Genomic DNA, 140,810 nt, shown 5'->3' on the forward strand with positions numbered 1-140,810 from the left:
CAGGGGGAACACGGCGCGGTGTGAGGCACCTGTCCGGCCAGGTTCACCGCTCCACGCTCCGGCATCTGCTTCGTGCTTGGGGCATCTCTGTGCCTGAGGACTGTGACAGAGCCCTGGGTGGGCACAGAGCCCTGGGGGGGCACAGCTCTGCCACAAGCTCCGCTCCATACCACGGTGGCAAACCCCCCCCCCGCCCCCCGCCCCCGTCAATGAACCACGTGCCGTAGGACACGGACTTGCTGTTTGCTGGCTCCGGCACAAAGAGCCCTTGTAGACGCCCGTGTGGGTAAAGCCAGACCACGTCGCAGCCCCCACTGGGTCCAACCAGGCAGTTTTGGTGGCGTCAGAAAGAACAGTTGGGATAAACAGAAAATAAGTCGTGTAGCTGGAAACCCGGGGTCTGCAGACACAGAGCAGAGCTGGTGAGGGGCTGGGCAGAGCCTTGGGGTGCCCGCGGGAGGAGGGGAGAGCGTGAGGTCTGAGGACGTCAGGCACTTGCGGAGGTGGGTACGGATGTGTGGGAGGAGCAGCGGCTGCCGAGGACGGGAGTGTGGCTGCTGAGCGCCCGGCCGTCCGCGGGGCAGAGCGAGATCCAGCTTCACCAGCCGCAGGAAAATCATCCCAGGTGGAAACCAGTCTCTCTCTGCCCTCTTTGGGGCTTTCCGAAGGTCGTCTTCCTCTCCAGCCCTCCTGCCGACACCCCCACAACACTCCACTAGCCAATGCCCGCACTCGCTCCAGCAGGGCCGGTGGCAGGGGGGTGCTGGCGGGAGCAGACCCCTCGACGGCTGCGCGGCGGCTTTCTGACCCAGCAGCAGGTCCTGGAGATTCATCAGGCTGCAAGTTCATCTCGTCCCCGCAACTCTTCTCTGTTTCTCTACTGCTGCGTTTTAACTCATCTGCTTCCCAGCACCATAATGCAAATAAAAAGTCCCAAAGGAGGCCAGTAAAGTAACCCACACCCAAACTGAGAGGTTCAACCAGCTTCTTGTCTTGTTCTGTTTTTAAAAAAAGTACCCAAACCCAACAACTGCAGGCATTTCTCCCGATCTCCCGTGGCCCTGGGCCACTAAAAGCCACTGTGGCAAACACACAAAGAAGAAAGCATAGACATGGTGCCACTGCCACCAGGCCACCATCCCCTGTCCCAGCACAGCAAGTCTGGGCAGGAGCCGGGGCAGGTAGTTCAGTTCAGAGGTACCTCAGGAAAAAGAGAAACATCAGGAATCCCAGCAGGTCGTGGTTCGTAACTGTCCGTGGCCTCTGCAGAGGGGATTCCCCAAGGCACTGCAGTGCAGTAGTGCAGAAGGGACAGACAGGAGATGGCTGGAACGGGGCGGCAGAACCGGGAGCTCCCTCCGGAAGATCACTGTGCGTGGAAGTAGATAGGCTTGACTTTTCCAGACAGGATCTTGGGAACCTGCACAGAGATGATCTCGGCCATCATTTCAGGGTAGTCCACGCTCACCATATGGGCCTTAATTAAAAGGTCAAATGTAAACTGATGCAGATCCTTGGCAATCTGGGAAAGGAAGGAAGTTTGTTAAACGAGAAGTCGCTGGTCAGAAGTGACCGAGCAGCCGTCGGCAGGGTCAGGGCTGGACCTCACTGCAGTGGGACCTGCTCTGCCCTCGGGCCATCGCTCCCGGGCAGCAGCCTGACAGCAGGAGGGCACCCCGAGGATGAGCGAGGGAACCACCCCGCCTGGCAGCGTGTTTTGCCATGCTCCTTCACACAGAGTCCCCAGAAACGGGGATGTATAAAAATGGCACTTCCTTACCCCTAAACTTGTCTTACCGTGTGCAGGTGCTGCTGACTTCACTGATCAGGAATTGCTTTTTGCTTGTAGACATATGGGCATGGGGCTGAGCCCCGGGGAAGAGGGAAGGTCTAGCTCATGTTTCAGCAGCACAACTTTAAGTCACAAACAGAGAATTTTTTTTCGCTGCTGTAATCAGAGAAGATTCATTGGGTGCACTGAGAACTGGAGCTCTTCTGCTAGGCTGACAATGGAAAAGTATCATCTACAAAGAGCTTTTCATTGCTAAAAAAGGAAGCCCATAAACCCAAGCTCAGGAGTGGTTATTGCAGGGAGGGACAGACACAGATAACTTCCACTCCCTCAGTAGTTAACGTCTCTTTTCTCTGTCACTTCACCTGGGAGCACACTGCAAAGGTGTGCCAAGAGCAAAAAAAACAAACCACAAAGAACCACAGAGTCATTGAACAGCCCAGGTTGGAAGGGACCTGGAAAGGTCACCCGGTCCAACCCCCTCCAGGAAAGGGAGCCTGGATGAGCCCATCCAGTGCCCTGTCCTACCGCAGCATGACAACCTCCAGCGATGGGGACTACCAGGACCCCAGGGAGGTTGTTCCAGTGAGTGATTGTTCTCACTGTAAAAAGTTTCCTTCTTACATAATTTCTTAAGTGTATAGATAGACATTTCAGTGCCCTCTCTTACAGGATGCACGGAGTCCAGGACCTTGGTGAGCTGGTAAAATCGCCGAGAGCAGGAGGTAGGGTTCTTCCTCTTGCAAGCGATGATACGGTCAAGTTCCTTAATGTAATTCATCCGAAGTTCATCAAAGAGCTTCTGGTTCTTCAGGCCATCCACTGGAACTAGACGGAACACGGGAAGGAAACAGTAAGAGTTGCCCAGAGAGTGGAGAGAATATAAGAGCAAGAGGAAGGCTGAAGAAGAGGTCAGTGCAGACCTAAGATCAGCTTGTCACACTACTGCTGACCCTTGTTCAGCGCTCCTTAAAAAAGAGCAGCCGCGCAGCCAATGGCAGTGCTGCCTCCCTGCTCAGCGAGGACAGTGCGGCTGAGGAGCTGCATGGGAGAAATCCTGCGCTGCGCAGAGGGGGTGGGCCAGCTGCAGGGGCTGGGTGCTGGCACCCCTCTGCTTGGCAGCTCTGAAACAGAGAGAACATCCACAGCCACCCCTCGGGAAGTGGGAGTACACGCACAGGCCCAGGGAAAGCACCAGTTACAGAATCCCAGAATCATCTGGGTTGGAAAAGCCCTTGAAGCTCCTCCAGTCCAACCATGAACCTCACACTGACCGTTCCCAACTCCACCAGGTCCCTCAGCGCTGGGTCAACCCGACTCTTCAACCCCTCCAGGGATGGGGACTCCCCCCCTGCCCTGGGCAGCCCATTCCAACGCCCAACAACCCCTTCTGCAAAGAAATCCTTCCTAAGAGCCAGTCTGACCCTGCCCTGGCGCAGCTTGAGGCCATTCCCTCTTGTCCTGGTGCTTGTTCCTTGGCTCAAGAGACTCATCCCCCCTCTCTGCACCCTCCTGTCAGGGAGTTGTAGAGGGCGATGAGGTCTCCCCTCAGCCTCCTCTTCTCCAGACTAAACCCCCCCAGTTCCCAGGACGGGACAGCGCACAGCAGCTGGAGATCTACTGAGCAAAGATGTGAGCACTTACTAATGCTGAAGAAGAGTAGAGCCTTCATGCAGAGGAACTCCTGGGGTGTGATCTGAAGCCACCCGAACTCCTGTGAGAGGTGTCGCATCCTGACACACTGGCTGTACATTCGGGACTTGTGCATCCGGTACCTGGCGGGGGGTGAGATGCGTCAGGCGGAGCCAGGGGAACCAAGTGTCACCTCTGGAACGTGGGGGGAAGGACACACTCTGCCCGACCCGACACATCCCGGGACCCTCAGCTCTGTTTTGGGGGATGCTGGCAGCAAGAGCCCGAAACGCCCGTGCGTAACCCTCTTCGTCTGGAAACGGAGGATACCTGGGGTTTGCAGGGCTCGTTTGACCCTCTGCTTGCCTGAAAAACAACTGCAGTGATTCACCAAACATGGTTATGCGTGAGGGATACAAAGCTGAGCTCAGGGCTCTCAGGGAGAAGGCGTGTGGTTTTGCTTGCTGCTGTGCTTAGTTACTGTTTTGAAGTTCTACCTTGGTGTCAACAAACCCTCTCCAACTCTAAGCTGAGGGTACATCAGACAGAACCCATCAGGAACTCACAATAAACGTTTGTCTCTGTTTCTGCTTGCTCCAGCTGACCAACCAAGCTGCAAACAGGAGCGCAGGTCCCTCAGAAAACAGGCAGGTCTGCATGGACCGGCCCCTCGCACCCAGCACTTGCTGCTGCCCTGATGGGAGTCAAACCCAGGGCTGAGGGAAAGGGAAGAAGGACCAGGAGAGACACTGCAGCTCCCCTTATCGCTCCTGGAGATCGCTGTGGAGCAGTCAGAGGGGAAAAGCAGGGCCCTCCTACGCTCTGGTCGTTGGCTCTGAAAGCACGATTACTCAAGCTGGACGCTTCCTAAGCAGACGGGAAAGCAAATTCCTTGTCTTGCTCTCATTTCTCACCTAGTCTGACCCAGACAAAGCACGGTATTAGATTATTGTGATTTTGCACTTACTCATTGAAGACCAAATCTGGAGCGAAGTAAAGCATCCTGGAGTTGACGTTGGTGAAAGATCTCCAGCCCATAGCAAAAACCATAAGGCCCATCCAAGAGTACTGGATTATTGACATCTGGTCATCCACATGCAGGTTGCGAAATCCTATTAAAAACCGAGAGAGGATTGTCACAAATGAATAACCTGCAGTTATCAGGACAGTTTTTGTGCAGACCCCAGCTCTCCTGCAGCACTCCTGTTAGGACAAGGCGATCTGCAGCCTGACAACAGCTCGTCCCGGGACACAGCCGCCGTGCTCACACCTGATGGGCCGTCAGGAACAGCCGAAGCACAAAACTGCATCTGGGAGGGGAGAAAGGGGATCCCCGGACACAAGGAGGGAGTAAAGGAAACCACAGGCAGCGAAGCGTTTTAAAGGAAGGCAGTGGCAAGTGGTAATAAATGACATCTTCCCCCTAAGAGTCTCAAAGATCTTCACAAACTGTATTTGAAGGCTTTGCAAGACCCACTGAGGTGAACAAGCACCATTCTGCACCAGACCGGACATAAAGATAGAGCAGGAGGGGCTTCAGTGACTCCCTAAAGTCCCGCAGGATAACACACCCAGCCAGCGCGCTGAGCGGGCCCAGCTCCCCCAGCACCAGGCCGGCACTAATTAGTGCCATGTTCTGATTAGACACCCCAACCGAGCGAGTCTTACCGTGCTGCCTGCTCTGCAGTCACGGCATAACCCCCAAATCTCCCCTCCAAAACACTCACAGGCACCACGTGAGACAGTATGTCAAAAGAGAGGGAAATAAACAGCCGATGAGGATTTGTTTGCTTTATTCTGCTCACAGAAGTAAATCTGCTGAGGGGGAGCGGGAGCCCTGCAGCAATACAATTAACTAGATCACATTCTCCAGGCACTGAGGCAGAAACAAGCCCTCATTAACCAACCACCTCCTCTGGTGCAGTTCTGGCACTCAAGGAAATAAGCAGAGAAACTTCCTTTCTTTTCAACCTGTTGGGACTTCACCAAATTTAAGTAAACGGATTTTAACGTATAATGCTCAGAGCCAGCAAGTAACCCCAAGGCCCCATCACACGGTTAACAGGCTGCTTCAGTTTCTGTGTCAAATACACAATTCATTTATCTAACAACTCTGAAAGCGAATATGAAAACCTCTGCTGAATCGCAAGCGAAACAGAAATATCAATTACATTCCAATTAGTATTCCCAGATGGTGGTTACAGCTAAATCCCAGGCATGTTTACAACACACGCACAAACATCACCTCCAACATTGTACTTTCTTCCAGACACTGGGAAGTAGTCAAATGTAATCTGGTTTCAAAAAAATCGTATGTTACTTCAATCAAATATTAAAGCAATCCCAACACTTCCAGTGTATAATTATAATCCATTGAGGTAAGCATCTGTCTCTTGCTTGGGAAGCTGTCAACTGCAAATGAGCACAAGTCATGTTTTACCGCTGACTAAACTTGCTTTACATTCGTACATTTTCCCTTCAGTTTGCACATCACCAGATTAAAAAACTGCAGCTTGCGCACGAGCCGTGTCCCACCGAACCTGGGCTGGTGATTTCCACCGGAGGGCTCCGAGCTGCCGGCTGAACACGAACCTTCTGGTCTCCAAAGTCTGGCTTCCCTCGTGCCTGTTCTTTTGTCCAGGCCCCTTTTGCTGGGTTCAGCACCAACAGGACGAAGCCCTTGGAAGCGCCAAGACCTGCAGCAGCCCCTCCTCGTGCTGCTCGCCCCGCCACGATGCTGCGTCCCCACAACGCAGCGCCGGCGCTGCCTCCGCAAGCAGGAGGTCTCATCCAGGGCTGCCCTTCCCCTCACCACCCAGGATCAGCTTTTCCACGTGTTTCTGAAAGTATTTGTTGCACCCAATCTTTGCTCTGGGAAGGGTTCTGGTGCACTTGTTCAGTACCTTGTAATTACGTTCACTAAAAAAAAAATATTTGCGCAAGGTTTATCAGTGCTTAGGAAAGGTATTTGAACGCAACAGTTCTGTTGTTACAGGACTTAGTGTTTGCTTTCTGCTTTCCACAAAAACAAGTTCTAGAAACACGGTGGCTGACTTTTCTAAAAGGAATCACTGCTCCCCATTTCTGAGCTGAGATGCCCTGAGACATCACTGATTCTCAGAAAGCAGATCCCTATCATTTCCTGGAAACTTCCCTGCTCCAGGCATCTTAGATGATGCATGGCCAACATCACTGTAAAAGAAAATAAATACAAACCTAATGCCACAATATATTGTTAAATTTTTAGTATTGGCATAGTTTGAAGAGAAGAATGAAGACACCTTCTGCAGAAAGAAATCATAGCAAAAGTAAAATTAAATTTACTGATGACTTGAAAAAGAACAATGCATAACCTTTGTCTTCTGAATAATCTTAAAGCAGCAGAGTGTGGAAACAAATTCTTGATCTTCTCCCTTGACGCGCTGCTGAGCCAGAATGACATCTTCCTGAGGGATCAGCGACTGGACACCCCACATGTCACCGTAAAGCAACATTTCTAATACAAACAAACACTCATTTTGTATCTGGAGATGTTATTGTCCAGGGAATGGAAAAAGACACGCCATTAATTGTAACCTTATATTAAAGGGCGAGTAAGGGAGTATATTTGGAAGAGAAAAGCAAGCAAGCCAGGGCTGGGAACATCCATGAGGCCCCAGGGACTGGCAAGCACACAGAGATTTTGCAATAGCTCCAACAGCCGGGCCCATCTCCCGTGAGACCAGGTGGAGTGTTTCACCCGACCACATGTGCACCGAGTTGCTACAGGCGCTCGGGGTGTTCACTGGCAGCGGAGCCGCCGCCTGCCCCCGCCCCTCCGCCGCTCTGCGCTCCGGCAGCCCTTCCCCCTACACCCACTTATTTTTACAGCCCAGTATTTTTGCAGCCCAGTTATTTTTACAGACTGATTTCCTAACAGCTTTGGGAAAAACTGGAGACTTTTCATTTGCTGCCAGACAAAATGATCTTTAAGCTAACGTGTTCGAGCGCTGATCTAAATTAACTGCAACACTTTTACTGAATTTATGCATGTGGAAAAGGGAAAATACATACTCCTTCCACTTACCTTGAAGTGGACAGATTTTATGGATTTAATCAGATTTTTTAATTCAGTGTTTCAGCAGCTTTCTTGGCAAGCTGTGGTTATTTATTCTTTCCTTCCCAGGGAAACCACAGTTTGATTCTACCGTCTCCTACGCAGAATCTCCACTGCACGGGTTCCAAAGGGCCACACATTACATCTTCTCCACTAGACAGAGGCTGGCATTGCTACTGCAGGCAAGCAGGGTGCAGAAATGTGCACCCTGGAAAAAAAGATCAGGAGAATGACTAAGTGGCAAATCTGTGGTTGTTGCTGTTGACCTCCGGTGTTGGCACATGTCGGGGAACCGCTGGAGAAAGCTGGGGAAAACAAACGGGCTTTGCCTCTTGCTCCGGACACAGGGATGCTGACGGTCAGGCCAGGCGGGACGGGGAGGGCAGCACCCCCCAGCAACACGCCCAGGCAGGAGAGTTGGGCTCCAGAGGGACCCCCTGCCCCGCGGAGGGACTGCGGTCATGCTGCAGCTGCCCAGAGAGCCGTGACCGCTCAGATGGAAGAAGATTAAAATTCATTTTGCCCAGAAGCCGTTGGCGGCAGGGCAGGCGCCAGCCCCGCGAGGCAGCAGTGCAGCCGCTGGCACCGCCGTGCCACGCACCACGGGGTCCGCGATCGGGTGCAGAACAGGGGAGTAAAAGCCTTTGAAAAGGGCGTGGTTACGATGAAAAACGTTTTTCAAAGCGCTCTCCCTTTCCATTAGCACTACCGCAGTTTTACAACCTCGGCCCCCAGACTGCCGGCCCGGTTTGGTGGTGTCTCCGTGTACTTTTCTCAAGAAATCTTGATGTCTGATGCAGATAAGCCAGAAAAGAAAGCATGACTTGTCCCTAATTTCATACGCTGGGTGAACCTTTTCTGACTCAAGAATAGAAGACATAGAATGGGCTACTCTGCATTTAAGCATATTCAGACAAACCCCCCTCCTGGACAAGCTACTTCCAGGGGGACTGCCAGGTTCCTGGGAATGTCACACATCTGACTACAGTTCACCTCCAGGTTTTGGCATACACTGGCAAACTTACTTTGCCTCAGTTTCCTCCTTTGGTCACACCACCCCGCACATAACGAGCAGGATCCCTCTTTTCTGCAGGGTTTCCCGAGGAACAGGGCCAGGGTGAGGAAGGCAGCTCGGTGTCATCCCCACACCCCAGGCCTGGGGATGCTGGAAGGTGAACTGGATCCTGCTGCACCCAGAGTGATCTCAGTCCTCTGTAATTTCACTCATCAGCAGCATTACGACACACAACGGGCAGCGTGTCACAGGCTGGTAACCTCTCTGCTCAGAACCAAGGAGCGTATTCAGTGAAACACATCTATCACCAGGATGTTTTCATTTACAGCACCTGATAACTATTACCACTTGGAAACTTCCCAACCCTAATGTACTCCCACACCACCACTCTGAATGCATCATAAATATATTCCAGCAGCCTGTCACACAAGAGCAACCTGACTGCCAGGACGAAGCCCTTGGGGATTCTGTATCTCTCTTTTGCTATTTTACTAAAATTAATTGGCTCGTGAAACACAAAAATGGCAAGGAAGGATCTCTCCCATCTCCCAAGCCTCAGCTCCTTTCAGCCCGGTTGCCCCCACCTCATATGCTTCTGATTCACCTGGGGAACTTCCCTTCTCACCACTTCACATGGGTTTCGGGACGGGGTTAATGCTTGTTTAGAGAAGACTTCTGCAGGTCTGCGGACACAGCCCAGCAAAACCCCGGCAGGGAGAGCAGGAAGAGAGCCAGACCCTGAACTCCGGCCCAGCACCGGCCCTTCCCGCGCCGGGGAGCAGACACATGCCCACACAATCCTGTGTGCTGGGGGTTATCAGTGGGGACGGACCCAAAAGTGCAAGTTTCTACATACTTTGTCACCCCCCAGCCACCTCTCCCATCAACCAGCCACCCCAAGGAGACAAACGTGGCGCCGCAGCCTGCTTTATGGAGCTGTCACAGGGAGCGGTGCCCCAGGAGGATGCTCCCGCCGGGAAGGGTGTGCTGGTAGGACGAGGCTGCAGACCCCCTCCTCCGAACACGCCCCAGGCAATGCCAGTGCTGGGGGGCGCTTCAGGAACGGGCCAGGGAAGGGATGGGGTTGGCTCATTTTCCTCCTCACCTGGCAAGGCCTTTGCCCATTTGACCACGTAGACCAGCTGCCTCTCTCCCAGCTCATTCAGGCTGCTCAGCAGGTTGGAGAAGGAGTCTGGCTGGCTGTTGTCATGGCCGGCACACACCACGCCAGGCTCGATGGCCTCCAGGACGTTGAGGAAGATGGGCTGGCACTCGTACCCATCAATGCGCGTCATCACCATCTTGGGAGCCTGCTCCTCTGTGGGGCTGAATGAGCTGGCTGCCTCTGCCTCATCTTGTGTCTTCAGGTTACCCAGCTTCTTCAGCTTGCGGGCTGTGGAAATGACACAGCTTAGTGTGATGCTTAAAAATAGAAAAAAAGCAACTTGAGGTTTTATGGCCTCCGGCTCCTTCACTTATATTTACGAGGAAAGGAAAACTGATGACCAGCAGCAGCTACTCCTGCAGTGCATGCTGCCCAGAGAGCGCCCTGGCACCGCAGACCTCACGTAAGGACAAAAGGGAGCACACACTGCGCAAGGAAACCCATTTGCTCGTTAATCTTACATGGAAAAGAACAAGCACCATTCACATCCTCAGCCGTGACCGGTCTCACATTAACTCCCACTTAGAAATGGAGAGGAAGAACTGGGGAAAAGAGAGAAGAGGTGACTCGATTCAAACAACCACTGGATTGCAATTACAAAGGAAAGCAACACGAGCAAATAAATTCAGTAGATGGTCACGTTCCAGGAAAAAAAGCCATTGCACTTGGACGCTCAAGTCAGATTGTTCCATCCCAGGCCAGAGCCAAAGCGGGATGAGATAAAAGCCTTCTCCCTTCCCGGGGCTCCTGCAACGCCCGCTGCCCCACACCCCGCTGCCCCCAGCCCAGTCACTGCTCTACAAGTATCTTATGGAAAACACATTTTAAAAGCCAGCAGGAGGTCCCACGGCTGTTTCCCTGGAGCCTCCCCATTAGCCCCCCGGCAGGAGGCTCGAGCAGAGGTGGGCAGCTTCAAGAGCAAGCTCAGCAGAGTGGGGTTGGGGGGAGGGACGACACTGCAGGCAGCCAACGCCTGTGCCCTTGTCACCGTGAGCAAGTGTCTCTCCTGTGCACCCGGATCTTAATTAGATGCTGGCCTGCTAGCAAGAGACACCAGCAGCTTCAGATGGTGCCTTCGGAGTTCCGGGAGAGTCAGTGTTCACCTAATCTGTTATCTATGTGACGGTGCTCAGCACAACACAGGCTGGCAGGCTACTGCAGATAGGAACAGCTTCCACCCCTTACCAACTCCAAAAAACCCTAATTAGAGAAAGAAAGCCCATTGTTTAATTCAAGCAGAGAATATATCATCAAGCCAATTGTCCTTGGGGTTTTGGCTCTTTCATTACATGATACTTATCTCAAATTTCCTTTCAGCTGTAATTAGAGAAATAAGCAGTGAATCATAAAAATGCCAAGTTAAAGTGCAGCTTTGTAAATCAGTTCAAAACGCTGATCTTTAAGTAACGGACTCTGGATGATCTTCTGTTCGAGCAACTATGGCTGCTCTGTAAAAAAGGAGGAGAACGGAGTAATAAAAATAAAAGAGAGCAAGAGGAAAAGAGGGCTGTGGTGCAGTGTGACATCGTTCAGCCCGAGCAGCCAGCCTCCCCTCTCCCACCCCTCCGGAAGCGCAGAGACAGCGTGGGCAGCACCAGGATCCCCCAGTCAGGTACGGCACGGCTCTCCCTGGAAGCTGCCCTCGGGTTTTGCTCTCGATGAGCAGTGTGGAAGGCGAGGAGAGCGCAACGCTGGTCCTGCATTTCCTTCAGCCTGGCGGTAATTCAGGCAGGAGGCACCAGGGCTGGGTCCATCTCCGGCAGAAACCACAGCCCGTGGTCGTGCTGGGCACTGGACCCTTAGAGACAGCAGTGCTGCCAGGCAAGGAAAGCTCCCTGGCTTAAAGGAGAAATAAAAACTGAACCGTGTCGTCAAAGATGAATAATCAGTGCCCGTCAGGTGCTGTGCGTAACCAGAGCCAAACCTGTATAAAACACACACACGTGGTTTGGGTTAAATGTTAGATTTTTTTTTCTTAAAATTGAATCAGATTTTTTGTCTTAGAATTGAATTATCTAGTACTAGAAGATACTGAGTGAACTCAGGAGAGAGCCAGCGACCAGCCACGCTGGCTCTGAGATGCAGCCGTACACAAAGCCCTCCGTGCCGGAGCGCAGTGAAGGCGGCTGGTGACTGCTCTGCCAGAGGAGCCCTGCGCTCCCCAGTGACACTGTCCCACACATCGCTGCCATACTGGTGCTACTGGACGGGGAAACGCCTCAGAGCTAACGAGTCGCTGATCTTCAGTCACCTCTGCGAAAGCCCTTTTTCGTGGTAGCTCCTATTCAGCAGCTACTTGGAACAAAACCAGAAAAAAGAAAAAAAGCTTAGGGGACACAGTTATAGGGAATCACAACAGAATATTCACCAGAGCCAGAACCCCTGGGGAGCAGACGGCACACCGATTACGGAGCTGACACACATTTTAAGCAACTGAACCTGCCTGCCCTCCCGCCAGGCGGCCCTGGAGCCACCGGGGCAGCGCTCTGGGCTCCAGCGTGGATTTCTCATGAGCGCTGGGACTTGGGGAAGTTCTGGGGACCTGGAAGAAAACTGCTTTTGCACTAGCAGTGACAGAGAAATAAATCCTGCCAGCCCCAGGCACCGTACGCTGACTTCAGCTGCAGGCGAAATGTTAGAGGAGCTGAAACAGGACTTGACTTATATCCTGTTCTTCAAATTTTTTATTAACAACAACATGTGGCTTGTCAAAACCAGATCCTACCAAGCTATCAATCTTTTCTGGCATGATAATTTTAGTTGATAATCATAAGAGTACTGGTACAGCAGACATCTTTAAGACATCTGAGTCAGTCTGGCCTACGTGAAATAAAAAAACTCAAAACAATATAAAATCAGACAGTACTGCTGAATGGTTTTAAATCAACCAGGCGATACATCTCAAAAGTAATTTTAAATGTTGAAACAACATCAGACAGGTTTGTTTCTTATGAGTTTGTTCATGGCCCTTTGCTAGTGAATGTTTACATTCATTCCAAAAAGAAAATTAACCATTTCTACTAAAAAAATCTGTATGACAATGCATAGATGGGGAAAAAGTAACGAACATTAAGGACTGATCATTGAACAGATTGATCAAGCCCTGCTGATAAGCTCAGTCTATTAAAACAAAGTACATTTCACTGTAAGTAGAAATGTCTTCCAGTCCTTAATGGGGGCTACAGGAAAGCTGGGGAGGGACTCTTTATTGGGGGTGTAGGGATAGGATGAGGGGGAACAGTTTTAAACTGACAGAGGGAAGATTTAGATGAGATCTAAGGAAGAAATTCTTCCCTGTGAGGGGGGTGAGGCCCTGGCACAGGTTGCCCAGAGAAGCTGTGGCTGCCCCCTCCCTGGAAGGGTTCAAGGCCAGGTTGGACAGGGCTTTGGGCAACCTGGGCTAGTGGAAGGTGTAGAGAATATATCATCAAGCCAATTGTCCTTGGGGTTTTGGCTCCCACCAGGGCAGGGGGTGGGACTGGATGGGCTTTAAGGTCCCTTCTGACCCAAACCAGTCTGTGATTCTGTGATTCCATGATATCAAGCATCTGAGAAAGTGACCCATTGACAAGGAACGTCAAACTCCATCCTCGGCAGCCTGACCTCGCACCAAAAGCCGATGGACAAACACAGACAGGATGGGTCAGAGGACACAGGACTGACAGGACCCTGTGCCACGTGAAGGAGGAAAACACTGACCTGGAGAGCATCTCACCACCACCTTTAAGCACTGCTGCTGACACTGGGAAACTGTGATCGGATGTTCACTGTATGAGGGAGGTGTTGGCAAATGGCAGGAGCTCTAAGAATAGTAAAGACTAGACAACACACCTCAGAACAAGGAAGTAAAGAATTTTACCTAGGTGGGTATGCAGAAGGCTAAAGGGTTATTGAGTCACAGCCAACAAATACCCATGGCAGGGAGAGAAATTCAATAAAAGTAGGTTTTTCAACCTAGCAAGCAAAGCTGTAAATAAAGATCCAGTTGCTGGAAATCACAGACTGACAAGATGAAAAATAAGGTACATCTATCACAACACTGAACATAATTAACTACGGCAACTGTGTGGCAAAAGACATGTTAGATTCTCCCCTGCTGGAAACGCTTACAGTGGTACCCAACGCTTTTGTAAGACATGAGCTCTGCTTTAACCGCAGCAACCGGAGCTGAACTAGGACTAAATGCAGGTATGCCTCCTGCCTTGGGCTTTCACGGGCTATTGGTGGTCACTACAGGGGTTTTCTAGCCCTACCATCAACGAAATGAACTGAATTTCACACGTCTGGGAGGTTTTTCCCCAGGACAGGGCCCACAGGGAGCAGTCCGGAGGCTGATGGTGCACAGCAGAGGTCCTGCCAGCTCCAGCCCAGGCGCCCAGTTCACGACGGGAACAGCCCGCGGGACCCCGCACGCCACGATTCAAGCAGCAAATGGATGGGAGGTGCCTGAAACGCGGAGCCCTGAAGCTCAGCAGGAGCTGCGCTGGCTGAGCCCTGTGCGGGGTCCGGAGGGGAGCAGGACAGAGGAGGCTGGGGGCCGGCAGGATCCGTGCGGCAGTGTGCGCAGCGGCACGCTTCCCGCGCACGGGGATAAACAAATATTCTTCTAATTTTACATGTTAATATGTGAAAATACAGCACATAGTTCCTCTGGGCAGAGGTCTGACCTTTGGAGAAGGGAACAGTGCACACTGGGCCAGCTGGAGTTTGGATACTCGTCCCAGTGAAAAGCTGGGCTTTGGACAAACCATCTGCACAAACCTACAGAGAGAACGTACAGTTCTGCTTGCCACTGGTCACTTAATGGTGAAACTTGCCTGCGAACCCATTCCACAGCTCCAGCCTACAGCAGAAGAAACTTTCTCCCAGTCCTTATCATCTATGAATGTTCTTGTACTCTTGCAAGGCTCTATCACCAAAACCAACCAACCTTTTAACAGACCAAATGGTACCAAACCATGTTACAGCAACACATATGAAAAAATTATGTGTTATTACCATGAAAAATGAAAAATGACACCAAGTGCAGCTGTGTGTGCAGCAGCATGCTGCCCGTGCACGGGAGCTGGCAGGATCCGGGCAGGCACCTGCGCTCCCAGTAGGAACTGGTGCTGTGGGAGAGGCAGGACAGTGCGCCGGCAGAACCCAGCACACGAAACCAGCATTATCACTTTTTCTTTCCCCCCCCCCCCCCCCCCTTTTTGGTTTTACAGTGTTGATTGGGAGAGAAGATTCTGTTTAATGGATTTCAGCTTGCAGGTCAGAGTGATCTCAATCAATAATGAAGTGCTTCAACACATCGCCAGCCTGTGCCAAAGCGGAGCCCTAAATAAGGTATTTGGTGTGTCACCTCCTCCCCTTACACACCCCCAGAGCTGCAGGTCTGCGGGCCAGGGCTCTGCTATACCCTACCAGCGACTGTAATTAACAGGCAGTTAAAAACAACTGTTTGGGGCTTGGAAGCCTTCTCAAATGCTCTGCCTCTCTGCTGTGGGAGAAATAACTGTGGACAAGCTCATAGCATGCATGTTTTTAACAATTGCCTCTAAACCGACATTGAAAACAAATGTAAAACAGACCAGGCAGAACAGGTCAGAGTGACCCAAAGAGCTTAAGAAAGAAAAAAAAAGGGGGGGGCTATCAGTATTAGCATTAATTTTGTCAGTGTGTCCTGCAGAAGGTTACACTGATGTATGTCTTCTCTTACTTGAGTAAATTTCACCAGAAAAAAAGCACTTAAAAATAAAAGCAGGCTTGTTTTGGATGGCATTGCAAAGGCCTTCTGCTGGCTGGGGACCAGGGAGCTGGTTTGGCTCCTCAGCCCCGTCCCCGGGCTCCCACGGGCAGGGTGGACAAGGGGAAGGCTCCCGGCCCTTCCACATCACCCGTGACTCCCCTCGCCTCGCTACCAGGGGCCTTTTCATCGTGGGTCACATCCATCAGCCCTGTTTTTCAGGGTATTTGCTTCCTCACTCTCACATCAAGTGAACTCAAAGATGAGCCACCCAGTGATCTACATTGTAGCTTCTAGATTTTGAGCAGAAAACCTCAGATTTTGGCTACAGGCACGCTATCAGGTTTTGGTAGAGCTACAGGGTTTGGAACAAACTGTAACAAGGCTCTTTACTGGTGATACAGGAGCAACATCCATTCGGTGAAGAAAAATACTAGGGCTGTATTTTTATAAAGAAAAACGCCTCTTTCTGCCTGGGAAAAATCATCTTAAAATGGGAGTGCCCTGTTCAAAGAGGCTGCGGTGTGAGTGAGAATCCAGCTTACCCCATTCGTTTACATTTTTTCAGATTAACAAGGTTTTAAATTAAGGAAAAGGATGTTTCCTGAAACGCAAACAAAAGTTTAATGAAATTCACAGTTTTGGTATTAGAAACCTGCAAATGTTTCCCAAAGCTCATTACACTCCATCAGCCTCGTTTTTTCAGCCATTTACTGACTGTTCCTACGCCAAGTACATTCGTTCTCTGGAGGCTCGGCCCGGCCGCCCCAGCCCCCCACAGGTTATTCGGACAGTACCTCCGAGAGTCATCCCAGCTTCGTAGCACTTCCGCAGGCGGCAGGACGGGCAGTTTTTCCTTCTGAACTTGTCGATGGTGCAGTCGTTCCGGCTGGCACAGAGGTACTTCTGTTTACCTACAAACATCAGAGGAGACGGCAGATGGGTGGTGGGTACCAACTGGACGAGGAGAGAGGAGAGAGGAGAGGAGAGGAGAGAGGAGAGAAGCATCATATCAGTGCTGGTTTCCCAGTTAACCCCCCAGTGGAAGATTTCTGTTGGAAGTTGGTATCTTTTGGGGACCAGCACCATTCTTCCTCTGCTGCCCCAGGAGCTGCTCCTCACTGCCAGACGTACACACCCTGTATGAGAGCCCGGTGCTGTTTCGCCACCTCCAGCACCCACTCCTGCCTGCCCTCCCCGCCGCAGGCAGCACGGCTCCTCGGGCAGGACCACGGCCGAGGCTTTTAGACCAGCACCTCCAAGGAGCAAACCCACTCTGCGGTGTGCAGCACAGCAGAGGCAGTCCAGAAACAGCATTTAAAAAGTAACGAAACACGGACAGTTTGGGTCTCATTTTTTAAACGTGTGATGGTTTAGCCCCTGCCGGGGTCTGAGACCACGCGGCCGCTACCCCTCCCCCACAAAGGGAGTGAAATACAAAGCCCCAAGACTGAAATAAGGAAAGGTTTAATACAACAGTGCAATAGCAACACAACAAACAACAACAATAACAATAACAGTAATAGGGATAGCAATGAACAGAGCAAAATAGCTACCAAATACAGCAGTTTGAAGCACGATGTACAAAACCACGAGTGCACCGCGCTCCGCGCCAGGAAAATGTGACCAGCCAGGATGTGACATCCGCATGGTATCTGAATAACCCCGCTAGAGCTCCCCCCCCCACTGCTGGGGAAACTTAATCCTATCCTGGTTAAACCAGGACAAAACGTCACACATCTATTGCTTGGTTTTTTGCTGTGACGAGCTGTTTTTCTCCCAGAACTCCTTCAAAGCACAGTTTGAACCTCCTGCCACAGCACTCACCCCCAGTTTGCTGAACGCAGTCCCAGACAGCGGCCTTCCCTCTGCAACCACGACTCCCTTTACAGTGCTTTTGGGGGCTGAGCTGGTTTTTGTGCCACCCATTAATACCGGGTTTGTTGTCTGGAGGTTACAGACACCGGGGTCGGGGAATTGGCTGCACGGGGAGCTGCTGCCCCACAGGCTCTGCCACCGTGAGTCCCATGCCCGGCTGGCACCTGTCCCCCGGTCCCCTGGGCTGCTCTCACAGCCAGCCAGGGGGAAACTGGGACCAGTGCTTCCCTGTAAGGGAGACCCTGCACAGCAGCAGCTTTAGGGGCGCTTGCAGAAAATTCAGAAGCTACTTATTGTCAGGCTATCCTAGACTCACCTTTCCACTCATTTAGAGAGCAACCCTTTAGAGCTCCGGATCTCAGCTCTTCTTTTCACTGCCTCCTTTGCTAGACATGCCAAGAATACACTTTCCTTCCTGATTCATCATTTGTTTTCCTGTCAAGTCTAAACACGTTTACTGGCTCAGGATTTATCTGATGTTCTCCATACTGTTCCAAAGAAAAGCAGTGTTGGAAAATAATAGAGCTGTGCACCTCAGACTCTGTGTAAGTGGCCTACATGGGAAATCAGTCCATATCCAGCTTAATCTTTATTTATCATCCTGCAAGTGTTTGCTTTCTATATTCTTACAGGAATAGCCCTTTGGAGTCACCAGAGATCCATTAGCAGGACGAGGTTGGATGTAACGTACCAGTTTTGACAAGAGAAGCGCCAATTTTGGCGCACTGATTTAACAACCCCCCACCTCCCACACACACGTATCCACAACTTCTGAAGATACTGGAATCGGAAAAAGCAGCCAAATTTTAGCAACCCAGTCTCACAGACCCCACCACAGCTCCAGCCAGCAGCTCCCTCTCTGCACCCTGGGGCGGGAGGAGCCCAGTGACATCCCCCCGGCACCAGCTGCCAGCAGTGTCCAGCCGTGGCTTCGCTGTGACACCCCACCAGCGGCCTCCCGCCGCAGGGGCGCAGAAAAGTCCTTCCAGGACTCAGCTGCTGCCGCAGGTTTGAACTTCTGAGAGCCGTCCCCATTAAATCTGGTCGTTACACACCCCCAGTGCCTCAGCTGTTAAGACTGGAGACATAATGGGGCAGGAGTGCATTACCTGCAGCACCTGACGCCTCTTAAACCCTTTTAACACCATTGCCTCAGCACCTCTTCTCACCCCACTCCCCCAGCTCATTACCAGTGTTAAGGACACTTAGACAAGCCTTGGAAGAAGCACCGATTACACCAAATCCCAGGGAACACAAGCACCATCCTCCCTTTCAACAGTTCACTGCAGAGGCTGAGTAATAAACAACTTCAACAGAAACTGGGTTACTTGGAGTTATTTTTGTGCTATGGGAAACAAGTGCCGAGGCCATACTCGCTCCACTCAAGCTCTTTAGGTGCGTACATCAAACAAGAATGGACACTTCACCTTCTGAGGCATCGGCCCGGGGAGCTGCAGGGGGATTTTGCTCTCCTTTCCCGCCAGCTGCACTGCAGGACTCCTGTCCTGCGACAGTGTCGGACACGGGGATGCTCCAGAGCCCGTCAAAACTACCACGAGTACAAAACGGCCCCGCTGGGACCGCAGGCGCTTCCCCCTGGCACTGCTGGGGAGGGACGGGAGGGGGAGTGACCCCCCCCAGCCCTCCCGGGTCACCGTGCACAGAGCGAGCACCTTACAAGAGGCTCTGTGACAACTTCACCTCCCCGCCGACGGGCTCGGGTGAACGCAAGCTTTTAAGTCACAGTCAATAACTCACCCCACAGTCATGGTACAGGGATTTTGCTGAAATAGCGAGGGACTGCTTCCTGGTTCACAAAATAAACTCTTTGAGGCAGGAACCAATTTTCTGTTAATTGTGCATGCATAGACGGGCACTGTTTATTTTAAGCTGTTAGCCATTAACAAAAAGGGAAACAAATGGTCATGCAATGGCTATTCATGAGCCTGCTTCTGCTCAGCATGAGAATAAGCCACTTGCTCATCTCGTCCTGATCTCCAGGGGTATAGAGATTCCCCTTTTAATTACTGGAGAAACCCAGTGCCCCCGTCGCTGCCACCCCCAGCCGTGGATACGCTTTGTGAAACGAACCCATGACCTGGGAGAGGGACCGTGTCACCGCCCCAGTGATGCCACCCCTGTCCTGAGCCGCCTGCGCTCGTCCCATCGGCTGCAGAGAACCCCCACGGCCGGGACACTCACAGCCCCCAGCGCAGACGGCTGCACCGAGCGGCTCATCTCGGGCGGGTACGGCAGCAGCTCCCCCGCTCACTCCAGCCTCCTCTCCCAGCGGGCAGTGGGCAGCTCTCGGCACCTGAGCCCAGCGTATGGAGGAGAAGGTGCAACTGGCTGCAGAAGCCCAGAGAAGAAGGAAGGGTGGCTGGGATAGAGACGGGTTCCATCTGCCTTAAGTAACTCCTCATATACAGAGACTTGTTTTTAATTTCAGGATAATTTACTCTTTTCATTTAAGAACAAGCCGAGGCATTTGCAATCAGCTGTTCTTTAAATAAAGATAAATGCACTGATTTTTCTTTTATTCAGTTTAGCACTGGAATTTTTTTTTCTCCTTTCCTGCAAACAATAGAGAGACTTTCTCATATTACTCCGAAGCAGAGGCTCTTGCTTTGCAAACCTGTAAGCACAGGTCTAAACTTTAAACACACTCTCCCACTTTACCCAGCGGTCCTGCTCTTTGCACAGCCCATCCATCGCCCAGACTGCCTTCACACAGGGACGCTGGCAAGGCATCAGCCTCAGACACAGCTCCCCAGCTGGCGACAGGGCAGATGCACCCTGGAGAAGAGCCCTCTCCTCCCCTGCCGATCCAGACACCGTTTGGCAGGTACGCAGGCGAGCAGGGAAGTTATGGGGGTACTCAGCACCCCCCTGCTACGTCAGCCCAGCACAGGGACCCCCCCAGGATCAGCCTGCGCAGCCGAGGCTCTTGCAGCTGCTGCAGCCCCCGCCCAGCACACACCACGAACACGCTGCTGTCCCACGGCCCCCCTGGCTCGGCCTCCCTCCCCTGCTGCCTCACGCCAGGCAGGAAGATGCTTCTGCCATCCCCGAGTCCTCCTGCTCCTGGCCTGGGACTGCAGCGAACATCAGGAGCAGGGGGAAGAGCAGCTCTCCAGTCTTGACTGAAAATAAAGATTTATGGAGAAAGATGAGTTGCTCAATCCAGGGAAGTTATTTAACCAAAAGCCTGTTGCCACATGAGTCGCTGTGCCTAGAGTAGCTTTCTCTTCCAGAAAGCAATCTACGCAAACGTCTGGAGTAAGATTTACGGTCGTGAATGTGAAAACCCATTAAATGCCTTTTGGAAGAGAGACACATCCTGTACTTCAGGGCATAAACTACGTTCTAACAGCTGGGGGATAAGGCCAAGCTTTCTGAGAAAGAGAGTCTCCCAGGGTCTCACATAACCACAGGGTCTCTAGTCCTCTTCTGTAAAAACTCTGGTCCCCATCGCTGTCACCAGCTGGGCTGGGGCAAGAGCTGGGTTTGGTGCTGGGACCTCTCTGAAGTTCCTGCTTTATGCCCCCATTAGAAATAATCAAAGAGGGCACAGCTATGAAGCTTGCAGGAACAAACACTGAGTCACTAATAATAAATGATCTCTGCAAAGTCGTTTTCTTAATAGTCACCTGAATTTATCAGAAGACTAAAGAAAAGCATCATTCCAGTGACACTGTGAGGGCTTCAGCACCAGCTCCAGTTCTTCCTTCTCAGAGCAGCAACCAGCAGCCTGCGGTGGCTGGTTCTGCGGGAAGAGCAGGGGGGAAGCTCTCCAGAAACGATGGGCTGCAAGTGAAACATTAGCTAGGCAGAAAAACACAAGCACGGAAGTTACAGATGTTGGTGAAGTACCAGCACAGGCAGGTAACGGCTCTGTACAGAGTCTAGCGAGGGGCCTGGAGCAGCCAAGGCTGAAGGACGAGCTCTAGAAGGGAACAACTACAGGACTGTGCAAACTGAAAAGACTATTTTAAAGATGCTTAAACCCAGCAAGCGAAAACGTTCTAATTGCTCAGCTCTCTGGCAACAAAACCGTAATGTTTTAACTCCTGATCCGGTTTGAGGTCAAACTGCCTCAGACTCCAACCAATGTCACGTCTGCCTGTTCGCGACTGACCGCTGGCTCCAGCGCCGGCAGAAGCAGCGACCAGCTGCCCGTCAGTGGCACAGCACGGGGAGCTGCCACCCCCCCGACACCCAGTGCAGCGGGTGCCGATGTACCGGGTCCCCCCGAGAAGCACGGCCGCACCGGGGAGCTGGTCTGTGGGCGCCGAGAGGGGGGCAGAGCGATCCCCCCTGGCAGGCAGCGCCCAAGACCAGCAGGTGCAGCACCACGGGGCTCTTCTGGAGACCCGACTCTTCTGCACATGGTCAGATCAGCCATGGCAAGGAGAAGAGAGCATTTTAAACCACGGTGGTGGTCTTTGAAAATGGTTCACTTTAACTTGTCATCTTGGAAACTGGCAAGAAACTGTGGAGTTGGGCTGGAGACGTTTCTCTGGTGCAAGGCTAATCCCAGCAGGCCGGGACACGGACCAATAAGCCACATAGAAAGCGACTGAAAGGGAATCGGAACAGGCTGCACAGCAGTCTGGCCATTAGCCCTCTAGGAAATTCACCAAATACCGTGTTATTTTTTTCATTTAGCTCTCTGCTATTTAAAGGCAGTCCCATCAGTAACACAGCCTGAGGCGTCCCAGTCCTGCGCGGAGGCAGCTCTGAAGTGGCCATCAGGTCGCGTGCAGCCTCGGAGGGACGAGGAAGGCCGACCATTTTTCAGGGATGGATGCAGAGGACACAAAAATGACTCCCTCCTTGGATGGGATGGGATAACAGGAACCCCTGGACCGCCAGTTGATTTGGAAGCCTGTCGTGTTTGAAGTATGTTTCTGTTTCAGGCACAAGTGTGGTATCAGGACACCAAACCCTGACGTCTTCAACTCATCCAAGCCACCCTAACCCCGCGAAGCGATGCCCTGCCTACTTGTGTTGAGAAAAACCAAAATCTGTGCTGAGGTAGATGTACTTTTTGTCTACCAAATCTTTGTTACTGTAGGAGAAAGAGGAATTAGAGGAGGAGGAGCCCTCCTTCGCAGGCTGCAGAGGAGCCGCAGCACTTCTCGCCAGGGCAGCGAGCCCCGACCCTCTGGATCCCTCAGCGCTGGGACACCAGAGCGGGGTGACAGAAGGGGAGAGACAGATGCCAGGTTTGGCTACAGAAATGAGGCTGGCCATCGTGCAAGTGAGGACAGCCACATCAGAGCTGGCGAATCTGAAGGGTGCATTTTAGAGCTGGCCTATATATAACCTGGACATCTTGAGAGAGTCTATAAATCGAGAGAGCTGATGGAAAGAGATCAGGAAAATATTCATGTCTTCTCTGTTAACTCTTCCAGCATCTTTCTGCAAGGACTGGTTGGACCCGAGCTTGCAAAAAAACCTCAAATCTGTCAAACATTTTATCAAAGCAGGAGTGATCTGCTCTACTGGGAACCGCATGAATCCCTCAGCATGTTCCAAAAGAGAAGAGGAATCAATGTCGTAACTTTTTTCTTTTTTTAAAAAATCTTTTCCCTTTCTAATCCTTAGAAGGCAGTGCATGTCTCTAAAACATTCTTAGATATCCCTGAATTACTGCCAAATAAGTGCAGTATTATATTAGGCAAAAAATATGATAAAAGAAAAACCAGCTACTCTCCATTCCCTCCAAGGTGATCTGTTTGTGCTGCTCTTCAGCTCCCAGTCCACTGCTTGCCCTGCCCATCAAGAGGCTGCGCGGTTACGCCAGTAACAGGAAGGTGACAGGGGCAGAAGAAAAGGGTTCTTTTCTCATTGGGGAAGCTTTCTGATCTGCTGTTGTAAAAAGTCTCCAAAGGTGACCTAAGGTTTTCAGAGATGCATTTTATGAAATTTAAAATATGAGAACACACTGAAATATCAGCTTTCAATATTGCTCCTCAACTTTAAGAAGGAAAGGTCTGCCTGGAAAATCACCAAGAGCTCAGACAGAAATCATCACCTACATCATCACCCTGCATTCAATATCTGTAAAGGAGTCTGATTTATTGTCTCTTCTCCAAAATAAAGACTCTACCCACATACCTCAGGGTAACATAAGATGAAACCTCACACCCAGGCGGGTCCCCACTGCAGACGCACTTTGCTCCACAGTCTCATCCAGGGGAAAGGCAAAGGGCTGCTGCTGCCCAGCCCTAAGCAACCAAACACTTTTAACCCTCTGCAATACCTCGAGGCTTAAACACTAAGAAGAGGCATAAATACCATTTTAATCAATGATACAGCACAATCAGGAGAGGGAACACCACCTCAGCCCTGGCTGCCTCCTCTCAGCCACCTCGCAGCCCTCATCTGCCTGCGCCCCCACGCAGGACAGAGCCCACCGCGGTGCCATCGGAGGAGCAGCGCTCCGGGACCCACCAGCTGACACGGGGTGTTTCATCAGCAGTTTCTCTGCCAGAGAGCGCCAAGATGCCGCTTTCTAGAAATCAACAGTAACTTGCTGACTTAAACCAGCACCTGACATTTGCTCTGGCTGCATGAGCCAATCTGGCTTCATAGACTTGGTGTATAGCAAAGAGACGTCTCTGTAAATTATTTACTTGGGGAGAACAGGCCAAACTTACTATCATTAATGTTATTTGACTGTCCTATTACGGCAGCAGGATGCTGCTGTCCTCTCAGGCACAGCCCCGATTCCTCCCCGCTGCCAAGTTCACTCCTGGCACGTGCGATGCACAAGGGAGAACACGACTCCAAAAACGTGCCGGATAACGCTAGAATTAACCTGGAAGTGGTGCTCTGACAACGGCAGGCGAGCACCCATCAGTGGGGGACCTCTGCTCGACAGAGGGGTGACGTGAGGCCGGCTGGGAGCGGCGGTGCCCCCTCTCCCGGGGGTGCCGTGGCTGTAGCAGTGGCTGCTGACGCTGTGCCGGCGCTCTGGACAAACCCTGTCAGCACCGAGGAAGAATGATGGTTTGTGTTGGTTCATCACTCCAGAAAACAAGTGAGATGGGTGATTTACAGGCGCGTTAAGTTACTGGACAGTCAGGCTGTCCGACTCTCGCTCTGCTGCCGGGGAATTGTGACTCTTAACTGCTGTGAGAAACCAGACGCTGCTGCCCCACAGCCCAAGGAAGCAGCCGGGCTGGGTCCTCCTACATGCTAATTACCAAGGAAAGCTGGTGCTGAGACCTTGCTGTTGAGAGGGAACGTCTGAGCTCACACTTATCTCTGGAGAGCCTGGCACTACAGAGCTGGACATGAAGGAGAAGTTGCCTTCTCAAGGGTTGGGGAGAAGGACCATGGACTCCAAGGTCAGAGCACAGCTCTTGATGGACAGAAGTTCTGCTGTTCTGCAGGTATTGAGAGAAGTGACCCTCTGAAAGGGATGCAAGAGAGCAAAAGCATCCCCTAAATGTGGAGTTGTGGCTCTGAGATCACAGGAGGGCTGACAGGAACTTAAAGCACCTTTGAGAGTCAAGAGAAGCAGGAACTGACTGCTCCGGGGTCTCACTAGGTCACCAAGATCATCAGGCATTGAAAAGGATTGTGTTTTGGCAAACTGGTTTGGCTGCTTTTTGAGGGCAATCTGTAATGTTGAATGACAAACATAGGACAAAGAAATCAACTTATCCTTGAATTTTTTCCTGTACTAGTTTAAGAGACCTTAGAAACACACCACACTTTGTCCCCACCACTCTTGGCTGCCCACAGCAAGGCTGCTTAACCTCTCTCAACAGGAGGGAAATGTATGATGCTGCAGATGCCTCCAGCACTTAATGACTTGACTGCTGATGAGAGAACTTGTGTCAGGGTAGAGAAAGCCCACACTTGGAGGTGGGAGTGGTTTCCCCTCCCCTCTCTGCACCCATTACCTTCAGCTGCCCGTTTGAAGAAGACTTTGCAGCTACCACAAGTGAGGGCTCCATAGTGGCACCCAGATGCTTCATCTCCACAGATCAGGCAAGTCTTCTGAGGTGGAAAGTAATAGTCAATGGGCAAGACGTGTTCATGGCCAGTCTCCAACCTGCAGTGTAAAACAGAAAGAGAAGAAGGGGAAGGGTCAGCAAATGAGGATCGGACGAGCTATGGGCGAGCCCAGCAGATGGCACGTGGGAGAACATTCATGGCAAAACCCCAAATTCCGGTGACGGGACAAGCCAAACACTGATCAGGAAGGAGGCAACGGCTAAGCCCGGCCTTGCTATGCGCACGCAGAAGGCCATGCTGGGGTGCCCTCCTGACACCGGTACAATGTGTGACAATGGGTGACAAAGTACAGGCACAGCGACAGCACAGCCCAGGAAGGGAAGGTGACTGGGACCAGCTGCTGCAGTGTGCATGTAATTTTGGCTTCAGCAGCGAGGCCCAGACATCAAAAGAAGGACTCTGCACGCTCATTAAGCTACGTGATCCCACTCCATTAAGGTCACTGTTGCCACTTCACTACAGATGAATTTATCCTTTTGATTCTTAAGTTAAACAAATTATTTTTTCCTAAACTATCAAACTGCCTTAAGCTATTCTTTTTTGTCTTGCTTGTGTTCTACCTAGTCCCTCTTTCAATACCCGGCAACGGCTGGACTGAACCTTCTTCCGGGACGCCTTGCTCATCCACATGACTACTAAACCCAGCCAGAAGCCTCTGGTGAAAACATAAAGCATTTGCTGTGGCCGTGTCCCAGCACACTCCTGTTTGTACCCTCCCCATGACCACAGGCACTGCCTCTGCCCCTCCCAGGCACATGGGATACACTGGGACAGTGTCACCGAGGTCCCTGCCCTGGCACAGCCCCGCGGGCAGAGCACGGCGCTGCCAACCACCGAAGGGCGGAAACAAGCTTCAGAGCCAAATATAAAAGTTGCAGGGTCTGCCCTATAATAACTACGATTAAATGCTGGAAGTGGGTCAGTGGGGATTACAGAGCTTTTCATTTTCCACTCGCCGGCTCAGCAGCCTGAAAAACCCAGGCTGGGTTTTCACTCTGGGCAGCTGGAAACAAGGATGGGGATGGAAACCAGCTATTAGCAGGGGCAGAGCGCGGACTCCCACCAGCACCAGGGGCCATCCTGGCCTGTCGCTGCTTTCCCCAACCCCCAGATTTGACACAACCTCTTCCAAGTTGTGCTGGGAAAGCACGAAGAGCCTCCTGCGGCCCTGGCACAACCCGAGCGGGTGCCAAGTGCGAGGAGAGGACCGCGGCCATGCCGAGAGCCAGCCCTGTGCTCCGACCGCGCTGTCCTTGTGCTTCCCTCCACCGCACGCCCAAACCCTCTCGCTCGGCTGCTCCCGTCCCGCCGCCTCCCTCCCGACACACGCTGCCGCACGCTTGTTTGATCAGATCTCTGGAGAAGCTGCTTCTTCAGAAGGCACGGCAGCAGGAGAGGTGCTTGTCAGAATCACAAGTCAGCGCATGTCCAGGCAGTACAGGGAGCAATAGGATTTTACTTACTAAAACTTGCTTTTTGTCAAAACGCTGGATGAGGCAATTAGCTTCTAACAGTCAGGAGGACACCACAACTTTTTGGTCAAAATTAGATCTGCCTTCGGTTTCTGGTATTGTTTGAATGCTTGCAGCTAGCTCTTAGAAATAAAATTATATTAAGAGCAAATGTGACAACATCAGGACTTCTTGGAAAAAATCTTTATACTCAGAAAAGGCCCCATTTGGGCCCACAGTACGAATAAACCCCAAATTCACTGAAACAGAAAACAGCCCTAGGAGAGATGGCAGCTGGAACCCACACCACAAACCTTCTGAAAAGTCTTGGAACTTTTAGAAAAAGGGGTCACACACTAACGCAGACCCTGGGGCAAGGGAACACTGTCCTGCTCCTCAGCCCCAACTGCCGCCCGTGGCCAGCACCCGTCCCCATCCCACAGCTCCGCATGCAGCTCGGCCCCTCCAGGCAAGCAGGGGGACATCTCACACCCCGAAAGAGCGGCTGGCAGCACCGAGGTTTAATTAAGGAAAGATATGCGCATTGTCTGACCTAATCTTCCACTGGGGTTTCCACCTCTGTTAAGCTCTGCCCGGTGCTGGCCCGGCCAAGGCAGGTACCGGGGCAGGTGGCCGCAGGCGGCCCCACGCAGCCCCCCACCACTCCCACCCCTCTCCCACCTCATTTCACTACTCCCAAAGGTGGGAGTACAACCTGCACTGCACAAGGAGCAGCCCCAGGGACATCAGGACTTAAAACCACTCCTAGAGCGACAGCTTAAAGAGCAATCACTCTTAAGGAGAACTGTGGCAAGGACAACGATGCACCCATGTAGGGGCAGCTGCCTGGTTACCAGCTTTTGATCAGATATTTTAATTCTGGTAATAAAAGTAGCTTCTTTAGTCCAGACTATCCACTCCCTTTTGTTCCGCTTTCCCAAGAGACATCAATTAAACTGAAGAGAGAGAGGTTTTAAATGAGAACTGTTTCCTCAAGAACAGATAAGGAACCAATATTGGACTGATTTAAACCATATCACAGGCTGAAAAATACTTTTGAGTACAGAGAGGACTTCAGGGACTGTTGCTGTTGTCAGGTGAACAGCTAGCTGGGATGCTTAATTTCAACCAAAGGTGAACTCTGTTACCAGAGTACCGGTGCGGCTCGCCTCTTGCACAGGTCAGGGCTCTGTCTCTGCTGAAGCACGGCTGTCTTGGCTAAGCCCCTCACCCCTTGAGAATAAAGCATGAAATGGGAAAATTACTGCCGAGATCAAAACCCAGGCTCACCTCTCTCCTCTGAGCAGTTGTGTATTTTGAGAATGCTGCTCTCTTCTATTCCTCATATGAGAGCTATGCAGATCCCACCTAAATTGAAGGTTAATAACTGGAGCAGCAATTTTATCCCGTTCTTCAGGCAAGAAACATTTTGAGTGATTTCTTTTTAGCAGCAGCAATCAGAATCAGTGACTCATCTGTAGATGCTGCTCCACTATCCCTCCCTGACAATCGCAATTTCCAAGGCTTTTCTTGAACTACTGATTAAATGAAGAAGATAGAGTCAGCTGCAACATATCTGCCATAGCGAAGTCCTGATGCAATAAACATCTCCCTGTCTTGCCCCCCCCAGCACCTCGCCCGTCCTCCCGGCACAATCCCACTGTCCCGTCCCCAGGGTCCCCCATGTCCCCCCCCGGGCGCCCAATGCTACAGAGCCTTGGCACTCAGTCTGAGGGGCTGCTGCAGAGCAGACACTGCTAGGAAATAACCAGCAGCAGATATTAAAGCTTTGCTAAAAATGCCTTATTTATCCATCAATTTTTTAGATTCCTGCAGAACCAGAGCTTTCCTCTAATGACCCGTTACGTTTTTCTCCTCTCTATGTGATCACAAATCTGAAAAAGGCTGATTTTTCTTTTCCATAAGGCCCTCCACACTGTGCTTTCCCTATTCTCTGCACTCTGTGTTTCAGATCAGAAATGAGCAGAAGTGACTCTCACGGCAGCAGTTGCTGTGATGACAGAATCAGGACCCCCAGAAGACCTCAGATGATTTTTGAGGCTCAATTATTTAAAGTTGTGAGGTAGATTCACAATTAAGACTCGAGTGGCTTTTTAAATAGCTGTTTCTGCATGAGAAGAGCTGCGCGAGTGCAAACACACCTTCACGCCCGTGGGGATCTAGTGCACATGTGCATCCCTCCGCCAAGGGGGCTCAGCAACCCCCTGCTCGGCCGATCTCGCCCCCGCTACCCACTCACGACAGGAACCAGCGGCAGCTGGCAGACACTCAAGGTTAATCCTGGCCGGGAGACAGGCGGCTCCCGGGTGCAACGCTCCCGCCACCGGCGTTTGCACGGGGCAGCGCTCGGTCCTCAGAGGTGGGTGTTTGGGGAGCAGCTCAGCCGAGCACTCTGGCACCTTCACCACCGGCAGCCGCTGCCCACAGGAAGGATTTGCCCAGGAACACCTTCAATTTTAGAAAGACACCGATTTGCCTTTTCTTTTTTAGAGGGAAAATAGTAAGAAAAACATAACCTAAAACATGGGCAGCTCAGAGCAAGCTGTAATAATGGTACCCTTAATGATGTATTTTCCAGTTTCCAAGAGACCTTTTAAGGGCGTTCTCAAAATATGTAGGCAGTAACACTGCAGTACCCAAAAAGAGGGCTGAGGGGGGCTGTGGGGTGCGAGGACTGGCAGCTCCCTGGGCAGAGCCCTGACACCCACCTGCGCGGGGGGGCCCAGCAGTGTTCGCAGCTCCTGTGCCCTCGCGCCAGGGCCAGGAGGGAGGCTCGGCCACAGGCTCGCCACCGGCTGCTCAAAAGCTTCCCTCCGAGCGGAAGTTTTGCTCTGTCGGTCCCTGCACCCGCCCCACCGAGCCACAGGAACGTGGAGGTGCGACAAAAACGAGCCGCGAGCGCGTTGCGGGGGGCTCCAGGAGACGCGGCCGGAGTTTGTCCAATACGTGGCAAGTGTCACGCTGCCTCAGAAACCCAAAGCAGGGAGATAGCACGGCGCGGGCAGACACAACTGGTGCAGCAGTGACGTCGGGCAGTGATTCCAGCCCTGGCGCACGGCTTGAAGGCCAAGGTCAGGGCTGCTCACAAAGGAGCACGGCGGTTTTCAGGGGGGAGCAAAAATAACCTCGGTATCTCTCTTATGGCTACAGGAAGAATTTTATTCTCATTTCAGAAGGGCTCTTTAAGGAAACTGGGGGCCTGCTGAGCTCCTGCCACATGTCAATATTTCTGTAGAGCAGGAACTGTAATTTGGAAATGCAAGCACTTGTTTGTCAATAGTTCATTTCACCAAACAGCCCGGATTTCACAACACACCCGGGAAACCAAGGGCAATCATGGATAAGAGAAAAGTCAACCACTTCTCACAACCCACAAAGAAAGTTTCCGTCTCAGCACCAGACAGCACACGCTACCCAAAAGGAGCCAAGGCACAACTGCCCCCCCCGCCACCCCCAGAACTTCTGACTCCAAAGACAGACCATGAAAAAGTACAAGTGCTGCTTTATCTGCACAGCTTCTACAGCCTGTGCCTGCTTGCTCAAATAAGAGTAATTCGTTAGGCAATTCACCGTGCTGATACAGCACGATGCATATTCCTCACGCTGTTTTCCATCAGTCTGACATAACTGATTCCACCTCCTTCACTCTTAAATTTGACTACATTTCCCATGTTAAAATTACCCCAACAGCTGCAGCAGCATGACCCGCCAGCTGAAGCGCCAGGCTGCAGCGCTGTCCTGGCACCGTTGTGTGCCGGCGGCTGGCACAGCCATCCCCGAGCTGCCCGTGTCAGCGTGGAACCCACCCCGGGGTTCAGCTGCCTTGTCCAGAAACGTGTCTGCTAGAGCCCAAGGCAGTGGATTTGCAGAGCCGGGGACTCCGGCCTTCAGGGAACTCCCGAGCGGGATCTGCCTGCCCACCCGCGGTGGCCACCGCGCACCCCGGCTCATCCCAGCCCCACCAGAGCCGAGCGCCTTCCGTCACACGCCTCACCCTTCAGGGACAGCGGCTGGGGGTTTTGCCCCTTTACAGCCCTGCACCTAAACTCTGCCTGGCCATAACGCTCAAGAAGATGCTGAGCCATGAACTAAATAAGCGTCTGCACGCAAACTTGGATGACACAGAACATGTACTGCCGTGTCTGAGACGCTGCGATGTCACCGGTACTAAATGTCACCTCTAAAATGGCATCGTCTGTGCATGACGTTTTCAAACACAGTATTAAAAATAACCGGCTTCCCGTCAACGGAGTCACGTGGCTCATGCTGGACCAAGGTCTCATGTCGAGGCACAAGCCCCACATTTAGCCCAGAGCACGATGGTTCACCACAGGCCTGAGACTCGGGCCCTCTTGCACGCTCCCGTTCCACTGCCACTGGCTCCTGCCAGAGCTGAGCTCAACCTGCAACCCAGTTACTAAGCCCCGCCGATTCAGGTAACAAGGCCTGCATGGAAACTTTAAAGCATCCCATCTGCTAAAACACTTTGAGCAGCTTAATCTATAAACACGCAGCCTTGTAGACTGAATTTATTTCCTTTTCTCTAAATAGCCTTGAATATGTTTCTAAACTGACCATGCCTTGTTTTCATGTGTAGCTGCTGGAGGCGGGGAGGCGAGATAGCATCTCCCAGAGCGGAGCACAGCGCACAGTGTGCACCACGGGGACGCGTCCCTGGTAAACACACACAGGAACTTGATCTTCACCGGATTTAAATAAACGTTAGCAGATGACAACGGGTTTTCCAAACATCCCTGGCAGTGAGGGCAAGCAGAACTAGCACGCCCTCCGGAGAAGGTCCTCCCACCGAGAGTGCCCAGGAGCAGCGATCTGGGGCTCCCCAGACGAGAGGGCAGCAGGGACGGCAGCAGGGACGGCAGCAGCAGCTGCCTCCCAGCCCAGGGGGCACAAATAACTTCAACAAGCACAGCCGCCCAGATCCATTCTCAAATCTCCCAAATTAAATTCTCTTTTTTCTTTTCAAAGGCCCTATTCACTAATTTTGACAGTTTATTTTTCACACACTGGGTCCCAACCGCATCCGAAGCCCCACCTCTACCAGCCCAGGCCCAGGCAAGCCCAGGGCTCTTCTCCCTTCGGCATTCCTTCGTGCTGCGGGAAGGCTGCTCTGGCCTGGAGCTGCCCCGCGGGGTGGCCCTTGCCCCTGCACTGGGGGATGGTGCCCACAGCCACCCTGGCCAGCCCAGCCACCGCACACCCGCTGACAGGGTGGACGTCACAACCCAAGCCTGATCTTAATGGTCACCGCTGGCTCTCACCTTCCAATCGTCCCTCAGAAAGAAGCCGAAAATAAGGTTGAAAAGGTGAAAGGAGGCAGGTACGCTGTGCCCCGAATGCAAAGCCGCTCTGCAGCCCCTCTATCGCATGGGTGGCCCCTGCGGCAGGCAGCTGCCTGCAGTCTGGATACAGTACTGAGGCCAAAACTTCTGCCTCAAAACTGATCTCCATCCAGTGAGCTCAAGGAGCAGCTTAATTAAATCAGCTCAGAGAAGACGAAACACTTGATTTCCCCAGACAGAGAAGGTATCTACAAAAAGGGATAGCACAAACATGTGTGGCAAGGTTACGTAAAGATGGGAACTCACCTGATTACAAAGCACGCAAGGGACAAAAAGCAAAACAGGAGTAACGCAAGCGGGCTTCAGCCCTGATGAGCACCCCCGAGGTCAGCAGCGCCGCACACCGCATCGTCCTGGTGACTGCAGAGTCACCTGGAGTCCCCAAGGACAAGACCTTGGTGTCCTTGGTGCCCGAAGAGCCCTACTCATTTCCCAAGGAAACACTCTGTCCTGATTAATACTTTTTAAATTAGTTTAATCCACACCATAATCTTCCATTGTCAAGTCCAACTCCGCTGCTGACAAAAAGAAAATGTGACTATAAAGAAAATTACAAATAACGGGATACTCTTGATCCATATATTTCACACTCCAAGAGACTCTGCCCTCATGCCAGCAGGGAGCACTGGCTTCAGCCCCCTAGAAAGCCTCTTCCTGTACTCCGCTGGGCACCGCAGGCTTGTAGGAGCACGTACTAACAGTCTGCTTTTGTAGGAAGACATTCAGCTTTCCCTCTTTGAAAACCAAGCACAGTGACACTTGTGGAACACTTGGGAAGAGATGATGCGAGTTCCTTGGCAGCTTTTCACAACAGCCAGGTCTGCAGTGCAGATCCCCAACAGTAACAGAAAACTGCTCCCGAAGCCTCTGTAGAGCAGCACCTGCCCCGAGAGTTTTGGCCGGCAGGATACCGGCATGAAGGGAGGCTTCCAAAGAGGTGGTCAGCCAGCACGGACAGACGTGCGCCCAGTGACATGCGTCACCTCCTGTGACCCAGCCATTTGCTCCCCGAGGTATCGCCACAAATCACCTGCCCAGTCAACAAAGCAGGGTTGTCATGTCCCAAACGGAAAACAACAGCTGCCGGGGGAGAGATGATACCTGCCACGGTGCTGGCAGGAGGGGGGCCACTGTCAACCTCGGGCAAGGGGACAGCCCCTCTCCACCCGGCCTGGCAGGGGGGCGAGCGCCACCAGCTCCATCACCGGCCTCCAACGGGAAACCTCAGGGCCCGCGTCCCCCCGGCGCCGCCGGCCAAGTGCTTGCCATCACCTCCATCCCCTGGGCAGCGGGACCAAGGCGGCCGAGCCTCCTCCAGCACTGCCTGCAACCCGCCGAGCCAAGGGGGACTGATTTAAATCAGTGTCATATAGAACTTCAAACGGAATCAGAATTTAATTACACAACAAGGATCTCTCCACTTAAATAATCAGTTTTCACCTTTTCTATGTCTTTTGCAGTGCTCTTCCCCAAAGAATGCATTCAGTAGCGTTCCCTACCTTCACATTTTCTCTGCACAAGGTGCAGAAAGTGTTCATTTTAAATAGAGCCATGTGGATGCCTCTGCAGAGGACGTGACAGTTGTTTTCATTAGTAAGAGCCTTCTCCTGTTTAGCAAATATGCTTTTGTTTTGTGAATCAATTACGCAGTTTGTCACAACTTCTGATTTTCTGTTCTATAACTTAGAAAATGGTGTCTGACACATTTCTTATTTATTAGATGCTGGGTTAATATTTTATTTGAGATATGTCAAGTTGCGTTCAAATGGATCCATAAATTTGATGGAAATTGCTCTTATGGTAAGTCATAACTAAATTTTTAAAGCAGACTGCGTTTCAAAGCAACTGACTACTAACGCCAAGCCAGGCTTATTTGTGAGCTGCAAACTCTGCTGACTGGCCTTTTTCTAAGGGATCTCCCAGATTTAATCGCCGTTGGATAACGCTATCCCATGCCTCATTCTCTACACAGGTCGGAAGAAAACCTCCCACATTTTCTGGCATTTTCAACTCTGGATAGGTCTCAGTTTTGAATGACTAGGCTTTTGACTGAACCGGCAGAATAAACTGGATTTTCTCTACTTTCTGGAGCTGGTTTAGCAACACAGTGAATCCCCAGGGCTGAGGTGCTGACTTCTGCTGGGAGACCAACCTCCTCCGCGAGGCCAGAAAACCCGTGAACCACCCACCGTTATGTCTTACTGAGCTGCCCTGAGTTTCACAGACTCTGGTAAACACAGGCTTCCACATTCTTCCATGATGAGAAAGCGGGACCACGACTCCACACCTTGCCCCACCAACGACACGGGTTTAAGAGCACTCCCTGTGCCTGGGGACACTGAACTGCCACCAGCTCTGCGGCCGGGGACGGCATCTGCCTCTGCACCTGCGGGAGCCCATGCAAACACGTCTGATGATCCCAGCACCCCGTTATCCCACCGAAGAATGGGTTGGTGCATAGAGGGGCCACACTCGAACCTTGGACCACCAGAACAACCTCCAAGGGGAGGGCTCCCAGCCGGAATGCTGAGGGACGTCAGGATTCATTTCCAGACTCAGATATTTAAAATGCCGATACTTTCCCCACTGCATTTGGCAGTGGAATTATTGCTAAGGAAACCGTGCTGCAAATTCTGCATTTTTATTTCTCTATTGGATGAAGCGTGAGTTCAAAATGGGCAGATGGCAGACACAGCAGAATCCAGCATGGAAAAACGAGAAGACCCCAACGACCACTCACACTGGAGGCACCTGAGCGGGCAGGCACACCACGCAGCAAAGCAAAACAAGCAAAGCAAAAGGCGGCATCGCTGCGTTTCAGAGGACCACTGCTCCCGGCTCCCCCGCCTCCCCGCTGCCCCAGCACCCTCCTCCTCCTGGCAAAGCACAGCGGCCCTGGGGACGGATGGGGACGAGAGGAAGAAACAGCAACCTCCAGCCCAGAGAGCAGCCCCCGGCCCCGCAGCATCCCTCTCGCAGAGGGGGGGTGTCGGCACTTGCCGCGGTGGCCGCATGTCGCCAGCCCTGCCAGCTCCCTGCCCTGCCCCACTGCGAGAGCCTGCGGCGGGGCTTTGGGGCTGGCCGAGGTGGGAACTTCAGCCATGCCCTAAGTCACTGGCAGAACTGCTTTATTTTTAGGCATGTTTACACCAAAACCAAACCTTTGCAGAGACACAGCTGCAGGGGCATAAAAATGCTTTTCCTTATTATGTCTGGAAACGGGTATAAGCTGTATCTGCAAAATTTCTCTTCTCCTCTGCTGGCAAACCACTTGTTTTCTGGAGGAAGACTTCACAACTTACGCAACAATATCATCTCCCCGTGCCCTCAAAGCAGACCACGCTTTGAGTCATCTCGTAAAGAGTAAACATGCAAATTACAACGAAGGTTTCACGTATCTACGGTCTTCTTGGCACTCCTAGTCCCAATCTCGGCAGCAGAGGCAACGTCGAGGCACCCCAGGCCGGCACGGCTCTGGGAACAGTGCCTTGACCCCGGTACGTTCGTCTAGCGACACAAGGCACCGAGAGCCAGACCGGCCGTTCCGTGGGCTGAATGGGAAACACAGAGGGCAGAGCCCTGCAGCAGCAGCAAGCGGCTGATCCCGGGGGAGCCATGTGTGTGGGAGGTACCCCCATAACCACAGACAGACACCACAGCCCACAGACCCGCCAGCCGCGCTGGGCAGAGAGCGCCGAGGCGCTTTGGCAAGCATTTACGAGCCCGGCAGCTGGCTTCGCCTCTGCCTCGCCCTTACGAGCAGGCGAAGAATGAAAGCAGCCAGGAATCATTTTCTTTTAAGCCCGCCTGCAAACCAGAGCACAGATGCCAGGTCTAATTTTAGGCCTCTCAGCCTTGAGAGTGTTCTCTTAATTCTCTTTTAAGCGAGCAGCAGGATAATAATCTCAGGACAAAGCTGCCGAAGCGGCCAAGCACCTGCCTTGACCCCAACTCTTGGAAAGGTGGAGGGTGCGCGGGGGCTGAGCCCCATCCTCTCCTCCAGCCGCGAGGGCAGGCTCAGCCCCATCGGCAGCAAAGGGCTCCTCGACAATCCCAGGGGATCCCGCAGGACACACAGAGCCCCCGCCAATAACTGGAAACCAGCGCACGGAGGGACCTGCCCGCTGCCGCCCGGCGAACCTCAGGCCACCACCTCACCCTGCCCGGACGCAGACGACTGTTCCAAGGCAGGCCAGAATTCAAGGGTTTACACGCCAATGTGGCAAAATGGAAGTGGAGCGGGACAAAGGGAGAACTGCGGCCCCCCAGGCCCTTCAGCTGCCACCACAGCCCAGCCCCGTCCCACCCTCAGCACAGTGACGGCAGAGGATGCTCCGTCCTGCGGGCACCCGGCGCTGCCCCGCTCTGCTCCCCCTTCCAAGTCACCTCCGAAACGGCCGGGAACCACAGGTCTGGCGTTTGGCACGGGCTGTGCCGTAAATAAGAAAGGGAAGAAAATCCCTGTGCTGCTATTTTTTTTTTTCCTAACCATTTAAAGATGTTCCTGGGGACTCGGGAGCAGATCAGGAAGTAACGGATCTCTTTGCAAGTGGAAGATCGTATTACAGGGAAAGACTTCCTTCCCCGACCGACCGCAGGGGACACATAAAAACAAAACAAGGAACTGAAGACCAGAAAGCTAAATCCATGTGAACAGACTGAGATCAACTCGCACGTCCCAAAGTGTCCGAGCACACACGGGGACAACGCCCGGGGCCAGCTGAGGAGGGGACATGATCCCCACGGGAGCCACGGCTCCGGGCTTCGGGCCTGAGGGGGACACGTGTCACCCAGCCCAACCCTGCCCAACCGAGCCGGAGGTGGCGGGAGAAGGGGCAGGGGCTGACCTGGGGGGCCAGTTCTCAACTCCGTGCCCGAGCTGGGCGAGGAGGCGATGCCGATCTCACGCCAGCCCCCGCAGGGAGGCTCGCGGAGCCCCATCCAGCCGGGGGGAGCCGTGGCCAGCACCCCCTTCCCCACGGACACTGCGGGGCCGAGCGCCCACTTCCGCACGTCCCCTCCACAGTCTGCAGAGGGATGCTGCAGCACCGGGGCGAGGGATGGAGGTGTTCTACCAGAAGAGAATACGCACACAAAAACCACGCGTTGTGTCCACGGGTGGAAGACGACACAAGCCCCCGAATGCACACGCACACACACACACGATCCAAGAAAAATGTAGATCATCTGAACAATATTTGCAGGCGGTATTTCATTTTCCAGTTAATGCACCTAATTGCCACCCCGATGAAAGCAATTAACCTCATCTGCACGCAAATTACTTTCCTCCTTTTCTCTCTTTTAAAAGAGGAAAGAGGAGCTGCCGAGACAGCCCGTCCAAACCTTCCCCAACGGCATGTCAGAAACTGCATGGACACTGCCGCTGCCCACTCCAGATAGGCGGGGAGGGGGAGGAGGCAGGAGCCTTCGCTAGGAAATTACTGATACAAAAACTTGCATCTGGACTCTGTTCTCAGCACACGGGCCAAGGTCAAAGCATTTTTTTTGCCCTTTCTAACCAGCAAAGAAGCTAATGCAGCTAAAATATGTTAACACCAGCCAAACTGCTGAAAGGTTGGTGAGAAAACACCGGAAAAAGAAGCAACGTATCATCTAGGGAAAGACAAGAAGCAGCTCTCTAAGGCCTTCCCCAACCACTGAGAACACAGGGCCAGGGGAGGCAAAGTTCAAGGGTTTTCCCACCTTGTCCCAGGAACTGAACATGTCCCAGTGCCTCCATAAAATGTATTTTTAGGAAATCTGCAGCCCCCGCTCTGGGACTGCTCCCGATAGCAGCAATTCCAGGCGCACCCAGCAGGACGGTGGCCTGGCACATGGGTGAAGATGCCATTGTAAGGCAGGATTTACCCCCGAGGCTCTGCCCAAAGCCACTGGTTTCAACCAGCCCCTTCCTAGTCCCCACAGGAGCACATCGGTGCGGAGGAGAGGGCACCCCCCAGCCTGCACCCACCCATCCTCAGATGAGTCTCCAGCACATCATGCCCCAGGCTCCAGCAAGAGCTTAACCCTGAGCTCCGCAGGCAGTGCTCCCTCACTCTTGCAGCAAAGCATGCCCCGCATGAACGCTACTGCTGTCCCAGAACTGGTGGCTCTGCACTGACTTTCTAAGCCTTATTTAAGACACATATTTTTCTCCCAGAGCTGCTTTGGAAGTGGCAACCACCTTGCCTGAAATCTTGAGCTCAGTACAGTCCATGGCACCACACAGCCCCTCAGCAGCGCAAAGGAGGCACCCAGCCAGCCCCTCCAGCAAAACCACGGGCTTATCCATATTTGTTTATTACAGTGTGCTCCGTTCCGATTCTTGACTGCACAGGGAAGTCACCAGGAGACCTGCAGGGAGCTGGGGGTGTAACTCACCCAGTGCGGATATCCAAGACGCCTGGAGCCGGGCAGCATCCAATTCCCACCCCAGTGGGACGGGCGCCCACTGCCCGGGGAAAGGGCAGCAGCTATAAATACCTCTAGAGCTGGGCTGTGTTTTTAAGATGATTTCTACTACTGCAAAACCACTTAATCTGTGGTCTGTGCCCCGTTCTTACCGCTTCTGAGGACATGTCAGTGTTTGGACGTTCTTTGTTCTCATTATTTAAAAAGGCCTCCCCAGATGGGGGGCTGGGGAGCTCCAAACCACAGAGGAGCGCGGGCGACCTTGCTCCTTCTGGCTTCTGCTCAGATTGCATGGAACAGGAAAAAAAATGTGGCAAGAGAGCAGCCAGAGTTGAGCCTGCCCTCCCTGCCCACCCTGTCCCTGCCCGCGCAGGCACCGGGGGAGCACAGAGGCTCCCGCCCGGGTCCCCCAAGGTGAGGTGCTGCACTCCCGTAACCCCTCTCCTGCAAACACTGTCCCCGTGCCCAGAGCTGGACGGGGTCGGACACCTCCGAGGGCAGCACTCGGGCCTGCTAAAGCAAACAGGAGCATGGACAGGGTGCAAAGTCCAGCACACAAGCACACTTCAGTGGGATGCTCTCCCAAAACCCAGCACAAAACCCGAGACAGCCCCCAGGCACCCAGCTCCGACTGCTGCGGGGGCCCACGGCCCTTATATGCTCCGAGAGCCCAAAGCCACCCGCTTGCGCCTCCCCCATCTACAGAAAAAGCATAATACCTGTTCTGCATGGTTGCCTGGAGGCTAAATGAATTGCTGCTCATAAGTGCTTCACAAGAAAAGTGCCATAAAGGCACAAAGTACTATTACTGGTAGTATTTTTATTACTGTTAGAGGATGCATTGAACTTCACTTAAACTTCACTCGCAAGAAGAATGGGGGTTGCAATTGTTTTTAAGGCAGAATAAAACAAAATGCACATTGCAATGACTGGGCAGGCACCTTGCCCAGAGCAGGGAGACATCTTGATGTGGGGCTGGGGCTCACCTGGGGCTCTGCCCCGCAGCTGGAGCTGGGCAAGGACCGACCTGCAGCAGGAGATGGGCAAGCGGTGCAGGCAGCGCAGGCAGAGCAGCAGAGACAGAGACAGCAAAAGGCAATATGGATGAAGAACCTCCGTCACAAGGCTTTGCCATGACAACTGGGCTAGTTCCTTTTTATTTTAATGAGCTCACTCATACCACTATTATTGCTAAGAAATAAAGCCGGTTCTGGTCCACGCAGAGTGCAGGGACTATCAATTCCAGGGCCACCAGCCTGCCCGAGTTAAAATCCCAAAGTGACCAAACTGCTTTCTTCCACCACAGGAAAACAAAGAGAGCCTGGTTCCTCTGTGGCTTTCAGCCTCGAAGGTCGGGTCAGGGCTGGACGAGGTCACTCCAACTCAAAAGCCAAGAAGGCTCATCCATGCAGGCGCAGCCAGGTCCCCCGCAGAGCATTCCCAAACCCACATAATTGGTGGTTACCCTCCACAGACCCCTAAACCAGTCCAGAAGTCCCCAAGGACCTGTGGACGGACCGAAGGCTGCTGCCCCAAAGCTTCGGCATGATGCTGGCCGACCCGAGGCAGCCGGGGCCCAGGCCCCCCAGCCCCACAGCCCCCCAGCACAGCTGAGCCGAGGTTTATCTCGCCTCCTCTTCCCTCCGCAACTGCTGGCCCTGACGTCTCACAACCAGCATCTCAAAATGCCGAGAGTCACTGAATGATGGAAAATGACCATCATCTCTCTGTTTTTTTCCCTTCCCCTACATCAGTACTGCCCTGTCCCATATGACTAAAAAAATGTCCCATATTTTAGGAAATTTTGGCATTTCTTCCTGCAATGGCACCATTTCCAGCTTTCCCCCCTGTCCAGCGGCACACTTTCCTCCCCTCCCCATGCACAGACTGTCTGCTGATCAGCTCATTTTCACTGTGCTTTTTCCTTGAAACAGCCCATCTGAAATCTTGCTCTCAAAGCACCGTGTGCCTTTATCTTTCCTTCGCCCGAGAGACGCAATTCGAAGGTGCCCCCCAGCACGGACACAGAGCGAACCGTTGTCTCCTGCCCGGAGCTACGCATGGCCTTGGAGGGTCCTCGGCGCGGGGAGACGCGCATCGGCCGGAAGGGTGATGCCCAGGAATTCAGCATTCACCGCCTCGTTACACTGTTTCTGCTTTAATTCTTGCCAGGATTGTCCCACACCTTCCTCGGTCTGAAGCGAGGGACCGGAGGCACAGACTTCCAGGAATCACCACCGCGGGGACTGGCATCAGCCGTGATGATGTGCCCCAGGGTCGATGCCTGACCTGTGGCCACCTGCGAAGGAAATGGGGGTGGAAAGGTGCAGCTGGGCACCGGCACGGTTTTCTTTCAGATATGGCAATATGCAAAAGTTCCTACACGGGCTGCAGAACATGCCTTCTCTCTCACTCACAGTGGGTATATTGAAATACGTTGCCCTTCTGGCCTCAGAAAAAGCACCAAATCACTGCCACTTTATAACTAGCTCTCTTTGGCTGGAGTGAAGTTCTCCAAACAGGAAAACCAATGGGTTATCTACAGACTGGCTGCAAGAAGACAAAGCACAGCGATTACCTGCGTACCAGGAAAATACCAGTGAACACTGTAAACAGCAGAAAAAATGTAAAAGCTGTACAAGTAGGAGAATAGCTGTGGTGGGCAAATCCCTTACAGCTTCCCGCCCTGAAGTCCTCGATAATATAGGACAGAGCACACAAAATGCCTGTATAACTCAAACCCAGCAATGCTCTTAAAGCTTCTCATGAATTATTTCTTTGGTGAAATTTTCTGAATTCTCAGCCACTGTCTTCTATGCCAAGCGTCACGTGGAGCCTATCCTGTCACTGCAACCAGCACTTAAGGGAAACCAGGGGGAGAAAAAAAGGAGTCACTGTTGATATCAAGCATGAGACATTGGAATCAGTTTCCAGAGGGTGCAAGAGCTCAAAAATTCAAGACATGGGGAGAAGAGGATGGGGAAAAGTCTGCCCGTGAGCAGTTTTATAACAAGCGGGTGAAAAGGCAAAGAGATGGGTTTGTGTTGTAAGAACGGACGGGCAGGTCCCCCCCAAACACACCGCGTGTGTATGTCCTCCACAGCCCGTCCCTGAGCAGGGTGACATCTCCCCTTCCCAACAGTAAAGGGAGAGCTGGAGAGTGGGAGAGTCAGCATGAGAGGAAAGAGAGGGAGGGACAGATCGAGAGGGAGCGGAAAAGGAGGAAACCGTTTTATGATACTTGGTATATGCTACAGAAATACTAAGAAACCCCAGAACCAAAATCAGTTGAGTGGAAGGAACAAGTTGGAAACGGTTATTTTTCCTTCTTTCATTGCCACAGACCTAAATCCCAATGTAATGGCAAAGGAAAGGGCTGTGCCAGCCCCTCGGACAGAGCCTTCACTGCTGGGGCCGCTGCCCCAGCAAGCACAAACCTGGCTGAGGACTGGGAGTACCAACACTTTTCAACGCCCATGGGCTCAGCCACCTGTTGGCACAAGGACCACGAGTGTTTTCTGGGCGGTTCTGGGCACCTTCAGGAGAAAAGAGCCCGTCCCTCCACGTGTCACACCACCGGCACCCAGGCTGCTGAGGTGGACTGCAGCGCGCACCCAGCCTCAAGTCCAACAGCCCGTCTTTGGGAAGGGCTCCTCGTGGGCTCCCCGGGGAACCGCCTGGGGAAAGGGATAATCTCATTTATCAATTTAAAAGAAAACTCGCTCACAGGAAAGGCTATATAAATCAGCACCCTCAAAACAAAATGAAAACAGCTCAGCTAGCTAAGTGTGGAAAAAATAAAAGAGCTTTGGATCGCATGTCACAGTTTTTCAGACAGCAGCTCTCAGGAGCAAGAAAAAGGAGCCGAACTGCTGTGCCCCAGCAGAGCCACGGGGCAGCTGGCAGTGCCCCCCTCTGCGCCTCTCCCCGCTCACGAGGGGCTCCCTGCACCTGCTGCTATTCTGCGGGAGTAAGGCTTGGGCAGAACTTTAACACCCCGGCTACTCCAGGTGTCCTGCCTCGGTGCATCACTCATTTCCCAGCCTTAACTCGAGCCATGACAGACGAGCATCACGTCCCAGCCTGGTAGTGTGCCAACTCCCACTCGAAGGAGCCCCGAGCTCTCTAAACCAGGCACAGCCCTGGCGCAGGACTGGCACTGTAGTCTGTGTTTAAAACAGCCTTCTCGTGCCTGTCAGTAGGGACAAGAATCAACAGGTGAGGAGGAAGAATTTTTTTTAATGTTTTCTCTTCTTCTACCAGGAGCCATCAAAAAGCTTCAGCACATCAGTGACTCCCCCAGCCACCCGAGGTTCGCCGTCCACGGACCGCACCAGGCGCTGCGGCCCATGAGTATGTGAAGCTGGCCAGAGGGACAGGCTTCAGGAGCAGCGTTCTTCCACGCACGGCTGGTCTTCTAAAGAAATACCCACGTAATGCCGCCGTTCACCTGAGCGGAAAGGTCACAGTGACGACGGCAGGCAAGAGGGGTCATCCCCTTCCCAAGGGCTTCCAAGTCCCGCTGTGAAGAGCCGAGGGTCCCCTCCCAGGGAAGGGGGCGTGGGCGGCCAGCGGCCACAGGCCAGGAGCCAGAGCAGCCTGGAGAACAGCCTCCTCTCATCTGTCAGTGTAATCACCTGCCCTTGATCTCCTTATCACAATCTTATCTCCTTCAATGGGTAGAAATTATTACTGGCGTTATCTGCAAGCGGTATCACAATTACATAGCTGGCCACAAAAAAGATTATACAGCCGTCATGGCAGGTGATGCATAAACACAGGGCACTCGCCGAGCTGATTACACCCAGCCGGAGAAAGGAATCCACGGGTAGGTGTGAGCAGCAAACACAGGGATACCAGACAGGTAACAATAGTAATAGCAAACGCCACTTAAACATCTGAAGCTGCACAGACAGCTAGATTTTTCTGAGGCAATTACCCCTTAAATTCGTTTATCACCTTTGTTCCCATCGCTTCAGTAATAGCTCCTTCCTTGATTCCATTTTAGCCTAAACCACATAGGCCTACACCACTTCCCCGCCGCTGCGATTTGATCTGACAAGTCAGTTTGGTGCCGTAACCTTGGATTTATTCTATCAGTGCTGTGTCTCACTCTTAAGATAGGTTATTGAGTCACCTCAAAGACTGCTGGTAGTAATTATGCAATAACCAGAGCACAAAGGTAAACAGCTGCAAGCCCACAGTGTAGCAAAAGCCTGGATTAATTTGCTAATTATATGTAAGCATTACTGGCACAATCAGGTACACCACATCAAAAGCTTTCAATTAAATCAAATTGTGCTAATGCCTACTTCGCTTCCCCTGCCACCTTTCGGTGCCTCTAAACCCAGACAAACCCCCTCTGCACATGCAAAGGCGCAGGCAGCTGTTACAGAGCTGCACTGGTCCCCCCAAATATTAAGAAACTGTTCATGCTTTAGTGTCATATATGGGTGGGATGTCTCTGACTTAAAAAATGCCCCCCTATACCTGACCCAGACTGTGCCAGCACAGAGACAGTGTTTTGAGAGGTTCCCCTCAGAGGGGAGAGATGCGATCCCACGAGCACAAAGTGGGACCGTTACAAAAAAGGGAAGAACTAGGAGCAACACACCCTAAAACGCTCTTTACCCTGCGGAGGAGACGGGGCCGCTGCCAGCACCACGGCCCAGGGAAAGGCTGAGCCCAAGAGGGTAAAGCTTTCTGTGCTACTTAAGCCTAGCACTAGTAGCTCACAGGGGCATACAGGTCCTGAGCAGAGCATCCCCTGTGAGGGAACTTTACATCAGTTTAGCTCCCACAACCCTCTCTCCTCGCCGCCCGGGGAGCCGGTACCTGACCCGCTGCCATCGGCAGCACCGCACCGGCACCGCTGCTCCAGGGGAACGCAAACAGCCACCGCAGCCGACAGGCAGCTGAGGTTAACGGAGGCTCTGCTGGGATGGGCTATAAACCTGGCAGCCATCAACCCCCACGGCTTTAGCAAGACCAGGAACGCTCCGCTTTCCTTACAGCATTGTAAAATCGGATCTGAACCCAGAGCAGGGTTCAAACACTGTCTGCCACCCCCCTGCAGCCGTCGGGTAACACTGTACGAGCCACCGAGCTCAACGGACAAGACGAGGGTATTTTAGAGGGTCTGTGCTACCCCCGGCCCCCGTGGGGAATGGGGACAGGGACGTGCATGAGGAAGAGGAGGATACCACCCTTCTCACGGGATTATAAGGGAGACGTCGTTCATCTCCCAGGCAGGATTCAGGCACGCTTTACCTGCTCCCCCCGTCCCCCCAAACCTGCCCTCCCTAACGCAGCATCCCCTGCCCACACGGGGCTGTCTGCCGGCCCAGCCCAAGCAGTGTGAGCCCCTGCAAGGTCGAGCCTTCTGCCATCAAAAACCCGCTGGCAGCGTTTGGGCAGTTGAACGTTTCCAGCTTTATTCAGCCCTGCTCCCTCCGATTCCGGCCGAGAGTCACCCAGGCTCCGGAGGAAGGCACGCGGCTCACAGCTGGACTCACTCTGACCTGTCCTTGCTTTTATCCCTTTTTTTTCTTTGCCAAGCCCTCAAATAAATTATCAGGTGGATGATAATTACTGCACTGCCCCAATAAACCTGTGAGCATTTCAAAGCAAGGAAACAAGCCCAGGGGCACAGCTGCTGCCCTGTGCTAATTTAAAGGGAAAATCTAATTACTCATTTCCATGTCGGCTCCCAGCAGACACGGTACCACGGGGTGAAGCGTGGGGATGTGAAACTCCACCGATGCAAACCCAGCTGAGGCCACACTGAGCCTGCGGCTGGGGCCATCCCCGAGGCAGCACAGAAATAAACCCTTTTGCAGACACGTTCTCGCTGCCATTTCCCTCCGCTGTGGCGACTCTCACGCAGAAACGCGTTTTGCCATGCAGAGAGCTGACAACGCAGCTCGCCCGCCTGAGCCTTAGGTGGTGTCTACCTGTTCTACAGGGACAGTTAATCTCCTTTCCTGAGGTTAATCCACCAGGAGAAATTATTTTTGATCGAATCCTTCTTCTCAAACGAACCTTTCCTCCTCTGCTGTATTCCTAAATACTCTCCTGTCTCCACTTTAAAGCACGTTTTCTGTCTGTATTTAAGCAGAGCTTCCAAGCGCACGCAGCATTTCTCTGCCCATAGGTTGAGCAGTTCCAGCTCACTCTGCCCAGCCCGTTCCCCATCCATCTGGCTGACGGCAGAGCAAGGCACAGGCACAATTTTAACTCAATCCTGAGATCGGTCAGTGCTTCAGGCGCAGCGTCCCGATTCCCGCGCGCTTACAGCGGCCGAGGGAAGGGGGTAACAGATGCAGAACGACGCAAACAACCTTAAGGGGACGGCGGGGAATACCGGGAGTTTAGCGCCCAATTTCTGATTCAATATTGCCTACTAAGTCCCCAGTGACACCATGTCTGTGAAAGCAAAGGCTCTGCCAGGGAAGGGGTGAATCAAGCCAAGGGCAGCCAGGACAGAGATGGGCTGGACCCGCCGCGTTTGCCAGGGCAGCTGTGGGAGGCAGTGGGGCAGCAGGGTGCTCATGGGCTGCGAGGTGCCTGCTCTGGATGCGGGGTGCTGGTAGGATGCAGGGTGTGGGATGTGTGATGCGGGCTAAGGGGCGCTGGTGCTGGCGGGTGCAGGATGAGGGGTGCCGGTGCCAGCGGGATGCAGGGTACAGGGTGCTGGTGAGATGTGGGGTGGGACGCGGGGTGCTGGTGCCGGTGGGATGCAGGGTACAGGATGAGAGGTATGGGATGCGGGGTGCGGGATGTGTGGTGCAGGATGAGGGGTGCCAGTGGGATGTAGGGCGCGGGGCGTCAGTTCTGGTGAGATGTGGGCTGCAGGGTGAGGGATGTGGGGTGTGGGATGCGGGGTGCCGGTGGGATGCAGGTGTGGGATGAGGGATGATGGTGGGACACGGGATGATGGGTGCAGGAGGGATGAGGGATGCGGGGCGCGGGTACTCACCGGAGATCGCCGTAGGGGCCGGCATAGCCCTCGGCCCAGGGCCCCAGCTCGCTCTTGACGGCGGCGGCGGGGGAGGCGAAGGGCGCCCGGCCCCCCGGGTACCAGCCGTCGGCGGGGAACTCGGCGGCGTCGGCGGCCGGTCCGCGGCCGCATCCCGGCGGGCCGGGGGGCGGCTCGGCGGGGGGCCCGAAGAGCGGCCCCTCCTCGGCGAGGAAAGCGGCCCAGGGCGGCGGGGGGGGGCCCGGCGGGGCCAGCTCGGCGCCGTAGCGGCACGGAACCCCCCAGCCGCCGCCCGCCGCCGGCCCCCCCGGCCCCTCCAGCTTGACGCGGGCGGGCGGCGGCCCCAGGGCGAAGCCGCGGCAGAGCCCCGGCCCGACGGCGGGAGCCTCGACGGCCGCGAAGGCGGCGGGAGGCTCGGGCGGGCCCGCGGCGGGCAGCGCGAACATACAGTCCTCCCGGGGCGGCGGCGGCTCGGCCGGAGCCTCCGGCGCCTCCAGCGCCAGGCCCATGGAGGCGGACACGGCCCGGCGGAGCTGCTCGGCGCTCTCGCCCAGCGGGTCCTCCCGGGGCGCCGGCTCGGCCTCGGGCAGCGGCGGCAGCGCGCCCGCCTCGCCCAGCAGCTCCCGCAGCTCGCCGGGGAAGGGCGAGCCCATGGCGGGGCCGCCGGCCGGTGGCCCCTTCCCGGGGCCGCGGGGCTCCGGCGGGGGCTGGGGGCTCGGCGGGCGGGGCGGCTGCTGGCTGGCGCCCGGCTCCTCCCGCGGCGCCTGGATCGCCTCGCAAACGCTCTGGAAAAAGGTCTGGAAGGCGCCGCGGAAGGTCCTGCCCGCCGCCCGCGGGTAGACGCGCCCGACCCCCAGCTGCACCTCCATGCCCGCCGAGCGCCGGGCCGCCACGGCGGCGGGGGGCGGAGAACGGCGGCGGGCACCCCCCGCCCCGACGGGCCCCCCCCGCCCCGACGGGCCGGCTACCCGCGGCGCTGCCCCGCCGAGCCCATCCCCGCCGGGGCGGGACGCGCCCTGCAACAGGCAGGAAAAGTTGGAGCGGGCAGGAGCGGCCGCCGCGGGCAGCTGCCTGCGCGCCGGGGGAAAGAAGGGGAGGGGAAGGAGAGAGGGAGGGAGGGGAGGGGAAGGAGGGGAGGCCGCCCCGCTCCGCCGGCGCGGCCCCGGGGCTCGGCGGTGATTTAAGCCGGTGCCGCGGCTCCCCCCGCCCCGAGCGGAGCCCCGCGGGGCGGCCCGACCAGCCGCCGCCACCGCGATTTCTGCGCGTGGAGCTGCGCCGGCCCCCGCGGGCGGAGCGGGGCGGGACGGGACGGGGCTGCCGGCCCGCGAGGAGCAGCGCCCGTCACCGCCGCCTCTGGGCGAGCGCCCGGCCGGGCGGGGCGGCCCCGGTTCCCCCCTCCCCTCCCCTCCCCTCCCCGGCCCGCGCTGAGCGGCTCTGCCCGCTCCCTCCTCCCTCCCCCCCCCCCGCAGAAACGCGGCTGCCCCGCGCTCTCTCCGCACCAGCGGGGCTTTGCTCCCCCCTTTCTTCCGCCCCTCACCGCGCCACACCCCCCCCGCTCGCCGCCGGCAAGGTGGGTGCATCCTGTGTGTACCACTGCGCTGGCCGCGGGCAGGGCGGGAGCAGACCCAGACAGCGGACATCATTAGTGTAGGACCTACCATAAACAAGGCTTGAGCTCCCCTTGCTGGTCCTGCAGCGACAGTCCCAAAGCACCTTCCCGTAGGCGCCGTTCCCGGGCAACGCGGTGATGGAATCGTACCCATCCGAGAGGGGGTAAAATAACCCGTTAATTACAACCCCTTTGGGGATAAAGGGCAAAAAGTCATGATTTGTTGCAAATGGAGAAGTGGAGCCAGTTGGGAAAAGGAAGAATCGTGTCCAATCTCTTAAAAGCATTTTTACAAGCTGTAGAAGATAAAAATGCTAAGGACGGCCAAGCAAAATCTGTTGGTGACCCCCGGGCGGCCGGAGGACGCTACCTCCCGCCGGCAGCATTGCTGGGGAGGGCGAAGGGCCACTGTGCCCCACGGGGCATCGCCACCCACCCCATGTTGGCTGGTCCCGTGGGGCTGGGGGCTGCGGGGGGCCCAGGGTGCTGCCCAGCTCCTCCCGCCCATCGGCGAGGCCAGGAGAGACCTTGTCAGGTCTTGGGATGGACGAGGCACCAAGCTGGCTTTTAAGGCCAAGTCCTATTGCCCCCGAGATAACAAAGAAGTGCCGCTAAAGCCTGGAAAGGTACAAACCGAGGCAGAGGCTGTAAAATACACGCCGAGACCCTGTTTAAGCAGTCATAGGTCTCGGTGGTCCCACATGCACCACTGGAGAGGGGCCGGGCTGGGGCGCGGCATGGGGCCCCTCCGGCCCCGCGGTAACAAGGAGCCACAGCCCCAGGTCTGAGGAGAGGGAACAGGGAGGGGAGCGAGGGGATTCGGAGGAATGCAAAGAAACCCCTGGAGACGAGGAGGGGGTTTGTGTAACCCCACAGTAACTGCGTTACAAACTACTCTTTGCGTGCCTGGGGGTGCGCTGGCGAGAGGAGAGTCTGCAGGAGCAAGGCTGTGTGCATTGCTCTTCTAAAAGCTGGTGTAAAGCCTTAACTGCATTTTCTGAGAGATCAGTGCCATTAGTTCAAAAAACCTCTTTTCTCTTTCCCTTGGACACAGCGGAGTGTGGGCGCTCCCTCCCTGCCAGCTCGGCAGCCGTAACAATGGCCCAGCTTCGCTGCAGAGCTGCTCTGAGCTTCAGAGACGATGGCAAAAACCTCGAGGCACAAACCCAGGATCCACAACTGAATCTTATTATGGTACCGCTGCAAATGATGTAAAACAAAACCCCTGTCCCGAAAAATTAGCTGTTACCACAGATCCATGCAGAAACCTGCCAAGGGGATACAGATTCCAGTGTCTTTGCTCTTCCAGCCTCCAATGGTAGTCAAGGCTCTGGGAGCAAAATACACGGACTCTGGAAAACATCAAGGGGAGGGTCCTCAGGATTCGCATCGAGAAATGTATTGAAAAAAGCTGAGGGTTGGAGATGTAGTGTAGTGCCACTTAAGAAACAGGTGGCTTTGTGTTTTAAACAAAAAGTGGGGAGTTCACCCGCATGATGCTGACCAGCCACATAAGAACTTTGACACCACCGTTCCCACCAAGGAAGAAACGTCCTCGGTTCGTCCCCACTGAAAACGCCGTGACTGGGAAGCCCTCGGTCCAGGTCAGACTGTCTGCGCTCAAACACCCTCGTCTGGGATGGGATCTGCGGGGCCTTTGCTCTCTCCTGGCCCCGGGGCTGGTGTTTGCGCTGCAGCTCGCAGCGCTCTCCCGGCCTCTCCTCTCTCAGCAGCGTCTGCGGGTGCAGCGGCTCTTCCCGCAGCCTGGAGCTCGGTGCCGGGTTTGTGAGCTGCTCGTTACAACAGGCGAGCAGGAGGAAAGTCTGCAAAACGGTTTATGTCCTTCTCAGTTTACAGGGACAACACTTCAGTTCTGACTGATTGTCGCGGTGGTTAAGATGCATTATTTCAGAAGCAATTTTGTGATTAGACTGTCACATAAATTTGAAGAAGCTGGTCGTTTTCTTTTTTTTTTTTTTTTAAATTTATTCCCTGAAAAGGCATCTTGCAAGCATTTTGTTTTCCGGGTATTTGCATGTTTCTTTTAAAAATTATTAAATGTTACTGGATTTTCTGGGTGTGTATGTGTATGGCTGCGCATGCTATTTTTTACAGGGTTCGTGTATTTTAATCTTTATACTTTGTTGATGAAGAAAAATCTGTCCTGCTAATGCACAGAGGATGTTTTACCTGCAGTTACTATCTCACAAATATTAAAATGTAACTTTCTTTAGCGTTTCAAAGTTCTTTTACTAGTTTCATTAAAGCCAAGTTAAACCCCTTCCATAAAATCACTTTCTACAGTTTAGAAGTCAGCCACAATCTCAGCACACGTCTTAAATTCTGAGCGCTGTATTTTAGCACTGTAAAACCAGGATCGTTTATGGAAAGACCAGGCAAAACCTACGCAAATGTTTATTTTTTCTGTATGAGAGCTAAGCTGTAGTTTCAATTATCGAATTAGTGAAAAATGAGCAGCAGCATGAGCCCACGCATGTTTCAGAGAAGTGCCTTTCTCTTAAACAGGTCTGGGCTTTTCTTAAGGACGGAGTTGAAGAACGTGTTGCAGATTGTTTGCTCGGACTCGCGCACGGCTGTCAGTGGCAGGGCCTCAGGTGTTCCTGCATTTCACAGCGGTTTATTGTTAAAACGTCAAGGTGGGCTGAAAGTATTTTGTTTCGCTTTGCTGTCTCACAAACACCGAAGCGTTCTTTTCTAACATTCCAGTGGTGTTTGGTTTTAGTCATGAAATCTGAGCACAAGGCTTGTAATACATTGGGTTTTGTTACATAAAACAGCATTAAAATGAGAGTCAGGGTGGACACCCGGTCTGAAAGCGCTGTGGTGTAACCAGATGATGATTCTGGGGAGATGGGCGAGTGGATCCGCTGTTCTGATGGGGCAAAGCTGAGCGTGGCACCAGCCCCATGTGGGGCTGAGCTCTGCCCCCACCTCTGCCCTCCCTCCCGTCTCCCCACAGACACTTATTTTTCTAACTGGGAAATGCATCGTTTAGATGGAAAATGAGCCGTGAGTGAAAACAAGTATTTTTTCATGAATCAGTCTCATTCTAACTGAGGTACATGTGGCTTTTATTATAAAATAACGGCTCAAAATAAAATGCAGCACGATGGGCTCATCTGAATCCTGGGTGGTGTTTGTCCCTTCAGGTTGTCGTGGCTTTGGGGCGATGCAGCAGGAGGAGGCGTCGCCGGCAGCACCTTCGACGTGTGTGGAACACGGGCACAGGGACGGGCACGGCCCTGCTGCCAGCCCCCCCAGAGATCCCCCGAGATCCCCCGTGGCCTCTCCTCGGCCGGGACGGCTGCGTTCGGCCAACACGGGTGCGTATGGACACGGTAACGCCCAGCGTTCAGGGAGATGGAGCCGGGGGGTGCAGGTTTGCAGGGTGAAGGGTGGGAGTGTCCGGCCAAAAGCAATGGAGGAAATAGGAAAAAATCCCACCCCACGGTGCGGCTTCTCCTGCGCTTGCCCACACACCCCCCGGGGTCAGCTCTCCTCGATCCCAAGTTCATCCCCAGGGCCACAGCCTGTGTGTTGCCTCTCTCCGAAATTGCAAGCTAGAGCTATTGGAAAAACATTTTTAAAAAAAGAAAAAAAAGAGCAATTCTAATGAACAGGGACAGCTTGCTTGATAAACAGAACAGGACTCTTCCAGCTACCAGGGCTGCCAGGTCAGAGAAGGATTAAGAAAATCCAGCTCTCTCTTCTCCCGTATTCCCCGGCCCTCGCTGCGCAGGGAGAGCGGCGTTCTGCGCCTGCCCTCCTCTAGCTGCACCAGCCCCTCCGCCCTCCCCAGGCGGGGGAGAAACCCGGGCTGCCCAGCAGCGCAGGCAAACAAAAACCCTGAGAGAAGAGTACGAAAGTGAACTTGTTCCCCGGCCCTCCTTCTGCTTTAGGCATCACACAGCATCCTGGAGATGACCTGCTCTCAACGTGAATTTGATGGGGCTTTCAATTTTATTTTCCCCTTCTCTCAGCAGCATGTATTGAGGTAATTTGTATCTGTTTGGAAATATTTTTTAAAAGGGCAAATTTTAAAGTCCCCTACAGATATTTATAAGGAACCTTCACCATAGGCTGAGGTTTGACCTGGGGATGTCACTGAGAGTTTTGTCCTTCAGTTCAGAGAAAGGCAGTTTAAATGCACAAGGAGGAAACAAAAAAAAAGATGATGGACTTGATTCTGTGTTAGTGAACAGGCACTTTGTCTGACTTCATCACGAGCAGAATGAGATCTCGTTAGGGGCAGGGAGAGATGCTGAAGAGACCTGATCCACCAAAACACTTAAACACCTTTTTGTCTTTAAGTATATAAATAATCCCACTGAAATCTAGGAAACGCTTATGTGCTTAACGTTAAGTATTCACTTAAGTGCTTTTCTGGATCAGTACCAAAATGATTATTTATGAAGTGATGTCAAATACATCAGGCACCAAGAAAACACTTTTTCTGATAAAATGCTTTGGCTCAGAATATCCTGTGTGACTGCTCAGAATTGCAGCAAATAACATTTTTCAGAGACAGGGGACATTACATTAAAAACTTTCTCTCTGGGCTCAAAATTAACAGCTGTTCTTTTGGTTTATTTCCTGAAAAAAAAGGACTAGGTGATCTTCAAGAGCACAAATCTACAGCCATTGAGAGCTCAGATGTTGCCGTACTCCCGTGGAGCTTGCCAGGAGCAGAATCAATCAATTTTTGCCATTAATCTCTAGTAAAATAAAGCAGATAGATAGTACACCGTTCAACAGTTTTGCTTCCACTCACTGGAGGCGAGTTGCTGGCATAATCCATCAGCCTGTTGCTTACAGTATCATCCTGAGTGTACGGCTTCTTCGGGCTGTCCCAGTGATTGTGACACAGCTGCAAAGACCTGCCTTATTAATGTCCCATAAATGTTGAAATAATGACATCCTTTCCAGCTGCAGTAGCCTGTATGGGAAAATTAAGAACTGTTCTTGTGGTACATTGAAAATAACAGCAAATATTGCAAAAGGACCTAGAGCACGAGCAGCGCCCGGGCAGCACCCACAGACGGTGACGAGGCAGGACCGTGGGACACCAGGCTCTGTTTCTTCTGCCACCCGCAGCTTTTCCTCATTACTCGAGTCTGCTAGTCTTAGATTGCCTGATTTCTGCTACACAGAAGCAGCACGTTTCTTAAAACTGTAAATATTTTGGCCATTTGTATCAGTCGTGGAGTGCAAACTTTGCCTTGTCTGGTCAGATAGAGGTGTGGGTTCACGTGGGTGGGGTAAGAGGCTTTAAAAATTGCCTTTGCAGATGGGTGCGGAAAATGTTTTCACTTTCATCTATTTTAATTCTGAATGGTAAGCATGTCTTACATCTCTTGTTGCTCAGTGTGTTGCATCCTTCTGCTTTAGGCCCACAGGTTGCTTAACTCTCCCCTGTAGTTCTTGGTGTCCGGCGCTCCCGCTGCTTTCACCCCGGAGAGCCCGAGGCTGATGAGCTCCCTGGGGGAGGGTTGCTTGGCTCCTTGCCACCAGGAGAGGGTTGCCTGGCTCCTCGCCACCACCCTCGGTGAGGTGTGATCAAGTTTATGGCTCAGCTGAGTGTGAAGATCCTGCTGGCTCCTCAGGCACCCTGCATGCCTCGTCCCGGCGGGGGGGGGATTGATCCAGCACCATCACCTCTCAAGAAGAAAGCACTTGAGGAGATGAGCTGGATCAATTCCTGGCGTGCGGCAGGACCCACCGGCCGGTCCCTGCCCGGGAGCAGCATCAGGCCAGCGCCAGGTTGCTCGGCAACCGGCAGCATCCTCGCATAGGAAGCAGCAGACCTGCACGGTGGCTTTCAAAGGCCTTTGTTTTGAAACAAACCTCGCTTTAAACACAGGACTAAGCAGATGTCTTAGGTAATATTTCTGGAACAGTTACAATCACCTGAAATGTTATTCTTCTCTTTGCCCAAATTCATCCCTGTCACCTCCAAATATACAACGTATTTTTCTGCTCTTACAAATTGGAGACAGATTTTCAGAACAGGCCTGTCCACGCACCTGAATGAAACGGCTGAAGCGCTCGGTGCATTTGATCAAACACAATCACTGCCGTGCCGAGAACTTCCAGAAACTTCATTCCTAATGAAACACACATTTGCACCATTTATTGAGTCTTACACAACGGCATTTTGGGCAGAGTTGGAAGCTCCTCAGGAGCTGGGGAGGTAATACATGGGGCTGGGACTTCTAACTTCCCGTAGGAAATGTGGCCCCAGGCAGCACCGCTGCCAGGTCCATGTTCCCAGTGTAGAGCTGGGAGAAGTCTGGGCAACAAGGTACTCTCAGGTGGTACTGTGTAAAAAAAATGAAAAAAACTAAGGATGGCAAAGATCAGTGAGTTCAGGTGCAGGTATAGATAAACTGCCATAAAAAGATGTAATAGATTTTGTCCTGCTATTACTAATGTACTATCGACTTGAAATCACTATATGGGTAGTGTCGTGTCTCCAAAGTGTCTCCAGTGAATCAAACTAAAGAAATCTTTTGGTGCAGGGACTAGGACAGATGTAGCACCGTATCTTACCCTTCACAGAGGTGAGAATAATCTAAAGAAAACTCTGAGAGGCTGGATGGGTTGATGCTCACCAAGTGTTCTTCTGCAGTACAAAAGTAACCTGCTGGCGAAACGGGTTTTCAGTGATTTGCCTCCTTCTGCCCTTCAATTGGTATTGAAAAGTTTTGGGAATGGAGGCAAGGAGAGCTGTCAGCGGCTGCAACCCTTCTCTTGCCTGTTGGTGGACTGAGCAGAGGACAGAAATGCTACAAAGTGGAGTGTTGGGCTGTGCCTTGCTCAACCAGTAACTGACATTTATTGACTTTAAAAGTTTACATAATTGTGTCTGGAACTGTGTTGTCCGAAGCCGCCTTTTTAGAGCTGGTTATTGTTCGTCATGCGATGTTCTGGGTACTTTCATAGACTCCTGTTGCGAGTTCATGTGGGGAGTCTTTTTGTGCTTGTAAATCGGCAGATGTCTTGTTTTCCTGAAACATCAAGAAACTGGCAGTTTTACTAATAAAAATTAAAAAAAGAAAGAACATTTTTGTTGCTGTTACTGTAGCTCCCTAATAAACAAGAGAAGCCTTAAGCACTCGCACATATTTGTATTCTGTTGTTTTTCAGTTTTGCCCCTGAGGAATCCCTCCTTTTGATATCAAGCCCTATTTTGAAAGCAGAGACTAGAAATGCCATCTCTGTCCAGCCAGGTTTTGAAATCCTGCCCTATCCTCCCTGCAGACTTCGCCAGCCCCGTGCCCGCCCCTCCGCAGGAAGCCTGGCTCCTTACCAGGCTTGTCGTGTAGTTGCCACCCTGGGAGCAGGCAGCGCCGCCTCGCCGCCCCTTTCCCTGCAGGCACAGCAAGCTGCTGCCCTGCCGCCCGCCGAAGGGACGCCTGACGCTGTTAATCCCAGTGCCTTGGCATCTCAGAGCCAAGCACCACATCTTCCTGGTGTCCGGTCTCCTCTCATTCCCCTGAACCTGGGGCCACGTTGGCCATCGTTGGCTGGAAGGGGGGTGGTGGGTAAGCCATGCCTTGGTAGCTCTGTTAGTTCCTGCAGAGCTAGACTTTGCTTATTTTGATGAATTTTGTTTCATGTTTTTAACTCCATCTAGACACAGTTGTAACCCTTCAAAAATACACTGATGCAGTGTCATGTTCCAACCTACCCTGAGCCAGCCTGGAATACTAACTTGGTCTTGTTTGTGCCAAACAGGCAACTGCCACTGAGCCACAGGAGAATATTAAACCGTTACATGATTTTCCTCGCAGCAGTTCAGCCCAGGCGCGTAACAAAGCCGGTCCCGCGTATCAACACACACTCAACATTTCTTTCAAGCTGGTACGTTCTGTGATCCCTTGAAGCTCACACTCTACAGTGTCCATGGGTTTTGCTTTCAGATGTGTTAAAAATGTGAAGCCAGCTACATGGATTTAGAAGAGCTGTCTTGCTGGAGGATGAGTATTGTGCTTTTAAATCTGCAGCTGAAAGCTAGGAAAAACATCCATGTTACTGAAAACACAGCTTGAAAGGAAAATGGAGTCCCTTGCGTCAGATTCTGTCAGTTGTCTGACAACGTTGTTTATACTATTTTCTGGGAAGCCAAGAGTTTCAACCAATTATTTAGTGCTTCCTTGCTCTTGACTAGTGCTGCTCGCATCAGCTCATCAGGGGCATCTGTTTTTCTGCTCTATTAGACAAAATCCTATTCGGTGTTAACAAAATAAAGTAGAAACAAACAAAATGAGTAGCCTATTTCAAATCGATTGTCATTATTCAGGTCTTGCCTCACAACTGATCTTTGAGTGCCTTAAATCTGTACTGTCTGCTGAACATGACCTGAGCCGAGTTCGTAGTAGCAATAAAAAAAACCCAACCCAAAACGTTTTCAGCCTTTTCAGCCCAGGAGAAACAAGTTCAGAAGAAATGCAAAAAGTGCATGTCCCAAAGACCACAGTAAAGCCAAGAGGTGATTCTCCCCCTTGGTGTCCACAACATTACCAGAGGAAAAGGGAAAGGCAAATGGCTGTACAAGTTTTGGCAGCCAAGGAACTGAGAGATAAACTAGCAGGCTGCTCTCCCTCTTTTTCTTTTAGCGGTGGTTAGTCCTTCCTTTCCCTTTTTTGACCTTCCCACAGCGCTGCAATAGACTGCAGACCCTCCGTGGCCTCCATGCCTTCGGGGCGTTGTGCTTTTTGTAAGACAAGAGAGTTCTGCAGCGTTAATGGGGTGCAGGCAGCCCAGCTGCTGTCCTCGTGCTCGGCACTGCGCTCACGCGTCAGAGGCTTTCGCCCCACAGGCGCAGAAGTGTGATCATCCTGCTGTGTGTCCAGTGGAGCTTGGAAGATTCTCCAGCCCTAAAACTCAGTTGTCATAAAACTGGACTCAAGTGCCATGGGAAAACTGATCTCAGCAACAGTCATGGGGCTGGTTTATGTATAAATAATGCTGTTAGACCTGGAAACACAAACCCATCTGGTATCAGATCAATGAGCCGTGTGACACACAACAGGGAAATTTGAATTGTCTGGTTTTACTCTCCGGTGTGACTGGTACGTAGAGACAACAAAGGCCAGGAAAGGACGTCTGAGAATGAGATTTCTGCGAGTCTTTGAGCCTCCATGATCTTCTGGGCTCTGAGGTTTGTGTAAAGTCCTGTACTTTTTGGTGCAATCTGGCCAGGCCTGAAGAATCAGAGACCTGGATCAAAGAAGGAGGAATCGGAGTGTGTAATAGTGCTGCAGATAAGGTTGAAGTCTTATCCATGATCTTCCTGGGAAAAAGATTTAAGAGCTTAGAAAAACAATGATCTAAAGGAATCAGTTGTTTTCACCGGTGCAAGAGCAAATATTTAAAGTCCCATTGAAAAATCCCAGTGTGTCTCAAAGGTATTGAGTGGGCCAACGTAGTATTTCCAATTCATCTTTTTCTCTGCCAAGAAAGTCTATTTTCAACAAACTATCTGCTCTTGTTCCAGACCTCAGTAACGACACTGCAAACCCATATTAGCTGCCTGTTGCGTAATACGGGACATGTTGCCTCCGCACTCCTATCTATCTATCTGCAAGAAGGTGCCAGGTTCTGCCTCATGTTTACTGACTGATTGCTGCCTTCACCGTGTCGACTAATTTGGCAAAGTCAAATACAATTCCTTATCCAGCTCCATCTTCTTCTCAGCCACGCAAGAACATTTTGCACGCAATCAGTTTCAGGGAATGCGTCCAGTCATTTTTAAGGGTGGGAACTTATTGATTTTGGATGAAATTGTAAATTTGGAGAGGAAAATGGGGGACCAACAGCTGCAAAGACTACAATATAATAGTAAATAAACCAAAAACATGTTGATGAATGAATCACAAACACCCAACAGAGAAAAGAGAACTTCCACGTCAGCCCTGTCCTTACTTAGCATGAGTAGGGGTTGCTGTGTTGGAAAAGCTGTCTTTTCAAGTAGAAAGAAAAGTCCTTTTCCTCTGTGTAAGGTCACTGGCCTGAAAGACAGAATTCCCTCGGTGAAGGTCCTCAGTGCCCCCAGGCGGGCCAGTCCCTCTGCCTCTGTCAGCAACTCTTCCCCTGGAACCAAACTCTGGCCACAGCCAAGCTGAAGACAAGAGCACTTTCTACGGCAAAGCACCACGTCCTGGCCAACCTCCACCTGCTCGGCAAGTCAGGAGGGTCCAAGGATGTGTATGAATCCTCCCCAAAACCAGAGTCGCTCTTGCATTTACGTCCATGGTCTTGGTATCTAATTCAATAGACTAATTTAGTAGCTCTCTGTGTTGAACTTAGACACACTGACCAGACAACCCGTCACGGTGCTGACTGCTCGTGTAGTACTGAGCTGCCCAACTTCCTCCCCTCTTGACAAAAACAGCTCCTTTACTTTCTTGACAGTTTCAAAAGGTCCTGGCAGTGCTGCTGGTATTTGCTTCTTGCATCTGAGGAGGTGAAGGAAGAAAAAGGGCAAAAATTTGGTGTCTGTGATGGCTTCCTACACTTGTTGCTCATTTGGACAAGTTGCTGATGGCTCATTGCCTGTGATTCCTGTCACTAGATCTACCTCAAACGTTGTGGTGGCTAATGAGGCGACTGAGGCTTTTACCCTCACTAGAAGAATGAGGAAACATAGTAATTATAAATGAACTAAAAAATATAAAATCCTTTAGACAGGCTGCCAGCCAGCAGGTAGCCAGACAGGTAGCCTGTAGATGTAGACAGATAAACAGACAGATAAGATTTTAACATCTAGGGTCTTCCCACCCTTCTCTGTGAAGCACTCAGAGACATGAGTAGGAAAATGCTCGTGTAGAGGTTACTTTTACTTTAGCAGATGGGTCCTGGAATCCACAGCTCAACATACTGCAGTGGAGGTTTCTCCATTTAGCCAAATTTCTCACCACTGAGCTAATGTAACGTGTATTTAGGCACCTGGCTCCAGGCACGTAATGTGTTGGAAATAATGGCCTGTTTTCCTTGAGATTTCCAGAACTGCGCTGTTCTAAAGATGCAGCTTCTTGTGAAACAAATGAGTTCTTTAACATCTGCAGAATTTAAATGAAGTGCATCCTGGAATAAGTATCAGTTTACTTTCAGTCTAATGATGTTATTGAGGTGTAGCTGATGGAAGAATCTATTGTACTCTGCTTCTTTTAGTTTTTAAAAAGAAATAAAGGCAGGTTAGAACTAGGGTTTGTCTCAGTTAAATGCATTCATTTAAAGCAAGTTCTTCTGTCCGACAGTATTCAAAGTCTATAAAGATGATTTTGCATGAATGTTGTTTAAAGATACATTATGAATACCTGGAATACAACTCTAGTGCAGAAAATCATGATTATTTTAGGATGAACACGTAGGAAGACTTTTCATTCCCTCATGCACTGCTGGCCTGCATATGCTGGCGGCAGCAGGGCCGTGACGGCGGTGGCTGCCAGCTCTTCTCGTCCAGAAGCAGGTCGTGTCTCCTGTCCAGCCGGTCCCTCCACTCTGCCCCGCGACAGAGCTGACCTGCCCCACACAGGACCCCACGCAGCTGGCCTCGGAGACGTTACTCTGAAAATGCCATGTCAATACCGAACGCATTAGGCCTTAATCTTTGCTTTAATTTAGCCTCGTGCTGAGGTCTTATGCCCAGAATTTGCATGTGTTTTAAAATCTCAGCTTTGTTCACTACCACTTTATGGAACGGAATGGAGGTAGAGCTGTCAGCTGCCAACAGGTCTGAGCTGCCAGGATGCTGCAGGCTGTTCTCCCTTTCTTTGTTATGGACATGAACATTCATCTACCCATGGTGAAGTTCTCTGTTTTCTCCAAGCTCATGGAAAAGTCAATGTCAAAGTCAAAGTTAGAACTCAGAAATCTTCAGCTCCTGTTCCTGGGATCCGCCCTCACTCCCCTGGCAGAAAACCTCCCCGTTCAGTTTACAACTGGCACATTGCATGATCCACCACTGCCCACACCACCAACCACCAGGAGACTTTAACCCCTTCCTGCTCGCACTGCACCAAGGAACAGGCTGCAGGTATGCAGCAGCGCTGGCACAGACTATTCCTCCCTGAGAAGAGGGAGTTTTCCCCAAATGTCAGAGGGAGCTTTTCAGCTTAGTATGAAATGTCCTTAATTGTACATGCTCTGGTGTGGGGCATCTCTTACTTGCACTAAGAGTCAGTATAATTACTCTCCCTGTAAACAAAGAGTTTGATACACCAAGAGGAATTTACTTAACTTGTGCCCTGGCAGATTTATAGCTTTTAAATGGAATGGCAGAAGGTTGTTGGCACTTCGGGAATCCTGGTTTGTTATTTCATAATACATATTTATGGTTCCCACAGCACATTGTTTTTGTCTTGCCATTCATTTACTGCAGGTCTATTAAGCTGTCACAGCTTAGCTTTGAGGCACGGTACTGTAATTCTATCCATCGCTGTGATTGTACTTTCATTCCTCTGGGACTGTTCTGATGGAGATCAATATCAGTGACGTGAAGAATATATAAGGAGCTTGTTGTGCCCTATGAAGCAGGCACCGAAAGAGCGAAGACTGTGAATGAGCTATTGTCTGAGGAACACACTCCTTACAAGAAGTATTAATTACCAGCAAGCCCAGGTGTTGGCTCTTTGAGCGTACCTGCTAATGAACAGGCTCCCATGTATCGGGACCCACCCTCACAGTTATTTACTATTCCTGTTGGCAATTCTAGCAGAGAAACCAGAGTTAAAACAGGTCATTGATATTTAGCTCCCCTGGAAAAAAAAAAACAAAACAAAAACAAAACAACACTTGGAAACCTTTATGTGTTTCTTGCCTAAGCCAGGATTTTGCAGCTTGTTCTTGTCCTTGATTTTTCCTCCTCCTAATGGCCCCTCACATTCTTCACTCGGCTCATAAAAGCAGCTGCCTGGTTGTTCCTGTGCAGATAACGGTAAACCAGAGTCCCATGCTGGGCTGCTTGCGGCATGTGAAAACACCTCCTTGAGAGTGGAGCGAAACGCTTTGCTTAGTAAAAGGTTATGTGTGTGCAGCGATGACTCAGAAAGACCTGAACCTGGGAGTGCTTCCAGTGGCAGCTCAGCAGGGGCAGAGGCGAGGTGTTGATGGCACCATCTCCTGACAGGGGAGTGCAGTCAAGGTCACCGGGAAACACGCGGGAGGGACCACGTGGCTCCCGAAATGCTCGTGGGGCTCCCTTTGACTTCGAGGCAGGAGCCGACAGCGAGAGGGGTGCTGAAGCAGCTGGTCGGTCGTCTTTTGGCATCTGGAGCTGGCCCCCAGCCTGGCGAGCTGAGTGCTGGATGGTTGCAGGGCCCTTTCCCGCCGTGGGAGCTCATAATTTCATAATTATTTATGCCTGGAACGCTGTTAATATCACTGATATCTAGTATAGCCAGCCCAGAAAATACTCATTTGATAAAGGCTATGAATGCCATAAGAATTTTTTGTACAACTATTTTTGAAATTAGAAGCCTTGAGACCTGGTCTTGGTGTGTTGCCATGCCAGTGACAATCCATGGTGCTTTCCTTCTGGAATACCACATTAGAGTAAATAAATGCCTGTTTGTCACAAAGCATTTTCAACCCATCTTTAGTAAAACAGAAGGGAATGGGAGAACGTGTTCACAGACATTGGTTTTTCCTAGCTCTCCTGTGCCTTCCGGATGCTGCTTTCACTCCAGGGGTGAACTATATGCTGAACTGAAGGCTACGTAGGGCTGGGGTTCAGGGAACTCAGCATTCCTGCCTCCTCAACGCGCTGCTTGTGAAGCCAAGGATGGGTCTTGAGCCCAGGCTACACGGGATACGTCACGTCTTTGGAGGAGGAGAGCCCTACTGTGCTGCCCAAAAGTTAGGGAATTAGCTGCAAGGAGGTGAATTTGTAAACAACTGGTATTTTAAAGGGCCTCAAAGAGGTGGTCTTTTCTCAAAGGCAATTCTAGTTCAAGAACTATCTCAAATTCAGCCGCCAACGTGCAGCTGCCCCTCAGTGAGGACAGCGCTTAGGGCAGAGCTCGGGAGCAAGCGGCAGCACCCGCGGAGGCCCCGCGGGAGATCCCTGCACTGCACCTATTTGGGAGACAAACAGGGGCTGCGATTGTCTGGGACTGATACTCCAGCACGTTTGATCAGCCTTAAATTAATTAAAAATACAAAGAATCCATCCTTCCAATAGAGATTTTTTCTTTACTTTTCCTCTTTTTCTTTAGTAGTAAGAGATTCAGCTGATGCACTGAAAATCCTTGTCCAGATTTCAGACTATTTCAGAAACTTTTTAAAGACAGGACCTTGTGCTGTGTAGCAGTTGAAGTTTTACAGAAGTTTTACAGATGACTCATTCCCACTCAGGGAATAACCTGGAGAGTGATCTTCTGTTTTTCTCTTTAATACCTCTGTCCGTTCTTTAGAAAAAACAATTTTGAAGTTAATGGATAATCTTGAATTCTGCAGCTCTTCAGTCAAGTTTAAAAAGCAAACATACCAGAAGAATCCAAAAATTTCCACTTTTGTTTTGTACCCAAAACATAAAAAAAGCTCCAAAGCACTTCACTAGAGTCTGAATTCAGCAGCCAGTTTTCAGACATACGTGTTCACAAGGACAAACAGACATTTCTAAGCCTGTTTGTGACCTGATGTGAGCAACTCATGGAGCCCCCATGCCTAGTGGATCTATGGCATTGATGGATCGTAACCGTTGCAGAGTAAAAGAACAAAAGGCATACCATGAAACTTTGGAGGTCATTTGGACCATTTAAAAATGGAGAATGGACTAAAATAGCAGAAAATAGAGCAGAAGAAGTCTGGACCTTATTCAATTGTTACTTAAGAGAATTTCTAAACAGCAGTGGAATGGGGACCAGAATTCAGGGCCCCACATATTCAGCTATGTTCCTGTCCTGGGGGGTATCAACAGGTTTTGTTTTCTCTGCAAATCTTGCATTCATTTCTAGGAAAAGAGGAGTCTACAGGAATGATGGAAGCTGTTCTTTTCTGCATATAGCCAGCAAGGCCGGTCTATAAGCACTGTGGATGTGACCCTCTCTTACAGGGTTGGATGCCCCCCGGTCAAGAAATAATTTCATATCTGTATAAAATAATGTATATATTATTATATGTATAATAATAGGAACAAAGCTAGTAATAGTGGAATGAGGTAAGTGTAATAGCTGCCCTGCCTGGAACAAGCATCTTTGCTAAGCTGGCGTTAGCCAGCAGAGCCAACACCACGGTCAGCACTTCAAACATCGACACAGACGCAATTTGATTTGCAGTTCTTCAGTGCTTAAGCTTCTGGGGCTGGGTCAGCCTGTCTTGACCAGAACCAGACTCACACATGTCCAAAGGAACTTTCACGTCAAATGAGGCATCTTCCTAGTTAGAGGGATGCTGGGAGAGGTGGGAAGTATGTCTGTGTCAGGAAATGTATGTCTGTCAGTGAAAGGTCTGCTGGGGAGAACAAATAGCACGTGAAAATTGCAGAAGAGGGATAGAGCTGTGACGTGTACTTCGTACCCAGAGTTTGAGACGGTTATCAGCTGCATCTCATTAGCTCTCTTCTTCCCGCTTCCTGGCTGGCCAGCGTCCTGCCTCTTTTCTGCTTCAGGAGTTCATTCTGTCAGCAGAGAATCGAGGCAACTAGCCCCAAAACTAAGAGCAAACAGGGGCAGACCTGAGAGCTGGCAGTTTGGAACCCCCTCGCTTACATGAGCCCTCACGTGGGCACAGCACGGAGTAAGCTGGGGGGAACCCGCTCTCCCGGGGAACACCACTAACCAACCTGGTTTCCTGCGGGGGATTTTTTTTTGCCATTCACTTTTCAGTCTGTTGGGGGTTTTTTTGTAAAGTCTATTTGTGTTTCAGTCTAAACTCTCACATGGATTTCATTCTGTTTTCATGTTGGAGTACAGAACAAATTCATCTCATGTTTGTTTATTTCATAAATCACTGACTTGGGAAGGTCAAATGGTGCTTCCTCTTCCTCCTCTTTTTCAGCCTGTTTCCCTAAGGAAATTCAGTGAATGCTGTCATGCTCTCTGTGTGCATGTCCATACCCATGCAGGTGTGGGGAACTTCTCACTGCCTCCAGTTGTTTTGACAGAGAAGGACAATTCCCAGGGGGGCCATGAAGTTAAATCCCAACAATGTTGTGAAATAAGTGTATTTGTAGGGATTGGAGAACCTACTAACGACTCGTTGGAGATGAAAAGCTGCAATGTGACCTCAGTCCCTTTTAGCCAATGAAGAAGTCATGGAAGGGAAAGGTATGAGACATTCACTAAACACGGGAAAGAAAAGCTTTAGCTGGAGTTCCCACTTTTGAAAACGTTGTGTTCGCTAATACCTGGTAAGGTGCAGATCATATCATTGCCTTGACACACTTCACTTAGAGACCACCAGCTCCTTCAAACTCATTTGACCAAACATCAACCGCATCACCCACATGGGGAGGAGACCAGACATCACGAGTTCTGATGGGGGGGGAATTACTCTGCTGATTTGATACGATGTGGATGATACCTGAGGGCTACGTGAATCAGGATACCAAACGCAAGCTTCATCTTTTCAACAGATGTTCCAGCAGAGTCTACAGTACAGAATTTAAATGCTGGAGTGTTTTAGTTGTTTAGAAATTCAAATATTTCAAGTTCTCAAACAAGTCCACAGGCAGTCATACTTAGCGGGACTAGTTCTAGAGTAGGATAAGAGTTAAGGAGACACGGAGCCATGTCTGTAAATCTAATCAGCCCTCAGTAAAGAATTGACCCAGCATGTCACAAACCTCCATTTAAGAGTATTTAAAAGCAAAATTATGCACATAATCAGTTCAATCGCTTAGTCACAGGAAGGCTAATGGTAAAAATCACGTTTGTACCTTGACTTAACCACACAACTGGGAAAATGATCTATTTAAGGGGAGTCCCAGCTTTATGATTTATTGTGACTGTATGACAGTAACATTGTGACTCTGATGAGTGCACACTAATGCTTATGGATTGCCTGGTATGAATTTATGTGACATAAATCACAGAAGCACAGTAAGAAGGCTGTTTCTACAAGGGGCATTCACAAATTCCACCGACAGGCAAGGTGCAACGCATGCAGACAGATTTCACCAGGGAGGCTGAGACTGGTAACAGAGCAAGTCTGGCCCATTATTCAGATTCTGCTCCAGATTTATGAATCACTTGTCTACCACAAAGTATCTCTCTTCAGCACATAAAAATCTTAAATAGGCTGCACTCTCAGCAGCATTAGTTGGCCAATTTAAATCCTTATCTGACCAAACATCATGTTTTGTCTGAGGCCTCCCTTTCCCACCTCCATGAAAGGAAAAGACTAAGTGAGCAATAGAGGACTGTTTCACAGCAGAGAAATGAGGAAAGCCACCTGAATTTATCTAGCTGAAAGCCCCGCGATAGCTACTCTGTTCTAAATAGATGTTAACCTCTTTCAGACTAAGCGGTACTTTTGATCATGGATATTTCTCAAGACCTCTCTGAACTGATGAAATATTCATCCCAATTCCTCCATGCGGGGATATAAACCCAATAGCCACGCTCAGATCCTCTTCCTGTCGTTCTGCACAGATTCATCAGAATTCACAGCCTATACTGAGGATCAGGCTCATAACTCTGAATTCTGTTTCCAGCTAAAAAAAAAAAAGTGTTCTATTATACACACTTTGTTTTGTATCTCAGCTCTTTGGTTTAGGCTTGACACCTAATCAGAAAAATGTCACTGAGATGTATAGAATCTGATTATATTAAACCCATGTCAATCTATTATGCCCATTTGATATGAATTTAGGAAAAGTTGTTAGTTTAACAGGAACCAAAACTCTATTTCTGGCTTTTCACTGGCCTGGGAAAATGTTTTCTGTTGCTCTTCTAATCTCCATTTTGTACCTTTCTTCTCTCTGAATGCAAACTCTGCAGCATAAATACTGTCCACAGGTACAGTGCCTTGGAGAGGCTGAGCTGTGTTAGACTCTGGACCCTCCTGGAATACGAACAGTTACGATGCACGTGCTCAGCACATACACTGTTTGTACTGCCGTCTGCCGTGTTCTGGTGGAGGGAGGAAAAATCGAGGCACAGTTCATTTGCCACTCCTCTAGAAAGGAGTGTCTGAGTGATACCTGAGCTCAGGCTCCTGTCCTGACTATCTCTCTTGGTAGCAAGGAGGATTGTCCACAACCCAGTCTTACATTCAAAGCAAAAAAAATCCTTATTGTATGTCACACTGCTAAACTATTCAGAAGTTCCTGTTTTCCCTGTAAAAAACTAAGAGAAGAAACTAAACTAAACAAGGCAGGAATGGCCAAAGCACTTTCCCCTGAGCACACCATACAGCCTGCACAATTTGAGGTGCAGCAGCACGGTCCTTTATGGTCCCTCAGATCCTACAAGAGAATTCATAAAGCAGAAACCTTGTCTAAATAAAGACAACCTTGGCAAAGCACATCGTTCCAGCTAGTGATTTCTGTCAAGGCAGCCTGCGGTCACAGCAAGGTCACGCAGCAGGAACCGAGAGCAAAGAAGCAAGAGAGACATTTTTTTGAAACAAAGGAGAGAGACAATGCAGCCCAATGGTGAGAAACACATGGAACTACCACGGGGAATGCCCTGTTACTGTGCCTGAAGGAAACACTCCAAGAATGTGTATTTCCAGATGGGTTCCTCTCCAGACCAGGGGCTCAGCCAGTGTGGCCCTCACCCCCTTTCTGAATCCCTGCTCTGATTCTGAACAGCTGATGTAAGCAGAGGGGAAGCAGCACAAGTCTCTATACACATACTACATAGAGCCCACTATCTATGTTAATTTTCTTACAGGATCTGAATTTCCCTTGAAAATTTTGCACGCCTTCAGGAATTCAAAAGAAGTTGGATTTCAGCTTCATGAAACTCAGAGAGAGCGCAGTGGGTGAGCACCCCGTCTCAGACAGATCTGCCACAGATACGGTTGGTATGGCAGCTTCTTTCCGTCACAGTGGGAGTTCTGCGAGGGATCATAAACTTAGACTCATAGCTTGACACACAAGCCTTCTTCCTGACCCAGCCACCTGGCTGCACACAGACCCCAGGCTCATTTACTTCTCTGTCAGTACCTTGGAAAGCAGAACCCTTCTGCAAGTGCTCTTTAATACAGTCCAATACAGTCCTTAGATCAAATATAACTGCAGTTCAGGTGACTGTAAGTTCTGTCTGTGGAACTTATGATAGTTCCTTCTGAAAATGGGATAGGCAGGGAAACTTTCTTCTGAGATACCCTCAGCAGAAACTGGAAATAAAAGAGTTAATAACTGATCAACTGCCATATATGATATATAGCTGATCAACTGGGTCATATATGCCACACAGAGAAGTGTTTGTGAATTTTTTGCTCCTTCCTCTATTGTCATTTTGATTAAGAAATTAAATACAACTTTAAGGGCATGTTCCTTTGCAGAGGTTGTAACATATATTACAAAATTCTCTTGACTTTGCAGCATTTCTAAAACTATCTGCTACAAAACAGTTTTGTTAATCTTAGAGTTGGTGACAGACTCATGACTTCTCACAGAAGCCACATGTGACAAACTGACAATAGGAACAACACATTTGACAATAGCGTTGATTGAGCAGCCTTCCTCCCCCCCTCCCCAGTATATCATCTTTTTTTGGTATTACAGAGATGCTCTGAAGGCAGAACCCTCAAGGGGTTTGATCCTCAGATGCCTGACCCAGCACTGGTATTAAAATCCTGACCAAAAAGGCGAGGTAGCAAGGTCATATAATTTGTGCTGTCCTATCGAGATTCAGAATACGGCCCCAGGGGGCACCGTGAGGTATATGCAATTGCAGAGGAAACCAGAAGCATTTTCTTCCTTCGGTCAGAGGGGGTTTGTGGCTGTTGTTCTTAGAAGAGAAATAGTACCGTGTTCAGGGAAATGGTGTAAAAGGAATCCAGTTTCTAATTTTATACTGGATTCCACTTAAACTTCTGAAAGGAACAGCAAAAAATATCCAGCCCAAGCTCAGGAATGAATACAGATAAATAAAGAAGCAAATACTGTTGTTTGTCTGGGTTGCAGTTACTGCAAAATAACTACTAAATTCGACAGGGTAAGTAAAGCTTTACAGTTTGGTTGGTATTTTGTACCACTGGCACCAGATATCATCTTGCAAAGAAGAGTGATTCATCCAACTACTTAGAGGATGGGACCCATGTACAGGTTCTGAAGGTGCCCACCAACTTAAACAGGCTGTAAATTTAGTAGGTAATAGTGCAAGTCAGAGAAAAACAGGGAAAGAAGAGAAAACATATGGTCATAGTCTGAAAAGTGGATGAAAGTTCAAACTGGGAAAACAAATCCAGTAATTGAAAGGGGGAAATACTTGCTTCAGCTTAAGCGTATACAGTAAATCATGTTGAGAAGATCACGTATGATGTTAATTGCAGGCAGTTTGAGAGGCACTCAGATGGAAAACCAGGGTTGGGATACCTCTGACTGTAACGTGATTTGCACACCTGCATCCGTAGGAAGTACCAAGTAGGCACTTGACTTGAACTCTGAAGAAGTCCAGTTGCAAGCTCTGTTGCTCCGACCACTCTCACACAAACACTCTCTGGGCTGTTCTGAAGTTAGCTCCATTATCTGATGAAGGATGACACAACTCAGTAATTACACCCAGATGTTAAAAGGTTGTGAACCGAAGTTTTCTGTTCAAGAGCTTAACCAACACTGAGGCATGAAAGGAGTTGTGGAGAACTGTAAAGACACGAGTGATGTTCCTCTTCAGCCGACAAAATGGCTGGTGCTACATGCAAGTGGTTTCGTGTTAAAAAATGTCTGTCAGGTAGGCAGCATGTTACAGAAACCTTTTTATTTTTTGCATGCTACCTGGTGAGCTCTGACTTCTCGGTGGGCGGGGGGGAGCTTGCACCTCGATGTCATTTATTTTTGGTCTTTAGGACTGCTAACTTCTGTGGTGAATGAGAGCATTTGTCCAAAAGCAATCAGATGTAAGCAGCTTTGCAAGCCCCTGAGCAAGGTATCAGTCTGAATGGCAGAATATATCCAGTACCGATCATTAACCTCAGGTATCTTTGAGACCTCACCGCAAAAATATTTACCTCAGAGCTTGTATTATTGCTGCAGACCACAATAACACAGGGCAAAACATATGCAGTGACGGTTTTCTCTGCATAAAAGGGTACAGTAATATGAAGTTTTTCCCCGTGGTGAAAAGTTAGTGGGGAAATTGGAGCGGATTGAGGTTGTGGAGCATTGACAACTGATTGTGCATAGCAAGGGCATATCCTGAGCATCATCACACCTCTAGTGTGTGTCCTGTGCCCCTCGGGAGAGCAACATCTGCGACTCTCCACGCTGCCCTCCCACCAGGGCATGCCCGGTTCGGAACGCTCACTCTCAGTGGTGAGGCATGGTGGCTACCAGGGTGCTGGGACTGGAAGCAAGGGAGGTGCTGTGAGTCTTCAGGCACTGGCCTGGCATCCCTGTGCTCCTCGGGCAGCACAATGAAAGCACCTGGTTATACTGAAAAGAAGGAACCAGTCTGTATCTGCTACAGCCTGGCCCGGGCTTGCGGTCTGCAAGGAAAATAAGGGTTAAATGCACAACCAGGATTTCCAGACAGCCAGCTAAATGTGCAGGTAGGCAGAGGGGCTGTTGAGGTCAGCATTTGGGAGAGTGGATGCTGGCAGAAGATAAGAAGGCATCAGAGTGAGGAATTCAGCTTGGAGTAAGCTCCCCCTGGGAAGCACTGTCTGTAGCTGCGAGCAGGGTGCACACTGATTGTCTGCAGCTGGGGACGGGGCTGGCGCACGCATCCCCCGCCCGCCCCAGCAGAAACCACGCTCTTGGAAAGCTCTTGATCTGGCAAGCAAGCGTAGGAACCTTACGTGGGTGTAGCTGGGTGGCGCAGTCACAAATACAAACCAGAATTCATAGTCAGCTGCTAGCGTAGCTTTACCCTTTGTCCTTATTACTTTGCCTTTAAACAGACATAATAAATGCTGTTCATTACTCAGATTTATTCTGAAAGAGTCTAAACTTCCCCAGCTTACTCTTTAATCATCCTCTGGCTTACACTTTTGTCCTTCCTTCCAAAATGCTAGCAATAAATAAAGCTGTTGAAATGGTCACAGCACTGCAGCAAGCCCGCTAGCCCATACATCTTTTTGTATTTGTCTCCGTTTGGTTTGGGTTTTGGTCGGTTTGTTTGTTTGTTTTTTTAACTGTCTAGTATATAGCCTCTGTCTCTCTTAATTTCAGACACTTGGGAACTTCAGTATTTCTCAGCTTGCATCCTGCCTCAGAAGATGTCTTAGGAAATGTCTGCTAATAGCTTCTCGCTAATATTTGTAGCAATGACAGTTAAATAGGAAAAACAAGAGAGCAGCTGCTTCACGCGTGGGCCAAAGGACAAGGAGTCAGGGAAATGTGCTGCTTATTTGTCTCCATCTTGTCCTCCATAACTGAACATGAAGAGAAGGCACAGGCTTATATCTGATGTAGGTTTGGGGCACAAACTAAAATACATTTAAACTTAAGTAAAAGCTTTTTTATTGTGAGGACGATCAAGCACTGGAACAAGTTGCCCTGGGAGGCCGTGGAGCCTCCATCCCTGGAGATATTTAAAACCTGCCTGCACATAATCCTGGGCAGCTGGCTCTGGCTGATCCTGCTTTCAGGCATGGGGGGCTGGACTAGATCATCTCCAGGGGTTCCCTTCCAACCTCAGCCATTCTGTCATTCTTTGATATGTCTTCACTTGTGACATACTAAAAGATGCTGCAGGCTGTTGCTTTGATCTGTTATTTTCTAATCTGTAAAACAGCCATTGCTTATTCCTTTGCTCTGGTAGTGATGGAGAGTCTTTATTTACAAGGTGGGGTTTTTGCAGTGTGTGTGGTTTTTGGATGGGAGCTGGTAGAAAAGTTCAAATGACTTGGCTTCTGAATCATTAATGAATTTGTCGATCAGATGATGTCACCTGCATTTACACAGGCAGGTGCAAAAACAGGCTCAAGACTTCCCATCTTGGTGAAGGTAAATAGGAAAATGGCAGAACAATTGTAGGGACAGGGGTCCATTACATGCTGACTCAGCACTCCAGCGGGAGATTTCTTCTCAACTTTGTACCTCCTGCTGCCTAGTATGAGTATCACAGACTGTTATTACTAAGAGTATTTTGGAAGATGGATGCTCAAAGATTCTTCAGGTAAAAAGGCAGGTGTTCTAGAAATCTGTGACTGGATTCAGAGTAGAGGAACAAATCAAGACAGATGCTCATTGGCAGAGCTCTAGGGAAACGTCAGCTGCCTGGTGCCCGGACCCGCCTGGTCTGCTCAGACCCCCAGGCAGGCGCATCACAAGAATGCTCTTCCGAAAAAAGGTAATCGCTTCCCTTCCTATAAATCTGTGTCCAGATTTTTTTGATTTGGAGCTATTTTAACAGCTATGTCTTTTAAATTTGGGCATTTCAAGAAGTCAGGTGTCTGTTTTAAAAACCAGGTGACTGGCACAAAGTACCTGCTTGCTGCAAGCGGTTTGTTACAGTTGTCAAGGACTAGACTGAAGAGAACAAAATCTTTTTTGCAGAAATTTAAAGAAGCTCAGCAAGTCTTCCTCTGAGCATATGAGCCAGAAGATAATGAAAATTAGTTTCACTGAGAACTCTATTGTTTGGGGAGTTTTACTGGTAAATAATGAACATTAGTGCTTTCTTCCTGTTTGCAATTTTATACTCTGCGTTTGCACTGGTGACCTCCACCCGGCTCGGGTAACCAGAGGGATCTGCTCTTCAGTGAGAAGCAAGCATGATATTATACAGCTCCCATGGCTACATACTTCTGAAATTATTCATATTGTTAACAGATGCTCAGTCACATACCCAAACTCACCATTCTGGAAGCAGAACACCACAATTATTAGTGGGTATTGAAGCTCTTTGTGTACGCCTACAGACACTTGGTTACCTCAGCACTTCTCAGACCTCAGCTGGCCATGTGATGATGTTATCTTCTCTTTTCTTCAGGTAAATCTGTCATATTTTCATGCCAAGGCATGCAAAGCAAAGGGGATTACACATAATTCCAAAACAGTAACTGAGCCATCTACACCCAAGAAACTGTGATCATATCAGAGAGCAGCTAGTGTTTAAATAATAGAGGAAAAAAGGCTATAACATAAAGAGAAATCATCACTATTGTATATTTTCTCTGCTGCAAAGCAAGAAAACAATGCTGGTATCAAAAAATAACTGAATGTCTGAGTGAAACAGGAGCTAACATCTTAGTAGCAACAAGGGATAACAGCACCCATTTATCACTAAGACTCCAAGATTTTTGTCAGTTTGGAAAACTGAAGGCTGGAAAGGCTGCCAAAATCACCTAAGATTATCTCAGGCAAAGCACAGAACAGAGAGACAATTAATAACCTCCTCTTTGAACTTCTGGAATGATGGCTCCATGATGAACCCATTGCTGTGGTGAGTTCCCCTGGGCTGATTGTGTCTCATGGACGGAGTTCAATCATATGCTTGAGAAAATGCTGCTACAGAAATTCTACGATGAAAGTGAATTTGAGCTTTTAAGTTATTTAGATTATTGGGAAAGAGTTATTCTGTATAGCATTGCTTCATCAACTCATGCTTTTAAGTTAATGAACTCTATTATGCAATTGTAATCTATCCTCCTTCTGGATGGCAAGCATTAATCAATCAGAAACCACCACTGATCTGGCTGCAGAAGTACTGATGGCACACTGCTCCCCTGGAGAGGATCTAGACATTGGCTGAAGCCTGCAGAGAACTCCAGCTGCCTCAGTAAACTTCAGACCTTACACATCACCAAATCATCAGCGTGGGACTGTGCTAGGACACCCATGAAGAATGGAAAGAACATTATCTGTTTGGCAGACAGCTGTCAGGCACTGAACAAAATTTCTTTGTTTGGATTTTTCTGGCAATGGTCTCAAAGACCAAGGTGTGACTTCTTCTGATGCTGCTCACTAAGTATCGGGCAAGTCTTCACATGAATTGCAAATCAAAATGCCAAGGAACTGCAAGGTCCCAGCATACCCTCTCCTTATCTTCCAAGCACTCACCGGAGTGAAAACATTTCATCCGGTCCCTCCACAGCCTGCCTTGGTCAAGTTGCTTGGTCTAACTGTAAATCAGGGACAATATTTACTCAATGACTCCTAAACACATGAATGAAAGTGTCATAATTATTCCACATGATTGCAGTTCTCAATGTACTGGGCCTTGAGCTGGTTTCAGTCATCTATTCCTACCTGTTTTCATAAGCACTCAGAGCTGTACTCAGAGAATCCTTTATAGAGTCAAGCCAGAAAAGATTTGTTTTTGGAAGAAAACAACCACCACGGGCCCCACCCCAAGGTGCTGTAGGAGAGCTTACTGAAACTCCTTAGGGGACGTAAAGAAGCCCAGACAAGTAACTTTTACTGATTTCTTCTTGAGACTTGATAACATTAAAAGAAGGAGAATGTTAGTTTGACTGAAAGCAAAAGCAAAACTTATTCTAAAGCCAGAACTGAGTTGGCATTTTGTTCCAATATGTACAAAGGATAATGAAATGAAACACCAGGAAAATACCACTTTTCACAAGTTATGGTCGTAGTTACATCAAACTTTCTAAACGAACCTTGATGAATATGTTCAATATATACAGGAATAAACACAGGGGGGGAAAAAAAAAAAACAAACAGAATCATGTGACTTTAGATAATGCAAAGCTGAAAACAATTAGGAATGGCATCAACGCACAGAGATTTTCCAACAAGAATGACAAAGTACTTCACAGACTTGAGCTAGCTAACTGTCCTTTGGATAATTTGAGGAAATAAATGCCTTCAAATGGAAGATAATTGAGACGTGGAAAGCCTGGGCACATCAGCAGAGGGGAAGGAGTGACTCCATGGCAAGGGTAGGAAAAGCTGCCTTTCCCTCCTATTCATGATAAAGTTATGTTGGCCTAAAACTGAAATAAAGGAGCTGTGAGTCAGTGTCCTGATCTGCTGCAGGCGTTAGCAAACACCGACTATCCTGACAAACCTTTCCTAGTTTTTCCTTAGTAAAATGCCTTATTCAGGACAGCACCACTGTTTAGGAGAGTTATGTAAGCACAGATGTGAGAACCTGTAAGCAAGAGCTTCAGATGGCTCACTGGCATATTTTAGAATGCTGTGAACCTAGAATATTTTTAAAAACAATGCTACATTAATGCTGTGCTTAAGCTGTATATGAATTGTGGGAAATGCAGGGGAAAAGAGGCAAAAAAGAGGAAGATTTGTATATTCTGTGGGCTGTGAAGGCCTCTTAAGAATTGGCTTCTCTATCGTAACAATAGAAGCTGCAAATATTCATCTGTTCTGAATCAAGGCCAAAAAAAGTGCAAAAGACACGACCTGACCAGAGCGTAAAGATACACCTACGGTGGTCAGGAAGGCAAGACAAAGAACCCCCAACTTCTGTGTGTGCTCAGCAAATCCTCCAAGGATGACACGGAACGACTGGATTCTTGGCAGTTTTATGATGGTTTTTTCTGTGTAATGATGCAATCTGCAAATAAATATCACCAAGTTTTGTGAAAGATAACACTTTCAGTTTAATTCAGTTTTTGTCCCTAAAACCAGCAGGTGCTGTCCTGACTTCAGATATGCTGAGACTAAGGTCCCAGGCTAACACGAGGAGACTGCAACACTGTGCCTTCAGCGAAGGCGATGCTGGGTCTGGCCCTGAGAATGGCTGAGCCTGAATTCAGACAGGAAGGTCTTGGAGCAGCCCTGCTTTAATTCACCCAGATTTTGGCAAATGAAAACATTTCTGTCTCAGGGAAGGCCACGGAACTTACGTTCACATTTAGAGCTCATGCTTAACTCCCTCTGTCTTAACCTCTGTCGTGGCCAAGGAAGTGCTTTCTAACCCATTTTCAAGAAGACTCTTGTTTACCAACTATGTGGCACCATTTAGCTCAGTTTTACTATGGTGACAGCACACAAAGAGGCAGAAAGCCTCCCGATACCCCTCGTGGCTGACTCCCTTTCTGTATGATCTGCAACCTTCCATCTACATCAGTCAAGACCAACAGTGTGTTGACGTGGCCCATTGCTCTTGACTTTAATACCTACTTAGTTTCTACATCTTTTGGCTCTGTCTTAATCTCCCCATTGTTCTTTGCAGCAGCTTTGGAGCATTTTTATTTATTAAGAGATGGCGCAAGTTCCAAGATCAAAAAGCAAATAAACCATTAATGATGCCTGTACCAAATTAAAATCTCTCTAAACTTTCTACTTCTATCTATCTATTCTGCTAATTTCATGGCTGGCACAAGTCCAAATATAAACAAAACTTCCTCTGCTGTCTATCCACACAGCCTTCCATCCCCATGGCTCCAAGGAAATGTGCTGACTTTGTTAAAAGAAACCTACAGTATGAAAATCCAGCAGTTTTCAACCTTTCCTAAATTACCACTCAAATGCTGTGAATTGGGATGAAATCAGGAATCTTCAGCCCACTAAATAACATAGAAAATGGAGCATGTTCTTCATTCTCTGACGCATCCTCACAATTCTTCTGGGGGCTCTCAGAGGGCTGCTTCTGGGGCTCTCTCAGGCTAAGAATAAAGGCAGATCAGATTTTTTTTCTAGCCACTGGGCATTGAACCTGCACAGTGGATAGAAGACACATTTCTCTTCTAGGGAAGACTGTCAAGACTGAGCGTCTGGAATCACAGCAATGTGTTTTTAAGACAGTGGATTTATCTCTTCTGGAAAGCAGTTGAAAAATCCATCCAACAGCCTTTCAGGAGCGAACATCACAATGTTACCTTGGACAGACAGCTGGAGAAAGGGATGATTTCATGGGGTTTTGTATTTTCAAACACTGTGATTCCGCTTCTTTCTCTGCCTAGGTGCAACATGAGCCAGCCCACACCCCAAACACGACAAAGTAGGAAATGTATCAAGGCAGGAGTTCTTAAAAGACATTGAAGACTGGATTCTAAAAATGGATAAACATGATTGCAGTGATCTAGACAGAGGAATGATGGGAAAGGCTTTTGGTCTACTTGTATCAAATAGTTTTTGAGAATGACTAATATGTTATTTCCACTGGCTCCAAAACATGCAGGTACAAATTAATACACAAGATAAGGGGAACTTCTGTTCTTCCCCAGGCTATTAGTTTAAAACTGTGAGGTCTGTAACCCCCAATTTCTATCTATGTACTAATGACCTGTGTATGTGGTTGATTGACCAACCATGCCTGGCCACAGAAAGGAGTTTTTGTTGTGCAGTTTCTTTTCTTCTAACAACGCAAGAAAGAAATTTGAGTCATCTGGGTCATCATGGTCCTCTGAGGCTCCTCAGAGAGTCACCATAGTCAATCCCCTCAGTAAACAGTAAAACACAAGGTAAATGTCATCAAATTGATGGAACTCTTACAAAAAAGATTGTGGGAAGGAATATTTCAATATCTAGCCATCGTCTTTTTCTATGTATAGGTCGCTATAAGCTGCTTCTACACTACATAATTAACACAGTCATTAATGCTCTTTTACAGGGACCAAAATCTAGTGTGGATGTTTCATGGGGATATGCTAACTGGCTTTATTTATTCACACAGATATACTCGCTACAGCAAGTCTGTGATCATATTCCCTAATAATGTCCCAAAATGGAGGTGAAAACCTGCCTGTTGTAAGAGGACAGCCATTGCACAAAGAAGTAGACCTTTGCATCTTGCTTCTCCCTCACCCTTCCCATATTCTCCCAGGCTAAAGGAAGCTGCTGTGAGTATCTAATGTGATCTCCAAAACACAAGCTGTAGCAATTTTGCCCATTAACACCTGCAATGAAGCACATGAGGATATAGTCTGCCTTGCTGTGCAAATAAACTCTCACCAAGCTCGATAACTGCTCATGGAACTAGACAACATCTTTCATAAAAGCTTTCCAGTCCTGATTTACTTATCTGAAGTGCTGAAATGTTAACTTCTCTCGATAGCCTATTCCAACAGCTGCCTGCCCCACTATTAAAAATCCATGTCATGTTCCTGAATTGCATTTTCCTAACTTGAGTTTTCAGCCCCTGCATTTTGTTATGCCTCTACTAAGCAAAATCAATGGTACAGGCTGTTCTTTCCAGGATTCTCTTTAGCAATATATCTCTGAGATATGAGTTCCATTTGCTTTAGGCAAAAACTATGGTGAAAGATTATCCTCTCCCAGCTCAGCTTACTGTGCACGGCACTGCACTCGGTAGGAAGACGCGAGCTGCAGGTTAGTACCGAACCATTCTTTAACACTTGCCTCTTACACACACAGACACACAACGTGGTTCCCACAGGTCCACTGTACCCAAGTGCCCCCCTCCTGGCACTCCAGAAGTTATCCTTTAACAGATGTGCTTTGTGTCCCGGGGCTAATCCACCCAACCCTGTCCACTTCCAGCTTCGGCCACCCACACAACAGACCCGCCAGCTTCTGCTCATTCTTGTGTGAGAAGCAACAATTGCCTGAAAAATTAACTGAAACTTGACAAAAATATGTGTACCTGGGGGATGGGGTGAGGTGTTGTGGAAGGAAGTAAGGAGTTACCTTCTCCTTGTGTTCTTCTCTTAGATGACTTGCACCGTGTGCGCATGTCTCTGCCTTCTGCTCTGTCTTTGCTCTCACAGCGCCGTGCTTGTGGGTGCAAATCTGACAGGCGCCATGCTGCTGCCTTTGCAGTTCCACTGTTTCCTTCCTTTGGATGAGATTATTTGGGCTTTGACCCTCTGAGCTCGTCAGGGCCCAGCTGCTGATCCCTAAATCACCTGTAGAGGAGACACCACACCCAGCTGTCAGCTGGCGAGAGTCTCTTCCATCAGACGGGACCGTCTCTCTCCCACACGTGCCTAAGCACACAGCTCCAGCTGCACAGGGTCTCTGTACCCATTCTTCCCTTTTGTTTGCTCTCCCCATATTAAAAAATAAAAATACATCATTTCACTTCTGGCTGTGAACACACTCAAAGGTTAAAGCCAGACTGTCAGAGAACTGTCTTTCCTGGCATGTTCAGAGGGTCACACGGCTATCTGAAAGCAAGAACTATTCTTTTCCCCACCATGCTTTCCCAGACATTTCCTTCCCATGCACAATTCAGTTTTTGCAACTGGTACAGGTACAAATTTTTGCAATGGTACAAGGGTGGAAGGTGATGACAATGAAGGGCTACTGAATTTTTCTGACACGCTGGCCATGGTGGTCTTACAGGGAATCATCTCTGCATGTTTTTTCTTGATAAAAAGCAAAAATACAAGTGAAAACCCTCAGAACACCAGCATCAGAGACAAATATTCATGTTTCTCTTTCTACAGATACCCCCCTTCTGCCCACCAGGGTATGTAAGAGAACAGAAACTCCAGCAGCATTGCTGTTGTGTGGAATTGGTGAGGCTCAATTGGTTTATGCCTTTTAAAAGTGGACAGTCCTTGTTTTAAGGCTTTCCAGTCTAGAATAAAAGCACAGGCTGGTAGCATAAATTCCCAGGAAAGGAGGACACAAGAGGGGTCGCAAGTCATTAGAATCATAAAATTGTTTAGGTTGGAAAAGACCTTTAAGATCGAGTCCAACTGTTATTAGGTGTACTTCTTCATATTTTTCAACACTGTATCATATAACCCTGTTCAGAAATTCATCAAACACCATCGTAAAAAGTAATTGGGTTGGTTTTCCTCCTCCTTTCTATTCTTACTGGAAGAGGAACAGGGCACACCTATGCACAGAGAGTTTTCTTTCTCTTAGCCCTCATGCTATCAAGTTTAAAGGTAACTCAAATACCTCTAGCCCATAGGGCAGCCTGCACTTCGAGTATAACTCTGGTGGCTGTATGTAAGTCTCTCTGTTTCCCTGACATCTCAATATTCTTTCTCCAGTTTCTTCACCTTCTCCAGTTTGAATTTGGATTACTGAATCTACTTTTAAGATAAGTGTGTTGGAACAATGGCACAAGACAGGGTTGTGAGACCATTTAATCCCACTTCTAATCTGGCTTCTTACACAAGTCATTATTGCTTAACACTGACTGAGACCTTCTCCTATGGGCCATAGGAAAGTCAAGCCTCAAAAATAACAGCAAAGAGCCCCTGAGGAAAAAATCCCTGAAAGCAAAAACCTGATATCTGTCTATTTTTTCCTCCTCAGCTCGCTGGGCTGCAGAATTATCTGTTCCTATCAGATCACACACAAACAAATCTATCCGGTCTGTAGGTTGTAACATTCATTGCTTTCTGCTGAGGACACGGTGACAAACAATAGCTTTGATCAACTAACCACTGCAGACATATTTATTTATTTATTTACTTTTTACATAGCAGGCATGGTTTTGCAACCAAAGGTCATTCAAACAAAGCAATTTAGCCAGTGCCCAGCGCAGCAATGTTTACCACAGTACACTCTGTTCGACTGTACTGGTGCTAGAAGTATCTGTCCTAAGTGTATCAGGGGATTTTATTACCATTGTTATCATTTAGATTTTAGCCTAGAAAAAGAACTGTCACAGGCAGAGGAAAGCAAAATATTTAGATCCATTATCTTTCACTAAAGATGACACAAAGATGACCTAAGTTCCATGGTGCCCACTGACACTCCTTGGTCTCAGCTGAGTCTTCTCCTCCATCTTGTGCAGCTCTTACAGCATTGATATGTGAGCACCAAACAAGTCCACAGACCATCCCTAAGGGAATTTGCTGAGTAATTCCCAAATTATTCTTTCTCTGGTTAATTAATAAATCCTTTTATGTGGAAAAAGAGGTCCCTCCATGCTCTGCTGGGATTAACAAATTGTTACCTGCCATACGAACAAGATGAATTTAGACCCTTAACTTTCACTAAACAAGCAGCTGCAGCTCAGTTATTATCTTATCACTTATTATATTATAGTCATTATTACAAACAGATTTGGGTATAAAAAGTAAATAACTGTGTCAGTGCAAAGTCAGCTATATCAGAATGAAGCTGAGAGCATAAGTTTTGTGGAGATATTTACTGATTACTGACTTCTCTTCAGAAAGCAAATGTATTTATTTCATAACATCCACTGCTGGAGAGAGGGGTAGCTGATTGCCAAGCAGGGAATCTACTAAAAGTTACAGGGTTTGAATCCAGAGCTGAACTCAAAACTGTTGGCGTTTGAAGTCTGTTTGGCTCTGGCAAGTCCTGGGCTGCCTTGCTTTTAATTTAATTTTGTAATATTTTTTTTCCTCCTGGCTACCTGAGAGGCCATAACGTTTTAAAACAGAGAGCTAAACTGTGTATGAGGTCCTTCCCAAATGGACACATTAAAGATTAGTAGCTCTTTGACTGCTCCTTTATCAATATATTTGACATCTTTGTTAGCAATTTTATGAATGGGTTAATGAGAGAAAAGAAGCTCAGGCTTCATGGAGAGAGTGGAAGACTTCAGATAGGTACCTTTCCCCCCACCCCAAAGGGTTATGAGTCCAACATTTCAAGTGTTGCCACTACTCATAAAGCAGAAGATTTTGATTTATTCCTAAGCAGTGGAAACATTCTCAGTCTGCAGAAGAATCCCTAAAGGAAAAAAAGTTTTGGAATCTCACAGTAAACAAAATTCAACTCACAAAGTGGTGAGTTAGAAGCGCTTTTGAAAACTGTCCATTCTGAGTGTTCCTAAGATCATGATCTTTTGAGCAGAAGTAAAAGGTCAGATCTGGAACCCTTGAGCCAGAAAATCCTATGTTTCTCTCAGCAGAAAGGAGCCTCTTGATTTCAGTTTTATAGCTTCAAATTATAGAAATCAATAAATAGAAGGCAGAAAATGCAATGATAAAGTTGGCCTACAACTGTATTTGCAGGACTTAATTGTAGTTGGATGAATTTTGGTTGGAAAAATGGAATAGTAACTAACATTACCTTTAAAACTATTGCTGCAAGACAGGAAGAAAATCCAACAGGTTGATGGGGAAGGGAGAGGACTTATCGTAGCACTGGTTTAAGGACAGGAGAACAGCAGCCTTAGGGAACAGGAGTGGGTGGTGTCCCTGTCTGCCAGAAGTTCAGGAATCGCCGCTCAGCACCGGACAGACAGATGTCCCACTCAAGAGCTGTTGGGTACTGAGCAAACACCTGACAGCGACGCTGCGGATGCTCCTCCAGTTCTTCACAGAGCTTGGCCTGCAGCAGAATTACATCTGTGGTCACCAAGGGAGACTGAGAGGAGACTGACATTCCAACTGTTCATATTCTGGTCGTAGGGAATTGATCCCCTTGCCTGGGGCTTTCTTCTGGATGACTGTAGGTCCCGTAAAGACACTCCATAAATCTTCAGTGGAACACCAGACCCTTCTCTCAGCTTGCAAAATTTCAGCAAGAGAGAACGGGAAGTTTACAGGAAATGCTGTGCCAACACTGCTGCAAGGAGACAGTCCGGTTTAGGACGTTTCAGAATTTCAGAGGAGACAAGCAACCTGAGAAGACGCTAATCTAGAAAGCGAATCATGACACTGGCCAGCAATTGCAGAGAAAGGCAAAAACATATGTGATTTTGAGGTTTCATAAAAACATCTATTTCTGCTGTGTCTGGAACATCTTATGCACGAACTCAAGAGATCCTTGATAACTTAGTTGGAAACTCATTAATCTCCATTCTCAATTATAGAATTTGTAAACAATGGCAACACACACTTGGCAGCATTCTCTACACCACAAGGGTAAGAATGAGTTCACACTCCTCACTGAGTCTCCTACAGCGCGCCAAGACCACAGGAAAGAGTACTCCAATGGTATCAGATAAACAATAGCATCACAGAAAACCAGAAGGGGCCCCAGAGATCAGATAATCCATCTTTTTACCACAAACCAAGTTTAATCAAAATCATCCACTCCTGACAGATGCATGTCCAACCTGTTTTTAAAGACCTCTACTGATGGAGACTTCACCACCTCCTCAGGCAATCTATTCCAGTGATTTCACTGTCCCTTGCCAATACTTTTTTTACTTTGTGTCTTGCTTTAATCACTCTTGCTGCAGTTTAAGCACATTATTTCTTGTCTTATCCAGCATGAGCCCAGAGAACAGATTATTCCCTTCTGTGCAACAGCATTTTACATATTTACAGACAGTTATCTGTCTTTATAGGTTATCAAGACAGGTTATAGGATCTCTGATGATTTTTTGCTATTCTGTCTGCAGGCTCTCCAGCTGGTTCACATCTTCTTTGGAGAGCAGCCCCAACTAAATGTTTTATTTGAGGCTTTACCAAAACTTAGTTGAGCCACAAGATTGCTTCACCTGTTTTGCTGGCTGTATTCCTAATTAAACGTCATATTATCAGTCTTCTTTAAAACAGCAAGACTTTGTTTTGTCTTCAGTTTGTGATCCACTACAACTCTACATCCTCCTCTGGACAGCCATTCACTGACCATCTTGGATCTTGGCACTTGGTCACCCCTCCCCAACCGCACTGATCTCTGTTGGTCCTCTCTGTACCACATCCTAGAGTTTCCCAGTCCTTCCTATTCTTCCTCTTTGCCAAGAGTATTAAGAACTCTAATACTGTCTTTTAACATCTGCCATGTTGTCCAGTTTTTGCAAAAGGGCAGTTTCTGCCACTGCTGTTTGAGTAAGCTTACTTCTCATTTCTTCATGCGGCAAATTAAAGGAGACATTGACATAGTCGAGCTTAGAACTCATTCCTAACATAGAATGTGATCTGTCTTCATATATAGCATCGGAGTAAGGAAAAGAATAACAAAGAACAGCAATTCCTTAGGTACAGGATCTGTAAGTTAAATGGTCAGCATCCCACCCTGAGAAGCACAATGACGTCTCAGTCACAGCAGCATGAGATTTGGTGGTGCTGATACTCCCTGGCCAGTTCGGACACAGAAGGTTTATTCCATCTTTGAATTAAATTCCAAATGAAGGAACATACATCTTTTGTTGCAGATTTCTTGAGTCGTCCACTGAGCAACAACAGGAGTGACCAACCAGGAAATTATCCTCCCATCAAAATTACTTGTTTGATAAAGATTTTGGAGATGCCCAGCCTGTTGCTTCAGGAGCAGCTGCGGTGAAGTACAGAGAGACCTGAGCTGATGTCACCAGGACCTGCGTCACCTGGTGCAAACATTCAAAGCTCTTTTTGGATGTTTTCCCCATAAAGTTCTATATCAATCACAATTTTAGTATGAAAAGAAGATACACCAAAATGGATTTGCATACACAATTTGCTGGGCAGTTGGAAGTTCAAAGATCTGATTGAAATCACAATCACATTATCTTTAAGAAAGTTATAAATATCTTGACAATTTTTCCTTTTCTTACCACAGATACACTTTTCCTTGAAAACTCTGACTGCTCTTTAAGAGTAGTTTGCTAACTGTCATCTGTCTCCACCAAAAAGCTTTCGATAAATTCTATTAAATCTTAAGCTACAGGGTTCAAAACCAAAATGGATCCCTGAAAGCTCTGATGTATATAAAATCCAGAGACACACTAGATTATAGTCTTCTCTCTAAAACCTGACTTTACATTTTTACATAGAGGGGAAAGATGAACCCACATCTACTACATTGACTCAGAAGATCTAAGGGCTCTCCTGGGTTTCCCCGTCCTGAGCCCCAGTTTGTGGTTTGCTCAGAGGGATCCCAGACAGGTATTACAGTAACTCACACCACATACGTCTGAGAGCAGGTGACGTGGGTCCACAGGTTGTCACAATAGTGAAAGAACAGCAGTTCAGTGCATAGAATCATAGTGCAAAGTAGCCAAATCCTTCTGTATTACCAACTTATAATTACCTCACCAGCCAAATGTAACAGTGTAATCAGATTTTAAAGGTGTGTGCACAGAGCTGTTAACAGGACGCTGCCCTGCTTAAAGTATCTAGACATGTACATGTACAGGCACACATGGAAGAACAAACTTACAGTTGTCACAAGAGTCTTTAAATAAAATGCCTTTGGGAATCCTACAAACACAGCTGACCCTGCCTGGGGGACAGGGGTATGTAGCTGCTCCTTCTAGCCTAACAGACTGGTGAATTTTCTTTGGGCAAAGGTTAAAAGCAAAATAATGTAATGGGGGAAAAAAACCCAGAACTCACAGAATAAAGCTAGTTCTCCAGTTCCCACTGCAGATCACTCTCCTCCCTGTGAAACTACAGCAGCCACCTTTAAGCATCTTCTGAAGAGACGAAAGAGATGGCAAAGGCCAGGAAAAAGAATTCTGAAAAAAACCAACAATCCTTCAGTAATCCTAATTTTAGACCATTTTTCTGTTAAATTTTGCAAATTCTATAGTTTAACAATAAAGTTTTTTCATTCATCTTGACAGCAGATGATTTCTTTGTGATTTCCCCACTTTGGGTGTTTGCTGGAGCATCTTTCTGGAAACGCTGCACTTATTTTGAACACTGAGGACTGATATTCACAAACTGTTGCAGTAAGAAAATCCACATCCAGCAGAGTAGCATAAGCAGTGTTACCTCACGAGTGCCCCTAATAAGTACGACTAAAACTAAAGAAGAGAAATTTTGTAGATGGGCATTATGGCTACATACTGTCTCGTTTTTTCCTTTTGGGAACAATGAGGAAAGCATTTAGCTAAAGCATTTGCATAGGTAATGTTTTCTTACTTTTGTTCCGAATTCACAACAGAATGCATTTTATGCATGAAATATGGAGCATAAATACTGCTCCATCAAGAGGAAAACATATTAGGGTAGTGGAGAGTTCAAAAAAAGAAGTGGGGATTAAAGGGCCATTAAGCCTCTTGCATTGGTTTTAATAGCACTAACTTACAAGTATTCTTGCATATTAATGGACCGTCTTTCACCGCAAATTCTAAGTGCAGACTCTAGGACTGCTGTAAGAGGAAAACAGCAGTATGCCAGTATTTGGAAAGACTAGAGAAAATTATACAGGACTGAAAAAAAAGTAAAATTTTAGGACTGTTTGTGCCACTATCAGCAAATTGAGAAGCCTCAGAGGAGGGCACAGACATAATGTCAAACTGCCATGAAAGATCTGAGAATGGGTGGATATCTGCCATATGAGGAGTTCTGGGTCACTTTGTTTGCTGTTTCATCTTACTTCTGTGGACATTGCGTGTAGATCACACGGGATTAATATAAAGCCTTTGGTGAACATCTTCACTTCAGTCAGCTCGTTCTATGTTGCTTGTCCTGGTCTCTCACATTTATTCATTCTCCATGTCCCTACGCTCGCTTCGCACAACAGGGCTGCTCATACCGATTTCAGAGGAGCTGTGGATGCCCCATCCCTGGAAGTGTTCACGGTCAGGTTGGACAGGGCTTTAGGCAACCTGATCTGTGGTGCAGGATGTCCATGCCCATGGCAGGGGGGTGGGGGGGGACACACTAGGTGACCTTTAAAGACCCCTTCCCACCCAAAGCCTTCTGTGATCCTATGAAAACCAATTCCTTTACTTCCTGCAGAGAAACCCACTTCTGTTTCCCAGTGATGGGAATCCATTTTATTCAATGTCAAACCTCAGTTGTGACTGTTTCAACAGAACTGCCCTCTGCCACAATCCAGCCCTGGTGTGAGCAGCTACAACAGCGGTACTGGAATGGCTCAAGCTCATAACATCCACCCGGTATCTTCCCGAAGCTCCCTTCCTTCTGCACCCTCAGCAAAGCTGCCTGTGCATGAGAGCTTTGGCCAAGGAGCAATCCTGCTTTAGACTCGACCCATTCCCCTTTAGGCAAAGAGTTCCTGCAGAGCCCCTGGCAACGCTCCCCTCACACCCCAAAAAGCTGCCTGGGGTTTTGTCACCATGGTCCCAGGAGAGGACACAGCGTGAGGGGTAACACATGCAGTAATGAGACGTGGTGCTGCATATTTAATGAGAGGATTTGGAACTCATTCCACAAGCGAAAGACAGGCCAGTGAGTTACACAAAGCAATGGTACTATTTTTGTTCTTCTTTCTAGAACAAAAAGATGCCGTCCAAAGAGGCCGAGATGCCTTTTTCATGATGCAAGCATCTGGCTGTCATTGCTCACATACAGTTCCCTGGCCAGGCCACCCTTCTGAACTTTCCCTCAGTGGTGATCAAGAGCTCACACTATCTTCTGGTTTTGCTCTAGTTTCCTTTCTTTCGTTTCCTTCCCAAAGGTTTAGGATTCCTGCCCAACCCATAAATCCATCCCATTTGCCAGTCAGACAGCAACACCTTAGCACAGCGCTGCCTTCCTGAGGAGTCTGATGTTTCTGCCTCTTGTCTAGTGTGCCTGTATCTGTCCTGGTATGCCCCTGAGGAAATAAAACTGAGTTTCAGTTCGGCCCACCTAAGCACACCACTGGTGAGTCTCAGCACGGATCTTCCAGTTCTCCAAAAACTCCTCTCTTCCCTTCAGCAGGGTCTCACTGACAACTTGCAGCACACAGTACAGAACGCAGGATTAAGGAGCAGTGGTGTAAAGCTTCTCACCTTTTCCCTTTCAGAACTTTCTCCGCCTCCCGCAGACCTGAACCGCTTCCAGGTGAGTCAGACGGCGTCACTGTGGAACAGCAGGCAGCATTTGCTCCCTCTCCACACAAGTCCGGCAAAGCTTCACGCTTTTTCCAACCCTGCTGCTGGTTCTGAAGTGAAGCAGCCAAGCCCCAGGCACATATCCAGTGTATTAATTGCAGCAGTGCCACCGGAAGGCAAGGCCGGCCCGCCAGCACAGGTTATTTGTTTCATCTTTAGAGGTTCTGGTATGTGAGATCAATATGAAGGCTTCAGCTGTAAAAAAAGCAATTTTACATTCCATCTCCTTAATTGCCTTGTCATGTGCTGGAGTTTGCTTAGAAACTCAAGAAGCAAATCAGTCAGCAAGTCCTCCTCCTTTCGGCTCTTTGGATCTGGTTCTTCTCTGTCCTCTGTAACACAACCTCCTGTTACTTTCTGCTCTTCCATCACTAACAGGTGCTTGTACCCTTCTGGTTTTCATCTCTACTGGTTTTACATCTCAGCTTCGTTTTGTTGTAATCTGTGATCTAAAGTCAGGATATCTGTTACCTATGACTTGTGCGCATGTTCCAACGTTTACTTCAGCTACAGAGCATGATAAGGATCCATTTTTGGAAAATAAGTCCTTTTTTCACTTTACTGTTTCTCCAGTCATGTAATAGTGTGATAGGTGTCTTCCACTGAACAATAAATCCTCCTTCACACACCTCCTTAGGAGTGGTGGAAATCACTCTTTAAGTCTGCTTCCATACGGAAAAAGAGCTGTTATCCCAAAAGAGGCTAACGATGGTTAACAAACATGCCTGGGATGTTGGGAACCAAAGGTCTTGATAAATGGAAGACGTCACTACACACCTTTCTGTAACAACAGTATAAACAGCAGAAACCCTTGCCCAAGATGAAATGCTGCTTTGCAAGTCCAAAACAAAAAATAACTGTGGCGAAACAAAATGTTTTCCTGGGGAAATGGCTACCAGCACTTGTGGGGTATCACAGCTTTTCCTGGCTTTGTGTTTGAGGCAGAAGGCAGTTGGAAAGCCTGAGAACTCATTGGAGGTTGGATGCGAGAAGAGAACAAAAACAGCACATCAGGGCACAGGACTGGCTAGAAGAGTGTGCTTGGAAACTGTTAGCATGGAAGCTTCTGGCTGTTGCTGACCTTTACAATGTTTACAGAAAAGAACTTTCGACACCTGTAAATAGGAAGGAATGAACAGAAAAAAGATCTGACTGACATCATCATTCTCATCTCCTAACAGAAACAATGCAGTGAGGCTTCAGGTACCAGCCGTGCGGAGCAAAAGGCAACGTCCCTTGAAAACAAGCTGTCTTTTGAGCGCTGCCACCTGATTTCTTTACACATCCCTTTTCACCTCCACCGACAGCTCCCTGACATCTCCTGCTGCCGAGCCCGCCCGTGCTGTCTGATCCATCTCTGCTCCTCCACCCCCACTCCCATCCTCCGAACCGCCACCCCGGCAGCCCCCGGAGAGCAGAGCGGCCGCGCCTGAGCCCAGGCTGCAGCTCTCCTGGCACGGGGGTGCCAGGACCTCTCCCATCCATCACCGCCACCACTGAGTGCACAAAACTGGCAGTGTCTCGGTTTCTGTAAGACCTTTGCTGCTGAGCCACATCTGAGTGGAGCCAGCAATGGCCTCATAGAGTAACAGGGAGGCCAGTAACAAACTGGTGCATGGACAGAGGCGATATAGTGAGAGAAGCCTTCCTCGCTTGGGAAACCAGGGTAAGAAGAGACCTGGACAGGCAGCTGCTGCTGGTCTCTTCTTTCAGGGAAAGTAAACAGTAATGCTGTTATCCTGGCTATCAGAATCATAGGTGAGGCTCCAAAATACCAGGAGACAGTGCTTCAAAACCATTCATTATTCATATTTCTGAAAAGAGCACTGTGGAGAAAAAAAAATCATTGTTTTTAAACTTTCAGACCATTTTTCTGTTATCCTGTGCAACCAGGAGGCCTTTGCTTTAAAATTCTGCTTTCAAAACAACAAACCAATGAGACTGATGTTTGAATGCAGCCATCTGGCACCAGGAGCTGAAGCTGTGAAACCCGAACATTGGCTGATTAATGATGAAAGTCTGGATGTTGGCAGCGTGGAGTGAGTGACAATCCAGCTGAAATCCAAGTGTCACACAGTTATCTCCATGTGCTTCCCCTGCTTCTTGAAGAAACTCAGTATTTCCTTTTTCTGCAAAACATTTAACTTGATTCCTTTCTCTGTACAAAGCAATTTGTGAGACTGGGTAAGAAGTTCATTGAAAATAACCTTTTGAGATTTTTATTAACATCTCATAAGGGTTTGGGTTTTTTCCCCTTTAAAGTTTGTTTTATACTAAGTTTATAACTGTGACTCTGTAGGTTTTTCTCTACCTATATAATATCAAGAAAACGGAACTAAAATTTATGGAATGGTAATAATGTTTCTGGTGTTGTTTTTTTTTTAATCTGAGGTAGGATTATTTATCTAGACAGCGATGTTTTAGATACTAAGGGTTGAATCCGTGTTAATCCATGCATAGCAGGGAGAAACATAGGTTCAGTATTTTTTGTTTGTGCAGTTTTAATGAGCAAATGGAAATGAGCACATCATTTTTATGCTCTACACCTGCAAGAGCAATTCCCATGATTATTGATTATTACTTGAAATAACTGTTTGAAGTACAGGATGCACAATTTTCCTACTGACAGAACTTTTTATTTCAAAGTGTTATTGTCACTCACAAGTCACAGTTAGGCCGTTGCGTTTGATAGGATGAGATTTAATGATAAGACTCCATTATTTCTATATTCAGGACTAATTGATTTCTGGAGAAAGAAGTGATAGAGAGGAGTGACACAGAAGAGTGGTGCAGAACTAATCACAGTTATACACGCCACCCCGGGCCAAGAAGCCAAGACGTTCATGTTTTAACATTCAAGTAAAAAATTATCTCAGCAATGTGAAAGTTCCTTATTTTTTTCCTAGGTATTTAAATGATGTAAACAAACTGCAGCTCGTTATCCAGCTCGTCAGTGTCCTCATGCAGGGCTGAAGCCCTGACCTCCTGCAAGTCCAGGGCAGGTCCCGGGTTCCCCCAGTGCCCCACGGGTGTGGAGGGAGCGAGGCAGACCTGAAGGCTGTAGAGGTGCCAAAGGTGGAACAGCAATCTCTCTTTTCCTCTCTCAGCTTTACAGCATGCTCAGACAGGCTCTTTTGAGTTAAAAGCATATAGATAGGTGTGTGAAATCTCCCCCCACCTACATTTTTTATGGTTCTTTCTTCATTACGTAGTGCTTGGTTTAACCCTTATGGTACATAGCAACTGTCCTGAAGAAAAATAAGTTTTCTCCACAAGACTTTCTAGACAAGTAACTTCTCTGACCCAGTGATGTTGTGTGAAACAAGGCTGAGGGGGTCTTGCTGGAGGTGGAGGAGAGGGCAGTGAGGAGGGAGGCCTCCCCTCATACAGGGCAGGTTTCCCCTTCCTCTGGAATGTGACGTCTCCCTCTCAAAGCCTGCTCAGCACTGACTTTCAGACCAAGTTGTTTTTTTCTTTATGACCAGTGGAAGCTTTGAGCACCCAGTGCCTCTGAACGGACGGGGCTGAAATCTTAGTTCCACAGGAATCACTGGGCCAAGGGTGAAGGTACAGCTTCAGTCTTTTTGATCAGTGAAACAGTCTGGCTGGCATGAGCCCTGGCACAGGCATGAAATGGCATCCAGTGTTCGGTCTATTGTTAGCTTTGAGCGTGGCATTCCCCGAACACCTACGAGTTACCCTCTGGCTTTGATCATCTCTGCTTACTGAAAAATGTGATTATCTGATAGTGCTCTGCTGAACTTCTTGGAACCACAGATACCTCACACTGCAGTAAAGGATCAGCATGTTAATGCGCAAGGTTTGGCCAACAGAAAGTATCTTCTGTGGGATAATCTCCCCAGTGTCTGGTCTCTTACTGCACTCAGCAAAGATAGACACTTATTTTAGTGTGTTTTTGAGAAGTACTAGGAACACCTCCTCTCACACTGCCCTTTCGATCTCCTTTGCTCTGGAATTTATCCACCTCTGTACGCTACAGCGAGCAGTAAAGCTTCCATATGCTGCTGCCTTTCAAGAATATTCTACAAGGACAGACATGCACGCTGAAAAATATGGAAATGATTTTGTAACTGAGACCCGATGTACTGCACATGTACTTAACTGGGTCATCTGCCGGGATGCGTGTCTGATGCTACGGGCTTTGGCAGTGCCTGGTAGTAAATAACGGCAGCCACATGCCCAGTGTGCTCCAGGAATACCCCTGGTGATTTTGGAAGCTTGCAATCATTAACACATTGAAGTGGTGCTGTCTGTAAAAGGCTTCATGCTGTCTGGGCCTTTTGCTCACAACAGGCAGCTCTGCAGCAGGCTCAGCCTCTTACAGGAATCATTCCTTTGCCGAGACAGTTGTTGGGATGTTCTAACCCTCTGCACAGGGAAGGAAGTCAGGTCTTGCTGCACTGGTACAATACTGCCCTAAACGTTCCTCCTGGCCCTGACGTGGTGGCAGCATTTGCCCCGGAGCACGCTGGCTGGGAGGCTGTGGGATGTGTTTTGCTGTGTAGTGCATGTGCAGAGCCCAATGTTTAGAGGTCTCGTTTCAGTCTTTCCTTCATACCAGACCGCAGCTTGCTCATTCCTGAGTGTGTTGCAGTGCACACACCCCTGTGATGTGGCAGGGGTAGTCACAGTTCTTAAGAAACCTCAGGACACGTCTGAATTCTGCCACTCTCACCACCCACTCAGGACCAGAATGAACGTGGACACCAGTTTCCCGTGCAGTTACTGGAGCCTGAGCAGGGGGTTCTCACCCCAGTGGCTCCACGAGCGGGACTTAACAGCAGTTTCATTTCATGCTCCAGCTACTTGCCTCCACAGGTCTGTCAGCTTCCTTTCCAGCTGGGTTGGCATCTGTACTAGGAGGGAATGGTGGCTGGCAGCTGGGTGCTGTTCTGAAGGAGCTGATGGTATTTTCTGGAAGCCCAGGGATCCATCAAGTGCTTCAGTTACTGAGTAAGATACACAGTAACCCGGTCTGGTTAGAATTCAGGTTCCACATCCTCTCTTAACGGCTTCTCAACAAAAGCACCGAAGCGTGCTTCAGTGCCTCGTACAGGAGAGGTGATGATGTCCTTACCCTGGATAACGAGTGCCTTTGTTCTGTGTGAAGCAGGTTGCATGCGGTTGATTCTGAGACTTGAGGAGGTTAAAACTGGCTCAGGCTTTGTGATTCAGAGTCCTGGCCTGTAAAGCAATGATACCTCCTGGGATAGATAACCTGTTACATGTGGCCGGGCTGCTCTCCAATTCTATTATCATGGTATTACCTATGGTACTATCAGACCATCTTCATGCTCAGTAATTTCCCACTGTTGCCATCAGGACTGCACGGTGATCCCTCAGCTGAGGGCTCCACTGAAGCCTGCCTTTGTTTCCTTCCCCGAGATTTCTCAGGTGCAGCCAGTCATGCGGTCCAGGCACGGTTTCCTCCCCTGAACTGATAAAAAAAATATTTCTGATGAACCTGGAGAGCTGTTGCTGAGAAACATTTTCTGTTTTGAAGAATCAAGAACCACAATCAACCGCCCCACAAACTTCTGCACTGTTGATTGTACGTGAAATGCAAAAAGAAGAAAAATAGTAATTTTCATGATAATTTCTGCAGCCTCCTTCTCTCAGCTCATGAATCTGTGTCCCACCGTGGCACCAGCGTGACACCTGGATCTTTGGGAGCTGTGTGGATTGCTGTGTGGATTCTGTACTCCTGTGCAGGGCAGCGCTTCGGGCTCGGCCGTCGCGGGCTGCCTGCGTGCCCACTGCACCAGGAACACGGCAGCAGATGTGCTGCCAAAGCTGGATTGTGGCTCCCAGCTTTCATGTTGGTGGCCGTTCTGGAGGAGTTGTGTGGGGAGGAGGAGAAGAAGAAGAAAAAGGGATAGAAACTTGTACAGGAGTGTGATGTTTCAGTCCAAGGAGAGTGCATTCTCTGCCGGTCTCTCACATGAACATGCTGAGATCTGATTAACTTTGACTTCTCTGATACTTATCTGCGTAATTTGTTCTATATTTTCACTTTCTCTTCCTCAATAAGGAAACATGCCACCAACTGTATACTTGGGCCAAGTTCTATTTGTCAGTTTAATTTATTTTGGCTACAACCTGAAGATCAAAACACGCAAGTGAAAGGGTGGGTAAAAGGAAAATAGCCTGAATATGAAAGAAAGTGATCTGAACACACAGTCGGGAACCTGGGCTTAAGGCATCTATTGCAAAATCCACCTGGATGATTTAAAACTTTTCTGTAAGAGGCCGGCTGACATCATCAGTCTCAAACTTGCCTATTTAGTCGGCCAGGTCTGACCGAAAAGGGTCTTCTTATTAAATACATACCATGAGTATCCCAGATCCCCTGTTTTGTTCATTTAACATATTTGGATGTCAGTAATGCTCCGTTCTTTGCTATATTTCTTACCTGACTCTTGCCAGTAATATCTACCTATTGGATGGGATCTGAGAAAGGCAAATGCTTAGGTGCTTGCTTGGCATCTTTCATGGTTATTGTCACATAACAAGGCAAAGAAAAATCTACCTTAGTCTCCTGTGAAAGGAAACATCACTTATCACTTGTGCTTACCAGAGAGCCTGTCAAGATTAAGAAAGCTAAAATTTGGCCCATTCTTTATACATAAATTTCTTTATAGAATCAGAGTCGTTAAATGCAGTTTCTTATTTTCAAAACAATTTCCAAAAGCTTTGCTTGTTTGGGGGTTTTTTGTCTATAAAGAAAACAACGGAAGGAAAACTGAGGAGTTGAGCACCCAAACACAGACGCAGCTGACAGTGCCATGTCAACGTGTGTGTCACTGAGGAGGTGGAGGAGACAAACAGGTGGAACTGGAAACACACAGCAACATTTGCCTTCAAAAGGCTTATCATAAACAGGACTGATTTCTTTAAAATCGGCTGAGTAAATGCAGTGAGAAATCACTTTTACTTTCCTTTGTGTAACTGCTGCTATTCTGCAGATGTTATATTGCCAGAGCATTCTGGCGAGAGAGCCTAAGGGAGCGCGCTTTCCATCACCAGTTTTTCAGCTAAAGAGCAGCAATCCAGCTCTGACAGAGGGTCAGAGCCTCCTGTGCAGCCCGGCAGCCGCCCTCCCAGGGGGACCCTTTTGGGAGGGTTCCATTTCAGCCCGGGGCAGGCAGGCGGCACGCTGCCGCTGCTCGTGGTGCTCAGGACACCCCACTCCTGGGCTGGGGGTGCCGGTGTAAGGGGCTGGCACGGAGGGCAGGGAGCAGCTGGACACCCACCAGGTCCATCACTTGAACAGAGAGGTTTTTCCTACAAGAAAATCAGTAGTAGAACAGGAGTGGAAGAAAGAGTGACACTTCAAGTGACATTAGAGGGACATTTATTCATGGCACATGGGCTGGCAGCTGGGGAATCACAGTCACAAACTCCACAGAGGGATGGAGATCAGTTACTAGTTGTACATGCACAGTGATTTGATTTCTTTTTCCCCTCAATAAAATATAGTTTGCTTTCTGCACGAACTCCCTGGTGTGACAGGCAGGACAGAGTGGAAGGAATGAAGGATACTGGCGCTTAAGGGCTTCTAGGAGCGAAATCTTGTTTTGTTGGTTTTCTTAATTTGCAGAAGAATCTTATGTTTGAATCCAGCCTTCACTCCTGTCAACAGAAGCCAGCTGAAATGATCAGACAATCTAGGGTAAGGTCGTGTGCATGATGGAAATGCTCATGGCGAGGATAGTGGCCAGGACAGACCTGGGAGGACTGTCTGCTAATAGATGCTGTCAGCATCCCCACGGTCCCATTAATAAATCTGTTCACATCAGTTTGATCTCGCAAATTCGCATTTTTGCTCTATAGTGAGCAGCCTTTTCACGGTTTGGTTTGGTTTTTTTCACTCTGCTTTCCCAGGACACCATAAATTCAAATGGAGCCGAAGTACAGTGCAAGCGCCCACGCTGGCCTTCGCAGACAGTAAAACTGCCAAGGCCCTCGGACGGCTTCGGCCTCCGGCGGAGCTCGGGCAGCAGGACGGCTGCAGCCCCCGCGGCTCCTGGGGCTGGGCGAGGCTGTGGGCTGTGCGGCGCCGATCCCATGCGGCAGAGGAAATCTTCGCCGGGCAAAATTGGTTTTAGGCATATCCTGCAGCAGGGGAAGACAGGTGACTGGTGAATGTCCTCCTTCGCTGCCTTCTCTGCTGATGTTCAGTTCTTACCTCATGATACAAAGAGCCACTAACGTGCTTCTTACAGGAAACAGTTGCTGCTTTTCCACACTTACTTTTGAGTGAAAAACCTTTTCCTTAAATGCAAATGGTTTAGGTAGTGTTTACCTTAGAACAGTTCACAGCATTGTGCTATAATAGTTTTGCAGTATATTTTGCCAAATTTTCGTTGAAAATATTTTCAGAATTCATAATTGCATTTATTATTTTACTGATTTGCAGTAGAAAATGTATTGCTCTAAACATGGGATATGGCATTTTAAAAAGACAAAATACCTCATTAAAATTTGGATTCAAAAACACTTCTGGAAGAACAGGGTAAGCAGTTTTGTGAATGGCCAGTTTTGTGATGATAGTGTACCCTTAGAAGCGGAATAAATTCCAACACGTATTAGCCTCCAAAAATAATTGCCTTAAGTCTGATCTGGCCAGCTCGCTCCTCCGATGCTACTTCCCTGCATAGCAAATAGCTGCAGCTCTCAGGAATGCTGAGAGGGTTCTGCTGGGAGGGAAACTGTGCCCAGAAACACAAAAGGGAGCAGATATGTCCACAAAAATATCCGTGCAATACAACGCAGTCCAAAGCACGAGTACTTTGGAGGTCCCCTGTTCAACAAGCCAAAAATTACAGCAAGAAGTATTGCATAGTCAGAATTATTTCCTCACAATCTCTTACTTTCCTCTCCATGTCTTAGGGGCATTTATTCCGATCCTGCTTCAGATCATGTTCTTCAGTGAGTGACAGGGGCACTTTTCTCTCACTTCTTCCCTCCTCTGCTGTGCGTTGCCCGGCTGCTCTGAGCTGCCCTCGGGTGCAGCCTGGCCCTGGGCTCGCTTCGTTTTCTTCTTGTGATGCACGTGGAAAACGTGCAAAGCTAAAACCCAGAATAAACATAGCACGGACAGCTGCTCCACATGTGTCCTCTGAAATACCTTGTAATTGGGCTTTTCCTTGGGTCAGAAGGCAGGCTACTAAGGCCCAGAAATGATTCTCATTAGCCAAGAGCACTAATAAGCGCTGCATTTTCTTGCTGGGGTTCTCACACAGCGGGCATCCCTCGGGCAGAGGCATGTCCATCCCCTGAGCAGAGGTGGGGAGTGACTCCCTGCTGTGACTGGCTTGTTGCCAAAGGTCAAAGCAAGGTGGAGCTGAAGCTGAGTCAGAAGCAAGGGAGGGTCACCAGCTGCCTGAGATGCTGCTGGCCCTTTGCTGGGGCCTGGGACAGCCCGGCCCCCCCTGCCTGCTCACAGCAGGGAAGCCGTGAGGGATCTCTCCCTGGGCCAGAAGGGACAGTTACCCATCGGGAGCGCAAAGCTGCATTTATTACCTTCTTCTAGGTTCACCATGGAGACGAGAGCACTGCATGTGAGCAAGCAGCTACAAAAGAAAAGTTCACTTAAGAACTGAAGTCATAAATCTGTGGCAGTTTGTTTCCACCATGGCTTTATTTGATATTTACCTCGAAAAGATCAACAGAGTCAAGGGCAAAGCCGGCTGTAACGAATGAGGTGATAGATTCATCTATTGTTTTCTCCTGCGCTGGTGGGGCCCTGAGTTGTACAAGCAGCTACAAAGGGTCAGCTCCCTCCGCCCTGCCGGAGACAAGCCGGGCATGAGGGTCTCAGGTCGGTCTTCTCTGCATGTCTAATTAGAAGTGCCTGACTCTCCTCACAGCGCCCGCTGGGCTCTGCTGAGCTGGGCTCTGCTAAGCTGGGCTCAACCAAGTCTTCCTGCTCCGGGGAATCTCTGAGGTTGTGCTTGTCCAAGAATGCGATTCACCCTCTGGGAAAAAGAGAGACTCTGGGAAAGCTGAAGTCTGCAGTTAGGTGAGCAAAATAAGAGCTGTGTAAAAGTGCTGAAATTGAAGTTAGCCAGAGAAGAGGCTGGAGGCAGGAGGAGAAGAAGATCATCAGTTTGCTTCTATCTTCCGAAAGAAAATGAGCCAAGGAAGAAACAAATCAAACAGTGACATTGCCTGGATTCCTGAGCAGCTTTCCCAGGAGCTCCAATAGCCTGGGCCAGGAAGTATCTGAAGCTCTGAGTGCACCAGGTCCTGGTGCAAATGTCACCACCCGACCTTCAGTGAAGACTCACACTCTGACCACTTCCTCCGTGAAGTCTATCAGGAGAAATTATGGCCCAGGCCCATCTTTAGGCAGCTTTCTGGTTTTGCAGACCCACCCAGCAGCGTGTGTGGCAGTGCTGGAGCTCCCTGCCCCACTGCGGGCCGGCGGGGACATCCTGGCAGGTGGCCTGGCCAGTGTTTGTGACCACTGTTCTGTGACAATGACCTGGAATAGGCTCGTGGACACAGCTTCTCGTTTCTGTTATGGCAGAAAAGCCATTGTCACTGCCAAAAAAAAGACAAAAAGCCACCAAACAATAACACAGCCATAAATGAAGGCTATAAATACAGGGATGGATAGTAGATAACCACAGGCTTTCTCATACACATGGCATCCAGCTTGGAACATGTCCTGTAGGGCAAGTTGCTGCTTGTTTGATGGAAGGTGGGAGCTGGGCCTGATAAATAAGAGGCTGTCCTTGCTTACAACCCTCTGGTGACTGCGGGCGCTTTGAAGTTCTCTGTCTCATTTCTGGAAACCTTGCTCCAGCCCTGCTCAGAGTCCAAAATGAAGCGAGGTCTGTCCATCTCTGTGGCTCCTGATGGCTGTTTATCCACATCACCCATCCGTGTGGTGTTGGCCACCAACCCTTCCCCGGGGTGACACCTCAGAGTGGCACAACCGTCACTTTCTCCTCCCAAATCCTTTCAGCCGTGGTTCCCCAGCCCTGCAGCTCTGGCAGAGCCGCTGCGGTTCCCAGCAGCCGAGGGTGCAGGACAGCAGAGCAGACCCCTCCTGGGTCCACGCCTGCCGGTGTAGCCCTGTGAGAACAGAGAGCGGCAGAGAAAGGCTTCGTTCCTGCGTTCCTGCTGGCCTTCAGGGAAGTGCTGGATGCAGCTCTGCTGGCCACTGGTTCGGGTTGTCCTCCTGCGAGGGGGTTGCACCCTGTACAGGGGAGTGGGCTGGAGTGGGGACACTTGGGTACAAATCTCAGCTTTGCTGCCGTTAGGCTCTTTTTTCCGTAAGCTAAGTCTAATCTTTCACTGAGAGAGGGTGAAGGCTCTCGCTGAGCTGCAGAACCACAGAGGCCTCATGGAATCTGCAGTACGTGCAGGTTACCACCCCGCACCCTTTCCTGAGCAACCGTTCAGAAGCCTTGAAGCTTTACATGCATTTTCCCCATCTTTGGGAAATGTGGACTTTGTAGGGCCCTCGCTTTGGTGCTTCCTGACTTAAATATTGCATTTTAAGGAAAGCACAGTAAAGCATTCCTGCCTTCAGAAAAAGGTGAAAAAAGGGATCTTGACTACGATGCTGGGGTTGGAATGACTCAAAGCTGACTTTGTGAAAACAAAGCTTGTAGCTGGCTTTCTGTTTATTCAAGGGACTCTTCTCCTTACTCCTCTATTAAAGCAGGTTGACTGAAGCCCCCAGCTGGGGCATCTCCAGCCCCTTCGGGCCTTCACAAGAGCAGTCCGGCTGGACCCTGGCTTCTGGCAGTGCTTTGTCCGCGTGCAAAATGCTACAGATCAGTCTAAACGGCACGATTTTGCTGGGGTGTGCCTTTTTAAATGAGAAAGAAGAGACACAAAATAGATAAAATATGATCTATTTGACTGATTTACAGAGGCATGCACTTGCGTGGAACCTGCCATGGGGGTTCGGGGGATTTGAGGGACGACTCTGCAGACGTGTTACGTTACTGGAGGGACAGCAGCCAAGGTGTGAGGCACTGAGTGGCAAAACAAACCAACCAACTGACTGGCCCCAAGCAGGTATTTCACAACAGGGAAGGCTTAATCTTCGCTGCGTTATTCCATTACAGACAAATGCAAATTCATATTGGGGGTGATGCAGAAGCTTTTGATCCCAAGCTTTGGAGTGACGGCATAAGCCACCCTCCAGGGAGCAAAAAGTCCATTCTGAATCCTAAACTAAAATCTCTCCTGTGGTTTTGTGACATGATACTGTGCTGAAATACCTCTTTTAGAAAGAAAAGCAAAAAGCCAATGTTTTAATTTTAATCCATCCTTCCCTGAAAGAGAGCACCTCAGAAAGCTCATAAAAACTCCTTCTAAATCAGCATGATACCCAGCAATATTTAGATGTTAATAAACCAATACTTTTGAACAAAAATATTACTTAGTGAATTCTCTCAGCTGCCAGTGGATTCCAAAGGTGGCAGTGCTCAGTTCTGCCTAAAAGACCCTCTGCTCCTGCCTCCAGCTGCTCCGGGAGAGAAAATTGAAAACTAAGTCTTCCTTCTAGTGCGTGTGAAAACAGCTGAATATTTAAGGGAGAGAGAAGCAGGATCTGCTTTTTAACGTCTGTAGCAGACCTCCAACCCTGGCACCTTGTGCACAGACGTTAACTCCCACGGTTCACGCTCCAGGGAAAGCAGCGGCCGCGCAGCCTCACAGCCGGTGGTGGGATGCTCAGCGACTTCACCCGCGGCATAATCCGCTTTCCCGGAGTATGGGCCAGCACCAGGTCACTGAGATTTTATAAACAATGTCTAATTTATCCTTAGAAGTGATAATAACACTTTTTTTTATTCAACAAAAGAACTAGCCTTTTCTGACCAGAAATTTTTTAGTGATTGAAAAAAAAAAAAATCTGCTTTCCTTAGCTTCCCCAGATCAACATTAACATGCAAGGTCAGGGCTCAAGTTTTAGTGGAAAACAGTCCTAAGTAATGCCTGCAGCCCCTGAACAGCGCCAAGTCTCTTTTAGAGAGGAATGGATTTGAAAGTTTGAAAAATCAATTCAAAGAATGTAACCAATTGACATTGAATGAGGCTGCAGGTACAAGTGAGAGCAGAAGGTTGCCCAAAGATCCTGGTACATTAAAGAATCGCACTGATTTAAGCTGATTTCATGCTTCTGAAACAATTCTTTGCAATATTCACTTGTCAAAGGCTGAAATGTTATTTAGTTGTACAATAACGCTGTAGCTGTGTAACAGCCACAGTCGTTACCATTCAGTTAAGAACAGCCAATTTGCATTAATGCCTACAAAGGTACTTTAGGCAGCAGGTTGCTACTGCCATTGCTGAGTTTCTGCTGAAATATTTATTCCTGACTGCAGCTTTGGCTCCCAATCTATAGACACGTTTAAGGTTGACTTCTGTTCAGCTGCAAATGGACTGCGTGCTGTGGAAATCAGAGGAGTTACATGTCTGCAAAATCAGAGCGACTCTGCTAACAAGTGAAACCCTCCCCTGCAGAAAGCTTAAGCTCTTCTCTTTACCGTGAGCAGGCTGGAAGATGGATATAAAAAGCCGGGATGTCCTTGCAGGTGCAGTCTAGCAGTGCCACTCATACAAGCAAAGAGAATAAATGGTGAACAAGTAGGGCCCAGCTGCAGTGTACCTGAAACAGGAACTTCCCCTTTCCCGCTCCCTGGCTTGGCCGGGATGCCGGGGGTGGATTGCTCACTTTTCCCTGTAACGCAGAACCTGGAGGCTGTTGAACAAGCTCTGGGTTTCCAGTTCAGGCCAAATAAAAGGAGGTGCTGCCTCACGTGACGTGGGACTCCTCACCTGTGGATGCTATGTCTGTCTGTGGGTTTGGGAGCAAACTGGGGAGTTCAAGGAAGAGAAGTCCATCAAGGTTGACTAAATAAATGTTTGTGCTGTGTTTTCATTCTGCTCTGCCTGTCCCCATGTCTGGCTGTTGTCAGAATCGGGGTCCTGGGCTGAGGTGTGGCCCTGGACACTCGTTCTGTTCTCGTCTGGACGCTGAGAGTACCCTGGTGGTGACCCACCAGACGTACTCGGGGAACACAACGGCAGATGTGGCTTCTGTGCGTCACGTCTCTGTGGCGGGAGCTGGAACAGGCCCTTACCTGCCGCGGTCCCTCAGTGAATGTCAGCTGGTAATAGAGGGCTCAAAACCTGAACTCCAGACTGAACTGCAACGCGGGCAAGGAGCTGAATGCTGAACGCTCCTAATCCCTGCGGCAGGGCCCACAACCCAGCTGGCCGGAGCTGTCACTCACCAGTGACTCTCTACCTTTTAGAGCCTCCCAGCTGGGAATGTGAAAAAGCTAAAACCATTCCTTGCCCTTTTTCTCTCAAATTAGAGTTTCTTTTTGTTCTCTTCCCTGCTGCCAGAGACCTCCAGGCCCCTCTGCAGCTCTGTCAGTGCTCAGCAAAACAGTGTTGCCCTGGACGAGCAAAGGGGAGCAAAGGGGCTTTGGGCACTGGTGTGGGAAGGAGCAAACAGTGGAGTGAGGCAAAGCACAACTTTGGGGCTCGCTGGTGAGAAGAACAGGGTGCAGGCAAGGGTCACCTGCCTGTATGATGTTGAGTTTGAACACATCACCTCTGTCATTGGCCATGCTGCCTGCTTCTGCTCTTAGGGTTAAGCTGCAGCTTGTTGGGCACAACTGTATGAAACAGAGAGGTCCAAAGCGTCCTGTCAGACATGAGCACCCTGGCAGGGGTGAAGAGCGTGGTCAGCGAGCTCGTGGGGAAGGGTCTCAGGTACATGGGAAACCTGGCACTTTATGTCTGGGAAGGAACCCTGCAGAGGAGTGGTGAGGAAATCTGGAGAAAATGAGTGAAACTGGGGGGGGAGAGTAGAAGGAAGGAAAAGGAGAATTTAAGGCAAGGTGAAATGAACTCTGTGCCGGTGGTTGCGGGAATTCACGAGCTCACCTCGGGCGGGTGCGCTGCTGAGGGACCTTGCGGGGCGCAGGGGTGCGGGGTCCCGGCGGCTCCCAGCGAGCACCCGGTGCCCTCTGCTGACACCGGCCCGAGCAGCAGCTCCCGCAGGCAGCTCAGCAAACGCACAACAAGGTTCTGAGCTCGTCATTCCTCTGGCAGCAAGAAAAACCAACAGTTCCCCTCCGGGGAGATGCTGGGGTCGAGGCTGGCGCGATCAGCCACGCAGGTCCCGGGTGACATCCCCTGGGAAGGGATGGGCTGAGCGCTGCTCTGAAACGGGGGACGGCGGAAGGTGCCCGGAGAGTGTCCAAGTGTGACTTCTTCAAACATCCTGCGCTGAGCGGGTGATCGCGCTGTGTCCGGGGAGGTATCTGTGTGTCTGTGTCCGTGTCTCTCTGCGGGGGGGTGTTCACAGTCTGCTTGGCCCCCACCATAGGTTCCTGCCTGAACTTAGTGCCCTCTAGTGTTGTGAATACTCTGATATGTAAGGAAAAAAAAAAGTAAAATACATTGCCTGCTTCAGAAGTTATGGTTTTGCTATCTTGTAATACAATAATTCTGTTAATTATGCTACGTAGTTACAACTTATCTGAGATAACATGATGCTGAGCATTACAGGCACGACACCAACTACCTCAGGACAGGTTTCTGTAGGCTGAAGCTAACATCTCAAAGGCCTCAGCCTGCAAAATACACCCGGATCTGCTGGACACACAGCACTCTACCCGACCCAGCGATCCCTGCATCGGCAATGCCGGAAATCTGGCAAACATCCCACAACCAGTGGCCCCTTGGAGCGCTTTGGCAAGCCGGTAAAGCCCCTCTAAGCCTGTGGTGCCCCAAAAGCGCAGCGCTGCCACGTCCCCAGGCTGCTGTGGGCTTCCACAGCCCTCCCAGGGCAGCGCTGGTGCTGGGGTGTGCGGTGCAAGGTGCTGGTCTGACTGGGAGAAACCCCCACCCCAGGAACTGCATTTCCAGCTCGACTGGCAGTTTACTGCGGCTCCCGTGAGGCCACAAGCTGGGGGGCAGCAGAACCCCACAGACAGGATCTGGGGCGAGAGCAGGGCTTCCCTGGGGGGCTCAGGCTGCCAGACACCAGTGGGACCCCCACAGACCCCCAGAGACCTTCACAGATGCCCCCAGCCCCCCGCAGACCACACAGGCTCGGGGCAGCTCTGTGAATAACCACCCATCAGCTGGATGCTCCAATGCAAATCTTTCATCGTGACTCGATCAGCTCTTGAGCAGCAAATAACCCCACAGGTGACCTCTGCTGATGTAATTTTCCTCACTGAGCTCTTGCGTCAGCCCGCGGAGGTGCCGGGGCTGGTGGCTGTGTCCTTGGCTGCCCCCTCGGGCAGCACCGGCCGCTCGCACGGGACGCGAGAGGGGCAGCGGGGTTGCAGCACAGGCCAGTTGCACCGGACACGGACCCGCACGAGGCAAAAGCCATCCTCATCCTCACCCCTGTCAGAACCACTCCCGTTGAGCGCCTTCTGCCTGTGGAGATTGTGTCAGGAGCCTGGCTGAAGCACCAAGCTGAGGAAGATCAGAAGAGCTGATAAGAAAACAGCGAGGAAGTTGAGTGCTTAACTGAATTTTGGGTGAAATCCTTCCAGTTACTCCAGTCTGGCTTCTACACAGGGGGTCACGCAGCGGCGGTGGGGAACTTACGGGACTTCTCAAAAGCATTTGCTGCAGAGAGATTGCTTGAACTTTGAAAAGAGAGAGAGAAATGGGGACAATGTCCCAAAATAACAGGTTTATAACCAGAGGCAGTTCAGGTGCACATCCCTGTGCAACAGCCACCGCTGAGAGCTGCTGGCCGAGCAGCACTAACCATGCCTGCCGTCCCCTTCCTAAAGCTGGGGAGGACGTGGGGTTTTGCAATGGGCCTGGCAGATCAAAACTGAAGAGCTGCCTGGTTTGGAGGCAAACTGCAGAGAGAGTGCCAGGAGCAGTACTAGTGGGAAAACAGCCCCCCTCCTGCCCAGGAAAGATTCCACATGGCCATTTGTAGACACTGGGATGGAGCAAGTCTTTTGCACAATCACCCTGGGGTGTTTCCAGGGTAACACCCCTGAACTGCCCCAAAGATTCAAGCAATGCTGTTAGACGTTGTACTGTGAGCAGGGGGAAGCCCTGGCCAGGTGCTCCAGTGTCACATGATGGCTGCCTGTTCACACCGGTGGTGTGTCAGAGCCACAGGCGGAGACAGTGCATCGATTCACTGATTGATTCATTGATTCTTTGGTTCACTGATTCACTGATTCATTGGTTTATTGATTAATTGATTCACTGGTTCCTTGGTTTGTTGATTCACCGATTCACTGATTCATTGATTCATTAATTCTTTGGTTCATTGGTTCACTGATTCACTGGTTCATTGATTCACTGACTCATTGGTTCATCGTTTCACTGATTCATTGATCACTGACTGGGGGGTGCCGGGACAGGGGCTCTTCCACCACCCCCGAGCCAGGGGCTGACACCCCAAACGGGAGGATCCTCTCCGGGGGCTCCCGGCTGCCGCCGGTGGCTGTTGAGCCCCCACGGACACGAGTGGCCCAGGGGTGTGGGGGGGTGGGGGGGTGGGGGGGTGCTTCTCTCGCCGTCGCTCGGGCCGCCCCGCCGTTGCTCTCCCCGGGCGCCGAGGGGCGCTCAGCCGCTCCCGGCCCCGCCGGTTCCCCCCCCCGCTCCCGGCCGGGGCCGCTCCTTTTCATTTGCATATCCCCGCCCAGACAGCGGTGCCCGCCAATGGGAGGCGGCGGGGCCGGCGAGGGGGCGGGGCGGTGTGTGTGCCCGCCCCCCCCCTCCCGGGACACGCCGCGCTCCGCGTCCCGCGGAGTCCTGCCCGCGCTGCCCGCGCTGCCCGCCCCGTCCCGTCCCGTCCCGTCCCGTCCCGTCCCGCCGGCCCCGGGACCCAGGTGAGCCGTGGGGCCGCGCACACGCCTCCCCCACCGCTCCCCCACTCCACCGGCGCGGTCCCGACCCTCCCCGGTGCCGGTGGCGGGGCTCGAGGGGAACCGGCGGGGGCTGCGGCCGGTCCCGCACCCAGGAGGGCAGCGAGACGCGGGGGGCGGCAGCCGGCTCCGGCGGGCACCTGCGAGCGGCGCCCGGGGGGGTCGAGGGGTGCGGGGTGCCGGGGGTGCCGGGCGGGGCGGGAGCCCCTCGCCGAGACGTGCCCGGGCATATCCCGGTGCGCTGCCCGCTCCTCCCGCGGGGGGCGCCGGCGGGGCCGGGCCGGGCCGCTCCGGGCCGCGCTCCACGCGTGGGTCGGGCCGGGGGTGCGGGCGGGCGAGCCGGGGCTCGCCGGGCAGCGGCGGGGGCGGCCCCACGCATCGCGCTGCCATCACGGGTGGGACCCGCCCCCGGCCTCGCTCGGTTGGTTTCAGGGGAAAATCCGCAGCCGTGGGGGTCGGTGCCGGGCTCCCACGCGGGGGTTCGGGGGTGCTGGGGCTGCGGGAGTGGGGTGCGGCCCCCCCGGGAGCGCGCGGGGGTCGCCACCGGGCAGACGGTGCCGAGGGCGCACGGGGAGGGGGGCACCGGTGGCAGGTTCGTTTGTAACGGCCGGTATTCGGGTCGCACGGTGCTTTTCCGGTGTGGTCCCGGGGACCGGCGTTGTGATGGTGTTGAGAACTGCAGGGAAGAAAACACCCACCAAAAAGTAGGCACTCCGGGTAGAATTACTGTTGCGAGCAAGAGAGTGACCATCAGTAAGGAGATGTGGGGCAAAACCCAAGGTTTTGTGAAAATGGATAGGGGTTTGGTAGCCATCAGGCGGAGTGTGGATGCCCAAGGTAGGCAGCCAGAACTTGACAAAAATCGGCAGTTATAGCCCCAATCTCTAATTAATTATCAAACCTCTAGTCAGTGACTATAGGAACAGAGCGCGGAGGCTGCAGCCCTGGGGGCTGAAGTCACCCATGCACCGTGGGGGGGGGGGGGTCGTGGTCCCCCAGGACCTTGGGCTCTCCCCTCTCAAGCCTCAGTTGCCCACCGCGGTTTGTAGCCCGGCTCCTGCTCGCCCAGGGCAACCGGCCCCCCACGGGCACGCGGGCGGGCGGGGGGGGGTGTCAGGGGTGCACCTGTGTTTGGGTTGGGGCCTCGGGGGACCCCCCAGAGCCGAACGGGAACGTCAGCAAGAGCAGGAGGGTTCTGTCCTGTATGAGGGGGTTCAGCTGCCCCCCCCGCAGGTGGAGTGAGCACAGCGGTAGCAGAGGGGGGGTGTTGGAAGGTGGGGACTCGCGGGGGGGTGAAGGCAGGGGAGGCCAGCCTGGAGCCTGGGCTGCCCTGGCCCAGAGCAAGACTAAGGGCCCAACCGCTCCAAATTAAACAATTAGTGCACGGTCCTGAGAGTAGAATTTCCAAATATATTGGAAAACCCGCCAATTTCCAAGTTACCTGGAAAGGTTCAGATTCAGCCTTTTCCCCCCTGTTTTTGCTTCTCTGAGCGGCCCTTCAGCTCCCAGATGTCACCCCCAGCGTGGCTGGGACCGCGGGCGATGCTGCCCGGACAGAACGAGCGCGGGGTAACGACAGAGGAGCGACTGAGCGAGAGACGGGTGCTGGGCACCGCCACACGCAAGGCACGCAGTAACGTTTTCCAGATAACATTTCATTTTTCCCCCTCCTTTTGACTCGCGGTTCGTGTCTCAGCTCTCTCGTTTGTGTCCCAGCATCCCCCCCCCCCCCCCGCCCCGAGCTGCTGGCCCTGCAGGGTCTGTCCTGCGGCAGAGCACAAACCGGCGCGGTGACACGGGGCAGCTGCCATCAGTGTGCGGGTGTCGGAGCCCCTGGGGGGGTCTTGGCACCCCCCTGCCCCCCAGACCGAGGGGACGGAGCCCACACCCGGGGCAGGGACTGGCCTGGCCCACCCCCGGCCCTGCCTGCCCCTGGTACCCGCCGGGCCGCGCTCAGACAGGAGGACCAGAAGCACTAACGCTTTCAGTGAGGATTTTTTTGTACCCTGTCACTCATTTCCTCACCCTCTTTTTTCCGACCAGAATCCATTAGCTGGACACAAATAGTTTAGATTCCCATATGGTCAAATTTTATTGCAAATTACATTTTCACAGGAGAAGGAAAATGACAGCTCTCCAGAACTGTCGCAGCGGTGAATGAACCGCAACGTGCGCTGGAGCTTTGCTGAAACGCTCTTGAGCTCCCGCAGTGAAACTCACTCAGCAGGTCCTGGGCTCCTGTAACGCAGTGACAGCTTGCTCGGACAAGATGTCTCTTTAAGACAATAAAAGAGCTCTTTAACGAAGGAGGATGTTTTTCTGAGTTAGATGATTTCATGCATCTCAAAGGGCTGGTGGGACATTTTGCCTCCCCCCATCCTTTAAGTGCAGCGATACTGTGTCATTTTATCTTCCTCTTTGACAAAAAAGATCTGTGGCTCTGGCAATTGCCCTGAGATCCCGTGTAGCTTCCAAAGAGGTGGGAGGGGTTTGTTGTTTGTTTTTATACTTTTGGCTAATTAGGACCCGTTGTTTTAGCGGCTTATTAGACTATCAGAAATTGCTCCTTCACCGGGGCAGTGCTGTGTGGTTTGGACGTGTGCTCCAACTTATGAATTACATGTCTCGGTTCTGGTGTTGTTAAAAGAAGCAGCACAGAGATCCCACAGCTTTGAATTTCATGCCAGATATTTAACAAAGCGTTCAGTCCGTGTATCGTTGTTCCGTAGCTTGAGGAACAGCAGGCCTGCTCTACACTTAATGGTTTTGCTGGCAGGGGTGCGGTGCCGTTCCCCCGCCATCCCCAAGCGATACCGTCACGCTGGCAGATGTCCCCGCGCTGGCACCGGATTCCTTTTGCCTGTGTAACTTTCTCTTTTTGGGAAACTGGTCTAAGCTGTGCTGCTGCTTCTGGAGGGACAGGCTGTGAGGGATGCACCCCTGGCTGGGGGCCCTTCTGAAGCACAGAGAAGTCTCTAAATATGTGGGGGAAAGTGGTCGCATTCCGTTCATGGGACGGTTTCACCAGAAAGACTGCTGGGTTGGGTTTGGGGGGGAGTGGTGGGGTGTTTTTTCATCAGTACTCGTGTTGCAACAGCACTTTGGGGAGCGGGTGAAGATGGGTCCCCTTCTTCTCCAGACTCTGGTGTCTTGGCTCCTTTTCTGCTGCCCGCAGCTCTCTTTCACTCATCTCGTGCTCTCATTAGGAGCAAAAGCCAAAATCAAACCCCAGGGCAGAGCACCCGCAGTGCTGCCCCCCCCACATCGGGCTGAGGCACCCGTCGGGGTGGGGGGGTGTGTGCAGGCACTGAGCTCACCGAGGGGTTGGGTTTGGGCCCTGAGCATGCCAGCCCTCCAAAGCGGTTTGTGTGCCACCCGTTTGGGGCCTGTCTCCCCCCTTTTTATTTTTCCTGCCGCATTCAGCCCATAGCTGAGCCCTAACGCCAACCCCTGTGCTCCTCCGGGGGCACTGGCACTGAGCTGCCTCTTCGCCACCTTCTGAGATGGTGACAAATCCCCTTTATTTATTCGGTAGTGTCAGTAACCTTTACGCTATTTATAGGCTGTGATCATGCCCCTCCCGAGATGTTTGCAAGATAAATTTAGCTCCCTTGGCTTCTCCTCGCCGGCTTGCGCTGCCGTTCCTTGTAACAGCAAACGAGACCTGGCCGTGTGCGGGACCCGCAGCGGGCGGTGACTCACTTTCTATGCTCGTCCGGGGCAGATTTCATCTCAAATGAATCTCGGTCGTTCCGAGCCTGGGGAGCCCGTCCAAGTGTCCGCTGCCAAAAGGCAGCCGGCAAGGGAGTGGTGGGGGATTAGGCTGGGGAGCGCAGAAAAAGCCTGCGGAGGAATGCTGCTGTGGGACGGTGTGTTCGGGGCCCGGGCACCCAGGGAAAGGGCTGGGGGGTGCTCGGAGGCTCTGCCATTCGCTCCCCGCTCCGCTGCTAAAGCCCCGGCGTCCCGGCCGAGCCTTTCCTCCTCCCGAGGCTGTGGAGCGGGGCAGCTCTGGTTGTGAGGCCAGGTTTTCCCAGGTGGTTCAGACTGTTGGGGGTGGTGGTCTTCAAAAGAGCATTTTCAGGTGTTGCCTATTCCTGGAGGTGGTTTGAAGTTAACGGGCCTTGCTCCCGAGGCTGGCTGAACACTGTTTGTCTCTTGATTTGCTGCACAAGGTGGCTGGGAAAAGCAAAATGAGGATTGGTCTAGTGGGGTGGATTTTATTCCATTTCTGTCATCACGGTAAGAACCCACCTAGAATATGCAGAGATAGACAGAAAGCCCCAAAACTCCGAATAAATTGCTCCATTCTGTAGCTTCAGCCTGAGTCGCTTGTTCTCAGGGAGACGCTGGCCTCCTGCTCCCCCGTGAGCCACCTCGCTGAGGGCACAAGCCGGGGTGGTTCTGCCGTCCACGTCAGCTGAGCTGTTAATCCACCTCGGGGAGGCTCCAGATGCTGTTTTTAGGGGAGGTGGGTGCTTGTTCTGCTGGTGCCCTGAGATGGCTGTGAGCAAGCCCGCGCTGGCGCTTGGCCCTGTCTGACCAACGCGGCCACGCTGGGGCTTTGCTGGGACTGAGCTCTGTGCTGGGGTACCCAGGCCTGCAGCCGGGGCTGGCAGAGCCCGCTGGCCTCCTGTGAGTCAGTGGCCTGAGCCATCGGTGGGTCTGCCTTGATACCGGAGAGGAAGTTTCATTTGCTCCATCATGGAGGCTGTGGCCTGGCCACGGAGCCAGGCAGTGGTTCCCCAGCCTTGATGGGAAGCTGCTCCAGAGCTGCCTCCTGCCAAGGCACTGTCCGTGACGCAGGAGAAACGCGGTCCCAGGCAGAGCCGAAAGCCCTGCCGGGAGAGGGGCACGCTGCTCACCCTAAGAGCGTTGGCGCTGTTTGTGACCTCTCTGCCTTCTCTCCTCCTCAGGCCCCCTGCCCCTCCCTGGCCCTGATGGGCTGCCAGGAAAGCGACTACATGGATGAGCACGAGAAACACACTCCCTGCAGAAGCTGCATGCCCGGGCAGGAGCTTTCCAAGGTAAATCCACTGCTCTGGAAGGACCAGGAGCCATCTAGTACCGAGGCTTTTACAGTGCTGGGTGAATCCTCTGCCAGCCTTCCTTCAGAAGGATAATCTCGGGTCCCAGCATGTTGGGAAGAGCTGGGACTTGGTGGGCAGGGGCGGTGAACAGCTTCGCTCACCCTGGATAGGAGGGCGAGGCAGCAGTGAGAAGGGATTTTGGGTTGCCCTCTTTCCTTTTTACCAACGGAAATCTGAATTTCCTCCTGGTCCGTAGCCCCAGGTCAGGCCGCGCTGCCTGGCCAGGCCAGGGTGGGTGCGAGCAGGGCATGGCTGAGGGGCGCCCAAGCACCCAGCGGGGTCCTCCACCCGCGGTGTCTTGCTGCCAGAGCTTCCCCCCTCCCTAAACATTGGCCGGGTTCTGAGGAGCCCCTTTGCCCAGGGAAGGGACACGCCGTTCCCTGCGGTGTCGCGCTGGGACCTGAAGCAGCTCCTCGCTGCTCCCAACCAACCCCATGTCTTGCAGGACTGCGGCGATGGCGGCGGGGGGGATGCGCAGTGCGTTGCCTGCCCCCCCAGGAAGTTCAAGGACAGCTGGGGGCACCACAGCTGCAAGCCCTGCCTCTCCTGTGCCCTCATCAACCGCAGCCAGAAGTCTAACTGCACGGCGACGACCAACGCGGTCTGCGGGGAGTGTCTGCCGGGGTGAGCGGGCTGGGGCCTGGCTCCAGCGGAGCCGTGCTGGTCACATGGGGGGGACACGGGCAGAGGGGGCTTTATCTGAGGCCGCCAGCACACGGGACAAAAGAGGACACTGCTAATGACGTGCAAATCAGCCCCATCGATGGCAGCCAGAGAAGGGAGCCTGAACGAGCAGTGGAAGAACACTCCTCCCAGGAGTTGTTCCTGTGGACACCAAGCCCTTGAGATGAGTGGCTGTAGTCCACTGCAGTTGGTGGTCCCCGAAGAGGAGGACAGCCAGTGCTTCGGGGGGTGGGTGTAAGGAGTTACTGAAGTGGGGGGTGCTGCGTACAGCCAGCCTGCGGCACGCCCCGGGACTGCAGACGATGCGATGGCTTACGGGGCTCTTTGCAGACGCAGTTGTAGGCTGGGGCGTTTCTGAACTATCAATCACTGTCACCCGCCTTAGCAGGCGCAGGGCAGAGGCTGTTCGAGCAATGCCGCTCCTTGGCAAAAGTGCCTAGACATGAAAAAGTAGCTGCAGGGGTGGCTTTGGACGGCGATGGAGAGATCTGGGGCATCCCAGGCTGCCGGGGAGGAGCATGGTGGGGTCGGCTCTGCCGCGGGACAGACAAACCGCCGGTCTCGGCAGAGCCGGGCTTGCCGCGGGCCGAACGCTGTGAGACCCTCTGCTCTCTCGGCAGGTTTTACCGCAAGGCGCGGATCAACGGGCAGCTGGACTGGGAGTGCATCCCCTGCACCAAGCAGACGCCCTCCTCCGAGCCGCAGTGTAGGTGCCCACGTCCCTCGAGCCGCGCTGGGCTGGGGTGGCCAAGTGGGTTCACGGTGCACGTGAAGCCGTCATGGCCGTGTCGGAGGTGTGTGTGCAGACGTGCAGCCTCCCTTCGCCCACCCTGCTGGCCGCCACGCGAGCTGCTGCTCCACAGAGCTGCTGGGGGAAGAGGGACGGGCAGGGAGCGGGTGGCCCAAGCCTCGGGGCGAGGCTCCAGCCTTGCGTGGCCGGTGTGTCTGCAGGTCGGTCCAGAACAAACCTGGTGAAGGTAGCCGTCCCCACAGTACCACCGCAGGACACGGCCCTTCTTGCCCTGACCAGCAGTGCCCTGGTCATCATCGTACTGGTGCTTCTGGCACTCTCCATCATCTACTGCAAGCGGTTTTGGAAGAGCCAGTGCCAGCGGGGTGAGTCAGTGCTGCTCCTCCTCCTCCCGTTGCCGTTCACACGTGCCTGTGGCCCCGCACTGCCGCTCTTGCAGTGACCCAAACGTTCCTCTTCTCCAGCAGGATAAACACCTCATCCTGCTTTTTACATCTGCAGGACCTCCGGTGCTTTCCCTGCTCAGAGACACGGAGAAGCCTCCTTCCTCCTCAGCACTGTAATTAGGAGGAGGAGGAGGAGAAGGCCGTTTCCATCAGAACTGGCCATCCTCTCTCCCTAGGGTTTCTCGGGGGCGGGCGGAGGTTGTGTGGCCCTTTGCAGGGCTGTAGGTTTGGTGGCTGGGGTTGGGGTGCGTTGGCATCCGGCAGCATGCCAGGGAGCTGCTGGCTCCTGGCTCCTCACCGGCAGACATAGCACACAGCCGAGGACGTGCCGGGGAAGTGAGCCAAGCCTTCGCTCAGAGCACTTCTCCTCTATCCTCCAAGTCTTCCTGAGGACTCAGAACTTCTCGGGCCAGAGAGCGACGTTCCCGGCCGCGGCGGCGCCCGGCAGATTCCTGTGTGAGGAGCAGATGTCTGGTCCCTGCTGCCTGGGTGTGAAGAACCTGAGCCCCTGCTACAGGCAGGCAGAAGGTACCTGCTCCTGCCGCCCTCCTCTGTCTCTGGGGGGAGGGAGGGTGGTGCTGGGCTCCTGCTCACGTGGTCCTCAGACCTACTGAGATGTCCTTGGGCAGGAAGGATGGAGCTGGGCAGCGTCCGAGTCCCACCAACGTGAAATTTGGGGTCTCTTTTAACAAACACCTGCAGACCTTGTGCCAGCCCTGCTTGCACGCAGCCCCCATGGGTCCTGATCCCCCCCAGCCTGCTCCTGCTCGCCCTGTGACTGGGGGAGGGATCGACCCCACTCAAAACTTTGCAGAAAGGCACAAAAGTGGCTTTGCTCCGTGGTGGTGCAGGGGGCAGGGGCCTGGCCTCCGGCCGGGTGCTCCCAGCTCTGCCCGCAGGCCCTGAGCCGGTGGGTTTAGCGGCCAGGCTGGTGGACCCCCGGAAGGGGCCAGGGCAGATCCGGGGCTTCGCTGAGCCGTTGCTGGTTTGTGGTTCCAGGCCCCGTGGAAGCAGTGCAGTTTGTTTCAGACGGGGAGGCCGTGGGTCTCCAGCTCCCTTCTCTCCAGCCGGAGATGGACTTGCTGCCGGCCAGCGCTGCCTCCAAAGCCCAACTGGGCAGGAGCCTCCTGGAAAGCCAGCCCCTCCTCCGGGCCTCGGGCCGCGGCGACCGCCTGGCCAGGGTCCTGCCGCCCCCTGACCCCAGGCAGGGCCAGCTGGGCTCGGTGGAGGTCCTGGCCCCCCTCTCCTCCTGCGCCTCCGAGATGCAGCACAAGTGGCCGCACGCCCCGGTGGAGTGCACCGAGCTGGACCTCCAGAAGTTCTCCACCCAGGCAGAGTTCGTGGGCGGCGAGCGGCCAGAGGAGGCGGCGAGCCGGGCAGCGCAGAGGATCCCGGCGGAGAGCGGCAACGCGGGGCGGGAGGGGGCCCGGCACCCGCCCTCCACCTTCCCGAATCCCACCACCGAGAGCGGGGAGCAGCCGGTGAGTTCCTCCGGCCTCCTCACTCCTCCAAATGCTGGACGCATGGGGCCTCGGGCACAGGGAGCTGGGCTTGACGGTGGGTTAGGAATGTAGACTAAGGTTCACTAATATCAGGGACTAACGGGTAATTACCAAAAACGATTTCCCAGATGTGTAGCAAGGTGTCACTCAACAGGCCACCAGCCGTGGAGATGTGACCTGCCGGAGCGGGTTCAAACACCCAGAAGACCAGAGCTGAGTTATTGAATGTATAAGCACATCTTTAACTGACGTGCTCTTGAGCGGTTCTCGTCCTGTCGCTGTCGGGAAAGCTGCCCTGGCAGGGGGGAGCTGGCCGTGACCCCGGTGACTAACACCACTGAGGCTTCCCTGGCAGAGGGAAGCATTCGGCAGTGTAGCTCCAGGGGAGTGTTTGTGGAAGCAGTTCGCTGGGAGACCCTGGAGCACCCCGAGGAGGTCATTGGCTCCGTGGGATGGCAGTGCTGGGAGAAGCGCCCTTCCTGGGAGCCCTGGGAGCGGGGGCAGGCGGTGCTGGTCCCACCAGACGGCCGCCAACCCCGAGGCCTTTGTCTTGCCAGGTGGAGGATGCCCAGAGCCTCGTGACTCGCGTCAGCAGCACAGCCAAGGGTAAGTGTCCTTCCAGCCTCATCTTTGTTCCCCGAGCATTGGGGTGGCGGAGGGAGGCAGGTTCTTGGAGGGGAGCTCCACCACGGCTACCTGGAGGTGTCAGTCATCACGGGGACTTACCAGACTTCTGTGGCCTTTCGTGCCAGCTCACAGGGCAGATTCTCTGTGCCGCTGCCTTGAGCGGTCTGCGGGCGGGTGGCGGATGGACGCCCAGTTGTCACCACTTCCCAGCCTCCCCGGGGCTGAGCCAGCTCCATGTTGCTGGGCTCTGGAAGTGACGTTGGGATGCCCACCCTGGTGGGGGGGTGACCTTTCGCCTGCTCGGCGGGGCCGGGGGCTGCTCAGTTTGTCCTTCTCCCAGCCGGACAGGCTGGTTTCTAACCCCGCTTTGCCATGTCGCTGCCCCAGGTCTCCCGGTAGCGGAGCTGCCCCGATCCTTGGTGCAGTCGCTCGCCTTCTTGTTGGACCCTTCCTTGAACGGCGTGAAGAACTTCAGCCACGTGGCGCTGGAGCTGGGGGTCGCGCCCCAGCTGCTGGGACGGATCTCAGGATTCGAGCAGCTCGTCACTCACTTCACCTACTCGGGAGACACCGTCACCGTCCCGCTCCTGGCCCAGGCTCTGCAGCGGCTCCAGCGCTTCGATGCTTTGCTCCTGCTCTGCGACCACTTGGCGCTCGGCCAGGCTCAGCACCGCCAGCGCTAGAGAGGGCAGGGGCGGGACGGAGGAAGCTCCAGGCACGGTGTCTGCTGGCACGGGAGAGGAGCCGGTAGCCCTGCAGTCACACAATCTCTGGCGTGCACCTGGGAAGGACGTGGAGATGGTCTTTGCATCGCGGGACAGGACGCAGGGGGAGTGTCCCCCCTCAGGGGAGTGCCGGGGGGGCCACAGCCCTGCCTCCTCCCTGCGGAGGGTTCGAGGGTTCGTTGGCCATGGGGCTCGGTCTCTGCAGGTGGCCACCTCCTACGGGCCCAGCCATCGCCTCCCTCCCATTCCAGCTTTCCCATCCTCTGTCTGGCCCGTGCTCTGCTTTCCCAGGTGCCAGCCACCGTTTTCCCAGTTTACTTTCCGCTCTCCTCTCCCTCTGTGCCAGAGACAGTCCTCGGCAGAGGATCTGGCTGTGGCTGCTGCGCTGGGTTCTGCCCTTCGGCCTCCCGGTGCCACCCCAGTGCCTCCCCCTCCGTGCCCTTGTTGTGAAGCCGTGCGGTTTTCTTGCGGGGGCTGATCCCCGGGGTGGGGTTGACGTGTGTCCTCATTACAGTGCGGAGCTGTGGCTGCCAGCCTGGGGAGGGTGCTGGCTTGCTCCCCACGCTCCTGCTGCGCACCCCGACCGCTGCCTCCGGCCACCGACCGCTGCCTCCGGCCGCTGAGGCTTGGCAAAGCGCCCCGCGGCAGGGCTGCTGTGCCCTGGGGAGCAGCGGCGGGAGGCTGGGCCATGATGTCACAGTCAGCGGTGACGTCCCTGCACTGGTCATGGCAGCGTCAGCTTGTTTTAAAATAATATTTTTTTTTTTCCGTGCCTAAAAATGGCCTAATCTTCTCATTTCTGGGAGCAGCTGCCAGGGAGGAGAGCACCTTTCTGCTTTTAATTTCTTCCCGAAGGATTTGTCAGAGCTTGCAGCAGTCCTGCCTGCGCCGGGTGCCCCTCATTTTGGGGGTTGTGCCCCGGGGCTGGTGGCCACAGGGCTCCGGGCCATCCCCCCGAATCTGCCCCCAGCCTTTGGGGTATTACACGGGGTTTTGCCGGCAAACGGGGCCGGGGGCTGCAGCAGGAGCCCTGACCGGGGCCGAGCGCTGCTCCTGCCCCTGTCTTGGCAGCCCAGCGTGTCTGGCGGGGGCGAGGCGGCGCGGGGGTGGGCAGGCATGCGGGGAGCTGCCCCGGCGTGGGGCCAGCGCGACGGGGCCGGCGGATGCCGTTCCTGCTGAGGTCACGGGCAGAGCAGCCGGAGCGGGGCTGCGGTGGGCGCTGGCGACCGATGAGTGTCGGCGGCATCCCTGGAGGTCACCCCGAGTTGTGCCAGGACCCCGCGGGTGGCATCGCATGCTCCAGCGCTTTGTGGGTTTGTCCCTCCACGCAGCAGCCGGGTCCGGCGAGCGCTTTCTGCTTTGTCCCCCTGTCACCGGGGTCCTCGGCTGTGCCGGCTGCCAGCAAGCGGCACTGTTACCCTGCCAGGCATCCCCAGCTGAGCAAGTTTTGCCTTTTATCTGACCACAGGACTTGGAAAAAGCGGGCGACCTTCTGGGAAGGCAGCCCTCTCCTCGGACCTGCCCGGGCTCGGGTATTAATGGCTGCTGTGCTTTTTCCTTTCCCCCGTTAAATGCTGTTAAGACTTGAACACGCTCAGGATGTGGTGTGATAATGGGAGGCACAGGCACTTCCAGCTGGATGTGACACTTTCCCTCCCCTGCTGTTTATTTCTTCCAAAGTCAAGGTTGTTTTACTGCTCTTTGCTCCGCAAGACCCAGGAGCGCTAGTCCTTGTGCCCGTTTTAGGCTGGGTTAGTCAGGCTCTCGTTACATGCTTGGGCTGTTACGGAGCAGTCAGGAAAAGTATTGCCAAGGCGAACGCAGCCTGGGGTCAGGGCTTTGTCATCGGAGGTTTGTGGCAGGGAGAGAGCATTTGGATTAATCACGTAACAACCTCGAATAAATATTTAATCCTTCTGTGGACACACTTAGTCACTTCCAGTGGGAATTAAGATAAATTGACCTACCGCTGTCTGAGTAAGAGCGTTCCTGTGGCTCGACTCACCAGCTCTGGCTCCGCAGCTGGAACGTGTGTGGGTGGCTGGTCCCGCCTGTCCCCCGTTAGTGTGTGTCACCGGTGCCACCAGCAGGTCACCCCCGGGGTGCCCAGCCCCAGCCTCCTCCCATCCCGCGGCGGCGGGAGCAAGGGCTGGGCAGGAACGGCTCTGGTGGTGATAACGAGGGCATGGTCACGCGTGCGTGCGGCCGAGCAGCTCTGCTGGTGTGCTGGTGGGTGGGCTCTGGGCCTACCTGCTCTGTTATTTTTTTACTTTTTTTTTTTTTTTCTCCTTCTTTAAAGAAATCAATCCCCCCAGTTTTTAAGGTAAATGATTGTTTTTCAGCTGTTTGCTGTCTGAGCAATATTATTCGCGGACAAAACTTAACCTCTGCTTCAAGGCCAAGAAGGTGGTGCGTAGGGTGGGGGTGTGCCCCATATGGTGCCTAGAGTGGGGGTGTGCTGTGCCCTATACAGTGTGTAGGGGGGTTGTGTGCCCTATATAGTGCATGGGGGGGGGTGTGCTGTGCCACAGCTCCCGCCCCGCCCGGTGCAGCCCCTCGAGCCCCAGCCCTGCGCTGGCCGTGCTGCCTGTGGTGCTGGGCTGGCAGGAGCAGGCAGCACCAGGCAGGGCTGGGTTTGTGGCCTTTCACTGCCCTCATTACCTCTCTCGCCGGTGTCCGTGTCAGCACCCTCCCTCTGGCTCTGTTTACACAGGCCTTTAGCTCAGGACCCCTTTGGCTGGATTGCCACAAGCCCAGTGGGAGCTCTCGGGAGATGGGGAACCGCAAGAGCCTGGAAAACAGGGCGTAACACTGCGGTGCGGCCGTCCCTGGGCAGTGAATTTCTCCAGCTGGGAACCAGCGGACTCGATACTTGACTTCTGCTTTTTAATAGTATTTTCAGCACAGTATGTGGAATGTAAGGGAAGGAAATTCCCGTAGCGCGAGATCTTGCGTTGCAGCGTCAGGAAGCTGCTCGCGCCAGGCTGGCATGGCTCCGAGAGAGTTGAAAGAAATCAAATAGTTCAGCATCTGTGCAAACTTTTAGCCAGGGCTGAACAATGGAAATACTCTTGTGCGGTGGACTATTTTTTTACAAGCGATTGTTTTTGACACCACTCTTGTCTGGAAGTCTGATCTGCGGAGGAATTTATATGATAAGTTTGAGTCCAGCCCTGTTCTGGAAAGCCTTAAGCATAGACTTAAAATAGGCACATACTTAAATCCTATGAAAGTGCTCATTAACATGAGCATTAGTACATCCCCGGGTGCTTTTCTTGAACAGGGTGCTTATAAGAATTGTACCTTCAATATGCTCTTACAGAAGCAGGCAATACTGAAAAAAACTCAGTTTTAATGATCTGGGCACAGTTAGAAAAGTCTGCAAGTGTTAGGGGGAAATGCCCTATGTGGTTTGGATTACTTAATAATGCAGACTCTGGTGCTTTTTAAAAAAACACAAACCAACATTTCTGTAGCCATGGTTTACCTAGGGGAATACATAGTATTTTTTATGGTGGATGTTATTTTTCTTTAAGGTTACGAATACGTTATTTATATTTTTGTAAATTCTGTGTGGTTACCACTGTAATTCTGAAGTAGCTGTTCCTGTTGTTTTTGGGGTGTTATCTGTATTCAAATAAAGCTGTAGCTGAAGCTCCTGCCCTCTTCGTTAAGCACAGGGGCTGTGTGTGCCCCACACCCTTCCCAGACCTGGTGCTCTTGTGTCTGTAGCTGAACCAACCCCCGAGCCGGAGGTGGTGGTGCTCCGTGAGGTTGGATTCCTCCCCGCTGCCCGGCCGGGGACAGGGACGCATGTGCTGGCCCTGGGGTCCTGCCGAGGGGACGTCGTGTCCGCTGGGGCTGGTGGCACTTTGCAGAGCTGCAGCCGAGCCCCTCGTCCTTGTCAGGCCAGTGTGGGGTGTGGGAATGGGGCAGGAACGGCTGAAACAGGTGCTGCCGGAGGGGAGCGGCTGCGGCCCCTTTCCTGGGAGGTGCGGGGGCATCAGCTGCTGTTTGTTGTGCGGGTTTCGTCTTCCTCGGAAGGGTCCTGTCCCAGGTGGGGTTTGTCGCGTGGCCTTGGGGATGGGGAGGAGGCAGAGACCCCATAAACGTGCCCAGGGAGCTCCCGTTCCTGAAGCTTCGCTGAGGAACGGTTGTGCTCTAATCCCAGTAATTACAGTGCTTGATAAGTCTGTTCATGCCCTTATACTTGGTCTGTTCTTTAAAATAATTATTAGAGTGGAGGATACGATGATTTTCTTTTCTAATTAAAGCTATTATACTTGTCCAAACTCTCACAGGCTTTGTAGGTGCTTATACTGCTCTAGCTCATGCCTAGTGAGGAGCACCCCGTGCGATGCTGCTGCCTGCAGCCCTGCATCACCAGCTGCCCCTCTGCCCTTAACGCCACACAAAGGTGTGGGCAAAAACCTCAAAATCAAGGCCCGGAAGAACCAGCGATTCATCACTGAACGCAAAGCCGTAGGGTTGGTGGAGGTATTCAGCATGTGGGCTTTCCAAGGAAGCCTTTACTGTGGAGCTCCCTGGGTGCACAGAGCCTCTGTTTTCACAGATGCTCAAAATAATGCACCATGTTATAATTGGGTGAGGTGAACTTGCTGCTGTGCTGAGAGCAACCAGCTGTACCCAAGGTGGAGAAGGGGTGAGTGATCCTGGTGTCTCTGCCTGCACCAAGCCCCGAGTAACGGGGAGGTGGAGGGCGTAGGCCGGCATGCTGGGGAGCAGCCCAGCCCTCCCATGGGTCTGGGGGCTGGAGCTGAGCCCGGCCAGGCCCAGCAGCTTCCCCGGGGCACTGCAGGAGGGCTGCATGGGGAGGAGAGCACTGGGAGAGCCACCTCCCACATGCCTTTGGGGTGGGAATCACAGCATCGCTGCCTCACCCTGGGGTGGCTCCTGGCCGGGGGCTGTAACCCGCCAGGACTTGGCGTTCTTGGTGTCTGCGGGCTGGACAGGCTGCAGTGGGGAAAGTGTGGGTGGGTTTGGCCCCTCCTCAAGGGTCTGCTCCTCAGGAGAGTCCCTGGGGCGACCACTCCTGTGCAAAGCAGACGCTTGCACCCAAACCGAGAGCTCCCTGTGAACGAGAGCATTACCCCCTGCTCTGCTCCTTGCCTCGGAGCGTTTGTGTTGTCTGGTCTCGCCTCACTTTTGGCTGATGCACAGGGAGCGATGATGAACCACACTGCCCTCGGGGTGCTTGAGGTTCTCGTTCTCGGCGCTGCGATAAGGGGTGAGACGTCTGAGGACCAGAGCTGGCAGGAGGAACCCACATACTCAGTGCAAGCATGGAAGTGTGGGGCTGAAAACCCGCTCCAAGGTGGCCAGAACAAGGCCGGCTCCTTCCTCCTGGGTTCCTGGTGCCTCATCAGCCGTGATCTGCGCCGAGGCTGGCAGCGTGTCAGGGTGCTGGGGTACACCCGGTCCTCACCTCAGCTGCCTCGGGGAGGAACATCTCCAGCTGGGATGTGAAGCTGTACGAAGGCATTCGGAGCGCACGGGTCAACTGCTCGACGAGGCTCTGGTTCCAGAGGAGGATGCCAGTGAATGCCGTTTGGCCCACACGAGGCATCTGCCCTGGGCCTTCTGCTGAGCCTCTGGCGCAGGAATGCAGACGTGTGTCCTGCCGTTCACAGCAGCCCCAGCCTGCAGGCAGTGACTCTGCCAAGCCAAATACTCCTGACCTGTGGGGTTTTGCTCTAAAGAACTTGGCTGAAGCATGTGGGGTGTTGAGAGATCGCTTGCATCCCCTGACAAAGTAATTGCAGAGGTGGAGACCAGTGACTCTGTCGTTGCGTAGACCAGTAAACCCAGAGCAGACTTTATCCACAACCTACCAAGGTGCTGCTGCAAGTCAAGAGGGTCTCTGCATCCTTCTCACGGGGGCTTCCCACGTGAGAACAGGTCCTGCCCAGGGAGCTCTGAGGCACAAGGGGAGCTGATGGGGAGGTCTGGCCAGGCTGAAGGAGATGCTCCCACTAATTAAATGCTCCGGGTGGGATCCAGCTTGGCAGCCTACAGCAAGAGCCCTGTATTAACAAGGACTGCATAATCTGTCAACAGTGAAGTCAGATGAGCTTTCTAAGGTTTCCCTCACGTGCAGATTCTGTATGTGCAGAGAAAGTGCTTTTACAGTAAGACCTTTTTCTTGAAACCTTGTGTTTGCTTGTCCATCTCTGGTCTGAGATGATCTGGACTACAAACAACATTGCACGAAAATACAGACCAAAAAGCTGTAGTTAGAGAGAGGAGAGGGCAGGAAAAGGGCCGATGTGACCAGAGAAAGGCTGCTCTTTTCTTGCCTACCCTACAGAAAGCTGTGACATTTAAACATGGGTGGAAAACTGTCCGATGAAATTTTTGTGGCAGTCTAAGGTAAGTTCAGCCAAGCCCTTAACACCTACTTACCTGGCATGAATAATTTGGTGGAATGTAGGTAGGCAGCCGGGCACCAAACGGCCCCCACACTGGGAGGCTCACCAGTAAGGAACTATGTTCCTCCAAAGGTTCCTTCAAACGCCTGCAACGGGCTGTCCCCGGACCCGAGGGTGGGACAGCCGTGGGGAAGAGGAAGGAGGGGAGGAAGGTGCTGCTGGTCCCTGCTCTCAGCCCAGTGCCCCAGCATGAGGTTGTCCCCGGCCCCGCAGAGCCCAGTGATGAGGGGAAGGGAGCCAGGGCCCTGCCGCGAGCATCCCCCGTGTCCCCGGCCCAGCGGCTCTCGGAGGGGTGGATGCAGCGGCCGCCTGCGGCGCAGGGTCCAGCCCCGCTCTGCAGCTTCCCCGTGCACGTCCGTTAGAGGCAGGAAAGCGCAGAAACCCCGGGGGAACGATGGCACGGAGGGAAGGGGATTCACAGGGGTGAACTCAAGGAGAAAGCCGGTAATTAAATTTCATCTCGTTTTGCTGTCAGGAGGGCCAGGCCTGGTGATGCTCCGCTCCCGCGTGCTCTGCTGCTGCTCCCCGTGTGGGAATTACTCATCCCCGCAGGCTTCGGTTGCACTTAGTGCCGTAATAAACCACTTCTCCCACTGGGCTCATCTTGCTCAGCCCTGCACCTCCATGCTCTCCTTGACAGACTAATTGTGGCACCGAACCTTCCCCGTTTCTGTGTGCTCCTGTCTCCTCTGCATCGGGGCTAGAGGACAGTCAATTAAATTTCGGTTGCTAAAAATGAAGACTCAAATCCATCAGCGAGAACTGAATTTCCAGTCCTAAGTTTCCTTCCTCCTTCACTTTCCTTCCCCACAGATGACTTTTTATTGTTTGTTCTCTGATTTTCCCATTTTGTGTTTTCCATAGGCCTTCCCCTGTGTGTGTGGTTCTCATATTACTGCTGCTCTGCAGGACACAAGGGCAATTACAAGTGAATGAAAACATACGTTTTACAGCACGTTATTGAATTATTGAATGTGTTTGCCAGGAGACAGAAGCTTATTTTTCTTCTACCATCCAAACTTCACCTTTCAAACCTGTGGGCTGACTCACAGGGACTCTCCAGCTGCAGTTTTCAAAGAGCAGCTAAAAACCTTCTCAGTGTGTGTGTTTGGGACGCCAGCGTCTCCCTCCGCGGTAAGTGCAAATATCACCCCATGGCTTTGCTGGGCAGATGGAACTGCACCCAGGCCTGAGGACTGCCTCTGCCATTAGATTCCCTCCAATTTCCCCCCCCTTGGATCATGCTGCCCCAGCCGTGCGGACGGAGGGCTGGGGAACTGGGCGTAGTGTTTAGAGGATTAGGGATCTGTTTGTGAGAGCAAACCCCCTCACCTGGAACCAACCTGGGAGCGACAGCAACCACCACCAAAAAAAGAAAAGATTAAAAATGCTAGCCTGATTCATTTTATTGGCAGCAGAAGTTCATTTTTAGGGGAAAACATTGCAACTCCAACCATAAAGCCTGGCTGATGAAAAACAAATGCTCTTTGTCTTCAGGGACAGCGTGATGCCAATAATTATTACTACCCATCAAAAATACATTATTACCCCAGTGAAATTCCTGTGTTCCTTCCCTGAGTCCTGGTGGTAAATGAGGCTTTTTGAGACTGGACAGCCTCTTTCTACGTGACAATTATGATGTTAACGGGAGCCAGTAGACTGGATAATGGGCTGATTTTGGATTCGGATGCAGCTGCATTGGGGAACAGAGTTTGAGCAAAAGATTAAAGTGGTTTTGCAACCCATTTGCAACCTCTTCAAACTCCCCCTCACATCCTCCTCTGAGCTGGACTTAGGGAATTACTGGATTATAGATGAATACCCCAATCAAATACAATAACAATAGGGCCAATTTTCATAATTTCTTACCTCCTACAGTTAATTTAAAACGAGTAGGAGCAGCGAGCACACGGTGCCTAGGGGTGTTCACCCCGGCCACCCCCAAAGGGCTTCTCACCCTGCTTGTGCCCAAGAGGGTCCCCCCAGAGTGTGCACCCCCCTACCCCAGGCAGCGATGGAGACCTGCTCCCGTCCCACGGCACAGGCACCACAGAAAGGTGTGTGAAATGGCACCCTGGCATCCACAGTGTGTGTAGCTATGCCTACATAATATAAATGTAAATACAAATGTAAATATAAATGAAATGTAAGGGAGGAAAGGCTCATATCCTCCACTCTGTACAGGGAGGGGGAGCAGAGAACATATTAGCAATGCTTAAAAAAACAAGCAGGAAAATGCTGCAGTTCCTCCCCCCTTCACCCTCAGTCTCTCCTTTGCAATGACCGGGGGAAACACAAAGGCAAAACAAAAAATTTGACAACTTGGCTTCAGAAAAAACAGGTAAATGGATTTGGGCTTGGCCACTGAGCCTGTTACTAGCCTGGCACAAGCCGAGAGCAGCACAGAGGGACAGCGGGGAGAGGCCGGGGGAGCTGGGATGTGGGAGAAGCAAACTGGGGTGGGAACTTCTGGGGGGCTGCAAGGGGAGAAGGTGGGGGGCTTCTTGGGGGGGGGGGGGGGGGGGGGGGCTGAAGGTTCACGTTGTCACTTGGCGATCACTCAGAGAGCAGTGGGTGCGAGGGGCTGTGGGCTGGGTGTGAGGGGCTGTGAGCAGAACTTTCCAGCAAAGAGTGCTGGTTTTCATGGCCACTAATGTAAGTAACCGCTGTGGATTTTTACCACACTCTGTAGACTAATTGTGTTTTTATTGGAAAACTCCAGATGAAAGAATTAAGCTTTTCCCAGGAATGAGGATACATGTTCCATACACACATATACATATAAGATCTCATTAGTCATAGCTGGCAGACAAATCGATAGCTTTGTGGCAGTACCTGCAGCATAACGCTAGAACACCAATTTCACAGGAAGTTTTAGTTTCCTACTTTTTTACTGTTTGATTATCCAACTCTCGTGTTCTTTACAGCCATGTTTTACAATGTTTTGGAGTAGAATATTTTGGTAAAACCCAACATAAGTTCCTCAAATGCTTTGCTCTCGCTTGCAGGCCAGGGCAGACGCCAGCTCCCCGGGGTACCAGCAGCCCGTGCCAGTGAGTGCACAACCTGCAGCAACGTTTGCAGGCGTCCCCCTCCCTTCTGCTGGTACGAGACACTGTGTCCACACACAGTCCCCCTCTCCCCATGGAGAGGAGATCCAAGAAGATCTCAGCATCTTTTAGAAGCAGGGGCTAGACTGCCGTGAATTGGTGTGACCGTTCCAGGTTCCACAGGCATTGGTGCCAAACGTGGAATCACCGTGTGGGGCCACCAATGGACAAACCTCCTCTGGTGAAACCAGCCAGGCCCCTCTGCTGCCTGCACCGACGAGTGGGTCTCTGGGGGGGGTCCAGCTGCCCACACGGTGCACTCCCGTCAATGAGTATAAAGCATCCCTTCCCCCTGCCTTTCCTTCTTTTAGTTCCCCGGCTCTATCCACAGCCTGTGTTATATTTTCTGTTCTATTGATTTGCTGCTATGCCAGTGTTCTAGGAGAATGAAAATACAATCTGCGTTCTTCACCCACCAAACATTGTGCCTCTCTATGGTAAGTGCTTGAAGGAGCAGACAGATAAAAGGTTGTAAAACAGAACTCTTAAAGTTTCTAACAGAGCTTTAGTTTTTCCAAGAATATGGAGAATAAGGATCATGGAAAGCTATATGATTTGGGCTGTCTGTGCTTTCTGTTTTAAGCTTCTGTAACAAGGGATACTAGCCAAGCTGCTGTTGTCAGTGTCCTCCCTTTTCTTTTTCTTACTTACCGTTTTTATACCAGTCTGCGAGCACTCAGCTGTGCTGCAGGCCAGGCTCTTCCCAAAGCAGGTCCCAGCACAGGGCTGCCCTGGGGACAGCTGTGCCACATCTGGCTGGGCTGGGCTGTGGGCACCGGCGTCAGCGCTGATTAGCGACATCACCCACAGGAAGGGAGAGAATTGTCCTTTAAAGCCTCTTCTAGAGATGGAGCGTCTGCCCTCTCCTCCAGCAAGCTCTTCTGTCATTCTCAGATAAGGCCTAGAGGCCGTGGCGATAAATAACCTTTCGGGTGGCAAGAACACGTGAGCCAGCTGCGTTTTATAATGTTTGAGCTGGGAGAACAAGAAGAGCAGAGAACACAGCCGGTCCTTTTTCCTGAGGTCACCAGCCTCCCTTTGCTGTCACGTGCAGGGTTTAGCAATCCCGCTGCTTTAAAACACACAGATCACCTTGCAGGGCTGCACCGAGGACTAAAAGGAGTCTCTCGGCTGCTGAGTGCCCAGCCAAAACCCCAGGAACCCCCGTTCCTGTCCAGCCCGCGGTGAGATCGCGTTAACAGACTGGCTGGGGGTTGGGCTGGGCTCGGGGCTCTGGCCAACCCCCCAGCGGGATGCTCGGCCGGGGTGTGTGGACGGAGCTGAGGGAAGGAGTGTAGGCATCGCCCCGGGAAGGCCTTGCACACCCCAGCTGGGTTTGTCACTGACCCTCAGAGTGATTTTTCCCTGTTTTTTTTTCTGTCCCGCCACTTCTCCATCCACACCGTGAATCACACCATAAATGAAATAACAATCTGCCCTTAAATTAGAATGTGTGCCCCCAGAGTGAACCAGAAACGTCGGGCACTAAACTTTATATTTGCAACGTACCGTTTAAAGATACAATCCTCCAGCTTCTCTCCAGAAGTATTTCAGAAGGGCACCAGTGAGTCATGAGAAGTTGCTCATCCCAGAGACTGCCGGGAGGAGGACAACAACGGCGCCTGCGGCATTGGAATGCTGGGGATCAAACAAGCTTAAGGTTAATTTTCAACCTGTTCCCATTTATAGCTGAGATGTCTGAATATATGGCTAAATATTCATCGTCTTTATTAGCTATGTTATTCCTTACAGTTCACCTAGAGGATTAATGTATTTCTACATTATGCCCTGCAAGCTGTGAAGGACAACAGAATACTTATATTCCACTAAATAGAAGGCAAGGTAATGCAATTTAGTATAATTCTTTTAAATAGAACACAGGGTGACCTTATGTTCAAGTCAGCTTTAGCTTTAGGTTTCTTAAAACTAACCTTCAAATTTAACAAAGGGAAAAAAAATCTATAGGCTGCAATAGAAATGTGAACATAAAGGGGATACTGCGTTAAAGTATTTATTTGGAGCTGCAGCTGTTGCCATCCCCATGCAGGGCCCTGTCAGTGTTATTCACTGTCCGTAAGCAAGAGCCTCTGGTGCGTTCCATTCAAGAACAGGGTGGAAAATTAAGAGCGTCTGTTAAATAATTGATGTGTAAAGACAGATTCAGGAAAGACAATGTACTATGAAGGCAATCCTAGAAATACTGTAATGGTAAAAACTAGAACTTGTTTCCTTTCCATTCTTTATGAGGAACTTAGTTTATGAACATTAATGTGAAAGGTTCAGAAGGAAACAAACCTTTCCAAAATAGCCCAGAGTCCTCCCATCTGTTGCAACTCCTCATTAACTGAACTTTGTGGTAAATCCATCATGGAAGTTTTGGGTGATCCAGGAACTCCTTAGAATTCTGAATTTTGCCTTGTTTGACACGCATGACCAGTAAAAGATCAAAAGGAGCGGTGGAAGGAGAAAGAAGCTGCAAAAGGTTTAGGCCACTGGTTGATTGTTCCCTTAGTTCCTGTTGGAAATTGCCAGAGACAAGATGTAGAAGCAAGCAAACACCATCTCTGTCTGGAAAAAAGGAACACAATCTGTTGCTCTAAAACTTGCCTGCCATCATTTTTATTATGTATCATAAACCATCGCCTAACAACACCCGACGTCTGGCCAGCCTGGACTCAGACTGATTACGGCACTCAGGCTGGCTACAAGCCTGGGTTTGAAATAGCGGTGACTTCTGAAGACCTGGCTGAGGAAAGTGCTGCAGTTCTGGTAAAATGGCATGAAACTGTCAAAAACCATGTTTTGAAAATCACTGTCTCTACTTTCAGCTACAAACACCAGCTGAAGCTCCTTGCAGAGGGAGGATCCTTGGGGCAAGAGACCACCGAGGTTCAACAAGCTGCCAGGACACAGTAGGTGTTAGATTCTTACCTGTACAACGAAAGCGTGCGGGTTTGTTAGGCAGAGGTGACACTTGGTGTGGATATAAACCTTTATGCTCTGAAGCAGCATTAATTGCAAGGCAATAAGCAGAAATTCCACTAAGGGGGATACTCATTATAACTGTCCCTTATGGTGTCCCATAAAGCAATTGCTTTTATCTCCAGCAGACAAATTAGATGGTCCATCAATCTCATTTATAAAGCAATTCCTCTGTCCTTATCTGCCAAGGAGATTTTTATGAGGCCTGTCATGGAAAAGTCTCTTCAAGTGACAGACTATTGTGTTGCAAAAACATGGTTTCTGCAGGACTCAGCCTGTTGGTTTTTTGGGGGTTTTATTACTATTTTTTTTCCTCTCATCTCTGATAAGTGGCAGCTGCTCTTCACTGGCAGCTCATTGCAGAGGGCAGCATCCTCCTGCGGTTTGGCTTTGCTAACAGGGTGTTATTAGCCAGCGTGGGCTCAGGGGAGAAGAAAAGCTCATTACAAGGTCCAAGTGCATTAATTCAACCTTCATCACCAGGGCACTCACCTGAGCTGCAGCAGCATTTGGCAGCCTGCTCCTGTGCCCCTGCCCCACGCCGTCAGCCAGCGACCCCCAACGACTTCAGTCCTGGTCCAGCGCAGCCACCCGAAACGCGCCATTTCCACCCCCCCACCCCCAGCAACGAGATCGCCTCTGACGTACCTGCTCAGCACAGAAAGCTCCTGGGGATGCTGTGGTTGTCGTTGGGAAGGTGTGTGCCCTGGGAGTGCTTGGACATCAGGCTCAGGGGAGTGGTTTAGGAATATTTTCTGGAATTTGAGTAGGGATTACTGCTGAGCACTGGTGGGACAGGGCAGCTTTGTGAAACCCCTTCGATCTTTAAACCCCGAGCTGGCTGCAGCATCGTGCTGGGTGTGCTGAACCTGCCCTTGGCCTGTCGGCATTCCTGCTGGGGCTGCAGCCAAAGTCTGGGCAGATCAGAAGCATTTTTCCGCCTGCCGCAGCGCAGGAGGTGCTGGCTGGAGGGAAGCAGGCGTGTCTGCTCCGCGCCCCGCATGAGGGTAGAGCCATCCGCCCTGACTTGAGGGAGAGACTCTCATTCGCTGCCCCTGGCAGAGTGAGTCTGCTCGTTAGCTTCCAGGTGTTAATTCTGGGTGTGCCCTTCGCATCTGAACCTCCTGGGTGAGGTTCCAGCTTTTTCTTCCCTCACCTTCCCCTGGTCTGGGAGTGACCTGATCTGCTGAGTTACACCTCGGTTCAAGAGGATGCTCTCTGACACTGACCCACCTACATCCCCTCTGCCCGGGGCTTGATCTGCATTTAACTGAGGACATTTCCATTTATTCCTTCAGCGTGCTTTGGACAGCCCCTTGGTACTGTTTTCCACTTGAAGAGCTAACTGATGATAATTGTATTCTGTTTCTCCTTCCTGAGCTAATTTTCTGACTCATTGTGGGCTTTTTTCTGCTTGCTTTTTGTTAATCTAGTTGGCATTTTGTGGTTTCTTTGTTCATTATGCGGTGGGGCTATATAAGGGGATTTGTCTCTGGAATTCAGGTATCCCCTGCACTGTGTTCTCTGTTATCGTCTTCATCAGCAACTATGCTGAAGGCAGTTAGATGCATTTGGCATGAGCTAACCTTAATAAATCTGGGTTGTTAATCACTCAGACATGTCTCTGTTGGATCCCTGCATACTGATTTGTGCGTGCTCAAATAGTTTCTCTGGAGCAGACTTCTGGTAACTCAGTGTTTCAACAGTCTGCCTTCCAAATTCACCCTCAGGGCCTTGCCCCCCAGGGCTTTGCCTGCCAGGGACGGGTCCAAGCCATCTGCCCGCTGCTGTGAGAGGACGAGGGCCCTGCGGACGGGCTTCCCGGGGGACTCTCCTCCCACCCCACGCTTCCATCCAGCCCCCGGGCTGGGGTGTCACAGTGATGGGCTGCAGGGAGCCAACCTCGCCGTGCCCACTGCCCCGGCTGGGGCAGGACTCTGAGCACAAAACCCGCAGCAGCCAGCACAGCCCTGCTGGGAGCGGGGGGCAACACCCCGCGGGGAGCGGGGTCCCGTGTTTGGAAGCGCTCCCTTGGTCCTATTGGTCTTGGACACCAGGCTGCCTCCAGCGCCCCTCAGGAAGCCATTCCCACAGGTGAGCGGTGTGTCTGAAGGCAAATTAACGAATGTTTAAGCATCTATTTACCTGCTGAGTTGGCTCAGCCCTGGACTTGTTTCAGCAAAAGCAGAATTTCTTAGATTCTCTTTCCCAGGCCTTGGCTAGGTAAGTCCTCTGAGTGCTGCAACAAGCCTAGCGCCTGCAGTCCAGCAGAGATGCGATCTCCTGCCCAAGTCAAACAACATAGCTCAGTTTATTTAGTTTTTTTATGTTGTGCATCCTATTATTTGCCTAAATACTGCCGAGAGAGTGCTGCTGCGTTAGTCAGGGTATCCTCAAGTGATACAAGAGCCTCGAGGCAATGGGCAAAGCGTGCAAGGCTTTGAATCTCATTCAGGCATTGATAATTACCAGTCTAGATAGCTAAGCTGTTACGAAGATGCAATACACTCAGGTCTTACATCATGCCCATTTAGGGGAGAAAAATTCAGCAATGAAGAGATGCTACGATTGACAGATCCAAGGAAAACCAGCTAGGTTATTTTTCACAGCAAGAGATGGCAAACGACATGGATGGGAGTATGGAGAAAGACCCACTTCTTTGGCATGAGGTCTTTGATTCCTCCAGAAGATTATGCAGCCATTTAAAGAAAGAAAAGAAGGGAAAAAAACCCAACCTAAGAAATATTAAAGATGGACTCAACACAAGGTTAAGAGACTTGTACTTCACCCACAGCCGCTAGGCATGACAGGGGCTCCCGGAAGAGCTCTCCTATCACAGGGCAGGTACCACTCCAGGCTTTGTTTGGTGCTTCCCAGAAATTTGGCTGTTTCTGAGGAAACCAGTGACCAGTCTGTACCAGCATTCTTGGACAAACATCTGAAGAAAGTATTGAAAATTTCTATCTATCCATCTCACACTGTAAAACAGCCCTGGGGATGGGATTTAATCCCCGGCTTGGCTCATACCCCAGAATTTGCCAACAGTGAGGCAGATTTCATTTCAGAGAGCCATAGCTTAACATTTCTCATGGAAGATACCAGTGTTAGCGCTGTTGCTATGGTTATTTCATAGAAGCCCAAGGTGTAATATGTACACTGAAGGAGAACACAGAAATATCTCTTTAGAAACTGTGTGAGGTTTGTGTGCACAGCAGCCTATGGAAAGGCACACGGAGGGCCCCAGGGTGAGCACGGGGCTGTTGCTTGGGTGTTGGGTCACACGCAGCTCCCTGAGCTGTGACAGAGAGCTTTGGGGGGACAGGATAAAATTTTCCATCTTCTGATGTTTCTTTCTGAAATGTTTGCTTTGCAGGTGTTACTCAAAGAGCCCTGGAAAGTTTTGTCCGGGGCAATAAAACAGCAAATTAAGAATATGCTCATCCAGGGCGAAATTTTAGGTGAGTGTTTTTGCTAAACTCTGCATGGTTTTCGAGTGACCCCAGTAGTGTTTTTCTTGAGTGTCTGTCTGAAACAGTCGAGTAACTCTGAGCAGCAAATGAGGCCATGAATCACAGCTCACTGAGCTCTGCGTCCGCCTCATTGCTGACGGGTGCTGCTGTCGCAGGTCACCGGGCGCTGCAGCCTTGGACAGATGGGTGCTCCTCCTGCTCCTCCTTTCTACGTACTACTTGGCATGAATCCTCTTACCTACTGGCAAACAGCGAGTTTAAACCTTGTTTTCTGAAGGGGCCCTGTGAGAGCATGTCAGGGAAGTTCAAGAGCCCTGATCAAGTCCTCCAGATCTAGAGCAAGCACCAGGTGGGGGTCTCAGTGCCAGGGGGTCTGTCCCCTCCTGTCCCAGGCCATGTCCTGGGTGACTCCATGCTTTACCCAACTGTTGCTTAACTCTCTCTTCTGCTGATTTTTCATCCCTGTCCTGGACTCGAGAGGCAGGGGTGCTTTTTCCAGTGAGTCCTTTTAAAGCAGGACCTCCCAGGACTTTTTTTCCTTCCTGTGCCCATACAACACGGCACCTCCCAGGCTTTTCGTGGCCAGCTCTCAGTTTGCCCCAAGGCTGCCATCACTCACATTTCCACTCTCAAAGGAAACTTTCCAGTCGCTGGGAGAAGCCTGTCCCCTGTACCTTATGAGCACGGCTCATTTACAGCCTCAGCTTGTGCTAAAAACTTGTACTATAGCAACCAAAGGATGAAGGATGCTGAGTTTTGCAATCTTTGGGAAAAAGGTCTCTTAAATTTCTGCAGATATGTGAGTGGAAATGCACTGCTACACTTCTGTAGTGGAAACCAAAAACTTCATGCTGACATCTACCTTTCCACAGGGAGTAAATAGTATTTTAATAAAGTGGAATATATGGTAGTTTGAGGGTTGTTCACTAAAAGTTGATGAATGAGGAACAGTAAAAAGGCAAATGTCAGCTTATCTTAATAATTAAATGAGGTGATGCTCATTAATTAGAGATGCTTTTAACATTTTGAAAAAATCACAACGATGTTTTTCAACTGAAAACAGACCCTGCTCTACACAGAGAGGGCAGTGCCTGCGCCCCATGGCTGGCTGCCCTAAATTCCCATCTTCAAATAACTGTTAGTTTCCAAGTGAAGGGCCTCGGGGATCGTGTGTTCATCCCCCTCTGCTGCTGCTCCTCGTGTTGATGTTGCAACATACACCCGAGGTGCAGGGATGTGGCCAAGTGGGGTCAAGTGCCCTGGAAGCGAGGACCTCCCCTTCTTTCTCTCCTGTTCCCTCTCTCACTGTGCAAATGGGGAAAAAAGTCAATCCTACTTTCCCTTCTTTGGTCTCTCTTACCCTCACCCAGGAGGGTGGTTGGGTGCACATCCTCGTCCTCGCCAGCAACCCGTGTCCCCCCGCTGCCTCCCCGGGCAGAAGCTCAGTCCAGACTATGGCCAGGGTAGACCGGGATTGCCCCGGCCCCAAGCAGCCACAACTGCCTTTAAACTGCTGAAAAACATCCCCTGGTCTTCACCAACCAGACAAAGCCCGAGCCCTCAGCCACTCCTCGCAGGACGTGCCTTCCAGCCCTTCACCAGCTTCATTGCCCTCCTCTGGGCACGTTCGAGGCCCTTCACATCCTGCCTAAATTGTGGGGCCCAGAACTGCTGCACAAGGTTGCACCAGTGCTGAACACGTCTTATCCAAAGCAGTTTGTTTGGGTTTTTTGTGATGAGTGAGGTGTTTCCCTATGAATTTCAGGTCTGAGGAGCAGAGAGTAACCACCCTGGCTGGTCCATACCAGAGCCCCTCCATCACCATTGCAGCACGTACCAGTCACCACCACTGAGTTTTGAAGGATCACCCAGGAACTGTCAAAACACACACAGCTTTATTCTGCAAAGGACTTACAACTACTCAACCCAAAGCCTGGATGGATAAGTAAGTAATAAATATTTTCCCATCTTTTGGTTGTCTTCTCCAAGTAAGAGAAGTCCCTTGCTCAAGCTCAACCAGGGAAGCTGAGAGGAGAACTCTGGCCTCTCTGCTCTTGGGTTTTAAGAGGGATGGTATGATGGCAAAAGGGACATCGCTGGCCAGGCCAGGAGGTCCTTCCAGTTCTTGCCCCCCAGTGCCCCACCACTGCTCCATGCTGCTGCGAAATCACTGGTTTCTTTCTGCCTTTAATGTCTCTTTTTCATGTTGTTTTCATTTTTTTTTGTCTCTTGTGTACTAAATCTTTCTTTTGTTCTGCATCCTCTTTTTCACCTGCCTCCCAAGCGCAGCTAAATTAAACTGCATTTTTCCCGGGACTGTAAACAAAACCTTCCCTCTTAGTCTGAGTCAATTCCATTGCTTAAGTGAAACTCTTTTACAGCAATTAGTAATTACAGAGCATGATTTCATTCTTTGGTTAGTGAATGCTATGGCCCTGATATAAAAAATATTTTGTGGCCTTTTGTTTAGTGCCAGTGTAGGTTTATTTCCTGAATTAATATCTTTACAATAAAAACAAACAGAAATTCTCAATGGACTAAGTTAATCTGTCTGAGGCTGCTGCTGCTAATCCCAGCGCGTGTTCCCGCTGCCCTCGGCCGGGGCTGGTTTTCCGCCGCTGGCTCCACGGCTGCAGAAGCAGCAGAGGGAGGGCTGGGACAGAGCCAGGGCAGGAGGTGGAGGGGAGGATGAGCAGCACCATCTGAAGGGGGAATTGCTATTGACTGACCTTTACCTCTGCTGGGAGGCTTTGGTATAAATTATCTGGGGAAACTCCATGTGAACAGAGTCAGGCTGGGTGTCTGAGTCCTTCCTTCAAACACAGGTCAGAACGGGTCCGTTTCTGCTGCCCGCAAAGCCCCCGTGTCAGGACAGCACGAGCAATGACAGAAACCCCACTGCCAGTAGTAAGATGAGAAACCCCCAAAAGCAAATCACCCCATCCCTGGAGCTCCATGTCCCCCACACAGACGCCTGTTCCCTGGACCTGCTGCAGCTGCGGGTTCACAGGGAGGGTCCTTGAGAGGCTCTGCTCCCACTGCACCAAGTAAAGGGGCTGCCACCATCATACAAGTCCCAAGTGAGTAGTAAGACACCAGAACAGCAACATAGGTTCCCGAGGAGAAGCGGGGGGGCGCCCTTTGGTATCCACCAGATCCAGCGAGCTCACCTCGGCCCTTGGGCTCACAGGTCGGTGTTGGCCGTCTGGATGTTCATGGTGGAGCAGATGGTCTGCGAGGCAGGTCCCTTCCTGTACCTGGCCTGCTCCATCCATGCCTCGCGGCAGGATGCGACCGTGGGCGGCAGCGCATTGTCCTGAGCCCGAGGCACCTTCTGGCACATGCAGAGCAGGGACTTGAGCTCCGAGCGGAAGCTCTCGTTCAGCCAGCAGTAGATGAAAGGGTTGTAGCAGGTGCTGCTCATGGCAAACCAGTGCAGGGCGAAGTAGAGGGAGTTCTTCGTCTTGATGCCCAGGCTGGAGATGAGCACCACATAGCAGTTGAGGGGGAACCAGCAGACAGCAAAGACCACCACCACCAGCATCAGCATCTTGATGCTCTTCTTCTTGTTCCTGTGGTGGGTGATGTACTGCTGCGTGGTGACATCCCCAATGGCATTGCGGAGCCACAGCTTCTTGGCCAGGCGCGTGTAGGTGACAGTGATGATCAGCAGAGGCAGGAGGTAAAGAAGGAGGAAGGTAGACAGGTCCAGATACTTCCAGACCAGCTCTGCAGGCTCAGGAAAATCAGGGAGGCACAAACTCCGGACAGTGGCTTCCCTTGAAAAACAAAGAAATACACACATAGCACGTGGCCACTGCACAGCACATGGACGCTGCTAATTTGGCAAACCACAGCGGGGCTCCCACACCACCCACAACAGCCGCCTCAGATTTGTAGGACAGGCAGGGGAGGGCCAGATATCGCTCATCTCAACAAAACAAAGCTCAGCCAAACCCCTGTTTCCCAGAAAGTCTTCTCGTTTCATTCTCTGTGTCTGTCTTACCAAGGATAAGTCTGGTTACTGTGTATTGGTATCTCCTTTCCCCTTAAATTGTTGTTGTCTGATCAAAGAAATTCTTAGAAAGACAAACTGGAGTTTTCTCTTAGAATTTGCAGTTGATTTTAATTGAGCGAGTCCCTCAAGTCCCCTTAATGTGGCAGAAGTGGCCCTGATGGCTCATTCTCAGGTCACTGTGAAAGCAGCACTGACCTGGCTGCATCTGCCCGGGCACAGCGGCAGCGCCGGCCACCTCCTCCCCAAAAACCCAGCGCAGGAGAGAGCATTGGGGGTGGGACCCACCTAACTCCTGCTTTTCCCCACCCCCACGGGTGATCCCTGCGCACCTGGAGAAAGGAGATGTTATGCCCAGGTTTCCCTGAATGTGCCCACCCTAAATCCAGCCCGGGATGCGTTACTCCTCTTGGGCATGGACTACACGAGCCGCTGTCTGGCCAAGCCCAGCTGAGCCTGGACCACCACTGCAGCACGCCTGAGATAGCTCTGACTTGTCCTTGCCAGGTTGAGGACCTGCCTGTGCCCCCGAGCAGGGCCAGGAGCGCCCCCGCCAGAGCGGAAAACTGCTACTGGGAAGATACAGATGTCAGGGGAAGGGGCTGCTGGGGGCATGGCCCCCCCTGCATGGGCAGCACTCCTTCCTCCTTTCCTTTCCTTCCCCTTCCTCTTTCCCTTCCCCCTTCCCTTCCCTTCCCCCTTCCCTTCCAGCCCATCTCACTTCCACCAGCTTTTCAGGAGACCAGCTGTTAAAACCTTATTGCTACATCTTAAAACAGGCATGATTATTAGAAAACCTGGTCGCTTCACTCAAGTTTAACTTAAGCCTGATAGTTGAACTTCTGATGGTTAACTAACACAAGAGCTGACTTTAACTAAATGCGATAGCTTATTTTAACAGCACAGTCTGTCCTGTCCCACCCAGCGGATCAAGGCTCTCTTCCCATTTCAGGCTGATGCACCCCAGCACCCTCCGCACAGCACCACGTGTTCCCTCCGCATCCCCCAGCAGATGTCTGGAAGTGATGAAACATGAGGAGAAAGGAGCACTCACATATTTATTTCCACTGGATGTTTTCTCCTTTTCTTTCCTTTTTTCCCCCTTTTTCTTTCTCTTATTCCATTTTGCCCTTCTCTCAACCCTTGTTCTCTGCTCACTTGTGTTCAGCACAGACTTTAGTCTCCATCAAGCTGCATTATTCCTTGCAGTATTGATTAATATCTTTAATATCCTGTTTCCAACCTCTGGAGCTGGCTTTTGTGCCACAAATAGAAGACTGCTTGAAAACAGACGGCTGCGAGGAGGGGCTGCACGGGGCTGTCAGGGGGATGACAAAGGGCACGAGCGTGGCCGAGCAGGACCCTGGAGATGCTGCTCAAGAGGGGAACTGGTGCAGAAGGGAAAATCATCCTTTCTGAACTGCATTCCCGACCTTTCCTTCCCCAGGATCCAGCATGGGTGAAGCCATCCCCTGCCCGCCTGCAAAGCCGCAGGGAAAGAGCAGAGGTGACAGGGCAGCAGTGGGCCGTCATCCCTCACCAACCCCCCAGGAATCGGCCATTTGGGGAACACCTTGAGCTCAGGACGGTGTCTGGGCCGCAGCTGTCAGTGCTGGAGCGCAGCTGAGACCTAGCACGGGTGATACGCTGGTGCTTGCGGAGCTTAAAACTGCGTTTGATGAGAGCAGGCAGCAGCGTGAGCCCGCAGGTAACCAAAAAACCATCTGCTGCCCTCACTGCCCCCCTTCCCTCGCACCCTCTAAAGGACGGCGCAGGGCTGTAGGAGAGGCTCACGATGAATTCAGGGAAGAGGCTGGCTGAGAGCAAAACCAGACAGGATGGTGTGTTTTGGTAAATTCTGGTATGACCGTGGACTTGGCCACACTGCCAAGAGGTTTGGCACTGGTGGAGCCCATCTCCTCCTGTCCCAGAACCCCGGCAGCTCCCTGGTGGGACTCTCAGCAGCCCCCGGCCCTGCAGGAGCTATTATGAGCAATATTACAACCGCGGTTTTTATTCAATGGAAAGCAGGGATGAGAATAACTCGTTCTGGAAGTCCTTCCGAGCTGCCTCATGCCGACACGAGGCTCGGTTTCCTCTGGTCGTGCTAAAGGATGAAGGCAGACAGGTGCCACGAAACAGATAGTGGCGCTTGTTCATTCATGAGCAATTTGTTCAGTAATACCCTGAGCACAGCTGCGAAGCAACGCCAGCGCAGGAGTAACCCAGCACTTTGTTTACAAAGTCTAAGCAGTGGAAGATATTATATCCCCCGCAGGGGTGTCTCTCAGTCAAATCACTCACAAGCACAAGTAAGGAAGAGCTGTGAAGCCCCAGATCACACTCACATTTTGCATAACCTCTCATATACAAACAGCAATAAAAAGCCCGTGCGGGCAGTCAAACACTCTCCCTGCCATGCTGATGGGCTGTGCTGACATTTGTCCTTCATACAGGAGCTCAGTATCTACAATAGAAATCCTCCTCCTGCTGCCTATCACTGCCCCCTTACCCCCCTCCCTGGGCCGACGTTCTCAGGTTGAAAATACCGTTCACTGTAAGATTATCCCCTCGGCCTCGAGCCTGGCATTCCTGAGAAATGCAGGCACCGGCCCTGCAACACACCACCACGAGAAACCCCAGTTTGTGAAGTATTACGGACTGTTCCCAAGCCAGGAGGAGTCCTAGCAATGCCACAGGCTGGTGGGGACAAGAGGGCCAGGACAGGTTGGGTACCATGGAGGAACAAAAGACTGCAAGGGCAAACCAACCCAAAACGTCCGGTTCTTTATTTCTCCCTGGTAGAGAGGATGACTTCCCAGCAATGAAGGCCATCACTAGACCAGCTGGAAGTGGGGAAGAGGAGCGCTTTTTTTTCCCCTTATTTTTTCCTCTTCTTTTCTTTTTTTCCCTCTAGATCAGAACCTTCACTTTCTTCTGATACTTCAGCAGTCCTCACATGGATGTGAAATTCCACTTCACCTCCTTTTAATAGCTTCTGCTGTTGTGTTCAGCCAAGCAAAGAGCTCCTTTCCCTGCCAGGCAAGGCAGAGCAGCATGCTGAGATGACTTCCTTTCCCTGATGAAGCACTGTTCCTCTCACCAGCCCTTCACTGCAGAGGAGGAGGTGGAGGTTTCTTTTTTGCTTTTCTTGCTTATGTAACGCTGGGCAGAGGACCCTCCAGCTTTAAGAAAGGCTGGTCCCGTTTCATAAATCCAGATGGATGAAGTACAAGGAAGCTAAAATGAGTGAATCAGCATGTGCAGTCTTGGAGATCCAGGGTTCGTGGCCCCCGACTCACAAAGGCGGTCCTCTCCTCCCCGTTCTTTCTGTAGAGTCTTGCTAATGCCAGTACCAGGTGTTTACACCACCAGTTTTATCTTCTTTCCTTTTCAAACTGCAGCTTTGGCTCCCTCTTTCCTCCTTGCCTGAGCAAGCTGGTTAGAGATGGTCTTCTTAGGTCCGAGGCGCTGAGCGAGCGTGAGGAGGGGAGAGGAAAGGCCCTCGGGAGAAAACGGCCTTCTTGGGACAAAGCCCGTCCTGAGGGGCTGTGCCTCTGCTGTGGGAAGGCAGATTTTGCCCCCACACAAACCCACCGACTCCACTACGTCCCTCCCCAGGCCTGGGAGCCCTTCCAGCAGCTCCCACCGCTGCGAGCCACTGCCCCAGAGGGCTACCGGGCCTCTTCACGCCCGCTTGGAAGGGGAAATAACTCACCTGTAGTGATACTGGAAAAGCTTTTGGTAGATGGCATGGGGTAGGGAGAAACACGTTGCCATCAGCCAGATCACAGAAATGCTCAGTGCTCCCTTCGTCAGCGACATCCTCTGCTTCAGCGGGTTCAGGATGACCTGCAACAGAGATTTCACCGTGACTTAGCGCACGGGAAAGCAAAGTCTCTTCACCACAGCAGAGGCATTTTTTGACGTGATCTGATGCTGTTAAGAAAATGACAGCCATGATTAGGAAAATGTCCTGCTTATTAGAGTGCTCTGGGAAATGGGAAACATTGAACTTTTCAGTCTGCTCAGAAATGCTTTCAAATAAACTTTCTCCTCTATTTTGGTCTGTGAGGACCATTTTCTTTAAATTGTGCCTTACATTAGGTAGAAAAAAAAAAAGAAGATATCTACACAAGTCTCTTCACTTATGGGTATGTTTGTTTATTCCTTCATAAAGAGTCTCCTGTTCTAGCTGAACCTATGAAGCTGAGCCCTCCTTGCCTCTTTTGAGGCATTAACTCACCTTTTATGAAGTTTTCTTTGTTAGATGAAAAAGTAAAGAGCTTATAAAACCTGAGACTCTGGAAGATCCTATTTGACTGATAGTACAGGACAGAAGAGTGATTGCTAGAGACACACACAGGGCCTGGGCTGCCCTCTCTCCTCTACATTATTTACATCATTTATCGCCAGGAGCTGGCCCAGCCCAACTGCAGGCAGATGGGGGGTACAGGCCTCTCACAGCTCTGAAGTGTCCTCCCAGTGTTTCCAACAGATTTCCCACTCTGACGCTCCCCTTTATACTGGTCCAGCATTAGTCCCACAGTTACACCACTTAGACTCTCAATTTCCTTTTACTCCAATTGTCCTGCAACTTGAAGATGCAGCAAATGCCCAATGGGAAAAGAAGAGCAAAAGAACAAACAGGCAACTGCATCAGAATTTAAGCTCAGTATGCTGCAGCCTGGTGATCTACGGGTTTTGGGTGGTGAACTAAAAAGCCTGGAGAAGTTCCCTGCACAGCTGAAGTAACACGCTGCACTCAGCGTTGGCTTGCTGCCTTTCAAGGCTCCCCATGTAAAACAAAGCCTCTTGAGTCAACCTGCCCTGCTGTACTTGGGGGTAGGTTGGACCTGGCTCCTTCCAACCTACTTGAAAAAGGTGTCTTCACCCTCTTCCACTGAAAGTCCAGGAGTTTCCTGTGAAACCCGCGATGCTGCATTTTGTTTTCTCCCTCCTGCCCCGTACCTGGCAGCCTACAGAAGTCCATCAAGCCTTCCTACCCCTGACACATGAGGGGCACCTTTGAATTTAGCTCTAGTGCCTTCTCCCTGGATACTCTTGGGTCTAATCCCCAAGATTCAGCCGCCTTGAACCCATGGCTCGACCGAGACTGAGAGGGGCTTGGGAGGAGCCAGGAGGGGAGCGGCAGAGGGGCGGCAGGGTGGGTACCTGGTGCCTGTCCAGGGCGATGGCCGTCAGGGTCAGTGTGGAGACGTGGAGGGAGCAGTACTGCACGAAGCGGCTGATGTGGCACATGGCCTTGCCAAAGATCCACGTGCTGTTCACAAACCGAACCTGAGGGGAAGACAGCAGGTCATCAGCCAGCAAATCCACGGGGAAACCTTTGGATTGCACCTGAGCTGGCACGTGGGTTTTGGCTGGCTGGCTGGCTGGGCAGCTCCACCTGAAACCCAAACAAAGATTAGCTACTTGCATTTCAAAACACTTTTACATAAGAGGTTATAAGGTCAAAACCCACAGATTAAATCAGTGGAGGTGTCGCAGCCCTCCCGGCCTATTTGTTTAAACACCATTTGTGAACCGCAGTTATAACTTTTTGATTACACTGACAACTATGTTTGGGAAAAGCGGACTGAGTTTTGGTCACATAAACTCCCCCTCACTCCTGGAGAGCTTTCACCAAAGACTTTGCCCAACTGGCAGCTCTGAAAAGCTTGACTACACTCTTCCAGTCATCCTAGTACGACTGGCATTCGAGTTGTTTTGACCCACTAAGTTTTAAGTGTGACTCTAGTGCTCTCCTGCACGTATGCTAAAAGTACATGTTCACCCAGGCACTTATTCTGCGTTCCCCAAGAAGCTCTGCTGTGGTTTGGTGGCATACATGGAAAGACTTTAGAGCCTTTCAGGAGATACAGAGGCTAAGGGAGGGAAGGGAGCCCCCAGGTTGCTGGGCAGTGCTTTACTCTCCTGGCAGAGCTGTCTCCTAGACTTGATTGTGGTGGGCTCACACCTCAGGCCTAGAAGAGCATGCACAGAGAGGGCAGGCGTGAGCACCAGGTCGGGCATTCTGGTGAGCGAGTCCCCTCCTGGCTGAAGGGCCAGCACCGTGGGCCACTTACCAGGGTAAAAGGTGTGTTGAGCAGCGTGATCATAATGTCAGACACTGCCAGGTTGACGATGAAAAGGCTGGTGGCTGAGTGCATCCTCTTGTTCTTCAGCACCACGTGGCACACCAGCGTGTTCCCAAAGAGAGACATGATGATGATGACCGAGT

General features: G+C 51.1%; 3 protein-coding genes and 1 long non-coding RNA gene across 7 annotated transcripts in view; 2 read left to right on the top strand and 2 right to left on the bottom strand.

The window, feature by feature from the left end:
* Positions 1-221: 221 nt before the first annotated feature.
* Positions 222-47,436, bottom strand: AR (androgen receptor). Its single transcript, XM_074835030.1, has 8 exons — positions 46,568-47,436; positions 25,232-25,383; positions 16,232-16,348; positions 9,641-9,928; positions 4,392-4,536; positions 3,437-3,567; positions 2,463-2,620; positions 222-1,522 (listed from the first exon to the last, which is right to left on the bottom strand). The coding sequence occupies exons 1-8, from the start codon at positions 47,434-47,436 to the stop codon at positions 1,367-1,369; spliced, it is 2,016 nt and encodes a 671-aa protein (XP_074691131.1). The 3' UTR covers positions 222-1,366.
* A 57,176-nt stretch (positions 47,437-104,612) lies between these two features.
* EDA2R (ectodysplasin A2 receptor) lies at positions 104,613-118,194 on the top strand. 2 transcript variants are annotated; one of them, XM_074834899.1, is made up of 10 exons: positions 104,653-104,682; positions 106,221-106,344; positions 109,632-109,742; positions 110,251-110,429; positions 111,110-111,195; positions 111,441-111,605; positions 112,068-112,214; positions 112,686-113,167; positions 113,746-113,794; positions 114,203-118,194. In XM_074834899.1, exons 2-10 carry the CDS (start codon positions 106,228-106,230, stop codon positions 114,496-114,498), a joined length of 1,632 nt encoding a protein of 543 aa, XP_074691000.1. In that variant the 5' UTR covers positions 104,653-104,682; positions 106,221-106,227; the 3' UTR covers positions 114,499-118,194. The 2 variants fall into 2 exon arrangements, with proteins under 2 accessions (XP_074691001.1, XP_074691000.1); XM_074834900.1 differs by lacking the exon at positions 106,221-106,344 and having other exon boundaries at positions 104,613-104,682.
* Positions 118,195-125,853: 7,659 nt separating this feature from the next.
* LOC141927769 (uncharacterized) lies at positions 125,854-127,753 on the top strand. Its single transcript, XR_012624578.1, has 3 exons — positions 125,854-125,941; positions 126,928-127,011; positions 127,565-127,753. It is a non-coding gene; the product is annotated as an uncharacterized LOC141927769 (long non-coding RNA).
* A 4,781-nt stretch (positions 127,754-132,534) lies between these two features.
* Positions 132,535-140,810, bottom strand: part of LOC141927770 (G-protein coupled receptor 83-like) — a 10,941-nt gene continuing 2,665 nt past the window's right edge. For all 3 annotated transcript variants that reach the window (XM_074835033.1, XM_074835031.1, XM_074835032.1), the window contains 4 exons: positions 140,656-140,810; positions 139,742-139,867; positions 138,285-138,418; positions 132,535-134,330 (listed from right to left, as the gene is read on the bottom strand). The exon at positions 140,656-140,810 is cut by the window's right edge and continues 713 nt beyond it. In XM_074835033.1, the coding sequence (XP_074691134.1) occupies positions 133,736-134,330; positions 138,285-138,418; positions 139,742-139,867; positions 140,656-140,810 (1,010 nt within the window). In that variant the 3' untranslated portion in view covers positions 132,535-133,735. The remainder of the gene's footprint in view (positions 134,331-138,284; positions 138,419-139,741; positions 139,868-140,655) is intronic.

The sequence above is a fragment of the Strix aluco genome, chromosome 10 (genome assembly GCF_031877795.1).
Source record: "Strix aluco isolate bStrAlu1 chromosome 10, bStrAlu1.hap1, whole genome shotgun sequence".
NCBI classification, from domain to species: domain Eukaryota; kingdom Metazoa; phylum Chordata; class Aves; order Strigiformes; family Strigidae; genus Strix; species Strix aluco.

Bases quoted from the DNA above. Each gene is read 5' to 3' on its own strand.
- EDA2R (XM_074834899.1), top strand. From the start codon at position 106,228: ATGTCACCCCCAGCGTGGCTGGGACCGCGGGCGATGCTGCCCGGACAG. The intron at 110,430-111,109 runs GTGAGCGGGCTG...CTCTCTCGGCAG, and splicing joins TGCGGGGAGTGTCTGCCGGG to GTTTTACCGCAAGGCGCGGA. The intron at 113,795-114,202 runs GTAAGTGTCCTT...TCGCTGCCCCAG, and splicing joins CGTCAGCAGCACAGCCAAGG to GTCTCCCGGTAGCGGAGCTG.
- AR (XM_074835030.1), bottom strand. From the start codon at position 47,436: ATGGAGGTGCAGCTGGGGGTCGGGCGCGTCTACCCGCGGGCGGCGGGC. The intron at 16,349-25,231 runs GTAATGGGTGCA...TGATGTTTGTAG, and splicing joins CTTCAAACGGGCAGCTGAAG to GTAAACAGAAGTACCTCTGT. The intron at 4,537-9,640 runs GTGAGGAGGAAA...GGTTTTTAATAG, and splicing joins ATGGGCAAAGGCCTTGCCAG to GATTTCGCAACCTGCATGTG.